General features: G+C 40.0%; 4 protein-coding genes across 8 annotated transcripts; 3 read left to right on the top strand and 1 right to left on the bottom strand.

Moving 5' to 3' along the window:
• Positions 1-47,936: 47,936 nt before the first annotated feature.
• On the top strand, positions 47,937-56,541 carry LOC307163750 (uncharacterized protein). 2 transcript variants are annotated; one of them, XM_079879978.1, is made up of 4 exons: positions 47,937-48,134; positions 48,239-48,580; positions 54,719-54,754; positions 54,957-56,541. In XM_079879978.1, exons 1-4 carry the CDS (start codon positions 48,059-48,061, stop codon positions 55,049-55,051), a joined length of 549 nt encoding a protein of 182 aa, XP_079736104.1. In that variant the 5' UTR covers positions 47,937-48,058; the 3' UTR covers positions 55,052-56,541. The 2 variants fall into 2 exon arrangements, with proteins under 2 accessions (XP_079736104.1, XP_079736103.1); XM_079879977.1 differs by having other exon boundaries at positions 47,955-48,134; positions 54,879-56,541.
• A 6,388-nt stretch (positions 56,542-62,929) lies between these two features.
• LOC307163767 (uncharacterized protein) lies at positions 62,930-66,999 on the top strand. 3 transcript variants are annotated; one of them, XM_079880006.1, is made up of 6 exons: positions 62,930-63,077; positions 63,962-64,011; positions 64,539-64,860; positions 65,136-65,381; positions 65,487-65,549; positions 65,632-66,999. In XM_079880006.1, exons 3-6 carry the CDS (start codon positions 64,821-64,823, stop codon positions 65,784-65,786), a joined length of 504 nt encoding a protein of 167 aa, XP_079736132.1. In that variant the 5' UTR covers positions 62,930-63,077; positions 63,962-64,011; positions 64,539-64,820; the 3' UTR covers positions 65,787-66,999. The 3 variants fall into 3 exon arrangements, with proteins under 3 accessions (XP_079736132.1, XP_079736130.1, XP_079736131.1); XM_079880004.1 differs by lacking the exon at positions 64,539-64,860 and having other exon boundaries at positions 62,958-63,077; XM_079880005.1 differs by lacking the exons at positions 63,962-64,011; positions 64,539-64,860 and having other exon boundaries at positions 62,958-63,077.
• Positions 67,000-68,739: 1,740 nt separating this feature from the next.
• Positions 68,740-76,318, bottom strand: LOC307163702 (Fc receptor-like protein 5). Of its 2 annotated transcripts, none has more exons than XM_079879906.1 (8): positions 76,061-76,318; positions 75,357-75,392; positions 74,505-74,777; positions 74,304-74,432; positions 73,617-73,778; positions 73,252-73,533; positions 70,476-70,718; positions 68,740-70,383 (listed from the first exon to the last, which is right to left on the bottom strand). In XM_079879906.1, exons 1-8 carry the CDS (start codon positions 76,089-76,091, stop codon positions 70,238-70,240), a joined length of 1,302 nt encoding a protein of 433 aa, XP_079736032.1. In that variant the 5' UTR covers positions 76,092-76,318; the 3' UTR covers positions 68,740-70,237. The 2 variants fall into 2 exon arrangements, with proteins under 2 accessions (XP_079736032.1, XP_079736033.1); XM_079879907.1 differs by having other exon boundaries at positions 68,746-70,368.
• A 21,069-nt stretch (positions 76,319-97,387) lies between these two features.
• On the top strand, positions 97,388-101,655 carry LOC307163763 (uncharacterized protein). The gene is made up of 4 exons (XM_079879996.1): positions 97,388-97,593; positions 97,699-98,040; positions 100,729-100,764; positions 100,889-101,655. The coding sequence occupies exons 1-4, from the start codon at positions 97,533-97,535 to the stop codon at positions 101,059-101,061; spliced, it is 612 nt and encodes a 203-aa protein (XP_079736122.1). The 5' UTR covers positions 97,388-97,532; the 3' UTR covers positions 101,062-101,655.
• Positions 101,656-144,179: the final 42,524 nt, after the last annotated feature.

Here is a 144,179-nt window from a genome sequence, read left to right as displayed (position 1 = left end):
TTACCAGTATGAAGCCGATTTCAACAGTTGCTGCAGCAAGCGTCAGCACTGAGTGACGTGTGCACAACTTTCCTGAGATAAAACTCAACGCCTGACTTAAAATCATCCCTTTTCGATCCTGCGCCATTGCGGTGAACTTGAGGTAAGTCTTGTGTTCAATTTCCTTAAAAAGCATCAACAATTTAACAATAAATTCTTAGAGTAAAGTAACGTTAGTGCTAGTGGGGGTAATATGAAAGCTACTTTTATGGCGCGAACGAAGCTAACATTGACTAGCTGCGCTGTTTTTGCGCTAGCAGCTCATATTTTCGTTCTGCTAGCTTGGCAAAGAATTAGTCGCTAGGCTAGACACCGTTTTTATTGAATGCAATTTACGTGAATAATATTTACGAGCACAGTCTGTGATCTGTGGAAGTGGAACAAATGTTAGCTGGCTTAAGGCCAATTCATACCGCACAGACAAACGCCAACAAACATGTTTTGTCGTAAAGTATGTGGACATTTTGATCCTGTAAGAAAATATTTATTTGACTTGTAAATAGAGGAATGATGTGGGACTTTGGTCTGCTGAAAGCTGGGTCATGTCTGTTGCTGAGTGAGATCGGGACTCTTATTATGAAAATGAACTGAGGACTCTTATAACAGTTAGAAGAGCAGCTGCGCCGGCGACCTCACAGTTGCTGGGCATTATGATTACGCTGACACGTTTGCTCCTGTTTTTACAGGTATGATACAACAACTTAATATGCACACGAGTCCTGTAATTCCGATGTTCATGCTGCAAATATTTTGTGTATTAATGTTCTGGGTTGTGAAGATCTATGTGCAGATTGTCCGCCATTTTGTGAACGCTGTGACATGACGTGAAGTGCATTTAATGGCCTTTTGCACAGGGGCCTGTAACAGATGCACTCTCGACATTTAACAAAATATAAAACGAGAAGAAAGTCGTGTCTGAAAGCTGCAATCTTTTACTTGTATTGCTAAAATGAATGAATATCTCGTGTTTTTCCGTGGGTGCTTGAGTTTGTCGGTGTCTGTTGGGGCAGTGTGAACATGACACTTATTTTTCATAACATTCTGAATACAACGGCCAACTTTTGGTGACTTTTTTTTGTTGGTGTTTGCTGGCGTTTGTCTGCGGTGTGAATTGGCCTCTAGTTGTACTTTTATGGCGCAAACTGAAATCGCACTTTATAGCTAACATCAACATTACCTTTGGCTAAATGCGGTCTGTACAGGCAGGTTTGAAAAGTTTATTAGCTATCTTCATTAGGGCTGGGCAATATGGCTGAAAACTGTATCATGATAAGCGTTTCATATCTATCGATAATTATTGATATTTTTATTTATTTAAAATAAGGACCAGGAGAAAAATATAGTTACTTTATGACAGTATATTTACATTTAACCTCTGATTATAATCCCCTCAGTTATAAAGGCAGAAATGTCAACACAACCATGGAAAAAAACACCATGGAAGACACAAAAAACAGGTCTTCTCGGGAGGCTGTGCCTACAGGTAGGAATTCTACAAAGTGATCTCTCTCGGTTTACTCAACTCTGAGACTCTACGGGATCCCTGAAAAGGAGAGGGAGGATGTTCGGGAGAGGGTTATCCAGGTCTGCCAGCAGCTTTTACCAGAAGCAGAGGACACACTTCCACACACTGTCGATACCGTACATCGACTTGAGCGTAAACAAGTGAGCAGCGACAAACCCAGAGGGATCATCTTTCAGTTTACCGCGCTTCCACCGTGATGCCATGCGGCGGCAGCGAAGGTGCACAGCTGATCATAACTAGAGAGGAAATGATGAGATGATTAAAGTGACCAAAATTATCACGGTTATCACAGAATCCTGTTCAAAAAGTACTAATACTACAGAATGAAGTCAATTCAACAAGTTTTATGTCGAAAAACAGCAAATAACAAATTAATTAGCATCAATATGCACTTTTTGTTTACGTAAACATTAAAATACCATTAAAAATGATGGCCAGATTTTGAGTGTCTTGCAACATGTACAAGTTCAAATAAAGTTTTGACAAAAAAGGTTTTATACAAAGATAAACCTCATATTTCAGCCTTTATAAAGAATGAGTCAAAAAAGATAAATTACTGACATTTACACATTAGCTTATTTATTAGTAGTGTTTGGGTGCACCCCCATCCTTCATGTTGACTGAGCTTTCAGTGTTGTTATGGAAAGGGGTGATTGGTTGGTTCCAGTCACATGACCTGCGGTGCGTTTGCATTCGGAAAAGTTTAGATTTTTTTCATCTCGTTGCGCCTGGTAAAACAATTAGCGCGTTGCTTCCAGGCCACGAGTGACTGGAGCTCGTGAGCGGGCGTGTGGGAGACCCTGCTACGGCTCCGCTTTATAGGCTACAACTCCATACTTTTTTGCTACTTTGTAATAACTTTCTGCGGCCAGCGTTTCTGGAAATGAACGAGGGTAAACACTTTTTTAGACCTGATTAAATGAAATGTAAGACCTAGGATGAAAATCTGGCTGTTTTTAAGACTTTTTAAAGCCTTAAATTTAAAGTTCAGAATTTTAGACTTTTTAAGACTACGCGGAAACCCTGATATTGTCACCAGATAATGTTGCTCACTGAATAGCACTCAGGGTCCTCGTTCCCCTGAAAAACATTCAACCCATTTTGCTCATGTTAACAAAACAATACAGAATCAGTTTGATTCAATCCATCCTGCAAAATGAAAGTTTTAAGTTAGGCACTGTTTCTTTCTGCCACAATAATAGCCCAGGCCAGGGTGTTTAGCCAACTTCATCCATAGCCATTATTATATCGGGCACATTCTGCCCTGGTTTTGTCTGCTGTCGTGCCTTTGCTGCCGCATCCGCCCTGGCGTTTCCTGCTGAAACAATCTTTGTTATTTGCACACTTACAGACAGATCCCACCTGTGCGATTGCTTTCAGCAAATCCCAAACCCATCCCCCTTCTGACGCACCATTCAACTTGTGCATCAATTTAACATTAGGGTTTCTGGATTTAGTTTGCCATTAAGGCAAGACACTACAGGTGAATAGGGTAAAATTTTAACTAGCAGATATCACCAAGAAACTTTCCCAGTTGATTACTACATTAAGATGAGAAAAAAAAATGACAAGTTTTCTGTAATTTAATGTTTAAATATGCAAATTAGGCAATATCTAATTAAATATGCACTAATTTGCATATATATCATAAAACATATCATATTGGATAAAGCCAGGTTACATTTTTTTTTTTCATTGTGTTCACATATTAGATGGGGAAAAAATTACAGAGGGATTTATGGATATCTACTTTTGTAATCCTGTAAATCAGAATATAGACCCTTTTACAGTTGGTAAACATGGTGACGTATTTGTGTGGGCGGGGCTTAGCTGGAGGCAGAAAGATCCCTCTGGCCGCTTCACTAACGTTAGTTTGCCAGTTTGTTAGCTTGTTTTTTTAACAATGACTGGAGAAAATCCAATTTTATCTTAATGTGCAAGGTCACTCACTGTCCAGGACCGCGATTGTTATTTGCAAAAGTTAATTTTAACGGACGGAACCAGACTGGCCGACCCGTACACGCTCAGTCAATGGATGGACGATCTGACAGGATTAACGTTATCGCTACCAACGGTTGAGTGGCCTGATTTCTACACCTGCCCGATAGAGAAACTGAGGGTAAAGAGAAACTGAGGACATATAAATCTTTAGATGCCTATAACTATGTGCTGAATGGTCATGTAAAGATTTGTGTGGTACGATCCGCAGTTCTGCCTAGCCAGCGCCAAGACGACAATGTAAAGAGTGACATATTACGGTGCAATTTTAAAGATGTGGATATTTTCTAGAAATAAAAATTCCAGATACAGCATACTCATTTTTCATTGATTCTTGCACCCAACAACACAACAAGATGACATTTAATAATAAAAATAATAATTTAAGCTCCTTATTATGTAGCCGAATCTGTGCTGGTTTGTATTGGCCGCCTCCAGTTTTCCGTTTGTTTTGCCTCCAGCAAAAGGGGTCTATACTGTCAATAGCCTTAAAAAATAGATTTTCATTATGTTTTTTGGAATAAAATGTTATATAGGAATATTATTTTTATAAATCCCTCTGTAAATGTCTTCATAATATAACTAGGTACAAGACTGGAAGTTTTGGTGTATATCGGTGTGACTGAAGTGGAGATTTCAGACTTGGAGTTTGAGAGAAAAGTCATTTTGAGAAAACGGGCTTTAAAGATTTATCATCAGCCAATGAGATTGCGCATTCAGCCCTTTTACTTTCACAATTGGTTGCTGATAAAGGAAATTAACATATTTGGATCCGACAGCATTGTACAGGAGAGAGAGAGAGCTTTCCAGCGGTGTGTGTGATGACAGAGAGCAGACAGCGATCGGATTTACAATGCCAACTTTTGTTGAATTTATGAGAAATCTACAGGTGCAAACAGACAAAGTGTAGTAAAATAAAGACCTAAATGTGCATTTCTGACTTTTCACCACAAGTCTGAAAGAAGACATGTTATTGAAGACAAATATCCAAAAATCTAAAAATTGACCAGTAAAAAAAACCCAAAATGTTTTTGCCTGCCATGTCTCGCCATTGACACTAGACCAAAAAATTGTCGTCCAGACATCTCTCTTTGCCTCTGAAACAAAAAAATATTACGTAAAGCCACAATCTTATCTTCTTACTAAACTATTGTAAGGGCAACGGCCCTGAGTCTCACAGCATATCTTGCTTTTCAGGCCTATTGTTTGGTCTCTTAAGCAACTGTCATCTACGAACATTCTCCAGGTCATCCATTGGTCAGGTCAGGTCGTGGTGTGCAGACTTAGTCAACGTCAGTCAAACAACAATCTCCCCCTTTTACAATACAGAACCGTTCAGGGCTCTCTGGATAATCTGATATTTGCTTAGCCTATGTGTCACTTTGTTGTCGCTGTCGAATCTATAACACTGTCTCAACACATGACGGACGGCTATCTACGACTTCACAATCCTAATTTACACATCAATACTTAAACATGTCCGGAAAGTAATTCAAATCTACTGCACATCATAAATGACCAGAGTAATAACTAACAGACAGAGCTCGATGATCAACCAACTTAAAGCTCGTCCCATGTTCTGTGTCGTCTTCTCATCAGATCGACTCACAATCCTCAGCTTACTTTCACATTTATCATGTGCCTTAACCCATCTATAATGCTGAAACACTCACTCCAGATGTTAATGACACACACATAGACACTATTCAGACAGAACAGCTCCCCTAACCTAACACTGACCAAGACCTAAAGTCCATTCACCTTCAAACACACACACACACACACACACACACACACACACACACACACACACACACACACACACACACACACACACACACACACACACACACACACACACACAACATGACTATAAATCACTCATATTTTCATATTCACATCTTTTCTCTAAAAAGATTAACGTTTATAATAAGATTTTAAGTCTTTATCTAATTTGACAGTCTCTTAACCCGTTTCAAAGCATGTTTGCTCATTATTCATTTGACTTTAGCTGGGTTGTTTTGGTTCATTATTCATTACTTCAGCGCACAGATCGCAGAAAGACCGACACAATACCATTTGTCCCAAAGTCTCCCTCTCTGTAAACAAATCATATTTTTCAACAGCCTCCTAAGACTGTAATTTAGACAGAATGTAATTCATTATACTAACCTTTGACCTTTCCTTTGTTATCCAGACTTATGTCTTATAATGGTCCTTTGTCATGTCTAATGACCTACAGGAGTCAGAACTGACACATTAGTTCAACATCTACACAATCTCTGCGTTTTCCTTGCCCATCAGGCAACTAACATTACACAAGTGTGTGTTACAATCTCCACAACAGATAATCAGATTAGTTCAGCGGTCTCTGCTGGCTCTTGAAAGCCCATTCGGATCAGCTCTTAAGCTGTAATCTTCTTCTCTTCAGGGTGTTGTCCCCTGGCATAGTTGTAGACGCTTGTCACGATGAAAAACAAGCCATACAATCAACGCGGTTTCTGGTGAGTGGTATAGAGGAACTCACATTTCTGGGGCAGACTGCCGTAACACAGCTTCATCCCCCCTCAATGACATCTGGATGCCGCTGGCCATACACGGGCATCTGTTCAACTCATGCCCATCTCACCTAAAACAACCCCGTCAGGAGATGCCCAGTGGCGGCGGTGACCCCCTGCCTTAGGTTGCCCTCAGCTTGGCCAAAGAGGATCTTACCCGTCGTTGAGTAGCCACCTCGTGCAACACCGGTTACCGCTCTTTCCCTACACCCAATCTTTGACTTTTTTTCTTTTTCCTTCTTCAACAGAATCTGTTGTTCTCTGGAGCTTTAGGAAATACACATTCAAGAGTCACACAGAGCCATTCAGACCTAATAGTGTTCACAGGGAGACAGGTTAATAACACACTTCTTTAAAATCATTCAGTTTTACAAATTGCCCTCTAAATGTGTCAGACCTGAACTGCCTGTAGCAGGATTTATTTTAACATTTCTATGGTCTTCAACTGAAACACTGTGCTTTACTATAAATGGCTTATTATCACTTATGACTCGGATTACAGCTTCTAGCTGACATTGGATGAGAGAGACAGACTGTTTAGAGGCAATCAGGACTTTGCATCTTCAAAAACAGAAAACTTTTAATTCTAGCCCAACTTAAGGCATCTTTGCCATAAATTACATACGTTTTCAATACAAATAGAGGTCGACCGATAGTGGATTTTACCGATAACGATAGCTAGGTTGGGCCATGCTTGCTGATAACCGATTAATCAACCGATAGTTTTTAAAATTGATACTGGATAAAAACAAACATAACACTCCAAGTAAAACAGTGCTGAACTTTATTATAAAAATAATAAAACTGTATTGAACCATGAAAACATGCTAAATGAAATAAATATATATAATATGAATAAATATTGAAGTCAATAAAAGACATTCATTCAAACTGAAACAAAAAGTAATACTCTAAATAACAAATAAAACCAGTTACATTCAAAATATAGCTGTTTAACTGTTCTTTTTCAAGCCAACTTAATGAATAAAAAAGTAACAAAATTTGATCGGTATAATATTTGAGCAATACAGTTGCACCTTGATCATTCATGTTAGTTTGATAGTGCATTAACTATGGTTAACAAATAAAAACCGTAATTTAAAAATGTATTAGTACATGTTAATTAACAAATAATGAACAATCCCTATACAGAAGTTATTAATCTTAGTTAATGTTACATATGGAATTTTATTGTAAGTGTTATCATTTCATATAAATCCAAAAAAGTCATGCTTAAATATCTACAACGCCAGAGCATTGAAATGACATAAATATTAAATGTATAGTCTCACACTTTTGCTTCTATTTTATAAACACTTGATGATTATCTAATCAAAATAACAAAATATGTATTAAAGTGATGATGAAAAAATAACCGAAATCGAATGCTTTTCTGATTTGTTTATATGTTTCTGTCGGCTGTATGAACGTATCAGTTTGCTATCTTACGTCTCTAGCTTTAAATATGCAACTTCTCTGCATATTCAATGCATAAAAGTGACCAGCTGAATATAAACTAATGCAAATAGAGATACAAATTTTGACATTAAACATTCGGGTCCTACTATCTTTCCCTGTAAATGCTTATTCTTTCTGCATTTATTTTCGTTTTCTTCCATTTTCTTCTTCAGTTCAACAAACTACTGTCTGTTCACAGTTTTACACACATGCTGAATACGACTACAACAACCCCTTTGTTAAACAATTCTCCGTTTCCCAATTTCTTGCATGCGTTTCTGTCCGTATTTTTTTCCCCATTTTACAGAAAAACTGGTGTATAAACATTTTTCAAGCCTGCTTTGAGATGACCCAATATTGGCTGATCTCTCTCTCTCCTGGATTCTCCTTCGACGCGCGTCTAATAATCTGTCAAACGTCTTCAACAGATCAGATTGTGTCACCTCAAATCGGCAAGGGTAGCAAAGATGCTCTGTAATTACGGCTTACTCAAAATCTTTCCGTGAGCGCTTTCCAGCGCTCGATTGATTCTGGTTTCCCCTAATTAATCAGGGGTGGCTCTTCCATCCACTTTTACGAGCTAGTTTTCAGCATAAAATTGACTTGACTTTCTCAGGTTACAATCTCCCCCTGGAAAACCTTCTCTGCCCGTACCAAAGAGACAGTTCCAGCCACTATGGTTCACTCACAGTCATGTCAAATTACACCACACAAAATAAAATAATTTTACTGTCTCTTTCCCGAGATGCTTTTACTGCCACCGGGTTCTCTCTGATCTCAGTCGAGTCCCTCAGTCTCTGGCACTGAAAGCAGTTTGGCTCTTCTCTCTCAATATTCGAGGTAAGATCAAAGCCTGGTGCTTCTAGGATGATCAGTTTGTCAAATCCGCCATCTCAGGATCAGAAGAGACTTCCACGAGATCCCGACTTCGGACACCAATTGTTGTGGTAAAAACAATAATTAAACAAACAGCATAAGAGACATCGGCTCTTATTTGGTTTTCGTCTGAGATTTCAATGTGGTTATGGACGATAATATTGATAGATGGCCCCCAAAATCAAATAATTATAATTCCTACTTAAACATGTTCATGCAAAGATTTTCTTGGGTTGATAACTGGAGGGAATCTCATCCATCTTTAAAAGGTCAACCTCCCAGATGTGGAGGACGAATGGCCTAGCGAGGTTATCCAGCAGGTCTGGCTACATATTTCTTCATATTTTAATAGGCTGCTTATGGAAAACTTTACCTCCTGCTTGTCTAAGATAGACTTCGGTATCAAGTCGATTAAGGTGGTTGGAGCAAAGGCTGAAAAAGATCAAATTCGGTTTGATGTTTGCATCAGCTGCGTGGAGCATGTCCATATAATCACTAAATTTGATGTAGAGTTTAAAGGAATGATGCACATCATTTTGGAGCCACTGATGGATGATTTCCCATTCGTGGGTAATGTGACCATATTCCTCAAAAGACCAGAACTGACCTTATCCGGGCCCTTTTGGACCAAACTGTTCACTAGTTACATCAAAAAAAAAAGATCATTGACAAAATTGCCCAGCTCCTGGTTTATCCTAATCGTCAAAGTTTTCCTCTAGTTCCAGACCTGAATGTGGGAGAGTTGCGGAAACCCTTACCCAAGGGAGTTGTGCGTATTCACTTAGTGGAGGCCGACAATCTGGCTGCGAAGGACACCACTGTGTCTGGTGTGTCTGCAACATACGCACAGCTCAGAGTCCAGGAACAAACCTTCAAATCCCAGCATCTGGACAATGCACTCAATCCCAAATGGCATGAAATGTATGAGGCCATCGTTCATGAGGCGGCTGGTCAGAACCTAGAGGTGGAAGTGTTTGATACAGATTCTGATCGAGATCATTCCCTGGGCAGGACCGTACTAAACTTGGGGATTGTGAAGCAATCTAAAATAGTTGATGAGTGGTTCACTTTGAAGGACAACCCTACAGGACGGGTTCACCTCAGACTGGAGTGGCTGACACTAGAAGCCAACCAAGGAAAGAGAAATACAAGTGTGGGGAGTAAAACAGCAAAGCCATCTTGGCAGTGTTTTTGGACCAGGCTGAGGCACTTCCTATGAGAGAAGGTAATGGGGATTCCCAACCCGATTGGTCAAATCTCAGTGCAGGACGTTACTCATGACAGCCAGATTTGCTGGAATACCGTGAAGCCTAAGTGGCAGAACGCGTTCACTTTCTTAATCAGTGCCCCAAGCGAACAGAACATTAGTGTACAGGTGAAGGATAATGACCATGTTCAGGTTTTGGGAAGTCTGTCCATTCCTGTGTCCAATCGTCTCAAGAGTCCAGATCGGACTTCAGATCAGTGGTTTAATCTTGAAAACTCCGGCTCAGACAGCTGCATCCACATCAGAACAGTGCTCAGGTTTCTCTGTTTGGATAAAGCTGCAGTAAAAAAAGAATGAAAAAAAGTGGCCCTCTTTCAAAGAGCTCTGCCTCGCATCCACAGAAGATCACGACCCATTCCAGCTTCACTACTGAGGCAAACACAAGCAGCGATGAAAGGGCCCTCGCACCCGTGTGAAGACTAAAATTTCATCTTTTAATATAATTTCATTATTTTATTATTAAATATTACTAGTGCAAAGTGCCTATGCAAAAAAAAAAAAAAAAAAAATCATGGAGAGGGAGAGACGTTCTAAAGCTTGGCTTTATTTTACTAAACGAGACAAATTATGCCGTTTGCAATAACAGGGTTTTTCCTGCATTGACATTTTTCTAGCGGCCGCCAAAGTGAATTTTGTCCTGCCAAAGTCTTATTTGATTGGTGAGTAATGTAGATGAACTGGTGCGCTTGTGACAGGGCGCATGTTTAACTGAAAGAACAAGCAGAGAGAGAGAGAGAGAGAGCCAGGCGAAAGTGTAAACAAGACTTCACCATCTCCAAACTAAGTGCTGTCTTGCTCTCTCTCCATCGCACATAATCAAAATACATCGACACGATGGTAAAAGGTCAGAAGACCAAAGTTTCATGTGGAGCATTCGGAGATTTTTTTTTTCCTGAACTACCGCTGGGTGTGAATTGTGCTAAAATCGTTGCCTTATCTTCTCTGAAAAGCGTTCCGCACATTCAGCTGACATAAAAATCACACTTAAAATTAGTGGTCGACCGATATGGGATTTTTAATGGCCGATGCCGATATTGAGAAAGCAATCTGGCCGATTGGCCGATATGAGGCCGATACAATACATGTGAATACAGTAAATGAGAGACATAAAGAATATTGGTGAAACTAAATGAACATTTATTGTACATACTATTTATGCAAAATTCTTTTTGCAATAGAAAATATTTAATAAGAAATTAAAATGTAAACAAAAAGGTAAGGTAACACTTCAATAAATAAAGTTTTAGTGCAACTTCTTGTCTGCTTTAATATTTACAGTCATTTTTTCAGTCACATAAATAATTACTGCTGCTTACTGCAGGTTACATATAACATTTATCATTAATGAACCAATCTAAACAATATTCATAAATTAATGACAAAATAGTATGTGAAATTACATACATTTTATGTACAATACAAAATATAAATCTCACATAGTTTATTTACACTATTTACTTTAAAATAGTTTAAATAGTTCAACCTTTTTTTAAGGTTGTTTTACTTCAAGTCCTATATTTAAATAATAATGATTTATGTGTTTAGTTTTGCTTGTTTGTTTCTTTAAAACGTTGCAAGCCGTCACATGTATTTGCATGACATACATGAACATATGAAAATGTATACTACACACGATATTACGCCAATCATGGATAAATAAATACAGTAGATAGTGAATAACATTTTCAAGGATTTATTTTCAAACGTAATATTATTACATAGTGTTCTCCTCTCATCCACCTCACGCGACCAACTGATCTGTAATGCACGCGACGCGACCGACCCAGCTTTTCCGTGCACGCGAGTCCGTTGGAAAACAGCGTCTAGTTTAAACGTAACCCGAGAACAACGCGCGTATCTGAGGAACAGCCAGTCACAGGATTTTTGACTGTTTGTGAGGTAAAATGTTTTCAGTTTTGTTTGAATTCGTTTATATCACATCTGTGACCCCCACTGGAGCTACCGCTGGGCTGCGGATCTGACATATCACGGTACTGTTTGAATAGACTCCGCTGCACGCCGGAGTGTTTTTGTGTGTAACACAATGTAGCGTCAGGTTAGAAAGCGAACGCGAATGGTCATTTACTGTGTCTGTCAGATCTCTGCTTCACTTCTGAGTGGCTTGTTTTACGGTGCTGGGCGGAGCAGAGCGAGTGTATTCAGTTCATTCACGCTCGCTCTGTTCGCGTCAGTGGAAAAAAGCGCTAATGCACAGTCACAAACTGTTTTGAAATATATCGGCCAAACGGAAAGATTTATCGGCCGATATCTAAAAAATTCCAAATATCGGCCGATATATCGGCCTCGGCGATATATCGGTCGACCACTACTTAAAATAAACGAAAAAACCTATCCAGTGATGTAATGTTTTCTGTGTTGACACAAACCTTGTGGGATGTCCATGTCCTTCTACTGGGATAATCATACAACGCGTATAACACGTCCAATTCGCCAGCTAACGACTCCTTTGAACCGATTCATTTTAATGAATGGGTAAAACAACTGATCTTTCCAACACTGAACTCATGAGACGTCTGAATCAACAACAAGGGGAAAAGAAAATGGTGGCTGCGTTAGAAACAGGTATGATGCATTTAAGGGAAATGATAAATAAAAAGATAAAGCAGTGAAATTCAAAACATCACCACATAACACAAGAAAAAATATATAGATATGACCAGGATGACAGTCAAGGTTTGCTCCAAACAAATTAAATGTAACCTTCTTATAACCCTTATTTATATAGATTTATATTTCCTATTTAGTTTATCACTATTATTAATTGTTTCTCTCTTTTTGTGACCCATTTAGATTCAAGCTAATACATTTAATTGACCCTTACAAAACCATTCACATCAGCCGCGACGCGAATTTGCGACGTCTGTGACGTTCAGAGCTTCAACATTCCAAAACTTTTGCGCCGACAGCTGAGAAAACATGGACACTTCATCATCATCATCATCATCCAGTGAGGACGAGCTTTTCATTTTCTTTAAAAGACAGAAAATAAGGTTTTGGGTGCACCCAATCTTACAGAACAGAGAGTCTGAAGGGCTCTGAAGTCTGAATGCTAATGTGCACAGTTTTTTTTGCGTCTTCAACTAAACACAGTGCGTTTTGTAAAGTCACTACACATTACATGTAACACACAAAGTAAGTTAAAATCATTCGACTAGAAACTGTAGACATCACACAAAGAATGTATAGTATACTAAAAGCAGCCCTAAATAGTCTCACTACATTTTGTAACATGTTCAAAGTAAACACGGTCTCTGTCTCTATCTTTGACGATAATAGTGTTAGGTTTCTATCCCAAATGTAGTTTAGCCTGCTGGCCAACACAGCACAGGACTACACAACGACTAAAACTATCACACAACACACTCACAGTCGTGATAACCGAGTTGGTTGGCAATGCTACGCCACACATTGTCTTTCAAATCGTTATCCTTGTAGCTTGTGATTGGCTGAAGCCTTTTCTGTCGCCGCAAAAGTAAAAAAATAAAAAATAATCGACATAGAAGCGGAAAAAATAAAAGTCGTTTTTCGCCGCAGCACATTCGCGTTCGGTGTGGAAGCGATCATTACACAAACAGCTGATCAAAAAATAAAACCATCGCGCGCGTCAAAATCGCGTCCAGTGTGAAAGGGCCTTTATACAAATTGTTTCTAATTGGCTTATTTAATGTACCGTATTTTCCGCACTATAAGGCGCACTTAAAAGCCTTTCATTTTCTCAAAAAACGACAGTGCGCCTTATAATCCGGAGCGCCTTATATATGGATCAATTGGTTAATTGGTTGATCCATACTGGTTGTACACGGCGCTCTGTCAAAATGTTTCAGTATGAAAATAATAAAATGTTTCAGTACGACTGGTAAACTACAAAGCCGCACCGCTTGCAGCATTACGGCTACCGTTTGAACAACGTTACCATGGGAGTGAACGGGGTTGTCAGAACGCTTAATAAAGTTTGACTTTATCTGACTGTTTTGTTGACATTCCCTTTAGCACAGCTCCATCTAGTGGATGCATAACGCAAACCCAGTCAAACGTTTGACTGCAGTATCTTCTATTATTCTATGCGCCTTATAATCCGGTGCGGCCTATATATGAAAACAGTTCTAAAATAGGCCATTCATTGAAGGTGCGCCTTATAATCCGGTGCGCCTTATAGTGCGGAAAATACGGTAATGAATCATTTTTTAATTCGAATACAATTCTTCCAAAAGACAACCCTTTAAAAATACCCTTTTTACTCTCATTCTCTATAAATAAATAAATAAAAAGAAAATTAAATTAACAAAAACATGTGCACAATCCTACCGTTCATTCCTTGATTCACAAAGCTCGGTCCTTATATGGGCATGGCTCGCCAGTTCCTGCTGGCAATAGTTTTTTTCCCCGATGTGAAGCAGGGACAATACACATCTACAAAATCTTCTTCAGGAATCCTCCAGTGTCCAGGAAATGTGCAGCATCTGACTCAGAAAATGAGGAAAAATGGAGAAGAAGAAAAAAAAAAAAAAAAAGGGGGGAAAGGGAAAAGAAAGAAAAGGACCAACCTTGCAAAAGACAGCCCAAAAATACAATTAGACATTCTTTCAAAAATATACATCATTACAGCAGTTAGTCTGCATATAAACAACATTCAACATTTTTGACTTCATGCTCATCTAACTCAGAGCCGTTTCTCAAATGGCGCGCTTAGGCCTCGTCATCTGCGTCATGATCCGCCATTAACTCTCAGCTCGAATACACGACGACAACTATTAAAATAACAACTGTTAACTGCTCAAAGTAACTTTTAACTCTGAAACATTAGTTATTCAACACATTCACGCAATATGCTTACCATTATAAAACAGATTAACTCTTATGCGTCTTTTACATAACACTGCATATAACATCAGCATTTGATCACCATTTATCAAACATTTATACAACAACAACAACAACAACAAAAACCTCAGTAATAGAGAATTTAATAATTTCACTTACCAAGAAAACTCAATTTTTCAATTATTAAGTTTTCAGAAAGGCAAAACTCCCAACTTTAGGTCTGTGTTTTCTCTGTAGTATTCGTGTAACGTTAATCACACATTCACCCGTAATCGTTGACTGATGAAATTTAATCCACACTTTTATTTAAAAGTCTGTGTTGTTTCTCTTATACAATTGTTAGTTTGCTCGGTCTAATTCTATTATTTCTTCTCCTCTTTTTAGGATCGCACAGCTTCTCTATCTCGCGAGGAGTGTTGCATCATCTGTGTCCTGGCTCCTCCCCCACTCGTCTAATTGGACCAATCTTCATCTTATTAAATTGAATAACTTTTCTAAATTAGTTTTATAGTTTTATGCATTTTCTTATTTTCTCTTCGCAGATATTAATAAAATAACTGTTTTATATATTCATGAGTGTTAGTCTTTTTCTTTCTTTTCTTACATCAACAGGATTGATTAGGTTACACTTTACAATAAGGCTCCATTTATAACATTATGGAGCTCATAATATGACAAAACGATTTGAATTTGAATTGTGTAAATTTGAATTATTTGCAAGTGTAATCTAACAAAATTGAATTTTAGGTGGTAGTTTAAATAGTTCTGAATTTGATTTTTTTTTAATTAATATTGAACATTTGAAATTTAACAAATTGAAATGTTTTTATGGCTGAATTTTATAGACATGTATTTTCAAACAGCTAGTTTTTTTGTTCTGAATTCGTATACTGCAAATATTCAGTTAAAAAAAAATACAGATTCAAGTTTAAGATGAAGATAACTTCAAATTCAGTTTTCTAAAATTCAAGTTCAAAAATTCAAGTTCAAAAATTCAGATCTTACAGAAAGTAGGTCACAGGTCATCCACAGGGAAGAGTAAAGGATCTCAGATAAGTCGAACAGAGCATTTGCACTGCAGTGGTTTTCTGCCGCAAACGCGGTGGTGGTTCAAGAGAATCCGTGTATCTTTCGTTCAGTCGTTTTTTTATTTAATATTAAGAGTAGAAAAATGAGAAAACAGCTTGAGTATTAGATTTCTAATATTCTAGTAATAATAGTCCGCTGCAGCAGCTGCACGGAGCTTACCGCGTGTATTGCAACTATAGCAGGGTTCGAAATGACTTAAGACTCTTGGGGTGTCCCCTAAAATTTAATGATTAAATTATTAAAAATTCTGAAGACTACCTTGCTACATTATATACTGTAGGCAAAATTATATGGTCCAATGTGGAAGGTGGGATAATGGTCTTGGGATGTTTTTCATGGTTTGGGCTAGGCCCAGTATTGTAGTGGTGTCTGGAGAAGTGGCTATAATCTAACAGGTAAACCTCTAACTCTGGAGCAACAAAGTTACAAGTTCTTTTTCCTCTTTTTCTCTCCATGATGCAGGATTCTAAATTAAGAAACATAATATTAGCTTCCTAGATAGCTTACCAAGCTCTCATATACTCATTCATGCTCAAATCACATTCACTTTAATCAACTCACAGACTTGAATTAAGTCCTGGACTGGCTATCTTTCGTAATCACTGACTGGACAAGTAGGTTGTTAAGCTAGCTTTGAATAACTAGTCTAGCTGCTAGGTCTGCTATGGAAGCTCGTTTCTGCCACAGAATAAAACATTTTAAAAGATAATTGCAACTTTTTATCTCACAGTTGAGTTACATCTCGAAATTCTGACTTTATTTCTCAGAATTGCGAGATATAAAGTCAGAATTGCGTGAAATAAAGTCACAATTGCATGTTATAAAGTCAGAATTCTGACTTTTTTTCTCGCAATTCTGACTTTATAACGCAATTCTGATATATTTTCTCAGAATTGTGAGATATAAACTCATATAAAATCCATTCTAAGGGGAAAAAGACAGACTTTTTATTTTATTTTATTTTTTTACCTCAGAAAAAATCCATTCTAAGGGAAAAAAGACATACTTTTTATTTTATTTTATTTTTTTACCTCAGAAAAGTTATATCTCACAATTCTGAGAAAATATATCAGAATTGCGTTCTGGTATAAAGTCAGAATTGTGAGATATAAACTCATATATAATCCATTCTAAGGGAAAAAAGACAGACTTTTTATTTTATTTTTTTACCTCAGAAAAGTTATATCTCACAATTCTGACTTTATAACACGCAATTGCGACTTTATTTCATGCAATTCTGACTTTATATCTCCCAATTGCGTATTATAAAGTCAGAATTGCGAGATATAAACATGCAATTCTGAGAAAAAAAAGTCAGAATTGTGAGATAAAAAGTATATTTCTCGCAATTGCGAGTTTGTATCTCATAATTCTGACTTTATAACACGCAATTGCGACTTTATATCACGCAATTCTGACTTAATAACACACAACGCAATTGCGACTTTATATCACGCATGACTTTATAACCTGCAATTGCGACTTTATATCACGTAACGTTAATTCTGAGATAAAAAGTCAGAATTGTGAGATTAAAAAGTCGCAATTACCTTTTTTATTTTTCACTCTGTGGCGGAAACAAGCTCCCATAGTTTGCTGTGTTAGCTGGCAGATCATTTGGCTTCATACACATACAGCAAGAAACGTTGACGTACTCTTCTAATCATTACACTGGGTATAATGCAACTTTTGATATAGGAACTCGAACTCCTATTATTTTACTATAAGCAATTATGGAGATATAAACATAATCGAAGCACTTACAGGATTTTCATTCAGGATTTCACTCTTTGTGAGGTTTCGTTCTCTTACGAGAGGTCTCTCGTATTGCGTAAGGTTAGCTTACGCATCGGAAAGTCTTCTTTCTTCGAGATCTGAAGCCAAAAAATTATCCTTAATTTTGTATACATTGTCAACGCAGTGCAGCAGCCGACAGACCTAGGCAGGCTGTATAAGCGTGCTCATTGGCTGCTCGGCAGCAACTGCTTAAGCCTATCGGTGAGCGCTCTGAACGCGGCAACCAATGAGGGCGCTTCGCGCCCTCCGCACCCTTCTAACCGTCAGAATGGGTGTGGCCAGCGTGTATATATTCAGCGCTCATAGGCTAAAATTCTGATTTTCTTGTCTTCAGCGACGCTCTTCGCATCGCTGGATCTTGAGAGCCGCCGCCGTTGAAACCAGCGACCAGCAAGCTTAGGACAGCGCCTGAGGAAGCCGGCCGTCTTCGCCGCCTTCAGCCATCCGTGCCTGCTACGCTATCCGGCGACATATCCTTTACATTATTACTGTTTCTGTGTGTACTCTAAAAGAGCACGAGGCGTTTTTGTAAAAACGCCTCGTTTTTGCGGCTCGTGCCGCGCCCCGCTCAGCAACGGAGACCGCCACCTCTCTGCGCTCTCCGCCTGGGCCGCGGGCACGCCGCCACCGCACTCTCCGAGTGCGAAGAGCTTTCAATGTCGACCCTGCGGGCTCGACTTGAAGCTTTCGACCAAGCTGTCTCTCCGCCTGTCCCTGCCGGGCCGCGCAATAAGAAGCGCCGCTCGCAGCGACCACCGGAGACTGTTGTGACTGAGGAGCTCGCCGGAACCTCTCCCTCGAGCTCTCTCTCGCCCTCTCCCTCCCGGCCGCTCAACCGCCGGCTCTGCCCGCGCCGCCGCCGCGTCAGGAGATGAGGCGAATGTGATAGATACCCGTACTCTCCCTCTGTTCGAGCCGTGCAACTACGCCGCTCACAAGGGATGGCAGAAGCGGACGGTCTCGGAGCGAGTTTCCTCTCCCTCTCTTCGAGCCGCGCAAACTGAGCCGCTCACGAGGGATGGCAGGAGCGGACGGTCTCGGAGCGAGTTTCCTCTCCCTCTGTTCGAGCCGCGCAAACTGCGCCGCTCACAAGGGATGGCAGGAGCGGACGGTCTTGGAGCTCTCTTTACGTTACAAGAAAGCTACTCCGTCCTCGCGCGTCACTCACTGGTGAAAGGGGAACAGAGTGTTTTCGTCCCGCCGTGGCCTGGACTATAACCTCCATTCTCACACATTTCTCAGTCCCCTCTTAAGTTCAGGCGACTGGAATTGTTACTATTGCAGTATACGAGCCTGTTATAAATACACGCTCGCCTGCAAGCAAACGCCGTCACAAGACATGATGACGCTAACCGAGTACTAATGTATTCTCCCCTGTGGCTCAGTGGCGGAATCCTAGACTGTCAAGCTAGAGACCGGGGTTCGATCCCCGCTCTCGCGGCAGTTAAAGTTTATGCTGTTCGCTTCTCCGAGCTCGCGGACAGTTTTTCTTACATACAGAAAACAAGCCCGCTCTCTCCCTCGTTGGGCCGCGCAGATTGCGCCGTTCAAGGGATGACAAAGCGGACGGTCACGAGCAGCGTTCAGCGTGCGCGCCTCACTCGCCGGCGAAAAGAGAAGAGAGTGTGTTAGTCTCGCTACGGCTGGACAACCGCCAATCCTCACACATTTCTCAGTCCCCTCTTAAGTTCAGGCGACTGGAAATATTACTATTGCAGTAAACGAGCCTGTTTTAAACACGCACGCCTGCAAACAAATGCCGACGCGACACATGAGGTCGCTTTTTATATGCTCGCGCTAACTGAAAGCTTATGTGTTTTCCCCTGTGGCTCAGTGGCAGAATCATACGCTTTCATGCGAGAGATCCGCGTTCGATCCCAGCTCTCGGGGAAGATAAAAATTTATGCTGCTTGCTTCTCCGAGCTCGCGGCCAGTCTTTCTTACTTACAGAAAGCGAACCCGCCTCTCGCACCACACCTTCTCAGGGTGCTCGAGTATTTTTGAGCGTCTAAACACGAGAGAAGAAAAGACGGTTAAATCCCGCAGCCCTGCGGCTGGACCACCGTCGAAGCTTAACGCTCTGTCAGTCCCCGTTGCCACGGCTACTGCAGCTGTTTACCCCGCAGTCAACGAGCCGGTATCTACCAGCTCGCCTGCGCGCATCCGCCGTTCTCACGGCAACCCAGAAAATTTTCAAAAGAGCATAATGTCTGGTTGCACGGCTGACGCCGTATGTGTTTCTAGTACAGTGAATGTGCTCACGTTCTGTGCTCACCCCTGTACACAAGCACTATACATCCCGTGTCTCTCACAGAGCCACTCTCATGAAGCAGGCAAAAGCCGCTTTAGTGTTAAAAGTAGGTCACGTGTCCACTTCTCCGTGCCCACACCTACTCACTGCCCGCTCTGTCACACGGCCTCGCACGACCGGTCATGTTTTAAATGTAAGTCCTGTGCCCGCCCTCGAGCGCTCACACATACTAACTACATTTTCGCCCCGACGCCGACATCGCGCGTCGCGGCTCACACTATATGTTCCCCGTCCAAAGCCACCGGGACACTGTGTGTAAAACGGCCAGCTATCGCTACGTGCGATCCGCCGTATCTAACCACCAAGAGCGCGCGCGCCGCGCCCGCCCCTGAATGTAAGTCCTGTGCCCGCCCTCGAGCGCTCACACATACTAACGAACATTTTCGCCCCCGACGCCGCCATCGCGCGTCGTGCCTCACACTTTATGTTCCCCGTCTAAAGCCACCGGGACACTGTGTGTAAAACGGCCAGCTATCGCTGCGTGCGATCCGCCGTATCTAAGCACCAAGAGCGCGCGCGCCGCGCCCGCCCCTCCGTTTCGAGCTCTCGAGCCCGCGATGCGCGGCGATCGGAGCCCGGAGGCCATTCTGCCCCTGGCTGCACACGCAAAAGCGTGGGAATCTATTCCAGGCGCATTAGAACGGGTGCTAAGCACAGTAAAACAGGGCTATACTCTGCAGTTCGCTCGCCGCCCTCCGCGCTTTCAAGCGCGTATCGAGACCAGAGTGAATGGGGAAGTAGCACATCTACTTCGAGCAGAAATAGCTACACTTCTGTGCAAAAGGGCTATAGAACCGGTTTCCCCTTCCATGAGCGAGTCGGGCTTTTACAGCCGTTATTTCCTCGTTCCCAAGAAGGACGGAGCTCTCAGACCAATTTTGGATCTGAGACGTTTGAACAAGGCTCTTATGAGAAGACCGTTCAAAATGCTCACAACCAGACAAATTCTCGCGCAAATTCGCCCGAGGGACTGGTTTATATCTCTCGATCTAAAAGACGCGTGCTTTTCAGATCCTGATAATACCCCGTCACAGGCCATTCTTGAGATTCGCCTTCGACGGTCAGGTATATCAGTACACGGCCCGCCTGTCGACACAGCGCGCGCGCTGCATTCGACGCCTGGCCGCGTCCCTCCGGCCGGGCAGCACCGTACCTCTCAAAACATTTCAGAGGTTACTAGGTTGTATGGCCTCAGCCGCAGCAGTGCTTCGGCTGGGTCTTTTACGAATGCGCCCGCTACAACGCTGGCTGAATGCCCGAGTGCCTCACAGAGCATGGGCTTCCGGCGGTATCCGCATCAGAGTGACTCAGAGCTGCGTTTCAGCTCTGAAGCCCTGGTTAGCGGCCGACTGGTACCAGCGGGGAGTGACAATGGGAGCTATCTCACACCGCAAAGTTATCTCGACGGACGCTTCCACCTCAGGCTGGGGCGCTCTGTTCGAGGGCAAACCGGCTTTTGGCCTGTGGTCAGACCGGGAAAAATGCCTCCACATAAACTGTTTGGAGATGATAGCGGTCGAGAACGCGCTCAGGCGCTTCCTCCCATTCATACGGGATCACCATGTGCTAGTCCGCTCGGACAACATGTCCGTGGTATCCTATGTGAACCGACAGGGCGGTGTCAGATCCAGGAATCTGTGCAGGCTGACAGAACGCCTTCTCGTGTGGGCTTACCGCTCGCTGCGCTCGCTGAGAGCCGCGCACGTGCCGGGCCACCTGAATGTCGGTCCAGACAGACTGTCCAGGGACAACATTCCCCCGGGAGAATGGTCTCTGCACCCCCAGACAGTCCAGTTTCTCTGGCGCCTATTCGGCAGAGCGGAAATCGACCTCTTTGCGTCGAAAGACAATGCTCAATGCCCGAAGTTTTATTCGAAGAGCGAGGACGCGCTGTCCCAGACATGGCCCAGCCTCCCGCTGTATGCTTTTCCTCCGATCTCCCTGTTGCCACAGGTCATTTCGAGGATCAGAGAAACGCACCACTCAGTGCTGCTTATAGCCACGCGATGGGAAAACCAAACTTGGTACCCAGAGCTAGTGAGGCTGTCGCACTCACCCCCATGGCCGATCCCGGTGAGAAAGGATCTCCTCTCCCAAGCCGGTGGATCGATCTGGCATCCCCATCCAGAGCGCTGGTCGCTGCATGCATGGGTGATCAACGGATACCCGTTGACCTGTCAGAAGGGGTCGTGAACACGATCACACAGTCGAGAGCCCCCTCCACGAGACGGCTCTACGCGTCTAAATGGTCGGTGTTTTCTAAATGGTGCGCTACTAAAAACTTGGATCCGCGCGCATGCGGGATCCCGCGGGTGCTCTCCTTCTTACAAGAGCTGTTGGAAAAGGGCAGATCCCCTTCCACGCTCAAAGTATATGTGGCCGCTATTGCAGCGTTCGCTGAGACGACGCGCGGCCGGGCAATGGGAAGGAATGAGCTCATTATCCGCTTACTCAGAGGAGCTAGACAGATGAATCCCCCGCGGCCCCCCTCGGTTCCCTCGTGGGATCTGTCCTTGGTCCTAGCGGCCCTAGAGGCTTTTCCCTTTGAACCGCTTGAATCCGCGGATCTAAAGTATCTGTCGCTTAAAACCGTTTTTCTGATAGCTCTGTCTTCAGTCAAACGAGTGGGTGATTTGCACGCGCTATCTGTTAGCCCTGCATGTCTTGAGTTCGGGCCGAATGACTCGAAAGTCATTCTCAGACCGAGACACGGTTACATCCCCAAAGCGATTGGAACCCCGTTTAGGGCACAAGTTATGTCCCTCTCGGCTCTGCCAGCATCCGACAGTGGGGACAGTGATAACCTCCTATGCCCTGTCCGGGCGCTGAGAGTTTACATCACGCGCTCCGCCGCTTTCAGGCGTTCAGAGCAGCTCTTTGTTTCCTTCGGCGGACGCACCAAGGGTCTTGCCGCCTCGAAACAGAGCTTGTCCAGGTGGACAGTGGACGCGATAGCAGCAGCTTATGCCTCCAGACACCTGCAGTGCCCTCTGGGCATCAGAGCCCACTCCACTAGAGGCATGGCCTCGTCGTGGGCCTGGTCCAGCGGAATTTCTAATCACGGTATTTGTATGGCGGCGGGCTGGGCCTCCCCATCAACATTCGTGAGGTTTTATAACCTGGAAGTTCCTGCCCTACAGGCAAAAATACTGTCAGCATAAGTGACATGTATGCTCTGCCCATTTCTCGTGTGCAGACTACGTTCATATGCTGGCGCTATTCTGGTACTATACTCAGGGTGAAGTGTTTGACTCAGACCGGCTGATCCGCTCTGTTTCCTATTTCCCGTTACGCGCTGTTGTCGGTGCTGGCCCGCGCTGCTGGCCGCCCGTATTATTCTCTGTCGCGCGGGAATTTTTCCCTTCATGTGAGACCGACTATGTCGTTTTTCTCCTACCCTTATGAGTGCTTATGTACTGTATGGGCTCGCTCTGCCGGCCCTATTGTTTGTACTGTTATATGTTTATAGACCGGCCGCGCCGCTCTATTTCATATGCTGCATGAAGTGCCTGTACTGCGCTGGCCCGTCTCTCCGACCGGCCACATTTCCCAGCAGAGTGTTTTCCCCGGTTTCCCTGGGATTCATGGGCTGGATGCTCGGCGCACACGGCGTTGACAAAGGGTTCCCGATGCGTAAGCTAACCTTACGCAATACGAGAGACCTCTCGTAAGAGAACGTACTCGGTTACTAATGTAACCTCGGTTCTCTCTAGAAGAGGGAACGAGTATTGCGTAACCTGCCGTGTCGCGCCACGAGCTTTTGCGCTTCAGACTGCGAAAACCAGAATTTTAGCCTATGAGCGCTGAATATATACACGCTGGCCACACCCATTCTGACGGTTAGAAGGGTGCGGAGGGCGCGATGCGCCCTCATTGGTTGCCGCGTTCAGAGCGCTCACCGATAGGCTTAAGCAGTTGCCACCGAGCAGCCAATGAGCACGCTTATACAGCCTGCCTAGGTCTGTCGGCTGCTGCACTGCGTTGACAATGTATACAAAATTAAGGATAATTTTTTGGCTTCAGATCTCGAAGAAAGAAGACTTTCCGATGCGTAAGCTAACCTTACGCAATACTCGTTCCCTCTTCTAGAGAGAACCGAGGTTACATTAGTAACAGAGTACGTTTTGCCGCGTTCAGCTACAGTGCGTGTCTGCGGGAGCACCACAACAACAATCTGTGACGCTGTAGGAACTCACTCGGCTAATAGCTGCCCTTATTGCTGCCTCGCGCTAGGAAATAAATTAATTACTGTTATAAATATAAAACGTCACTAAAGCCCTATCATTTTCACAGTCATTATTAATGTTAAAATATATTTGTCGGGGACCCCCCAAAATCCAAAAATAAATCCTTATGGGGGGTCCCTAATGACTTATGGAGGGTCCGGGACCCCCCCAGACCCCCCTCATTTCGAACCCTGAACTATGTGCGTGAGCGACTTTAGGCGTGTCGTTGTGCATTTCATGTATTTGTTTGAGCACTGACGTTGACGAGTTAACCCCTTAGGTATCAAAATCTGGTACCGAACAACAAGTCATTTTTCGATATTCGATAGTATCGAGGCAATTCGGTCGGTACCTAAAAAGTATCGAACTCGGTACCCAGCCCTAGTGGTTTAATCTTGAAAACTCTGGCTCAGAAAGCTGCATCCACATCAGAACAGTGCTCAGGTTTCTCTGTTTGGATAAAGCTGCAGTAAAGAAAGAATGAAAAAAAGTGGCCCTCCTTCAAAGAGCTCTGCCTCGCGTCCACAGAAGATCACGACCCATTCCAGCTTCACTACTGAGGCAAATGCAAGCAGCGATGAAAGGGCCCTCGCACCCGTGTGAAGGTTATCCAGCAGGTCTGGCTACATATTTCTTCGTATTTTAAGAGGCTGCTTACGGAAAACTATACCTCCTGCTTGTCTAAGATAGAATTCGGTATCAAGTCGATTAAGGTGGTTGGAGCAAAAGCTGAGAAAGATCAAATTCGGCTTGATGTTTACATCAGCTGCGTGGAGCATGTCCTTATAATTACTAAATTCGATGTAGTTTAAAGGAATGATGCACATCATTTTGGAGCCACTGATGGAGGATTTCCCATTCGTGGATAATGTGACCATAGTCCTCAAAAGACCAGAACTGACCTTATCCAGGCCCTTTTGGACCAAACTGTTCACTAGTTACACCAACAAAAAGATCATGGACAAGATTGCCCAGCTCCTGGTTTATCCTAATCGTCCAAGTTTTCCTCTAGTTCCAGACCTGAATGTGGGAGAGTTGCGGAAACCCTTAACCAAGGGAGTTTTACGTGTTCACTTAGTGGAGGCCGACAATCTGGCTGCGAAGGACACCATTGTGTCTGGTGTGTCTGCAACATACGCACAGCTCAGAGTCCAGGAACAAACCTTTGAATCCCAGCATCTGGACAATGCACTCAATCCCAAATGGCATGAAATGTATGAGGCCATCGTTCATGAGGCGGCTGGTCAGAACCTAGAGGTGGAAGTGTTTGATACAGATTCTGATCGAGATCATTCCCTGGGCAGGACCGTACTAAACTTGGGGATTGTGAAGGAATCCAAAATAGTTGATGAGTGGTTCACTTTGAAGGACAACCCTACAGGACGGGTTCACCTCAGACTGGAGTGGCTGACACTAGAAGCCAACAAAGGAAAGAGAAATACAAGTGTGGGGAGTAAAACAGCAAAGCCATCTTGGCAGTGTTTTTGGACCAGGCTGAGGCACTTCCTATAAGAGAAGGTAATGGGGATTCCCAACCCGATTGGTCAAATCTCAGTGCAGGACGTTACTCATGACAGCCAGATTTGCTGGAATACCGTGAAGCCTAAGTGGCAGAACGCGTTCACTTTCTTAATCAGTGCCCCAAGCGAACAGAACATTAGTGTACAGGTGAAGGATAATGACCATGTTCAGGTTTAAGGAAGTCTGTCCATTCCTGTGTCCCATCTTCTCGAGAGTGCAGATCTGACTTCAGATCAGTGGTTTAATCTTGAAAACCCCGGCTCAGACAGCTGCATCCACATCAGAACAGTGCTCAGGTTTCTCTGTTTGGATAAAGCTGCAGTAAAGAAAGAATGAAAAAAGTGGCCCTCCTTCAAAGAGCTCTGCCTCGCGTCCACAGAAGATCATGACCCATTCCAGCTTCGCTACTGAGGTAAGCAAGCAGCGATGAAGCAGCGATGAAAGGGCCCTCGTACCTGTGTGAAGACTAAAATTTAATCTTTTAATATAATTTCATTATTTTATTATTAAATATTACTAGTGCAAAGTGCCTATGCAAATAAAAAATTCATGGAGAGGGAGAGACGATCTAAAGCGTTATTTTACTAAATGATCTAAAGCTTTATTTGATTTTATTTTTAGCGAGAGAGAGAGCGAGAGCGAGAGAGCGAGAGAGAGAGAGAGAGAGAGAGAGAGAGAGCACGCACTCTCTTCGGAGCAAGGCGAAAGTGTAAACAAGACTTCACCGTCTCCAAACTAAGCGCTGTCTTGCTCTCTCTCCCTCGCACAAAATCAAAATACATCGACACGATGGTAAAAGGTCAGAAGACCAAAGTTTCATGTGGAGCATTCGGAGATTTTTTTTCCCCCTGAATTACCGCTGGGTGTGAATTGTGCTAAAATCGTTGCCTTATCTTCTCTGAAAAGCGTTCCGCACATTCAGCCGACATAAAAATCACACTTTAAATAAATGAAAAAACCTATCCAGTGATGTAATGTTTTCTGTTGACACAAACCTTGTGGGATTGTCCATGTCCTTCTGCTGGGATAATCACACAACGCGTATGACACGTCCAATTCGCCAGCTAACGACTCCTTTGAACCGATTCATTTTAATGAATGGGTAAAACAACTGATCTTTCCAACACTGAACTCATGAGACGTCTGAATCAACAACAAGGGGAAAAGAAAATGGTGGCTGCGTTAGAAACAGGTATGATGCATTTAAGGGAAATGATAAATAAAAAGATAAAGCAGTGAAATTCAAAACATCACCACATAACACAAGAAAAAATATATAGATATGACCAGGATGACAGTCAAGGTTTGCTCCAAACAAATTAAATGTAACCTTCTTATAACCCTTATTTATATAGATTTATATTTCCAATTTAGTTTATCACTATTATTAATTGTTTCTCTCTTTTTGTGACCCATTTAGATTCAAGCTAATACATTTAATTGACCCTTACTCTATTAATATATGTATACAATTTACTTTTTACCTTTTTAAGGCCCTTTCACACCGGATGCGTAACGAAAAAGCGAATAGTTCGCGTCAAAACCATTCACATCAGCCGCGACGCGAATTTGCGACGTCTGTGACGTTCAGAGCTTCAACATTCCAAAACTTTTGCGCCAACAGCTGAGAAAACATGGACACTTCATCATCATCATCATCCAGTGAGGACGAGCTTTTCATTTTCTTTAAAGACAGAAAATAAGGTTTTGGGTGCACCCAATCTTACAGAACAGAGAGTCTGAAGGGCTCTGAAGTCTGAATGCTAATGTGCACAGTTTTTTTGCATCTTCAACTAAACACAGTGCGTTTTGTAATGTCACTACACATTACATGTAACACACAAAGTAAGTTAAAATCATTCGACTAGAAACTGTAGATATCACACAAAGAATGTATAGTATACTAAAAGCAGCCATAAATAGTCTCACTACATTTTGTAACATGTTCAAAGTAAACACGGTCTCTGTCTCTATCTTTGACGATAATAGTGTTAGGTTTCTATCCCAAATGTAGTTTAGCCTGCTGGCCAACACAGCACAGGACTACACAACGACTAAAACTATCACACAACACACTCACAGTCGTGATAACCGAGTTGGTTGGCAATGCTACGCCACACATTGTCTTTCAAATCGTTGTCCTTGTAGCTTGTGATTGGCTGAAGCCTTTTCTGTCGCTGCAAAAGTAAAAAAATAAAAAATAATCGACATAGAAGCGAAAAAAATAAAAGTCGTTTTTCGCCGCAGCACATTCGCGTTCGGTGTGGAAGCGATCATTACACAAACAGCTGATCAAAAAATAAAACCATCGCGCGCGTCAAAATCGCGTCCAGTGTGAAAGGGCCTTTATACAAATTGTTTCTAATTGGCTTATTTAATGTACCGTATTTTCCGCACTATAAGGCGCACTTAAAAGCCTTTCATTTTCTCAAAAAACGACAGTGCGCCTTATAATCCGGAGCGCCTTATATATGGATCAATTGGTTAATTGGTTGATCCATACTGGTTGTACACGGCGCTCTGTCAGAATGTTTCAGTATGAAAATAATAAAATGTTTCAGTACGACTGGTAAACTACAAAGCCGCACCGCTTGCAGCATTACGGCTACCGTTTGAACAACGTTACCATGGGAGTGAACGGGGTTGTCAGAACGCTTAATAAAGTTTGACTTTATCTGACTGTTTTGTTGACATTCCCTTTAGCACAGCTCCATCTAGTGGATGCATAACGCAAACCCAGTCAAACGTTTGACTGCAGTATCTTCTATTATTCTATGCGCCTTATAATCCGGTGCGCCCTATATATGAAAACAGTTCTAAAATAGGCCATTCATTGAAGGTGCGCCTTATAATCCGGTGCGCCTTATAGTGCGGAAAATACGGTAATGAATCATTTTTTTATTCGAATACAATTCTTCCAAAAGACAACCCTTTAAAAATACCCTTTTTACTCTCATTCTCTATAAATAAAAAGAAAATTAAATTAACAAAAACATGTGCACAATCCTACCGTTCATTCCTTGATTCACAAAGCTCGGTCCTTATATGGGCATGGCTCGCCAGTTCCTGCTCGCAATAGTTTTTTTCCGATGTGAAGCAGGGACAATACACATCTACAAAATCTTCTTCAGGAATCCTCCAGTGTCCAAGAAATGTGCAGCATCCGACTCAGAAAATGAGGAAAAAATGGAGAGAAAAAAAAAAAAAAAAAAAAAAAAGGGGGAAAGGGAAAAGAAAGAAAAGACCCAAACCTTGCAAAAGACAGCCCAAAAATACAATTAGACATTCTTTCAAAAATATACATCATTACAGCAGTTAGTCTGCATATAAACAACATTCAACATTTTTGACTTCATGGTCGTCTAACCAGGCGCGCTGGAAGCTGTTTCATGGAGGGGGGGCTGGGGGCTGGGTTGGAAAATATGTGACGTCATTATGTTGTGGCCAACGACAAGACATGAAATTTCTCTGTACTGTATATGTGTTGTAGCCATTAAAGAAAACATTTAGTTTCATATTTATGTTTAAATATAAAAGGCTAATGTTATTTTTTAATTTAATCAATGTTGATTATGAAAGTGAGCATATGCAGCATGAGAAAGATAAAGATACATCATGAGATGTGCAATATATCTGGAGACATGGAGTGGGTAAGACATGATTTTTACCACTTCATTGAGTTTTGTTTTGTAGAAAGACTATTTTTAAAAGATTTTCGTTTTGTATAAATTGTATCTTAATTTTGATCAATGTTTTATCAACCAATTGCCTGTAGGCTATTTAATAAATAAGACGCAAATATATAGCAGACAATGTAATAAGGCGCGGCACAATCACTTGCATTGCACGTGAACTGGAATGCGCCGAAACTCAGCTTGTGCATCACAGATTTTAGAAATATAGGCTATCTATTATAGAAAGCTTGAAAAGTCTACTTTTAAACGAAAATATTCAAAACGAAAAGAAATAGGCTACTCTCTGATTATATAATCCATATGGAATGTGTATTTCACATGCATTTCTCTCTGGCGTTCATGGCAAGTCTGCATCGCCAACTCCATCTTTGCAGCATCACAGAAAACACCAGTTTATTAATAAACAATTAAATGTCTCCTTGCTATTTTTGACACATTCATAATTTTGCCGGTTCCTTGTGGCAATCTTTATGCATGTGGCCGTGCGCTTGAGTGCGGCTATATTATGTACAGGCTACACGCTCATTATCCTGTGTATATAGACTATTTAAGTAATAAAATTAATATAAAGGGGCGATTTGTACACTAATGGCTTAAATGAACAACTACTAGTCGACTAGAAAAAAAACTTTAGTCGGAGGCAGCCCTTATTCCACGTATTTTCGAACCAGCAGTCCATTCTGGGTTGAGCGAGCGACCCTGAGCGGAATGAGCGAGCGAGCTGAATATTCAGAAATGCGCTCTCCGCTCACGTGCTCTGAACGTAACAAAGCATGACAAATTAAAACTTTATTTCATTTTCTCCGTAGCTTGAACACTCACTTCATTAGGCATAAGAGAGTTAGTTAACGCTGTCCATTTATTTATTTTTATTTCACGTTTTTAAAGTACAATATTATGTTAGTTCCCGCGCTACTGCGTCTAACTTTAGCACAGTGAATTTACACAGATGTCCGAAGAGCCGTTTCTCAAATGGCGCGCTTAGGCCTCGTCATCTGCGTCATGATCCGCCATTAACTCTCAGCTCGAATACACGACGACAACTATTAAAATAACAACTGTTAACTGCTCAAAGTAACTTTTAACTCTGAAACATTAGTTATTCAACACATTCACGCAATATGCTTACCATTATAAAACAGATTAACTCTTATCTTTTACATACCACTGCATATAACATTAGCATTTGAACACCATTTATCAAACATTTATACAACAACAACAACAACAACAACAAAAACCTCAGTAAGAGAATTTAATAATTTCACTTACCAAGAAAACTTAATAATTGAAAAATTGAGTTTTCAGAAAGGCAAAACTCCCAACTTTAGGCCTGTGTTTTCTCTGTAGTATTCGTGTAATCACACATTCACCCGTAATCGTTGACTGATGAAATTTAATCCACACTTTTATTTAAAAGTCTCTGTGTTGTTTCTCTTATACAATTGTTAGTTTGTTCGGTCTAATTCTATTATTTCTTCTCCTCTTTTTAGGATCGCACAGCTTCTCTATCTCGCGAGGACTGTGTTGCATCATCTGTGTCCTGGCTCCTCCCCCACTCGTCTAATTGGACCAATCTTCATCTTATTAAATTGAATAACTTTTCTAAATTAGTTTTATAGTTTTAATTTATGCATTTTCTTATTTTCTCTTCGCAGATATTAATAAAATAACTTTTATATATTCATGAGTGTTAGTCCTTTTCTTTCTTTTCTTACATCAACAGGATTGATTAGGTTACACTTTACAATAAGGCTCCATTTATAACATTATGGAGCTCATAATATGACAAACCGATTTGAATTTGAATTGTGTAAATTTGAATTATTTGCAAGTGTAATCTAACAAAATTGAATTTTAGGTGGTAGTTTAAATAGTTCTGAATTTGATTTTTTTTAAATTAATATTGAACATTTGAAATGTAACAAATTGAAATGTTTTTATGGCTGAATTTTATAGACATGTATTTTCAAACAGCTAGTTTTTTTGTTCTGAATTCGTATACTGAAAATATTCAGTTAAAAAAAAATACAGATTCAAGTTTTCAAGATGAAGATAACTTCAAATTCAGTTTTCTAAAATTCAAGTTCAAAAATTCAAGTTCAAAAATTCAGATCTTACAGAAAGTAGGTCACAGGTCATCCACAGGGAAGAGTAAAGGATCTCAGATAAGTCGAACAGAGCATTTGCACTGCAGTGGTTTTCTGCCGCAAACGCGGTGGTGGTTCAAGAGAATCCGTGTATCTTTCGTTCAGTCGTTTTTTTATTTAATATTAAGAGTAGAAAAATGAGAAAACAGCTTGAGTATTAGATTTCTAATATTCTAGTAATAATAGTCCGCTGCAGCAGTTGCACGGAGCTTACCGCGTGTATTGCAACTATAGGCTACATTTCATTTTCTCATCAAACATCTAGACTAACGAATGGCTCAGTAGTGACTCAGGCATATATAATGCAACGTTATAACGTTAAATAATCTAAATGTTAACTTTCAAAAGTAGGCGCGCCAAGAAGGCTATTCTCTGTATTTTGGTTAATTTTTGGTGAGCGCCAGAAAGATCTAAAGAGACCGAGACGCGCTAAAGCAGCTCATCATGTTGTTTTATTTATTTTTCAATGACATGATATTTTTATAGTAATTTTGAATGTACACAAATAAAAATATACATTTTACTGTTTCGAATTGTGTCATATTATCTGTATGACTATAAATAACAGCAGTGGAACAAATCCAAGAGATGGAGCTCTCACACAACATAGTAGCCTATCAGTTCTGGCGTTGCTTCATATCGCAGACTGCTCATTATCAAAATGAAACACAGTCAACCAAACATATAAAAAGTTATTCTGCCTAATTTAATTGGCCCGTTGTACAATATAAAGGGCAAGCTGTGCCGCACACAGTCCTACTTGTTAGTCCAAACATTTACCTTGCTGTGAAGATGCTGATTTAGCCTATATGCCTACGTGTATTTTGGGACTCGACTGAAGTATGACACCTTTTTATTTGTATTATAATATAATATATTAAAATACAAAATCTTCTGAGTTTTATGATGTAGGCCTTGTGTGTTAAAATGTATTATAATTTACATATATTTACATAATACATCATTTACATATATACATATTTTATTTTGTGTTCAACAGAAGAAAGAAACTCATTCAGGTTTGGAACAACTTAAGGGTGATAAAGTAATGACAGAATTTTCATTTTTGGGTGAACTCTCCCTTTAAGTGGCATATACGGAAGCTTCAGCACCAATAAGGAGAGTAAATAAGAAACCAGAAGGGGGCAGCATTTACATTCAGTATAAATATGACCATCCTTGGATGTTAAACTTGATGGAACTCCAGATAATTTCTCATTAGCTCTGCTGATGTTTTGAACACACTATAAAAATAATGGCAATCACTTAGCAATATGTTTTGTGACATAATATTACATTGTCATCTGTTGTGTGGATATGATTGTATGCATGTTTACAGGTTCTGTTACCTTTTGTCCTTTAATTCCTTGACAGTCGCATCCTGATTTCCCACTGCAAACACAACCCTGAGAGGAAAACACAAGGAAAACAACACCATGACTGCATGAAAACATTTACAATAACAATAAGGAGGGACTCTCATTCTTGCTCACTGAGAAGAATAGAAGGCCACCAAAAGGTATTGAAAAAAAAGAAAAGAAAAGATAACGACTGGTTCTTGGCCTGTATTAATCATTGTAATTTAATATTTATTGTGGAGATTACTGTTACTATGTTTATTATGACTACTATCATTTGTTATTGTTATTTGTACTAATATTGGGTTTTCCGTTTAAAGCAACAAAGTGTTAGACCAATCTAAATAGAGTGAGCCTCAACCTCTGATTATTGGATATCATTATTATTACTAAGTAAGTGTACGTGGGAAACCACGGCATGATTAGCTATACAAGTTACCATTAGATGAAGTTAAATTGGTCAGCTTATTTCTATTGTAATGGTCGTGACCTCTGGTTAGATATAGGCTAATCTTACCTTAATTACGTGTTCAGATCTATGGGGACTACATAATAAACTTTCAGAAATTAACAAGCATGGTGCGGTTATCTAAAAAGTAGCCTAGTAGTCAACCGCCTCTGTCTAATGACTAAAGGCGGGCATACACTGTGCGATTTCAGCAAGGTTACCTACTCACACTGAACGAGTAGATCGCATGCGATGGAAAGCCAAAGCTCAGGATTTATGTGCTCACACTATACGGTCCGAACGTCGAGCTGCGTCTTGTCACGACCTCCCCGCCTAGGGTTAGGAATGCCGATGACAAACAAAAGCATCAATTGAATTGATACATCTATCCCTTCTCCTGTCCCAGCTCACATACAAATATTACAAAAAAACGAAATAGTGTCAAAAGTAAGTTTTTATTAACATAGGAATGAATAACAGGAAGCGTGAATCTTCAGGAGGGGTTCAAGCCAAAATAACAAACAAAAATAGTTTTAACTGAAGGGAACTAAATGTAATTTACCTAACAAAAGAAAAACCCCAAAGAAAATACAAAAGACTTACCTTACTCCCTAACTGACCATAAACAGGAGAAAATTAAGAATGGCAACCTCCTCCCTACGGCTTCCAAAAGAAACTAATTAAACATCAACTTAATGACATAAATCAGTAACAGCTTAAAAAAACAAGAAAATATAGATAAAATATAATACAAAAGAGAAACTTATGATACCAAAGTAACAAGACAGATGGCCTCATAATTCGACGGTAACAACCCCACACAGGGAAACCTCACTGAACGAACCACACTCCAACATTTAGATCTCCAACAATAAACTAAATGTCTGGGGCAGGAGATGAGGGACAGAACGACAACGCAGCTCTACAACGCGCGCCCAAGAAGCTCTCCTGCATTGCCGTCTTTCTCAGCTTATCAACACTCCCGCTCATCAATGTGATCTGCCGCAGCTGAACCCAATCGAGCCTGCACAGAAGGAGAGGGAGAGAGAGAGAGAGAGAGAGAGAGAGAGAGAGAGAGAGAGAGAGAGAGAGAGAGAGAGAGAGAGAGAGAGAGAGAACGAACTGCACAATAACAAGTCACATCACAAAATCAAAAAAAGAAAAGAAAGCACAGGAGCATTACACAATAAATCTTTAGCAGAACAGATTCACATATTTCGTTCCACACAAATTTTCGCTCAGTACTTAAAAGGTCAGTAAGGGGTGCAACCACTGTGGAAAAATTCCTACAGAATCCCCTATAGTATCCAGCCATTCCTAAGAAACGCCTCAACTCGCGTTTATTAGTGGGTGAAGGAAAAGTAACAACAGCTTCAACTTTAGCCTTAACGGGCTTAACCTGACCCTGCCCAACTATTTTACCGAGGTAAGTCACCACTGCTCTGGCAAACTCACACTTGCTGAGGTTGAGTGTTAAGGACGCTTCACATTACGTCAAGGGACGTAACAAAATATATAGGCTAATAAGTGATAAAAACATCTAACATGGCCACTTCTAACGGATTTAAATTGTCTGCTACTCTTTGCCAGCCCTCTCTCCTGGCTTTTGCAGACTTTGAGGTGTTCCCTGGCGTTTTGATTAAACATTAAAATTCTGAATAAACTTCGACTATTAGTTCTTGCTCTGCTGAGGAGAAAAACTGAGTGCGCTCTTTGGCCACGCTGAGCAGCCAATAGCAGCGTTGCTGATCAATGTTTCTACTATCGATACATTCCCCCTTTTAAACCAGCGCATGAACGCGCAATTATCTCAGATAACTCAATCCAGCTATACTAATCATATCCGGCAAGTGTGTTCGAAGAACCGAGTTATCCAGATCATGATTAGCACGATGATATCATCTTGGATGTGTAATTTGATCTTGGATGTTTTAAGCAACGTACGAAGAACGAGCCCCAGTTCTACACACTTGCTGAATTCAGAAGCGCACACAAGCATGATGTTACTCCTACTATTTCTGTCATAGAGATCCTGCAGAAGTGTAAGAGTTGAACACTAGTCTGAGCTTCTGAGTTCAGGAACTGTGTTATCAGCCGAGAGTCTCAGCAATCCAGACCAACATCTTCCAGAAGCTCAATCTGCATTAAAATAATAACCAGTAGAGAGAAATAAAGCTCAATCTGCAGTAAAATAATAACCAGGAGAGGGAGATAAAGAGCCATCAGACTCCAGCTTTATATTCCCAGACTCTGGAAGCTCTTCATCTGGAGAAATGCACTAGCATTGAGAAGAACACAGCGATCAGTGAGCTATTGAGTTCATTTACAAGACCAGAATCAGGATCAGGATCAGGATCAGAATCAGGATCAGAATCAGGATCAACATAGAAAACACTGGAAAACTGGCTGGAGAAAAGGAGAACAGCTTTGGATGGACAGTTGAACAAGCAGCGACAGATTTAGTTCAATTAAACATTAAACATCTGTACCATTGGCAACAATTCAGACACACACACACACACACACACACACACTAACCCATCACACAACACTTTCTGCATTTGTAAAAACCCTTTAATAACTTTTGTTATACCAGATTTACAAATGAGGACGACCCCAAGGGATTTTTTTGAGATTTTGTCAGGTTTTGGTCACTTCTGGGTACAATTTTAATAATTCAGATATTTACAGATGCATCAAAGAATTCAGCTGATAGAATCAGAGTATCAGTAATTGTTCCAGAATTGAATATCAGAGTGTGATAAAGGATTAATGAAGGATTGTCAGTATATACAGGAGAAATACTTGCATTATTGTTAGCTTTACGGTGGATATATATCAATAATCTGTTCAGACTCAAGCTCATCTTTAACCGGTTTACAGTGCAGAGACTCACACAGCAGAGCAGAGACTGTAATACAGATGAGAAACACTACAGAATAAATATGATGGGGCTTATGAGGGTATTTTTGTGGATATCAGCACACAACGGCAGATAATCAGCAGGGCAGAAATCAAGGAAATTATTAAAAAAACAATTTGAACACTGTTAAAAATAGGTGAACATAACACAATGTGACTGAGATATATATGATATTTTCAGAATGAAAATACACTTTGATTTTATAGATAGTCTGTGAAAAGAGTTAAAAGATAGCCTATGTGTTATAATTTATTGTTTCAATATCTGTAATATTCAATATAACTTTTTTTACACAGTATAGAAGACATCATGGTCCATGGAGAAAATAAGCCTTTCAAAGCTTCGCAAAATGATTCACTATTTAGGGAACGCCGGTTTTTAGTCGGACAGGCAGGGTAATCAACAGCAGACAGGGCAATGGAGGAAACACAGAGAAGATCAGAGTCGCAGGCAGAGGTCGAGGCAGACAGCAATAAACAAGGTCCAGTAAACGGTCCGGGTCGGGGCAGCCAGAGAACAATCAGGAAATGAGGTAAACAGTCCAAGGTCAGAAATACAACGCAGACACGGGAAATAACGCTCAGAATTGATGGCCAGAGCAAATCAAGACTTCGCAGAGAAGTGGTGTGTGGAAGTGGCTTTTATGTGTGTGTGTAAATGAGGTGCAGGTGTGTTGCGCAATCAGTCCCAGGTGAGAGGCATGATGGGAATTTGAGTTCGGTAGGAAATGGTTAATATTCTGGAGACGGATTTTTTTGTTACCAAAGTTGAAAATGTTCGTAGAGGTTTTTGTACTTCTACTTTACTGTCTTCTACTGCTGTTTATATTCCTTCTTATTCTGGTACTAAGTTGTATAAATTCTGTACAATTGACTCATATTTTCTTTTTTAGCAGAGGTTTCAAAAATGAAAGCAGGCACTTCTTTACTAGATCCCATACCATTTGGTCTGATTAAATCATGTTTTGCTTCTTTGTCCCTTTGTTCTGAGCATTATAAACGAATCTCTACTGGGGTTTTACCAACAACTTTTAAAACCGCTGCAATTACCCCGGTGCCTAAAAGTCAAATATTGACTAATTTCCGTCCCGTATCTAATCTCTCTTTTTTTGCTAATCTTTTGGAACGAGTGGTTGCTTCTCAGTTGATTTCTCATTTAACTGAGAACAATCTCTTTCAGCCTCTGCAATCAGGCTTTCGTAAATTACATAGTACAGAAACAGCTCTGGTTAGGGTCACCAATGACTTGTTAATCGCCTTAGATTATGGCTGTCTTTCAGTTTTGATCCTACTTGATCTCAGTGCCACTTTTGACACTGTTGATCACTCAGTTTTAATTACTCTTCTTGAAACTGTTTTTGGGGTTTCAAAATACTGTTCTTAATTGGTTTAAGTCCTACCTTTTTGATCGGGTGGGTTTAGATCTGAGGTTAATGTTGTGCAGTCTGGCGTCCCCCAGGGGTCAATTTTGGGCCCTCTTCTTTTTAATATTCATGTTTATTCTCTTGGCCAGCTCTTGAGATCACTTGGTCTAAAATTTCACTTCTATGCAGGTGATACCCAGATCTACATTCATTTTGGACCTAATGAAATTGTGCCTGTTCATTTTCTTTCTGGGTGTATTTCTAAGATGAAGGAATGGATGACAGATAATTTTCTTTGTTTTAACAGTGGAAAGACTCAGATTATGCTTGTTGGTTCACCCCACCAACTACACAAAGCAGAGCCGGTCACTCTAACTCTTGATGGCTCAAATGTGGAGTTTCAAACAAAATTGAGGAATCTAGGAGTAATTTTTTATTCCAATCTAACGTTTGAGCCACATGTTCTGAATACTGTTAAAATTTCATTCTTCCATCTTAGAAATATTGCCAGATTGCATCCAATGCTGTCATTTATTCGGCTGCCAGAATCCTTACTAGAACTAATATATGAGACCATATTACTCCCGGTTTGGAGTCTTTGCACTGGCTTCCCATTAGGTTTAGGGAGGACTTCAAAATTTTTATGCTTACTTACAAGGCACTGCATGGTTTGGCACCTCAATACTTGACCGAGCTTTTAACTCCATATACTCCAACACGTGATCTTCGTTCTTCGGAAACTGGTCTTTTAACTGTTCCCTCAACTCGTTTGAGATTAATAGAAGACTTTTTCTTCATTAGCTCCAAAACTTTGGAATTCTCTACCGATTGAGATTAGGCAAGCTAAATCTTTTGGCATTTTTAATCACAGCTTAAAACTAATTTTTTTTAGGTTAGCTTTTAATTGATTTATTGTCTTTTATGTTTATTTTACAATGTATTATGTATCTTTGTGTGCTGTATCTTTGTTGTTTTAATTGTTTCTGTACAGCGCTTTGAGATGTACATTTAAAGGCACTATAGAAAATAAAGGTTATTATTATATTATTATTATTTCGAAGCGCCACACGCTGGCGACTCCTGCTGGTCGAACAGTGAAACTGCAACACAAACCAAACGTGCAGAAAAACAGCTTTTACAAACACATAGCAAATGTTTTATCAATGGTAAAATCTGTCAAATGCAATTAACTAATCATTTAATAAGATTAAATATCAAGTGTCTATATAATATGGGTTATTTTATCAATTTTCAGGGCATGTTTTGTTGGATGGCTCAACTAAATAAAAAAAACTATTAACTACTATCATTCCTTTTCATTTTAGTAATGTCTAATTAAAATGTATACTAATGTATAAAACTGGTGAGAGAACAGCTAAACCCCACAGACACTTGTTCAATGGTTGACAGAGATCATCATCGCCCTCAGCGGCGAAACACTGAAACCAGAGCCCTTCTACGGAGAGCCTGGCCACTCCCTATTAAGTCCTATTGTACTGAATTGTGGTTGTAGTTCCACCAGAGCTCCACTGGGGGCGATCGCCATGAGTGCAGAATGAATGGGAGTCTATGGAGCTAGACGGCTAAATGTGTCTCTTTCACCCGATTGCCGTTGAGAAATCTCAGATTTGATTGTAGGTTTTGCAAGTTCAACATGGGTTATAGGTCGAAAGTTGAATGAACGAGTACTTATGTCCTTTCGATTTCTTACAGGTTGAGTTGTTGTTGCCCATAACACGCTAACATTCTGGTAATGAACGCTGATTGGTCAGTGAAGGACTGATTACGACCAGAGATACCGCTTGATGGTCTTTTAAAACAACAAAACAAAACCTCTTCCAGCACGTGTGTTTGCCTGTGTCAGCTGTGTTGCGTGTGTACCTGTGTCAGCTGTGTTGTGTGTTTCCAGCTGTGTTGTGTGTTTACCTGTGTCAGCTGTGTTGTGTGTTTCCCTGTGTCAGCTGTGTTGTGTGTTTCCCTGTGTCAGCTGTGTTGTGTGTTTACCTGTGTCAGCTGTGTTGTGTGTTTACCTGTTTCAGCTGTGTTGTGTGTTTACCTGTGTCAGCTGTGTTGTGTGTTTACCTGTGTCAGCTGTGTTGTGTGTTTGCCTGTGTCAGCTGTGTTGTGTGTTTCCCTGTGTCGGCTGTGTTGTGTGTTTCCCTGTGTCGGCTGTGTTGTGTGTTTACCTGTGTCGGCTGTGTTGTGTGTTTGCCTGTGTCAGCTGTGTTGTGTGTTTACCTGTGTCAGCTGTGTTGTGTGTTTGCCTGTGTCAGCTGTGTTGTGTGTTTGCCTGTGTCAGCTGTGTTGTGTGTTTACCTGTGTCAGCTGTGTTGTGTGTTTCCCTGTGTCGGCTGTGTTGTGTGTTTACCTGTGTCGGCTGTGTTGTGTGTTTGCCTGTGTCGGCTGTGTTGTGTGTTTCCCTGTGTCGGCTGTGTTGTGTGTTTACCTGTGTCAGCTGTGTTGTGTGTTTCCCTGTGTCGGCTGTGTTGTGTGTTTGCCTGTGTCGGCTGTGTTGTGTGTTTCCCTGTGTCTGCTGTGTTGTGTGTTTACCTGTGTCAGCTGTGTTGTGTGTTTGCCTGTGTCGGCTGTGTTGTGTGTTTCCCTGTGTCGGCTGTGTTGTGTGTTTGCCTGTGTCAGCTGTGTTGTGTGTTTACCTGTGTCAGCTGTGTTGTGTGTTTCCCTGTGTCGGCTGTGTTGTGTGTTTCCCTGTGTCAGCTGTGTTGTGTGTTTCCCTGTGTCAGCTGTGTTGTGTGTTTCCCTGTGTCAGCTGTGTTGTGTGTTTACCTGTGTCAGCTGTGTTGTGTGTTTACCTGTGTCAGCTGTGTTGTGTGTTTGCCTGTGTCGGCTGTGTCGTGTGTTTCCCTGTGTCGGCTGTGTCGTGTGTTTGCCTGTGTCGGCTGTGTCGTGTGTTTCCCTGTGTCGGCTGTGTTGTGTGTTTCCCTGTGTCGGCTGTGTTGTGTGTTTGCCTGTGTCGGCTGTGTTGTGTGTTTACCTGTGTCGGCTGTGTTGTGTGTTTCCCTGTGTCGGCTGTGTTGTGTGTTTCCCTGTGTCAGCTGTGTTGTGTGTTTCCCTGTGTCAGCTGTGTTGTGTGTTTCCCTGTGTCAGCTGTGTTGTGTGTTTACCTGTGTCAGCTGTGTTGTGTGTTTACCTGTGTCAGCTGTGTTGTGTGTTTACCTGTGTCAGCTGTGTTGTGTGTTTACCTGTGTCAGCTGTGTTGTGTGTTTACCTGTGTCAGCTGTGTTGTGTATTTGCCTGTGTCAGCTGTGTTGTGTATTTGCCTGTGTCAGCTGTGTTGTGTGTTTACCTGTGTCAGCTGTGTTGTGTGTTTGCCTGTGTCAGCTGTGTTGTGTATTTGCCTGTGTCAGCTGTGTTGTGTGTTTCCCTGTGTCGGCTGTGTTGTGTATTTGCCTGTGTCAGCTGTGTTGTGTATTTGCCTGTGTCAGCTGTGTTGTGTATTTGCCTGTGTCAGCTGTGTTGTGTGTTTGCCTGTGTCAGCTGTGTCGTGTGTTTACCTGTGTCAGCTGTGTTGTGTGTTTGCCTGTGTCGGCTGTGTTGTGTGTTTACCTGTGTCAGCTGTGTTGTGTATTTGCCTGTGTCAGCTGTGTTGTGTGTTTACCTGTGTCAGCTGTGTTGTGTGTTTGCCTGTGTCAGCTGTGTTGTGTGTTTGCCTGTGTCAGCTGTGTTGTGTATTTGCCTGTGTCAGCTGTGTTGTGTGTTTCCCTGTGTCGGCTGTGTTGTGTATTTGCCTGTGTCAGCTGTGTTGTGTATTTGCCTGTGTCAGCTGTGTTGTGTGTTTACCTGTGTCAGCTGTGTTGTGTGTTTGCCTGTGTCAGCTGTGTCGTGTGTTTACCTGTGTCAGCTGTGTTGTGTGTTTGCCTGTGTCAGCTGTGTCGTGTGTTTACCTGTGTCAGCTGTGTTGTGTGTTTCCCTGTGTCGGCTGTGTTGTGTATTTGCCTGTGTCAGCTGTGTTGTGTATTTGCCTGTGTCAGCTGTGTTGTGTGTTTCCCTGTGTCGGCTGTGTTGTGTATTTGCCTGTGTCAGCTGTGTTGTGTGTTTGCCTGTGTCAGCTGTGTTGTGTGTTTCCCTGTGTCAGCTGTGTTGTGTGTTTACCTGTGTCAGCTGTGTTGTGTGTTTCCCTGTGTCTGCTGTGTCGTGTGTTTACCTGTGTCAGCTGTGTCGTGTGTTTGCCTGTGTCGGCTGTGTCGTGTGTTTCCCTGTGTCGGCTGTGTTGTGTGTTTGCCTGTGTCGGCTGTGTTGTGTGTTTCCCTGTGTCGGCTGTGTTGTGTGTTTCCCTGTGTCGGCTGTGTTGTGTGTTTGCCTGTGTCGGCTGTGTTGTGTGTTTACCTGTGTCGGCTGTGTTGTGTGTTTCCCTGTGTCGGCTGTGTTGTGTGTTTCCCTGTGTCAGCTGTGTTGTGTGTTTCCCTGTGTCAGCTGTGTTGTGTGTTTCCCTGTGTCAGCTGTGTTGTGTGTTTACCTGTGTCAGCTGTGTTGTGTGTTTACCTGTGTCAGCTGTGTTGTGTGTGTATTTGCCTGTGTCAGCTGTGTTGTGTGTTTCCCTGTGTCGGCTGTGTTGTGTATTTGCCTGTGTCAGCTGTGTTGTGTATTTGCCTGTGTCAGCTGTGTTGTGTGTTTACCTGTGTCAGCTGTGTTGTGTGTTTGCCTGTGTCAGCTGTGTCGTGTGTTTACCTGTGTCAGCTGTGTTGTGTGTTTGCCTGTGTCAGCTGTGTCGTGTGTTTACCTGTGTCAGCTGTGTCGTGTGTTTACCTGTGTCAGCTGTGTTGTGTGTTTACCTGTGTCAGCTGTGTTGTGTATTTGCCTGTGTCAGCTGTGTTGTGTATTTGCCTGTGTCAGCTGTGTTGTGTGTTTACCTGTGTCAGCTGTGTTGTGTGTTTGCCTGTGTCAGCTGTGTTGTGTATTTGCCTGTGTCAGCTGTGTTGTGTGTTTCCCTGTGTCGGCTGTGTTGTGTATTTGCCTGTGTCAGCTGTGTTGTGTATTTGCCTGTGTCAGCTGTGTTGTGTGTTTACCTGTGTCAGCTGTGTTGTGTGTTTACCTGTGTCAGCTGTGTTGTGTGTTTGCCTGTGTCAGCTGTGTTGTGTGTTTACCTGTGTCAGCTGTGTTGTGTGTTTACCTGTGTCGGCTGTGTTGTGTGTTTGCCTGTGTCAGCTGTGTCGTGTGTTTACCTGTGTCAGCTGTGTTGTGTGTTTGCCTGTGTCAGCTGTGTTGTGTGTTTACCTGTGTCAGCTGTGTTGTGTGTTTACCTGTGTCGGCTGTGTTGTGTGTTTGCCTGTGTCAGCTGTGTCGTGTGTTTACCTGTGTCGGCTGTGTCGTGTGTTTACCTGTGTCAGCTGTGTTGTGTGTTTACCTGTGTCAGCTGTGTTGTGTATTTGCCTGTGTCAGCTGTGTTGTGTATTTGCCTGTGTCAGCTGTGTTGTGTGTTTACCTGTGTCAGCTGTGTTGTGTGTTTGCCTGTGTCAGCTGTGTTGTGTATTTGCCTGTGTCAGCTGTGTTGTGTGTTTCCCTGTGTCGGCTGTGTTGTGTATTTGCCTGTGTCAGCTGTGTTGTGTATTTGCCTGTGTCAGCTGTGTTGTGTGTTTACCTGTGTCAGCTGTGTTGTGTGTTTACCTGTGTCAGCTGTGTTGTGTGTTTACCTGTGTCAGCTGTGTTGTGTGTTTGCCTGTGTCAGCTGTGTCGTGTGTTTACCTGTGTCAGCTGTGTTGTGTGTTTGCCTGTGTCAGCTGTGTCGTGTGTTTACCTGTGTCAGCTGTGTTGTCGATGCCTCGAGAGAAAAGAAAGTGCAGAGCACGAACTCACCAGAGTGACTGAAGGATTGCCGTAAAGCAGGATCTCTGGTCGTACGATATGTATGACATCATTAACACTTTAAAAGACTTTTTAAAGGGACACCAGGCAAGCCTGAGTGTTTTTTTTTTCTACGAAGCTCCCCCTAGTGTCTGGTAGTAAATGCTTTCAAAGACACTGTCGTAAAAACAAACTGTTGTTCCTCCCCCCTCGCCACGAGCAACCCAGCTGAGCAGAGGAACCGGCTCTTTCAAAACCAGTTATGTCTACCGAGGCAAGTAAAGCAATATTTTCCAACTGATGGCGAGTTTTTTTTTTTTTATTGTGTTGTCATGCATACTAGTATTTTTACCGGGAACGAACGTAACAGACAGCGATCATAATAAAAACCTTTACAGACAATAGCAAACATCCTGAGGTCACAATTACTTGAAATTTAATTATTAAACACAGTTTATTCCAAAGATACTTACAAGTGCAACAGCAAGAAGGCCAGGTCAGCATCCGTTTTGCAGGCTTCTGTTTCTCTCAGTTCTCGCCATTCTGAAAAAGCCGGTCCGATATTTACTCGAGTCTGACTTCTTGCTCGGTCAGTCTCCCGTTTCCTCTTTCTTTGGTCCTCCGACAAAGATTTCCTAGCTTTCTGCTTCTTTTTACAGGCTCAGCCATGACGAAAATGTGAAGAACTCAATCTATCGTTGCCCTTTGCTTATAGCTAGCCAGTGCTTGAATGGGGGCGTGTACGTGTGCAGTGCCGTCAAGCAATTCGTTACATCGCGAGACCTGATATCACGCGATACTTCCTGACGGTGAGGCCGGCGGCCCGCCATCTCAAAGTTGCAAGTGAGTTTTTTTCCGCTCTCGGGCACCAGGGGGGTGCGAAACCACCACCATTCAAACCCGAAATAAGTAATATAACCATTCCACTGACTCCGAAGCTGTTCAGTTAAGGTAAAAAAGTTACTTAGAGCACCTTTAAAGCAAATAAGTGACTCTAAAAAATCTAACACCCAGCAATGTGCAATTTATTTGCATCTCCTTTCGAATACAACATTCAAATTACTAGACAAGACATGATATCCTGAGAAAAGTGGATTTTGAGGGGTATAGCGCCATAGACCTCCATTCATTCTGCACTCGTCCTGTGAGCGCCCTCATGTGGAATCAGAGTGGAACTGCAACCCGTTCAGAAGCCGGAAGTTTACTGAGAGTGGAAGTTCTCCCCTTATTAGACATTCTCTGCTGAAATTAAGAAACGTTTCGAAACAGTTATGACGTAATGAAGCCTCGTTTACTGAAATCACGTGACTCTGGCAGTTTGGTACGCGCTCCGAATCACTGATTCGAAACAAAAGATTCATAAAGGTTTCGAAGCTTCATGATACAGTGTTTTGAAATCGCCCATCACTAAAGCCTAAATAAGACTGATTCAGAACTTCAGCAAGTTTTCATGTTTTAAATATAAATACAGCCTGTGTGTTTTTGTGTTATTATACCAATAGCTGTGTTTCTGCGTGTGGGAAACTAAACCTGTTAGAGATGCTGAGGAAATGAGTCGACGTGTTTATAGTCCATTGAACTGAATCACCCATTTTAATGTGATTATGATTATGCTGATGATCTTTAATTACTGAATATCTAAAGCGTGTTGTTTATGTTTGACGTTGACGGATCATTGTCACTATTAAACTGAAATAATTTATTAAAGCAAAGATTCATATTAGAGTTTGATGTTTCTTATTGGAGATTTTTCATCATGTAAAAGATTGTTTCGTGTTGTAAAAAGCTTATTCGGAGGAAATATTCTCATCAGTGTTGTATCAGCTTTTACATAGGCCTACCTATAGGATATCTGCATATGTATTGTGATATTTACCCCAGGGCAGATTTAATCCTTTATAATGCCGGGACACACTTAACAACTGAATCATTCTGAGACTGACTGAACACACTCACAGATGCAGCAGATTTTAAACACCCTGACATCATGATTTAAACAGCAAACTGATGGTAGCCTAAACTGTGACTAAAGTTTCAATATCATCTACAGAATCAGGGAAAACTGGAGAACACATGATGACAAAACTGACACTGAACGACCTATCAAGTAAAACAGGAGTCACTGAGAGCTTTACAGAGAGAGTTTGTTTCCCAGCTCTTCCGGCTGTCGTCTATATGGGATTCAGTGTTTGAGCTTCGGCTGTTTCTGGCTCTTATCAAGATACACCAATGTCTGAAAGCATAAAACATCATTTATACCGAAGGGTTACAATCAAATAAACTATACAAATAAAGCTTGTAATTTGATTTCAGAGGATCTGTCAATATATCTGCAATATATATTTATTTTACAACACACATGAACATTTGCACTGCATTATACATCAATTTTCTTTTTTTTTTTTTTTTTTTACACTGTAAAAAATGTTATGTGCTATTTACTTAAATAAAAATTATGGTAACAATATTGTACATGATATTTAATAAAAAAAAATTTAAAGCTTGATTTCTTTAATGGAATCTACCTGCATAAATCGTTATTTAGTCTATGACAATGAATTTAATATTTTTAGTGAAATAAGCTTTTTTATTTTAACTTTAACTATGCGGTTTAGTGAATGGAAATGAAATATTTATATTTGACTATATTGTACATTTAATACACTATATGCTGCTAGCATCACAACTATTTTGTTACTACATTATTAGCAAAATTATCAATGAACAAAGCAATGTGTTCCATTTTATTGTAATACGCAGTTATTCACAACCATAAGCCCTACTCTTCTGCACAATGGTAACGATCAAAACTTTTACATAATAGAAATTCTTTCAAATGTCAAACATAACTGAACATTAAACAGTAACAGATGTTTCCCTGTACTCAAAAACACATGAAATAACACTTCATTTCATGGATTAAGACAATGGATTTACTCTCCATTTCCAGCCATGTGCAAAGCATGCTAGGAACAAACAATGCCATCACTAAATAAAACTGCAAAATTAAGCGAATTCTCTTAAAATAAATAGGTAGCCCTTCTTCCTTAATTTTATCAGGTTTATCAGTTCCTCAATTCAAGCCACAGAACAGTGTATGTTTCCTTAAAAACCAAATTAGGAAAATGTATCTTTTCATGTTTTTTTATACAACACTGAACCACAATTTTATAAATATAAATAAAATATACACAATATTTTAAATTTAAATGAAAATGATAAGACTCATGATTAATTTTTTACAACTCTGGCTCTATGAAGCAACATGAAGGACACAAAGACCAACGTCTGCCAATCAAAAGTCAAGTTTATTAAATTCTAAAAGGAAAGGGACTGTAGAGATGACAGTGTTATAATGGCTTCCTTCAGGTGATGGGTGAGCGACAGGCAACACAACACAGCTAACACTTCCACATAACAACATGTTTGCACAGAGTGGTTTGATTCAGTAAATCTAAGTGGAGATGAACAACTGAACTGATATAGAGACTATCATTCAGTGGGGAAGTGGGAAGTGGACACACTTGTGGTTTAAAGAGTCTCTGGTGTAATGATACAGTTCAAACGTCGACATGTTTTAAACTCTGAACAAGACGAATGAAGGAATGACTTTTCTGCTGGGTTGTGGATTGAGCAGTCATGAGACTCATTCTAACAGCTGATCTGAGATCTGGGCTGCGTTCAGCCCTGACAAAACGTTGCACAACGTTTTTTAAACAGAAACGGTGATGCGTTGAACACCCTGTTCTGATGACGCAAGAGTTGCAACTATGGCAGCTGAGAAGGCCATTCTTTGTGTTCTTTATGAATAATTTTCTGAGCCTGATGAAGTCGGTATAAATATGTGTTTAATACTACAAAATATGCCCGATGTTACAGTTACTGCACTTGCCGCCCAGAACAAAAGAGAACATCCCAATCGAGTGAAGGGATTGCTGAAACTGAAATGGAAGCACACTTACCTAATTCAGACTAAAACACATCTATTTAGCATCACATACTGACTTTATTTGTAGTTCATACTGTTTTAATACCCTGTATTTTCTTTCTCATTTTTAGGAAAAGCACTAATTACCATTGTTTATTTCTATACCAAATGTCATACACTTGCAATGAAGCTAAAAATATAAACAACAACATATCCTATATTTTTACAATAAAACTTACGACAAACATGTCTGTTGTTGCGTATACCGAGCTGCATCCAACACATTTGTAAATTATTTTCCTTGAACCCATTGTGTGAGTTCACTTTAATACCGCGTGCTTTATATACATGTTGCTGCTGATTGGACTGCAGTTCCACCAAACAAGAGAAAACATATCTCAAACCCCGTTGCACACCGGTGCACGCCGTTTCCAGGAAACATGACGTTCAACCCGGAAACCGTAGCAAAACTTTGCGCACCGTTTTGAACTTGAACGTGCCCAAGATTTCACCGTATGTCATATCACATAATCATGGACCTGTCAGGGTAACAGGCATTCCTTCAAATTAGAAGTATTTCATATGCAATAGATTAAATGAAACAATCATAAAATCTTTACAGTCACTGAACACCATGCAATATAATGTAAATCTTCCAACAGCTCAATCTGCTCTGAAAGGATAACCAGTAGAGGACAATAATAACCAGTTAGACTCCACCTTTAGTGGGAAGTGACATATTTCCATACTTCTAAATCACTCATCAGTGTGGAATATACTTCCAGTTTTGATTTAGCTGTGTTTTACACGTTTGGACACCAGAACAAAAGACTCATTCAAAACTTTTGACTCTGCATTGAGCTGAACTTAGTTTGATCAACACCTTTATGAACGACAGGCACAATGGAGAAAGTCTTTTTCTTTTGTGTATTTTCTTGTTGGATAAGCAAATCACATCCAGTGGTAAATATATTCTATTTCAAACATTCATGAAATTAACATATCAATCTCAAATGCAATAGCTATTTACAGTCTAAAAGGATCTGTGTTTATCAATGTCTCTCCAGATTTGTCAGTTGGAGGATCTTCTGATGTGAGAGTTCGGATGGGAGAAGACATCACTCTGAACTGCAACATGAGAAACAGAGATGAAGTCGCCTGGTATCATCTCAGATCTGAAGAGCTCGTTCTGCTGATTTCTGCTGAGAAGGACAAAACCTGGAGAAATCTCCTGATCAACTACAATCAGAACCGAACTCGTCTGGAAATATCAGCAGACAGATCGATCACCAGAGTCTCTTTAACTATTACTGGAGTAACAGAATCAGATTCAGGACTTTATTTCTGTGGACTAAAGTCTGACGCTCCAGAGATGCACTTCGACAAACCCATCAGACTGGAGATTGAGGGTAACAGATTTCAGTTTTCACATCATATGGTTAATTAAGATCTTACCATTTTAGGTTACATTTTGTCAGTATGTATATATACAGTATAAATTGGATATCAGAGAAAGTTTTTAAATCACAAACACACTGCTAATCAAAAGTTTGGACAGACTGAATTATTGTTTTTTTTTCTTGATTGAAAAATGCTAAAGGCCCTGATATGTCATTATGCACCATTTATATTGATCCGGCGATTCAAAAGTGGGGTTGGAGGTACCGGATAAAAAAAAAATGACACTGCCTACGTAATACACTGCCTCTGACTAAAAAAACCTAATCAATGCTGTGTCTTTTTAGTCAGAGAAGCTACGCACGTAGGCAGTGTAATTTGTTTTTTGATGTTTGGGAAGCGGGTTTTAAGTCGAGTTGCCACCCCACTCTTGACATCTGACACAAACATCACTGTTTTTGAGAGGAAGGCCTCGTCTAAGTTGGCATGATCTAAGGCATCCAACAGTTTGCAGACACAGAGCCCTATTTTAAGGATCTGATACACAATCAAGCGCAAAATGCAAGTAACTTTGTGGGCGGATCTCGGGCGCTGTTGCTATTATACCGGCGGGATAAATTACTCTTGCGCCCGACGCAAATCTAAAATGTGTTGGTCTGAAGACGCTTCATTATTCATAGGTGTGGTTTGGGCGTAACGTGAAATAAACCAATCAGAGCAACATCTCACATTCCCTTTAAGAGCAGACGCGCTTGTTCCATGGCGGATTGCTATTATAACGGCGGATTTGCCAGGAGCGGTTCACAGCCGAGGAGACCGACGTTCTCGTCAGGGCCGTAAAACACAGAGAAGTGACATTGGGGATGGAGAAACACACCCAGATTAGCTTCGGTTAAACAGGCGTATGATAATTTGGGTAAATGTGTAAACTAGATTTATGCCTAATTTTTTCACATTTTCATGTGAACACGCCTCCTCTTTTCGCTGAACCGCCCCCGGGAGCGCAAGTTCATTCCCTAATTTACCGACGTGTGTCTGTGAAGGGAAAAGTCTGCTGTGCGTCAGATGCAAATAGAAAGATACATGCGTCAGTGTACAAAGTCAATTGCGCTGGGTGCAAGATAGGGCCCAATGCCTTCTGCGCCAAAATCATCTAACTCCACACAATCAAAGAATATGTTCTCGGGCGATTCCATCTCTGGCAACTTCATTCGTAAATACATGATAAATGCAAGATGCTGTTGTATATGAGAACATGGAGAATCCTCCCCATATCAGGACCAGTCATTTCCTGACAGTCTATTTCAAAGCCGTGAGCTGGCCTGTGACGCTTGGCCTTGAAAGCGGTGTAAGTCGTTTGCACCTGGTCGCTTTGGATATTGATTACTGCGTTTACCAATATATTTTCATTTGCTTTGTCACAAATATTTGATGCCATTACACGTGCTTTAGTACTCCCATGCTCAAAACCCTTTTTCCTTAAAGGTCCTGTTCTTCGTGATCCCATTTTTCAAACTTTAGTTAGTGTGTAATGTTGCTGTTAGAGCATAAATAATATCTGTAAAATTATAAAGCTCAAAGTTCAATGCCAAGCGAGATATTTTATTTAACAGAAGTCCCCTTTCAAAGCCTACAGTGAATGGCCGGTTTGGACTACATCCCTCTACTTCCTGCTTTAATGATGTCACTAGAACAGTTTTTTGACTAACCTCCTCCCACAGGAATACACAAAAAAAGGGGGCGTGGTCTTGTTGCGCTCCCACGGAGAAGAGGAAGAGTTGCGTTTGTAGAGTGTGTTTGTCGCCATGTCGTCGAGACGCTGTAACATTCAACTTTTAATAAATAAATTATTGTAATGCATGGCAACGATTTCTTTTACACAACATGGCAGCTTTTAAGGCTATATTCATGGTGAAAATAAAGTGTATTTATATAAAGTTGTTTGGATGAGAACAATTTCAAAAGAACTATACTCAACAAAAAATTATTTAATTAGGAGGTGTTACAGTACTTTTTATATTTCTTTGCAGCAGATGTTTTCAACCTCCGTTGGCATTTTGTCACAGTTACCACATGTACACCTATAAAACATATATTACTGATCAAAACTCGTGCTCACGTGTAACTAAGGTAGGAATAAACAATGCACTTATTTTAAAAATTCAACAACACCATCGTTAATACGACAGACGGACAAAACCATATACTGTACCACAAGCTTTTATAACAGTTTGTAACATTTAACATTACAATTTAACCAATTCAAGGTAACAGCCAATCGTAAAAGTATGACAACTACTAAATAAACAGCTTACCATTGTGAAACATCCTGCAAAAGTCGTGCTTGAACAGGTCATAATCGATCCTCTTCATCTATGTTCTCCGGGTCTGATTCCGGCTCAAATTGATAGGGTAATATTAAAGACATGTTTACAATAACACTGAGCGCATGCATCTCCACGTTATGGTAAGAGGCGTGACCTTTCTGGGCAACGTGCGCTAAGCTGCTGTCGAATCACAACACAGGAACCGCTGGCACAATCAGAACTCGTTACGTATTTCTGAAGGAGGGACTTCATAGAACAAGGAAGTCATCAGCCCGTTTTTTTTTTTTTTCTTTCTTTATTGAACATAACAGCAAATACAGTTTAATCTACAATAACAATAGAATTATAAACAGTAGACAAATAGCAAGTTCAACAAAAATAAAGTAAAAAAAAAAAAAAAAAAAAAAAACATGAAAAAATAAATATATTAATAAATAAAAAATAAAAAAATAAATAAAAATTAATCCAGGGGTAACATAAATTAGTAAAAATTCAATAGAGATAGAAATGCCTCGAGTCCCTTTTTGTTATCATTATAAAAAAGCATAAATATTATACTTTGTGCACAATGTAACTGACTTTAAAGCTTTAGCATTGTTGGAAGAAGAGATAGTACCCAAATAACATTTCACGTCATTGCAAAAAATAATAAAAAGAGGTTTGATAGACAAAAATTTACACTTGTGTACAAAAAATTTGGCTAGAAAAATAAATAGATTTACAAGAAAATACTTGTCTTTTAGATTTTTGTCAGAGTTATAAAAACCAAATAAGACATCCTTAAACCCCAAAGAAAAATTGACTAATAAAGAAGCACGTACAAATAGACAAAAATTCTTCCAAAAAGTAGCTACATGAACACACTCCCAAAAAAAGTGAGTTACAGACTCGTCTTCCACTCCACAGAAGGAGCAGGGGATCCAACTCAGGAAACATTTTTTTGATAAAAAGATTGACTGGGTAAAATCGATGCAACAACTTGAATGATACCTCTTTAACCTTATTAGTGATTAAATATTTGTTGGATAGAGACCACACTTTCTTCCAAGGAATATCATTAAAACAATTACTCCAATATGATATTATAGAGGGGACAGTAATAATATCATTCTGAAAAAGTTGTCTAATCTTTCTATTCCTAAGAGAGGGACTAGATAAAAAACAGATCTTCCCTATTGCCGTCTCACAAGGATGTATCCAAGAGGTAGAAGAGAGTAAAGAATCACCTGAGTTTTTCAAAAGTGCAATAGCACCACTGGGGATGGCATCCATCACTATGGCAAAGTCTCGTGGGGTGACAGGAATACAATATTTGGTTAAGAATTCAGAATAAGAAAACAAATGACCGTTTGAATTTACAAGTTGAGAAACCAAAAGAATATTATTATTAAACCAATCTGAAAAGAAGAGTGTCTTATTTTTGTATCGGATATCATGGTTATTCCAAATAAAATACCTGTGGGGGCTAAAATTATGTTTGTAAATCAAATGCCAGGCCAACAGCACCTGCTTATGGAAATTTGATAATTTGATGGGCAATTTAGAGATATTATAATTACATACTAACAGAAAGGGGAGACCACCAACTTTAGAAAAAATACAATTGGGAATAGCATTCCATAATGAATCAGAATCGTTCAAAAACTGCCTCAACCAATTGATCTTAAACGTATTGTTTAAAGAAGCAAAATCAAGAAAATTAAAACCACCATGTTCAAAGCTATTTATGACAACAGATTTCTTGATGTAATGTCTTTTGTGTTTCCATAAAAAATCAAAAAGCATTCTATCAACTTTTACCGAAAATATCTTATCCACGTGCAGAGAAAGAGCAGGGTATAGGTCAATCTAGAAATACCCTCCGCTTTGGCGAGGAGAGCCCTTCCTCGTAAAGACAAGTCTCTTTGGAGCCAGGAATTAAATTTTTTCTTAGCTTTAGTAATTACTGGATCAAAGTTTAATTTTCCCCTTGTATTGACATCTTTACAAATTGTAACACCCAAATAATTCACTTGAGACTTAACAGGAATATTGTGCAGGAATGGAGCAGAACAAGACTTTAAAGGAAGAAGTTCACATTTATCTAAATTCAAAGAAAGGCCAGAGGCTTTTGAGAACACTTTGATAAGATCAAGAGCGATAGGGATCTGCAAGTCGTTTTTTTAAAAAGAGTGTGGTATCATCAGCTAATTGAGTTATAATAATGTGTTTATCTGCTATATTAATCCCTTGTAATTGACTATTCAACAGGGAAGTAGTAAGGAGTTGAGCGGCCATCAAGAACAAATAAGGCGAAACCGGGCAACCTTGGCGAACCCCTCTAAATACATTAAACCTTGGAGAAGTGCCAGATTTCAGATTAATTGAGCAGTTTCCATTTTTGTATAACGTACGGACAATTTTGCAAAAGAAATAACCAAAACCGAATTTATACAGGGATTGCAAAATAAATTCATGTTCAAGGGAATCAAAGGCTTTATAAAAATCTAAAAAAAGAATAAAACTTTCGTCTCTAATCAGTTCATCATAGTCCAACAAATCTAAAACAAGGCGTATATTGTTAGCAATATGCCTCTTTGGGATGAAACCTGACTCAGAACCGGTTTAAGTCTTTTGGCCAGTAACAAAGCTAATATCTTGTTATTATACTAGTTATCGATCAAAAGAATGTCTTTCTTAGGTTTAGGTATTAAAGTAAGTAATCCCTGTGATAAAGTAGGCGGAAGTGTCTCAGACGCAATACTCTCCAAATAGGCATCAGCCCGTTTTTAGGACAGTGAAAACAGCGGTATACAGATAAGTAAATTGTGTGAAAAATACAGTTTTTTTTTACAGGCGAAAAATGAACACATGTTATATTGCACACTGTAAACACAATCAAAGCTTCAAAAACACACGAAAAACGGGACCTTTAAGGCTCTTTGCTTTTTTCTTCAATCGGGCACAGATGATGTCACTGAGCCTGAGATCCATTCTTTTGCCAGTTTCACACCTGCAGTTTTATCCGGACCCAGTGATCCCACTTTTTTACAAATGGCACAGCCTAGTCCAGTTTTGTCCATTGTAAGCCAGGGACAACTTTTTTTCCCTCTCTAAACCGAGCATCCGTCCAGATTTGCCCAGTTTGAGTGTCCCCGACAAATGTACCTGCTTGGTCGCCATCACAATCTCTCGCAGATTCAAAGTACCCATCAGCCGTCTCGTCGTCATCTTCATCTCCTTCCCCGTGTGGGTCATCGTCATCCCCGCTAATGACAGGTGGTGCATTAGCAGCATTAATGGTAGGCGTACTAGTACTACTGCTGTGTCCACTGTGGTCTCCACATTGTTGATTGGTAGAAACAATTTTTGCTTGTTTGGGATCTGACTGGTCAGCGTATCTGAAAAGGTTAAGCAAACTTTGTTGTCTTTTTGACATTTTTCCCCTGAGTGAAACGAGGCGAACAGCAATCTCAACCAGCACAACAAGCGCATGTGTCACTTGAAAATTCACCTCAAAACGCATCGAAAATGCAAACACAAGATTTTTGTGGAACTTCAATGGGGAATAAAGACTAACAAGACAGATAACAACATTGAACACTACACAAATAGTCATTTAATTTTTTTTCATTTAGGCGGTTCATTTTACACATTAGGTGCCGAATCCAATAAAAAAAAGCTCCGGATCCAACGTCGGAGGTGCTGGAACATGTTCCGGCGTGTTCCGGCTCAAATGAAGCCCTGGACAGAATAGTAGGAGAAAAGCTCTTCTTAATCCATTTTCCCATACAACTAACAACTAAAACAGTTTTTTTGTGTGTGTTTGATCATTTTTTACAGGTCTTTTTGTAACAGAAGAGCCAAAAGACATCACAGGTACATGATGATCGTTATCTTGAATGTTCATTTTTCATAGTGACTGGAGATCCAGCACTAAACCTAAGTTATGAGTTACTACTGCCTGTTTGTTTGAATGTAAGTAACTCTTCTGTCTCTGTAGACGAGGTGACGGTGATGGAGTGTGTGTTGATGTTCGGTGGTGTTGGACTGGCTGTGTTTGTGTTTTTTCTGACTACAGTCATCGCAGGAGGAATCATTTACCGTCGTGGTTGGCAGAAAGGATGGAAAGCAGCGAAACATGGAGCTCTGATGGACCAAAGATCAGCTGAATAACATCTATTTCTGCTTTATTTTACAATCTAACTCAATATAAGCCTGTCCCTGAGCTTCACGTTGCCAGTTATATCAGCACTGCTATAGTTGTCACATATTAAAACAGCAAATTGTGCCTCAGATGTTTTTTCCTGTTGGCCTGATTTCACTTCCACTTCAGAGAAACTGAGATGATGTGGTAAACGTAGTGTTATAAACAGCAAACCAGTCATTACTGGTGTGGTGATTATTCAGGTTTGTGTGGTTATTTGTGCTTGACAATAATATTCAGTTAAATATAAAATCACTTCTTTAATGCAATATCAACAATATTCAAAGTTTAGAGTTCAAGTTGTATGATTTACATAACTGCAGTTTTTACATGTAAAGAGTGAGCTCAAAAAGAACAGCAAACATATACTTGAATATCATTATGTTGTTTATCTTTAGACATTATGGGCCCTATTTTAACGATCTGAAACACAAGTATCAAGTGCAAAATGCAAGTAACTTTGTGGGCGGGTCTTGGGCGCTGTTGCTATTATACCGGCGGGATAAATGACTCTTGCGCCCGACGCAAATCTAAAATGTGTTGGTCTGAAGACGCTTCATTACTCATAGGTGTGGTTTGGGCGTAACGTGAAATATCAGAAATATCAATGTAAAATCAGAGCAACATCTCACATTCCCTTTAAGAGCAGGCGCGCTTGTGCCATGGCGGATTGCTATTATAACGGCGGATTTGCCAGGAGCGGTTCACAGCCGAGGAGACCGACGCTCTCGTCAGGGCCGTAAAACACAGAGAAGTGACATTGGGGATGGAGAAACACACCCAAATTAGCTTCGGTTAAACAGGCGTATGATAATTTGGGTAAATGTGTAAGCTAGATGTATGCTTTTATAATAAATTGTCTATCTATCTATCTATCTACAGTATCTATCTATCGTAATAATGTATGATTTGCAAAAATGAAAACTGCTGCTTCTGTGTAGATGAGAGAATCAAAGTGTATGCGCGTTGTGCACACGCTACATTGATTATGGCCAAGCATGCGCCCTTAAAATAGCATATGAATAACATGCGCAACGCGCCACTGACTTTAGACTAGGTTTTTTCGGTCAGTGGTGGAATTGTTTTCTAAACCTGCAAAATAGCACCAGGGAATATTTGCGCCGGAACACGCCTCCTCTTTGCGCTCCTCCTTCTTCTCCTCCTCCTTCAACCGCCCCCGGGAGCGCAAGTGTATTTCTTAGTTTACCGGCGTGCGTCTGTGGAGGGAAAAGTTTGCTGTGCGCGGGTGCAAAATAGGAATGATACATGCGTCGGTGTACAAATTCAATTGCGCTGGGTGAGAGATAGGACCCTATATATTTATCTATGAGCTTTAACTCTGTTTTCAAGAGAAAATATAAATGCAAACTATTTTCTGGCAATTCATGATTAAATAAAAATGTCAACAGATGTCTTAAATGATAAATGTATTACTGAGAGACCTGATCAAATAAACAGCAAAATAATAATTATTTGTTTTTGTGTGCATTTTCTGGCAGAAAAACCTGATCATTACCAAAGCTAAACCTGTTCAAACACTACTGTATATATTCAGTCATGTCGGATCTGCCATGATAATTTAGAGAAGAGAAATGGTTTCACATCAATGTTGTGCAAAGCACAGTAATGGTTTCCTGACTGACTTCATTATGATGATGCACAGAAAACCACAAAATATGTGGTGAGGGTGGCACAATCTGACTAGCCAACTCAAAAGAGCAAATAAACAAATAAGCTATGCAAATTAACTAAAGCTAATAAAATAAAAACATTAGTATGAATTAAAACCGTATTTTAAATAACTGAAAAAAGGAGAAGAGAATGAAGATGCTCCCTTAAAGGAGTCATGAACCACTAAAAAAAAAAAAAAAAAAAATTATATATATATATATATATATATATATATATATATATATATATATATATATATATATATATATATATATATATATATATATAATGTTCTCTGAGGTCCAATTATAATGTGATCAAGATTTTTACATCAAAAACATCCTACTTTAGAAAATAATAGGCTATGTGGCATCGTGAGAGGGTCATAGGTGGTTGCAGCATGGGGACTACAAACCAAGATGGCCACCTGGTCCCGCACTACAGTTCCCAGGTTCCTCAGTGGTGGGGACACCGCTGTTGAGTGAAGGAGAAAAGCTGATAATGATCTGAGAACAGAGAGACTGTTTTTGTTAGAGAGCATACAGAGAAGCTGGAACAGTGTTTTGGTTAAAATGTTTTGGAGTTTTGAGTTGATTATTAAAAAGAAACCAGTGACTTGATCTCTGCCTGGACTGGATTTGTGAAGCAACCCACACTTTGGTGATACCCTACCTCTCACGCATACACACACACAGCTCTCCGTTGCACTGATTTTATTGTGTTCGCCTCTGGCCCGAGATCTTCCTCTCCGCTCACCACCGTCGCCAGCATCACTGACTCCACCTCCCTCCATTTTTTGAGGAGATTGAGATGATAAACCTGATGTGCCCCGTTCCTGTCTGTTCGAACCACCTCATAATTGAGATCCCCAACACGCCGTGTGACCTCAAAGGGTCCTTGCCACTTTGTGAGCAATTTAGAGCTAGAAGTGGGGAGCAATACAAGCACTTTATCTCCCAGTGCAAATTCACGCAGTTTAGTTCCCCTGTTGTACAGCCGGCTTTGTTTGTCCTGGGCCTGTAACAAATTCTCCAGAGAGAGCCGCCCCAACATGTTGAGTTTTGTTTTCAGGTCCAGTACGTACTGAATTTAGTTTTTGCTGTTCGAAGGTACCTCCTCCCAAGTCTCTCTAAGGATGTCCAACACCCCGCGGGGTTGGCACCCGTAGAGAAGCTCGAAATAGGAAAACCCTGTGGAGGCTTGTGGGACCTTGCGCACAGCGAACAAGAGGGGTTCTAACCATTTGTCCATTTGAATAGTTTGTGAAATAAATGCTGTGCCTTGACCGGGAGATTAACTGAAACAGTGCGCTCGCTACGCTCTTCGGGGAAATAGAGCGTAGCGTCACTGCCTCTGGGTATCGCGTTGCATAATCCACCAGAACTAATGCAAAGCGATGCCCTCGTGCTGATCGTTCTAATGACCCGATGAGGTCCATGCCAATTCGTTCGAAGGGGACCTGCGTAAGAGGGAGAGGGCACAATGGTGCTTTTGGGGTGGCCGGTGGATTTACCAGCTGACATTTCCGACAAGACCCGCTTCATTTGTGGGTTACATTCAGTTTTGTTTTTTGCTCACTTTACTTTACACTATGGAGAAATGAAGCCTCTTAAATCTTGAAGCTTTTCTCTGATTGTTTGGAGGAAAGACTTGAAGCATCAGAAATGTCTAATCTTGTCTAATCTCTAGCGCCATCTTGTGGCAGGTAAAATTACAGCAGCCACAAACTCCATTGTTTTTATACTTTAAGCACAAATAAAAGCCTGACAACCAGTAGCAACTCACTGCAGTACACGAGATCCAGGGGGCGGAGTTGGATCCAGATCAGGGGGTGGAGATGGGTAGGTTTAGGGGTGGGTTTAGGGATCAGGGGGTGGAGATGGGTAGGTTTAGGTATATGTAAGGTGGGAGGAGTTGGATCTGGATCCAACTCCTCCCCCTGGATTTCGTGTTCTGCAGTGAGGACCATCTGACAACGCTGAATGTGTTTAGTTTTCTGATGATATAATTTACATATTAAAGTGTGGCAATGAATTAAATTTAACAACAACAATAATTATAATAATAATTCTAATTAATACCAACAGAGTTGTTTTAAAAAAAAAATATATAGTTATGGCAGAATATATGATATGATATGATAATGTAATAAAGGCTATAGGCTTACATGAACAACAACAAAAAAATGTTAGTAAATTAACATTGACTTGAAGCACTCACGTGAGAAAGAAAAAAACAGTACGTGCTCCGGGACAAAGCCGCTCAGTGAGTGACTGAGTATAAAAATAAAAAGTCACGAAGCATACAGTATATCTACAACATCAGAGAGATCAGACACGTGCATCAGCTTTATAAGTGTGTGTACAGGACAGTCGATTTGTACTGCATTAGATCCTTAAAGACACAAGTGGTATCAAATCAATAATTCATTTAATTTGCGGACGTGTGTGTGTGTTTGTCGTGTGTGTGTGTATGTGTTTGACAAAATACTTTTTTTGTGTGTGTGTGTTTGTGCGATTTGCCTCTCATTGAAAATAAACCATGAATTTTCGCGTCCATGTCAAACTGGTTAAATTTATGATGGGGATTTCCCTGGGATTCACCTGATGATTCACGATAATGGGATACTTGTTTTTGTTTCATTTCTCACTGAACCGTGTTGTGGATTACAACTGTCGACGCCTGATGATACAATTCCTGCAGAAGCATGTAAGTTTTTAAATGTAAATCCAGCTGTTTTATGTTATAGTGTTTCTGTTTGTTTAATCCTGATAGTGACGTGGATATAATGCTGAATCAATAATTGCTGTTATGATGATGTTTCTTAATTTATAGAGATAATTGTTAGATTGCTTGTGAATTCCTTAAGCCTGTTGTTCGTGTTTTGAGTTTGACTGATCATTTTCAGAAATACACAGGAATTATTTATAAAAAACAAAGATTAGGTTATAATTTGATGTTTCTTATTTGACATTTTTATCATATTATCATTTTATCAGTCATTATTTAGTAATATTTCACCATTCATTAAAGCGTTTTATCCCTGTATGAATGTGTGTGTGTATCTGTGACATAAACCAGCTCTTCTGTTTTCATCATCAGGGTTTCTAAACTTCTGCTGCTGCTGTTTTACTTTATCAAATATAGCGGTCAGTATCATTTCTGTTGATATTAAATTGTAACAGTGTTTGATTATCAGTTCCCTGTTGATCCAGTCGATTGTTTCTCTTTTACACCAAGTGACTTTGCTTTTGGAAATTACCCAGCATATATTACATCACTGACATGACATCATTCAGTTCATCTATAAACACAGTTCAGTAATTCACTGTAACTGCAGTATTTTAGCAGACACGTTTCTGATCTTCCCCTGATCATGAATGAAGCTCTGAAAGGCCAATAAGACACAATACTGTCATAAAAGTGGATCAGGTCTTAACTTTGAATAAAGTGAGAATAATCCGCTGGGATTTAGACACATATGGTGTTTAAAATCCATTATATTGTTCTGTGTGTTTGCAGAAACCACTGCTCGATCTGTGACGGGGAAGAGAGGAGGAAACGCCACCCTGTCGTGTGGATTTGAAGACAGAGACATTTCAGATATAGTTTTAAGCAGCTTGTGAGAAAGGAAAATGTAAGAGTAAAAATGGTCGAGTGTTTAAAGAAGGATCATGTGACGTCTTCATCAAGGATCTGATCTACAGTGACACTGGGAAATACAATCTGAGAATCCATTCTCAAACAGAAGTGGAGCGGAAGTACCAACTTCATATTCATGGTAAAGTCAAAACTGAGTGTTTATTTTTATTTATTTTATTTTATTTCGTGTTCTGGATTTCCTTCAGTAATAGTGTTGGTCTACATGCAGAGACACTGAATGGGACACGTCCCGCATAATATATAATCATTATAATAATGATGAATGTGTGTGTTCCTCCTCAGATGAGATCTCTGTGCAGAAAGGAGAGGATCTGAAGTTGGATGTTCTGTTGATCAACGCTGATAAAGTGGAGAGAAACTCTAGTGAAGGCTGGACAGAGGTGTGGACGAGAGGTCACGGGGTCAACAGTGATCGACTGACCGTCAGTGACGAGACTCTGATCATTAATGAGTTTACAGTCACTGACACTGGAACATACAGAGTTCTGGATTATGAAGGAGAAACCTTGATCACAGTCTCAGTCACAGGTGAGAGAAGATCAGATGAGGAGAGATATATGAGCTGATTTTACAGCTGAGGTTTATTCATCATGATCTGAACAGCACATGTGAAACTGTGAGTAACCTCTGATATTCTCTACAGAATCTGGTGCATGCTTAACGAGAGCAGCTGAGAACACTGGACATAGTAAGTAAAACAGGAGACAATGAGAGATTTGCACAATCTTTAAACAGTGAGTTTAAAAAATAAAAAAATAAAAAAAACATTTTAAATACTGTTTTCTCTTCCCACTTTCCAGATATGAGGTTTTGGACTGTGTCTGTTGGACTGCCGGTGCTTCTGGCGTTCTGCCGGCTCTGATTATATTTGCTGTCATCAAGAAACACAAATGTTTGATCAGGAAAACAGAACATAATTCCTCTCAAGCGGATCATGAACAAAGGATCCCAGTGGGAAATATTGTACAGTGGTCCAGATTCTCCAGAACATCTAGTAATGTCACTGCCTTCAGAACCAACAGATCTGATCAGGTTTCTGTCAACATTTCTGCATTTACAACATCTGGCCTGCACTCCTGTGTGTTCACTGGTTAAAGTGAGCTATAAAGATCAGCTGGAAACTGAAAGATGACCAAGTCTAATGCATGAAGTTTTGTTCTATTGAATCCATCAATTATTGAAAAAACAAAAAAACAAAAAACAAAACTTAATGTATTCACAGTATTAACAGTGAGCAAGCATGTATAAAATTATTTGTACTATTATGATGAAATATGAAGATGATGTTTAAATGTTTACGTTTGCTGCATTTACGACTCGACCGCGTCTCTGTGAAGCTCAGACTCACAACACTGAAGTTTCTGATCATTAAATGTGGCGTATGTTCATTTAACCCGGTTTATGACGTCAAAACCCAGAAGACTGATTCACCAGCGCTTCCCTCCAGTATTTATTATCATTATTTATTTACTGATTTTTACTGCTATTGTTATTTTCTTTTGTATTTTTGTGTGATTTGTCAATTAATAAAGATGTTTTTAGATTTATGAGTAAAATAATGTATTTGGTGAGCTGTACTTAAAAACTGCAATGCCATCCATAATATCAAGTTATTATGCAGTAAGTTGTTAAAAAAAGAAAAGAAAAAACCTCAATGTGGACTCATATCTTATGCCTTCATGTTCCTGCAAAAGTGTGTTTATGAATGTATAGTTTCCACAGTTATACAGTTACTGCATAACTGCCATTAGTGCAACTGCAACATACAAACCTAATAAAGTATTTATAGAAAATAGATTTATAATAAAGAGAACTTGGCTACACTTTATTTTAAGGTGTCAAAATAAAAGTCACAGTATTAAAGTTAATTTATGAATTCATATGCAATTGTTTTAATAAATAATTTACTAAATCATGTCAGTCACTGAAAATCATGCTGTATTTTTTCGACAGCTCAATCTGCTTTGAAAACATAACCAGTAGAAGAAAATATTGAGCAATCATACGTTTTTCTTGAATTGCTCATCTTTGAGGGATACTTTTTGTCAGAGACGGGAGAAACTGTGAACGAAACTCTTCCACAAACTGTGTAAATGCAGCGAAACTCAGTCAAACATGCATAAAACACCTTTACCAACCAATTACAAATGTTTTATTGAAAGTAAAATCTATTAAATACATTTAACAAATCATATAATTACCTTTAGGCTAAATATCACGTTTAATATGTGTTATTTGGTGCTTGTTTAATAAAGAGCTTGTTTAACTGGACCAATAATATATTATTAACTCAAAAGCTTTGTTTTTATTATACAAATGTGTCATTTATTAAAATACAACTTGAAACTTGAAACTGCTGTGTCTGGTCTATAGGTGCTGTTGACAAGAGTACTTGATGCATTAGATGCACGATTGAATTTTGATATAAGATGCAGAATTGAGATGTTTACTGTTTTTTTGCATTCCTCTATTGGTTTCAGAGATCTCCGACCCCTAGTGGAGAGGACAAGGTCAGTCACGTGACATGAGGCTCCAATCCTCAGAATCAGGAAGTAACTTACTTTCAGTTTTGTTATTATCCTCTCGGTCTCACCGCTCGCTAAATGCTATACGTTATGAAGTTAACGCCTGATCGAAAGACTCATGCCGAAGTTTCACCATGTAAGTGTTAATGTTTTTTAAATATATATCCAGTCTGTGTGTTTTTGTGTGATTAAACCAATAGTTGTGTTTCTGTTTGTGGAAAGCTAATCCTGCTAATGATGCTAATGATGCTAAGTCGACATGTTTATGATGAACGTACAGTATCCACTACTGTGATTATCACCAAATCACATTCCCGTCTCTGTCTTCTCTTATAAAATAACCTTTATCATAGTAAAATCTACATATCGTTCCCAACAAAAGTAGCTTATACAGAGGGAATGTCGCGACAGATGTACTCGTTTATGGCATTACCATAGCATTTCATAATATTGAGTGATATTGTATATTGTCTAAAGAAAGTAAAACATCTCGATGTTTTCTCTCTTTGGCTTTCAGGTTTTACCATGATAAGACTTGAATTGTATTGACTATTAACTGCATGTATGCATATTATATAAATACAGTAAAAAATACATATCATTTTATGAATTTAAATGTATTAAATTGCAATGTAGTTTTTTTGCGCCCTGCAGTGACTAGTACTTTGCAGCTAATAGAGATATTTGTGCTTTTTTCCCATAGTAAAGCTCAGTCCACAAACAATGCAGTCCTACTGTACCTTTACTAGCGATATAACACCAAATATAGAACATATATTTTTACAAGACCATAATGTTAATAATCCACAACAAACAGATGAGTGTAGAATGTCATTAAACTTTGCTGGCACTGCTGTCACGCGATAGGCTGAGGTGTGTCATGTGATCCAAGTTAGCCGTTACACTTTCTCCAACGGTTAGAGAGTCAGACCCTCTCATCTCTCATCTCCATAATATGAATGTGTTTGTGATTATTAGCCTGTATCTGTGACATAAACCAGCTCTTCTGTTTCTCATCAGGTTCAGAAGGTTGAATCTGCTGCTGCTGTTTAGCTTTATCAGTTATAGCGGTCAGTATCATATTTGTTTATATATTGTAACAATGTTTAACTTTCAGGTCCAGGTTGATCTAGTCGAATGTTTCTCTTTTGCACCAAGTGACTTTGCTTGACATTTGTGGATTAATGATGGACATTTCTTAGTGTATTACATCATCACACACATGACTACTTCTCTATGCAGTTCATCTATTAATAAACATGTTCAGGAATTCACTATACATTTGAAATGTTAAAATGTGGCTCATCTAATATTGTTGGCTCCATATTTTATTTATTTTTATTTGACCTTTATTTATCCAGGAAAATCTCTCAGAGATTAAAAATCTCTTTCACAGGAGAGTCCTGGTATTACCTACAATTTTATATATATATATATATATATATATATATATATACATATATATATTTATAAATATATTCACTAAAATAATAATATTTCATGATGACATTGATTATGGAGAATAGAGAGAAACAATACTTGTATTTTTCAGTATTGATTCTTTGTATTGAGTTAGTTTGATTCTGTATGTTTGCAGAATCCCCAGCTGTAGGAAGCAATCTTAAACATGTAACAGGAAACACTCCTCGATCTGTGACGAGGAAAACAGGAGGAAACGTCACCCTGTCGTGTGAATCTGAGGACAGAAACATTACTGCTGTTGAATTATTCAGACAGTCAGGAAACATCCTTGTCTGTGAGAAAGAAGAATGTAAGAGTGAAAATGACCGAGTGTTTAAAACAGGATCATGTGACGTCGTCATCAAGCATCTGACATTCAGTGACGCTGGGGAATACATTTTGAGAGTCTATTACACTAATGAATCAGACAGAGCTGGAGTATCATCTTCATATTCATGGTAAAGTCAGAACTGATCAAACCATCATCGTGTGCTTTCATGATTTCCTGATAATGTTAACAGTTTAATATCTAAAACTATTGTGTGCAGGGCCTGCGATCAGCAAACACATTAAATGTAACAATTATCCAATATTCAGATTAGATGATTTCAATATAGGCTTTTCAGTGACTGGTTTTTAAATGATTACATTTGGTTCCTTTAATCCTAAATACTTTTTTATGGTCTTGATTTACACCATTATAATAATGATGAATGTGTGTGTTCCTCCTCAGATGAGATCTCTGTGCAGAAAGGAGAGGATCTGAAGTTGGATGTTCTGTTGATCAACGCTGATAAAGTGGAGAGAAACTCTAGTGAAGGCTGGACAGAGGTGTGGACGAGAGGTCACGGGGTCAACAGTGATCGACTGGCCGTCAGTGACGAGACTCTGATCATTAATGAGTTTACAGACACTGACACTGGAACATACAGAGTTCTGGATTATAGAAGAGTAACCTTGATCACAGTCTCAGTCACAGGTGAGAGAAGATCAGATGAGGAGAGATATTTGAGCTGATTTTTAATCAGGATTTGAACAGAAAATTGATGCTAAACTGTGAGTAACCTCTCAATCTCCTCTACAGAATCTAGTACAGGATCAAAGGGAAAACTGGAGACAGAGGATAACAAACCTAAAGAACAACATAGTAAGTAAAACAGGAGACATTGAGAGAAAAAGAAAAAAGAAACAACATTTTTTAAAACTTGTGTTCTCTTCCCTCCTTTCAGCTGTAGAGCCTTTGACTATTGGTCTGTCTGTGTGTGGAGCTCTGCTGGCTCTGGCTGGGATTATATTTGTTGTATACAAGAAATACCAACGTCAGCACAGAAACACTGATCATGATCACTACCAGGATGTCCCAATGCAAGACATTGTACAGTAATCCAGAACATCTGGTGACAACACTGGTTAGGATCAACAGATTCAGATGATTCTCTCAGCATACTGAACATCTGCAGCGAGAGGAGTGTAGTATTAATGCAGAGAAAAGCGCTATATAAATGCATCAGATTAGGGGTGTGCGATATACATACAGTCGGCATCTAGTCATAGTTGGGGGCGTGTATTGGTGTTGGTGGTGTTTGAGGAGATTCCCCCCTTCTGTGTAAAGCGATTTGAGTGCAGAGAAAAGCGCTATATTAATGCATCAAATTATTATTTATCATCTACAATAATATCAGAATTGTAGTTTTACTGATGTGGAATCTCACATTATCGAGTCACTCATATTGCAAATTGTTTGATTTTCCTGTAATTTGTTTCTGTCTGACTCTCTGTACAGAAGGAAAAGTGTGCCAGAGTTGAGTCTGTGTTCATGCCGAGGTGTTTTTCCCATATTAATCATCTTTAGAGAGATTTCTCCTCGCCGCTGTTGCCTTTAACTGATCTCTATAGGAGATTATACGGGGCTTCTCTTTGTAAACTGAACTGAATCCTCTCTTGCTCTGAAATGATCCGGCATCAAGATAAACTTCTCTCCTTTATCACTGATGTTCACTTCTTCAAAATGTCAGTCTAAGCTTCATGTCTTACGTTACATTAGTGATGAACTTCCTCCTTTAGTTTTTAAAGACAACAGAAAACACATGTGGACTGTTCTCAAAGTTTAACCAGAACACTTAAACATTACATGTGTTACTGAGATCTGTGTAAAGTTATATTCACTCTTTGACTCAAGTTGTGACATGTAAACCAGGAAGAAACATGATTTATAACTGAATAATTAAATGTATCATGATGTGATTGATATTAAAAACAACGCTGGGAAATCTGGAGGATTTTAATACATCTCTGCACACAGTGGTTTGATGCAATGCATCTTAGTGGGAATAAACTGATATAGTGAAAGACAGTGTTATGTACATATGCATAAATTGTAAAATATTGTTTTTAAATATTTATGTTTAATATGTATGTTTAATATGGCCTTTGGAGGAGCCTTAGCTTCTCCTTAAGTGTCTTCATCATCATCATCATCTTCATCATCATCTCTTTTCCCTCTCCACTGTTGTTTTTGTCTGCATAATAGGGGATCTGCATTATTTTGTGTAAATCTGTGAGTAGTATTGTGAAAATTAAACCACTTTTGTAAGAAACTTTTTTGTTTGTGTATTTTTATATATTTTTTGTATGTATTTTTGTATTAATTAAATATTTTGGCTATTTTTTACTATGTTCAGAAAATAATGTTTTTTTAGATTAGATTTGATTAGATCAACCTTTATTTGTCTCACAAGTGAGAAATTTCAGCATTTACAGCAGAAAGTAGATAGCATAAAGTAAAATAATAAGTGACATTAACATAATACTAACAATATCAAAATTAAAAATAAATTATGCAATACTAAAATAAAAAAGAATATATATTTACACCTATAAAACAAATTACCAAATATAAAAACAGTGCAAGTGAATATATTAGCGATGCAAAGTGACATTGTGCATTGATTTCCACTCAGTCTCTGAGTTGTGGTTTCTGTTTAATGCTTAACAGTGCTGATTATAAAGTCTCACGGCCGCAGGAAGGAAAGATCTTCTGAATCTCTCCTTCACACAGCGTGGGTGTATCAGTCTGCCACTAAAGGAGCTGCTCAGTGATGTTAGTGTCCCATGAAGGGGGTGGGACGAGGTCTCCAACATGGATGAGAGCTTAGCTCTCCCCCTCCTCTCTCCCACCACCTCAACTGGCTCGAGTGAGCAACCCGGGACAGAACCGGCCTTTTTAATCAGTCTGTTTATCCTCGTCCTGTCTGCCATTGTAATGCTGCTACTCCAGCATAACACACCAAAGAAGATGGCTGATAAGTCATAAAAAGTCCTCAGGAGTGGACCCTGTACTCCAAAAGACCTTAGTGTCTTGAGCAGGAACAGTCTCTTCTGGCCCTTCTTATAAAGGTCCTTAAGTGTCTGTACAGTCCATTTTATTGTTAACCTGGAAGCCAAGATACCTGTTGGAGTCCACAATCTCAATGTCCATCCCCTGAATATTCACAGGTGCCGTGGAAGCACGCTTACTCCTGCAGAAGTCCACCACCAGCTCTGCTTTAACATGACTGATCATAATGTAGGCAGAGTAACGTATTTCCAATGAGCCTGGGGTTGGGAAAGTAAGACTTTAACTGAGAAATGGGCCCTTAAACTATTGGCTTCAATGACCCCTATATGTCTTAACACTTTGAAGACCAAAACATAAAACAAGTCCCTATTTCATTCCTGGAAGCCGGGCTAAATAAGCAAGCACTGTTAATGCATTCAGATATCAAATACTGACATTAAAGAATACATGAAAAGAACATTTCAGTAATCACACTGGTAACTTCTATAACAAAGTAAAATCTCCAGAGAAGTCATTCAACTTATTTGATATTTAGAAGGAAAAAACACTGATTAATACCTTGATTATAATCACTTATTACATATACAATGAAGCAGCAGTGGAATCCATCCACCCCCTTCAATGCGCTCACTATAAGGTTGCTAGTAGTGGTTGTATGATGTGTGTATATGATTTGGTAATAGGGGAGAGCTACACTTGTCATATTTCGACTGTCTTCGTGAATTTTTTAAACATGTTTAAAAATTATTGGTAGCTCAGGAGATGCCTGCTAAGATGTAAGGTACTCTGCTCGGCTCGTAGTTTCTCATACATGATGCAATCTACAACCATATGAACATAATCGATTCCACGATTTCTCCCAACGGAGGAAAAAAGAAAACCACTGAAACTGATCTTCTCCAACGGCAAAGATTCCACTGTGTAACCCGGCAAATTTCTAGTTGATGGTGCCTTGTTGCAAAATAAACCTCATGCAGTGTGAAAAGAAACATACACCAGTGGTCAGATTTAGTTTTATTCATTTTTAATGTAGAACGAGACTTAACACATAACTCATTCGAAATTTAATTAGAGGTTGGTTCTTGCTAAGCATCAATATTGCCATTACTCATATTACACTTTAAATTCATATTTACATTCAGAAACCACTAGTAGGCTACATTTTCACACACCAGTCAGAACCAAAAAAACAATCACATGTGAAGTCATTGGCTTTGGATAGAAAAAAAATGCATGTTCAGGAATTTATTAAAATGTGAGAGATTCTTTTTATCTGCATATGCTAACTGTAATTTATGCAGATGACATAGGTCATAGTTATTTTGATCTGACTGTACAAGTAACACACTGCAAGAATTAACAACAAACAGCTCTCAAACATTTTTTTCAACATTAGTTCTTTATTTTTAAAGGGGTGGTTGATTATGATTTCACTTTTCTAGCTTTAGTGAGTGTGTAATGTTGCTGTTTGAGCATAAACAACATCTGCAAAGTTACAACACTCAAAGTTCAGAGCAAAGGGAGATATTTGCTTTTAAAGAAATTGCTTTTTAAGGACTATAACAAACGGCTGGTAGAGACTACACCACATTCCTCCCGGGTTAGTGACATCACCAACCCTATAATTTACATAAACCCCGCCCCCTGAACACGATTTATAGATTATCAAGACAGAATATGCTAATCAATGACTAGAAGATTTCTCCACATCAGCTTCATAAACTCATCAACTAACCGTTCAGAAATGTCCTGTTGCTTCTACATGTTGTCACTTCTTCTAGAGTCTCTCCATCATTGTCTGACTTCGGTTTGAACATAAAAGGCAAAATTTTTTTGAAATTTTCAGTGCATGTGTGTGTGAATGCAAGCTGTTGAAGCTCCGCCCCCTGTGCCGGGAGCAGCAGCTCATTTGCATTTAAAGCAACAGACAAAACGGTGCGTTTTTGCTCACCCTCAAAAATTGACAATTTTAACATGCTATATAAAATATCTGTGGGGTATTTTGAGCTAAAACTTCACACACACACTCTGACATCAACAAAATAAGTAACTTATTTACATCATAAACTTATTTTACATCTTGTGAAAAGGGCATTACCACCTATTTAAAGAAGAAACATGAAAAGTTAAACATGATGTTGTCACTAAAACACAGTTTTAGTGTTTTTTTTATTATTATTATTTTACAGTAAGCACGCTCTGCCCAAGATTGTGAATGAGATATTCCAGGAAGCATGGAAGTTTTCTTGGTTTAAAATCAGATAGAAGTTTCTTCTTCTTCAACAGATATAACTGTTAAATACACACAAAATATTTTACTTAAGCTAGGTTTGTTCATCTTTCACGGTATTGGTTTCTCAACAAAGGTATGCTAAAGGACAGATTCAAATGAATTGATTTGTATTGTCACAATACCTCCAGATAGCAAGCAAAAGACAGCTGTCACAATTGGCCAATTAAATATGGGTAGCCTAATGTTGATTATGATTTCTAATAAATCACTCAGGTGTTTTTCCTCTCATTTTGCAGCATTTGTAAATCAGCACGACTGTCACTATCAGATATGGACAAGCTGCCAGTGCAGAACTGAGTATGTGGAGGACAGAGATCTGAGAGTCTGAATGAGACCCTGAAGAATGAGACCCTGAAAAAGAGACACTCAAGCACTTTATCATGCACTATATCTGAACGAGGGCATATGAAGAAATAAATCAGTTCAGTTTCATTGACTCTCACCTCTGACTGAGATCCAGCTCTTGGGAGACTCTCCTGTCTCTGGGTGTTTGCAGTAGTAGAAACCCTCATGTGACTTTGAGACCGTAGGGATGATCATCTCTGTAGTTTGACTCTGGATGAGTGATCCATCTTTATAGAAATCAGCTCTGAGTTTTGGTGGGCTTATATACGGATAAAAACAGCGTAGAGTCAGATTATCTCCTTCAGTCACAGGATGAACAGGACTCTCCAGAATCACACCAACTACAGAAACACAGGAGACATGCAATGTTTGCAAATAATCAGAAGAGCTGATTGCGTTGGGAAGCTTTCACTGTTTTGCTGACAACACTCAACTGTATTTCCAAACGGTTACATTGTCTTCTAAAGTTAAGCACTTGGGTGTTATGTTTGATAGCAATCTTTCTTTTGATAATCCCATTGTCAGTGTTAACAGTCTTTTTTTCACCTAGAAATGTTGCCAAACTATGACATATACTGTCTAATGGTGAAAAATGAAATAATTCGTTCATGATCTCAATACTAGATTATGATAATGCTTTGTTGGATAGATGTCACGCAGGCTCTAGGAGCTCCCTTACTAAATCCTAGAAATATGATCACATCAGCACCATTTTAACATCTCTAAATTTGATTTAGACTAAAATTGAATTAGACTGAACGATAATTTTTTTTATACCAATTTTATGAAATCTAAAAAACTTTGGTTTACTTTTTCAGTTTGTTGATATTTTACAGACTCAAAGACTCATATAGACCACTGGGGGTGGAGTATATGCTTTGCGCTCAAGTGCACGCAGAAAGCTTGCCGCAAAGCACTGGCAAAAGTAGCCTTGAATGTGTCAGGAAAAAATAGCAAAGAGACATTTTAACTGTTTAATAATAATAATAATGTTTATTAATAAAGTAGTGAGTGGTGGCTGCAAAGATGAAGTTGACGTTGCTGACTCGTCATCTCCACAGTATAGTGAACGTGTGCATGCCTATAGAGAGAAATGCACCTTTCATTTGGATTACATAATCAGAGAGTATTTGTTTTCGATTCAGATTGGTTAATTTAAAAGTAGCCATTTCAAGCTTTCTATATGCCTATGTCTCATGTCTGTGAGGCAAGTAGCCTATACGCAGAGTTTGTGACCCGCTCCAGTTCTTCTTGTAGTCGAAGACAGAGCAACTTTGTGCTCTCGGTTTAATCTTTTCACTGTCAAGTGCTTCATTTGTTGTGTTGTTTGTCTTGGCAGCAGTTTTCTTGTCGCAAATATTTAACCTCGCGCTGTTGGCATCGAGTCTAGTGAAATGTAGCCACACTTTTGATCTTTTCCACATCTACACCAATGGGGGTTGGGACGCTTACACGGTGTCCTAACCAGTCGCGATGCGATAAGATTCCAGCGACAAATTCTAGACAAAAAGCGTCTGTCCACACTGGACTGAAGATGCATCAAAATCAATCAAATCCCAAAGCCAATCAGAGCAGCGTGTGGGCGGAGTCTCGCGGCAAGTGCATGGCACCAGAGAGTGATCTCGATGGCACTCACAAGAAAATAGATAAGTAGGCTACATAATCAAATTCACAAATATTACACCATTTATATTAAAAATACATAGGCTGATTTAGTAAAACAATCTTTGTCAAAAAATACACTTGTTCACAGTTTGAACGTTCCTGTTTCCATTTGTTTAATTTTAAGATCTGAGGTGAATTTTCCATTGCTGTTGTTACAGCTACAAAGCTGGAGCACTAAATGATATTCAAAGTCACATTACAAGCTTTTAACATTAAATAAAGCACATAAACAGTCCCTGAGATCATCAGAGCCACACTTTGTGTTTGTTGTTCCAGCTGCGATGTTGCAGAAGAATAGAAACCGTTTCTAAAATAGAATCGTCACGTGTCGCCGTCGCGGCTGGTTAGGACAAACACTATTAAAATGGAAAAGATACCTTTTATCATGTGTCGTGGCGTCGCGTCGCGTGTAGTTAGGACACGGTGTGAGCCACGTCTCTGAGCGTAACCGCCATAAAATAGTGCTTTTCCTTGATGCCTCACAACGGTTCTGGCCACACACTGCAAAAAATGCTTTTCTTACTTAGTATTTTTGTTTTCAGTTTCCAGTCCAAATATCTAAAAAAAATTAAATCAAGAAGCATTTACAAGAGAAGTAAAATGACATAAGAAATTCTATTTTGTTTTAAGATAAAAAGAAAGTAATTTAAGTAATTTTTGCTTAAAACAAGCAAAATTATCTGCCAATGGGGTAAGAAAAAAATCTTAATTCAAATGGAAAACAAGATTATTTTTCTTACCCCATTGGCAGATAATTTTGCTTACTTTCTTTTTATCTTAAAACAAAATAGAATTTCTTATGTCATTTTACTTCTAAATGCTTCTTGATGTAAGAATTTTTAGATATTTGGACTGGAAACAAAACAAAAATACTAACTAAGAAAGCATTTTTTGCAGTGCAGGCAATCAATGCTGCATGCTTATGGGCTCACTGAATGACAAGACATTTTTTGATACTCGATGGTATTGAGGCAATTTGGTCAGTGCCTAAAAAGTATCGAGCTCTAATATTGACTGTATAACAACATTTATTATTATAATAGATTTCAATACACACACACACCGTTATTTTTACACATAGGCCTAGTTATTTTAGACAAAACTTCAAAAAGGTTGAAGATACCTGATCTAATGCTTCCTGCACCAATCTGCGTATGCATTGTTTGTAACACACCAGTGAAATGAATAAATATGGAAATAAAGACTCACTGTGTACAGTGATATTAACATGCTGATATGTCTCTCCAGATTCAGACTGACACCAGTAAACTCCAGTGTCTGATGGGACAGTGGCTCTGATTGTACATGTAGATCCTGTTTGTGATCCCCAGCGTAATGATGAACAATCTTCCAGCCGTCCGCTGTCTGTGTATCTTCTCACTGTCCATCCATCAGAGTTACTCTGGTCCTCACAGCTCAGAGAGAGAGAGACAGATGTGAAGTGTTGAGTTCTGCTGGGACTGATGATCAGAGACACTGGAGGAGAAACGCCTGACAAGACAATTACAGCTATAATTTGGAAGTGTTAAATTTGAGCTTCAAAACTCTCTTTTTCAAAAATTAAAAATACTCACCAGTGACCCACAGTGGTTGTGTGTTGCTGTAAACGGCTGTTTTATCTCTCTCTGCTCTGCACACATAAACTCCAGAGTGATTTAGATCAGCAGAACTGACAGTGTACTTTCCTCCAGCTCCTCTGCTGCTGTCTGAGAGGAGCTCATAATGATTCCCAATCCCTGTATGAAGTCAGAATGTTAGGATGTCATCTTAAAGGCACCAGATCTCTTGCACTATTAGCCAATTGCAAGAGTTTGGGGTAGAATGTTATTGATGTAATCCTTAGTCAGGTTGATTAAGTCATATTGACTTGAATATAAACCCAGTTATACCATGGTCGGGGTGAATACTCGATTCTGATTGGCTGCAGGGTGTCCATTAAAAGTGATAGAGGACACCTAGTAAAGGAGTTCTGGTGAAACTGACTGTTTACCGTTCGAAATTAAGAAATAAATGTGCTGTGAGTAACCATAGCAACAGCCAGTCAAAGTATCCGTTTACAATTTATCGTATCAAAACAAAACTGAAGGGTTCTACGAGCAGAGCGGACTATAAATATCTCCGAAACCAAGTTATTGTTTGTAAAAACTTTAGATTTGATAAAAACTTTGCCGTCGTCCATTAATACCTGACAATGGACACCTCGTCGGCCATTAACCCTTACTTAATTTAGATGTTATCAGATGAAGCACATTATAACTGACCTGGGCCAGTTACAGTGAACCAGCTGAATGTCCAGCCTGTAGAGGAGCCGTTAACCTCACAGATCAGAGTCACCGGATCTCCTTCAGTCAACCACTTCTGAGGAGAAACACTTAAAACTGCTCTGGGAACTGAAATGGAGACATCACTCATTGATAACATGTTAAACTTGTGTGTGTTTATGAAGAGATGATCAAACTCACCTGATACTGTCAGTTTAACTTCATCACTGATGTTTGATCTGCGTGATCCTTCAGTCTCTGTCCCATTACAGAAGTATTTACCGGCGTCAGACTCAGTAACAGAACTGAATGTGTGTTCCTGTCGTTCACTGAAAACACTGGTTGAACCGTCTTTATACCAGTTGTATCTCCAGCTAGTGACTCCTTCATCATATATGTCACATCTGAGAGTGACTAAGTCTCCTCTGAATACATGATGATCAGGTTTAATGGTCACGTTGGGTTTTGGTCTTTCTGTAAACCAATAACAATTCACAGTGAAAACAATGTGCTTTTTTAATGTATAAATGGTTTCTTGATTGCAACATATACTTGCTGAATCAGGTTAGACTTTAGTGTTGTTCTCCATACATGTTGCTATACAGCAGTTTTTGTTAAAAATGTTGATGTTAGATAAACTAGAATACTATTGTTTCTGACCAGTAGGTGTTGCTGTCACCAAACCAATGAGGACTAAATCTTCTTTTTTTATAAAAGTGTTACAGAGATGCATGCATTATGACTTACAGCTTTTTAATGACACGTCAACTTTGTTAGGCTGTAAATGGTGGCCATGAAAATCGACAGTGGTTGTGAAAAACAGTTCACAATTCACACATTAGACTTCAGAAACGGAAATCATCTGTTCTGTCTCAAGACTCCAGCAATATACAGTAGACAATATTTGTGAATAATAGACTGACAATGTTAAAAAAAGGCAAGGTTGTTAGATAGACAATAAAGTGTATTTAGTCCTATAAATGTAACACTAATATTTTTCAGCTGGCTTGAAACAGTTAGTGTTGATGAAATGTATAAATCAAATATAATCACCTTCAGTGTGTCCAGAGTGGATGTTTGAAATCAGCACTAAAAACACAAAGAGAAAAACTTTTTTTCTCAAAGATCTTTTTCAGACTTATTTTTCGTACTTTGTATAGAGCTAAATTCGTCTGTATGAGTGCATAGAATAGATTTAGCTATGCAGAGAAAACTGTTTAGGGAACTTCAAGCCAACACTCTGATCACAAACAGAGGAATGAAAATAAACTGCCTCTGTGTCCCATTCACATCAAATGCAAACACTTAATGCAATAAAACGGCTTATAAATGTATCTTACACTTAATGAATTAAACCTAAATTGCAAAACTGTTGATAAATATACTGCAATATTGCAAAATTATATAAATATAAAACTGATAAATATACACTGTTTTAACCAATGTATAAGCAACTGAATGTTGACATCATTGCTGAGATAAATGTATTTGCAATTACTGTCAACCACAGGACCAAACTGAAAGTAAATAAATTAAACAGAACACTGAAAAGATGCAAAAGAATTCAACATGAGAAAAAAAAAAAAAAAAAAAATTTGCATTGCGTCTAAATAACATCAGTCCATTTATTCTGGAAAGACATTTGTAATCCAGTGCCTTAGTGAAGTTCCATGTTGGATAAAGCTGTCATATTAAATATAATGTAAAATTCACTGACATACAGAGAAAGAATACACACAGAGAAAAACAATACTCACAGAGCAGAAGAGGAAGTTGCCTGAGCTCCATACCGACTGAATAATGACAGATGGTTGAAGACACAGACTGTTAAAACCTTTAGACACCAAAAGAGTTTCTACTGACGTTCTTTCATGTAATAATGGTACTGGCTTTAATAACAAATCCATGTAATTAAAAATAATAGCAGAAAGTAGTGAAAACTGCTTGGTTAACAGAAACCACACCACGAGTATTGCATAATCTGCGGCAACAGAAGTAAAAGTAAAAAGTTGCCCAATTCTGCTGTGTGCCGTTCACAAAACTCTGAAAAACTCAAAACCCTTGCCTGAACTCATCTCATCTTTAACCAGATCTCTGATACTGGGTGATTTACAGTATGCCTGTACCTGTGAACTGTTTAATATTCATATACCAGAACCATAGTGTGTCCATGAATTTAGTTAGAATAAAATTAAAGTTAGAATATTATGCCCACTTGTATGAACGGCTAATAGAATTAGAAATGAGCAATCATTTTACAATCAGTATCTGTTGCTGAGCTGTTACGGGAACAGTGTGATCGTAGTGAACCGCACACAAATAACACCTGTGGGAAATGCAACAGAAATCACTGGATAAACTTCACATAACTAAATTAATAACATAATTATCTGACCACTATAATTCCTAAGGTCTGAGATCTCATTTCTGCATTCTTCAATGTTCCAGTCCTTCATGATTTCTGAATAGCCTTATATATATGAACTCCTATTTATATTCCAGATAATCATTGGAATTAAGAGATTAAAACCTTCATGAATGAGTAAGACATCACTTCTGCAAGCACATAACTTAAAGGGGGGGGTGAAATGCTATTTCATGCATACTGAGTTTTTTACACTGTTAAAGAGTTGGATTCCCATGCTAAACATGGACAAAGTTAAAAAAATTAAATTGTACGTTTGAAGGAGTATTTCTGTTCCAAAAATTGTCCTTCCGGTTTGTCACAAGTTTCGGAAAGTTTTTTTCGAGTATGGGCCTGTGTGACGTCAGATGTAGCGGAATTTCCTTATACGGGTCCTAAGGGCGTCGCGGGCGCGCGCACTCGTAGACCAGAGAGAGAAGAGAGCGAAAGCAGTTCGCCATCAAAGCGCTATACTCGGCTTTTGGGAAGTCAGTGTCACCAAAGAAGTGGGTTTTTGGTTGCCAGGGCAAGACAACCCTGCACAGATTCCCAAAGAACCCGGCGTTAAGGAACCCGTGGATGGAGTTTGTTTTTTCAGAGCATCAACGGAGGTTGTGCAAGACTGTTTGTTCCCTGCATTTCGACGATGATTGTTTTATAAACAAAGCCCAGATCGATGGATTTGCAGATCGTCTAATGCTTAAAGGGCACCTATTATGCAAAATTCACTTTTACATGTTGTTTGAACATAAATGTGTGTTGGCAGTGTGTGAGCAAAACCACCCTAGAATGATAAAAATCCACCCAGTAGTTTTTTTACTATCTCCATAAATCATAAGCACTGTCTCAGAACACCCTGTTCTAGATTTCCCTCACTGTGACGTAGAAATGAGCTAAGCCCACTGGTCATTATATAGATCAGTGGCTAAGCCCCACCGACGTGATTTGATTGACATCTGGTTTTGGCATAGACCCCGCCCTCGGTGATCTGCATCCTCCATTGTTTCAACGACAGCCGGTAATGTCTCCTAAGAAGTGTAGGTGTTCTGTTGTGGGATGTAAGAATGGACATACTAGTCTTCACTGATATCAGAGCCACTGAAAACGCAGCGGATGGATTTTATTTATGAAGAAAAGGCACCACTTAAACTTCCTAAATACGAGATTCATTTTCTGACTGACTGTTAACGAGGGTCAAAGTTAATCCTCAAGTGTGGATCTTTGCCTACAGTTCGCGATCCAACGTCACCTCCAGAAGAAGTAAGTGTATTTTATGATTTATGAGCAAATAGTCATTTCAATCGATGTCAGCCAGTTCAACAACAAATGCGTCTAAAGCTATTTATTGTCGTCGTCATTGGATGTCTCAACGAACAACGTCAGACAGTTTTATGTCACGTAGGCATTTTTTTTTGCAGCATTTACAAATGTAAATAAATTAAGGTCTGCTCTATCTCCATAGACAGTAGGCTATATAAACGTCTATCTCCCTCCCCTTAAGAAAAAAATAAATAAATCGTTTGTACTTAGCAAACGTTATCACAGTAGTGTGTGTGTGTGTGTGTAGTTTCAAAAAATTGCGCGAACGTTATCACAGTTCGTGTGTGTGTGTGTTGCACATCCATAATGGCAAAAGGGACCCGATTAAAACTTTGTAAGTACATAAATGTATCAAATAACCATTCCGAGACGTTTAGTCCATTCTCATTCGTGTTTATTCTGTGCCGGAGTCTCTTCATCATCTGGGTCCAGCAGCAGGGCGGGGATATGCAGCTCATTTACATTTAAAGTGGTAGACGCCAAAACAGCTCTTTTTAAAACAGGCCCCAAAAATGACATTTTCAAATGGTTATAATAAATTAACTGTGGGGTATTTTGTGCTGAAACTTCACAAATGCATTCTGGGGACACCCAAGACCAATATTACATCTTCTAAAAAGGGGCATAATAGGTGCCCTTTAAGGATGGAGCAGTCACAATGATAAAGGTTCGCGGTCGTGCGTTGTAACCGGACGGTGAGTAAGAAACTGCTTCAAATGTCTCTGTGTGTTGTTAGCTTGGCGCGTTAGCACAGCTTTAGCTCCGCCCACACGGCCCGCCTTCAGCCGCCCGTTTTTTTCTGGAAAGACTCGTTACAGCCTATCTTTCTTTTATAAATATAATAAAACTAAAGACTTTTTGGAGATATGAAGGATGCAATACTACTCTATAGGTAATCAAGATTAACAGGAGATTGAGTGAAAATGAGCATTTCACCCCCCCTTTAACCATTCTATAAATAAATGTCTTGTTCTTTGTTGTCTACATTTACATTTCTAGCATTAGTATTAAATGTCATGAACTGTTCTCTGAGGCCCACTTATAGCTAGATTATAGAAATATTTTTTTAATCAAAAACATCATTATTTAGAAGTAATAGGTTATTTTCTATCCTGTTTTTACTCTCTCTTTGAAACACTCTGTTTTGGTGGATGTGGCCTAAAAAAGGACACCCAGAAATTATTTTTATACATTAAAAAAAAAACCTCACAAAATGATATGATCACACTTCTTTTTCCTTAGGTTTCTATAGAACTGAGGAGGAATTGAGAGAAATTATATGTCTTTGTAGTTTTTTAAATATGCTTATATATATTAATTATCTTAACCTGATTGTGTAATATTTGAATGGTTGTTGCATTACTATTTTTACACTTCTATCGTTTATCACTATCGCATTTGAATCTGTTACCACACCTCTTACAGCATGAACTTCTTGGAAGTTATGACATCCAAAAAGTCAAAAAGTCAAAAAAAACAAACAAAACATTGATGTTTTTAACATTACTGAGGTGTGAAGCAGAGCACGAGTGCTAATGAGAGACAGATCTCAGCGCCACACACAAGTCTCACAGATATAAAGAAGACATTTCAATCTACCGAACTAACCGCAAGTGCTGAATTACTCACTCACACAGGTCCGTTTATTTGACATATTAAACTTGTGAGGTAACACAGCACTGTTTCACTTGGTCTACACTAGAGATGTGACGGTGATAATATTCTCCCACCGGTTAATCGACTTGTGACAACACCGGTATTACCGGTTTCATCGTGGGGGTGGGGGGTGTTAGAGTGATGTATTTTTTTTTTTTTTACATGGCGTCAATTCATCATTCGTATTGAGTTTGATTGACATGCGATCTGACCAATCAAATTCCACCATTTTTGTGCGATAAAGCAGTCAGAAGAGTTATTGATAAACTTCGGTGGATTTGAACTTGGCTTTAACTGAGGCAATCTGTCACGACACATTAAAGAGCCAAAAAACGGTAGGCCTATTTTATTTTTGTTTGACTGACCAAATTTGAAAGTTGAGACTTTGTTTCATATTAAATATTACCTGCTCGGTCCTGTCTTTCAGCGCGTTGTCCGTGTCCTCTATTTTTCACTGCTTGAGATTATGTTGAGAACAATAACGCCCTATTTGAGTGTATAGGGCGCGATTTCGGATTCAACCACAGTGTTTGAATGGTGGGTTCGTTATTATTCATGAAAAACGCATGTTATTATTTCAGCACTTCGCGAATGGACAGCGACTCTTAAGTATCACGAATGTGTTCTCGCGCATTCATGTTAAGTGCATTTTTGGGAAACGCGCGTGGAATTGCGGCGTGTGACGAGCGTAACCTTGCACATAGAGAACGCTCTTAAGATCCAAGATGCATCGTTATCGGGAAACCCGGCCCTGGTCTCCGCACTAGCCTAACTGAAAACTATGAAAGCCGTGTGGCCAACCGGTAAAAAAAAAAACTAAAAGAAAAAAATACATTAAAGAAACTATTCCCTCTGATTTTGTTTCATTAATAAAGTTTGACTAATCGCAGCAGTCTCACATTCGTTTAGAGCTCGTGTGAATTGCACGTATAAAATGAAGTTAACGAACAACCTCGTTCCATCAGGAAACGCCACATGAATTTCACTGCGCTTTATGAAGAGTTTTTATTTTGCGTGAAGAAGCCGTTCGCCGGAGATGTGTTAAAAGATTCATTTATGCACACAAGAGAGTGTATTCATGATTATTAGGCTACCGGTATACTAATTCTCCTGGCGCCGGGTCTGAGTGAGTAATTTACTCTCTTACCTTTGTTCTTTGATTAACATTAATGACACTCCATCTGACACGCGTCCCATTTTCTCACAAATCTCTACATTCATTTATGATATTATTTAAATCATTTGCTCTTATGAGAACACTCGACAAAACGGACATTTTGGCATAATTTGTGTGTGTTATGTTTTGTTCAAGGCCGAAAAGAGAACTCAATACTGACGCGCGTCTTTTCCGTGTGTGCGTGTGTGCGTGCGTGTAATAGGCAGGACTTACAGCGCGGTCTCTTGTTTTGTCGCGCTTTAATGGTTGAGCGTGATCATACAACGCTAGTCAACTGGTGACAGAAAATACGGATACTGCGTAATTGCTTTAAACCTTTTTTTTTTTTTTTTTTTTTTTTTGCGGTGCTGCGGTGGGCAAGTGATGCAACCGGTGTTGCGACTGAACACCGTGTAACACCGGTAACACCGACTATCGCGCCAAGCCTAGTCTACACTAAACAGCATATGAGTGTGTTGAAAGTTCTAATGTTATTGTGTTAGTTTGTCTGTATGAGACTAGCAGTAAGCTATAGATCAACATTAGAATAACATACTGATCATATTCTAACATTTCATCATTTGTTGAGCTATATAGCATTGATTAGTTTAATGTACATTTTGCTCACCTGTCTAATAAAGTATAACGCAGATATTACTTCATTGACAGGCGACAATGACCAGGGACGAGCCATTGCTTACAATTGGAATTTCTCTGAAATGAAAAATCTTTGGGAACGTTTGGGATATTGTAAGTACACAACTGCAGGAAATATATCACACTGTGCAAGTGATTTTTGGATATTTTATTACAAAAATCTTACATATTGTACCTTTAAACTTAATGAACATACATGCATACATACATATACATATACATATACATATACATATACACATATATATATATATATATGTATGTATGTATGTATGTATGTTCATAGATACATATGAATCTATATATCATGTTCACCAATCATAGATTCCGTGCATCTTGGCAAGTTCCCTATCATTCGGTCACATTACTGTTGGGTGATTTTTGATGCCTTGTGACCATCCATCTTACTCTTGATCATTCCAGAGGTTTTCAGGGGTTCAGGTCTGGATGTTGTGATGGCCATGACAGGGTCTTGATCTGATGGTCCTCAATCCACACTTTGATTGGCATGGCTGTGTGGATTGGAGCATTGTCCTGCGGGATAAAAACAATCCTTTGAGTTGGGGAACATTCTCAGAGCATAAGCATTGTCAGAGATAAACGAAAGTCTTACGGGTTTGGAATGACATGAGGGTGAGTAAATTATGACATAATTTTCATTTTTGGGTGAAATATCCCTTTAACTGTATGGTTCTCCTCTTCTAGGCCTCTCACAGAGCATGTGCGAAAGGTCAATAACCTGAATGAAAACAGGAAGCAGTTTTGTTCTTGAGTAAACAGCAAATACACAACCATATACTGTGCCTATAACTGTGCTAATGTCCAGTCTCGTCAAATCGATACAGCCAGTGCTTATAAATAAGGCAAGCATCACTGTAACTATTGCTCATACTTAGGGATTTCAATAATATATTAGTATTAAACTTTGGCCCACGTCGGACATGAATGATATCTCAAATAATCCAGCTTGTTAAGGGAAGATGTACTAATATTGTACTAATCTATTAGACTTACAAACTGCACCTGATGGACAATAAAGCAGGCACAAAATATGCCAAAGATTTCAAGTCATATTTACAGACCAGAACATCATAGAGACTAGCAACCACCTAGAAACCCCTAGAAATAATCAAGAACACCATAGCAAGTACTTATAACCTCAAGTACCACTCACTTTATTCATAAGATCTAAACTAGTGGTTACTGTGGATGATTACACCAGCAACTGTGACAATATGTAGTTAGTAAAATGTGAAGGATTCATCAAAATATCATAATCTGGGGTCGTCTATACAGAGAGAAGCATCATGTTGGGTGTGTTCGTCACATACTCATCTGCTTTCAGACATCACGCCTCCAACGCAGTGTGAAGCGGTGACACATGCCCTATTGGACTGGTTTTCTTAGCGGAAGAGGTGGTTAAAATTAAACACTCGAGCACTCGAGATGAAAGTGCATGAGGAGCTGCTAAGGAAAAGCTCAGTGACAGAACACTGTGTGCTGATTATTAATCACTGATGGTGTAGCATTTACTTAATGACCATCAACAAGCAACCATTACTGTTGCATAACATTGTGTTGAAAGGGGCCAATATTTATTAAAACCAATTCTCATCAAAGTCTCACCAAGTTTATAAGTTTTAAACTATTTTTGTGTTGATTCAGAAATAATAACTACAATTATACAGAATGAAGTGTACATTTTATTTGCTACAACTAATGTTTAGCTATTAATATTAATACACAATTGTTATTACATACTCAGTCTGCTGTAAACAAAGTATAGGTTTCAGGAACATCAGCTTAAAATCAGCCAATCACAGCGATGTGTATGTAGGCACTGCCTCCTCTTACAGGACTTTTCAGTATTTCACCATTACAGTTTCATTTTAATCTGACCTTTAAAAAATGAAAAAGTATGCACATATCTGTCACAGTTATGTTCAGTTTGCTTTAGTATGGACTTTTAGTTTGTATTCCCTAGTTTTCTGTCTTCCTTTGTTCACTTTCCCACTCCTCCTTTGTTTCCATGGTCACCATCATTATGAGTTTGTTTGGTTCAGCTGTGTTTAATTAATTAGCCTTGTTTGGATGTGTACTTAATTTCCTCCTTTTCCTCAGATCAGTGTCCAGTGTTTATTTTGTGAACCCTTATGTTGTGTTTTAACTTCCTTCATTTGCCTGTCTTCAGTCTGTGCTACAGCCTTGTGACAATATCTTTTGCATTTTATAATAATAAATTATACTCATAGCACTACAATACAAGAAGAAAATTTAACAGACTGTATGTCAGCCCCAACAGGTGTGGGGTTGTCACCTTTGACCCCCGCTTCCGGATTGTTTGTCTTATGACATCATTTGTTGTGCGATAAGGAAGTGATGCTGAATTGTTTTTCGATGCTTCATTTCGTCTCTATTGGTTCACACCTACAGTGCAGGCCAAAAGTTTGGACACATTACTATTTTTTATGTTTTTAAAAGAAGTTTCTTCTGCTCATCAAGCCTGCATTTATTTGATCAAAAATACAGAAAAAAGTGTAATATTGTGATATATTATTACAATTTAAAATAATTGGTTTTCAAATTATTATACTTTAAATTATCATTTATTTCTGTGATGCAAAGCTGAATTTTCAGGATCACTGCTGTCAGCAGTGTGTAGGACAAGAGCAGAATAAGAGGAAGAGTTGTGAGTTTCAGTAGTACAAGATAAACATGTATACGAGAACACTTAGCAGAACTGGATTTGATACTTGAAATGGCAGCAGTACAATAACAGATGATTTCCTCTAAATAATGTTCAGGCTCAGTTGATGTTCCTCCAGATGTTCCTGAAGATGAAGAGACTCTGTTCAGAGTCGAGCTGAAGAACAGAATCAGTCTGAACTGCATCATGACCGACAGATATGAAATCACCTGGTTTCATCAGTATTCTCCACAACTAACCCGACTAATATCTGCAAAAACCAGCAATACAGCCGGAAGAAAACTTCTAGTTACGCTCAATCTCAACAGAAGTCGTCTGAGAGTCGCTGCAGATTTAGAGATCACTGCAGTCACGCGAGTTATCACTGGAGTAACAGAGTCAGACTCAGGACTTTATTTCTCATTTATCTTCACAACTTCTTCAATGTTAAATTATTTTACTTTTGCTCAATATATTTCAATCTTCACTTGTACATCACTCATACAAATATGTTATATGCCAATAGACAAACCATTTTTGGTTCCTTAAAGAACCTTTCAGTGATCAGATCTTATTTTCTTAGTGTGAAGAACATTTTTATAATCTAAAGAACCTCTTTCCACTATAATGAACCTTTTGTGGAACGGAAAGATTTGATGGATCATGAAGAACCTTTATCTTCATCTTTGAGCTCCAGACACGAGTTATTCCTCAGATCATGTGTTGTTGAGGAGAGGTTTGCTGCTATAATAATATTGAAACTATAATATTCTTTAGTCTTAATGAACTTCTCTTTGTGTTTGATAAAGTGATCACACGTGTAAAATATCTTCAGATTAGCTGACAGAGAAATATAACTCTGTCACAGAGCCGCCAGAAGAAGTGGACATCACAGGCGAGAGTCGATGTTATTCTTCATTGTGTTTCATTTTCTCACGACTCTAGTTCTAGTTCAGCAATATAAGTTATCAAAGCAAAGCCAAAAAGTTCATTGGTCTGTACAATCATAAGTCATTTTTGGGTCGGCAAAGAACCTTTCAGTAACAGATCTTAGAAGAACCATTTTTTCTAGAACATTTTAATGATCAAAAAACACATTTCCATTATAAAGAACCTTTTTTATGACTCTTCATGGAACCACTGATGCCAATAAAGAACCTTTATATATATATATATATATATATATATATATATATATATATATATATATATATATATATATACACACATATATATATATATATATAACAAATATTTATTGTAATATCATGGAGTATGACAAGAAAATAAGAGTGTATCTTCTTAGATTTGTTCAAATGATGGCCAGATCTCACACTTCTGTTGAAAGCTCAACCAATCATAATCATTTGTGGTTAATATTCAGTAAAATAGCAATGCTTCTGTTTCTGCCACTGTCTTTAATGAAGTCTTTATTAATCCAATTTCAATAAACAATATTCAAACTTAAGAGTTTAAAGGTGGGGTAAGTGATTCTCTTTTTTGTCCATTTTTTCAAAATCACTTGAAATCCTATTCCTAACCCACTTACAGCCACTGAGTTAGAAGCACTGAAATGAAAATTAAGCAATTTAATCATCTGTGGAACGGGCAGGACTCGGAAAACTCCAGCCAATCATTTCCAACACCACCCAGAGTCAATGGACAGTAAGTTCGTCAATCAAACGGTCGTACCATACCCCCCTCCCCCCATCCAGTCAGGGCCAGTGTTGGAGGAAAGAAGGTAGGACCATTTGAGTTGTGTATTTTCAAAATCTGCCAGCCGTTTTGCAAATCCCATACCCTACCTTAAGTAGCATGTTTTATGCAACTGACATTTTTTATATCAATAAGAAAAGCAAGAGTCAAGTTCTGTCACAGCCAAAACAAATAAACACATGCTTGAATATCATAGACCTTTTGTTAGAAATCTTTAGACATTATATATTTAGGAGCATTAATATGTACATATACGCTGAGTCTAAGGAAAATATGAATGCCATCTATTTTATAGCACATAAAGCTCGGCTATAAATAAAAATGTGTTCAATGTTAAATGTGTTGTTGAGAGTTTGATGAAATAAACGGGTCTCCTTCAGTCCTCTATACTGGAGTGCAGTTCAGATGATGTCTGTAACATATTATATATGATATACATATATGAGGTTATGAGGACATCTAGTGGTCATCTGATATGATGATGTGATAATGACATCCAGAGTCACGTGTGTTTGTTTTGGTTACTGAAGTCAGTTAAAATAAAGTTACGTGATGGAGCAGGTGCTCGTGACTCGTGTTAGTCTGTCTATCTAAAGAGCAGAACATGGTGTCAGAATAAAACTGATATAAACACAGGAAAAGAGGATGGCACAGTTACAGCCACCACCGCCATTGATTCTGCAAAGAAATCTTTCGGAAAATTGGAAGAACTGGATACAGAGGTTAGAACTTTTCCCGCTAGCTAGCGGAGTAGCAGAGAAGTCTGAGACGGTGCAGTGTGCTACATTTCTGCACGTGGCGGGGGAAGAGGCCATACAAGTATGTAATACATTTGAGTTCTCAGAAGAGGAGAGAAATAAAATACAAGTACTAAAAGACAAGTTTAAAAATTACTGTGAGCCTCGAAAAAACCTGCCGTACATCAGACGTGTTTTTCACGAGATCGCAAGGGCCTGCAGAAACAATAGACATGTACGTCACTGATCTGAAAAGCAAAGCAAAAGACTGTGAGTTTGGTCATCTGCACGATTCATTAATTCATGATAGGATTGTATGTGGCATAAGAGAGGATCAGCTAAAAGGCAGACTTCTTAGAGAAACGGATCTCACTTTGGAGAAGGCCATAGACATTTGCAGGGCCAGCGAGATCACGTCGAGTCAGATGAAAGCACTCAATGATGAAGTAAATGTACAGTTGAATCCATAAAGCCAAAGAAAAGAGACACCAAATCAGAGCGTCAGTGATGAGAAAGGAATGCAGCAGATGCGGCAACAAGCACGAGTACAGAAAATACCCAGCCTACGGGAAAACATGTAAGTCTTGTCAGAAGAAAAATCATTTTGCAAAGATGTGTAATACCAAAGACCTGCAGAGTCAGAGTAAAAGAATGCACATGATTGAACAAGATGGTAACATGTTTATTGGTACAGTAACAGTTGAAAAAGAAAGAAATGTAATGTCCATCAACTCAAGTAAGGAGGATGAACAATGGGTCGAGACAATCCAGATAAACAGGAATGATGTAAAAGTGACACTGGATACAGGAGCTGAATGTGATGTCATGTCAGAAAGAGTGTGCAAGTTGCTAAACATAGCAGGGAGACTGCAGAGGTCAAGCTGCAAACTTGTTACATATTCTGGACACAAGATGGCGCCATTGGGCAAGAAAGCACGGAATTGTGTGTACAAAGGACAGAAATACAAAATCCTGTTTGAAATAATGAAGCATGATGCACCTGTCATTCTAGGACGATCTGCATGTCAAAAAATGGGCATGATTAAAAGACTGTATGAAATTGAAAAGAGCAGTGACATTCTCAAGGATTTTGACGATCTATTTGAAGGATTAGGCTGTTTACCAGGAGAACACCACAGTTGTGCATGTGCCAAGAAGGATACCTGTAGCTCTGCGAGAGAAAGTGGTGGAAGAACTACAGAGAATGGAGCAGATGGGGGTCATCGCAAAGCAAACTGAGCCAACTGAATGGGTCAACAGCATGGTAACTGTAGTTACATCGAAGAAAATGCACATGTGTATGGATCCTAAAGATCTCAATCTGGCAATAAAAAGAGAGCATTATCCAATGCTGACAGTAGAAGATGTGGTCTCAAGAATGGCGAATGCAAAGAACTTTTCTGTGCTAGATGCGAATCAAGGGTTTTGGCAGATAAAGCTGGATCATGAAAGTTCAAAGCTTTGCACAATGAACACGCCGATTGGGCGATACCGTTTTCTTAGGTTACCTTTCGGTATATCCTCAGCGTCAGAAGTCTTTCAGAGATCCATTGCACAAATGATAGAAGGACTGGAAGGTGTGGTAAATATCATCGATGACTTGCTGGTGTGGGGAGACTCCATTGGTGAAATTCCACCACCACAAAGCAAGCAAGAACTGCAAAGATTTCTTGGAGTAGTGCAATATCTGGCAAAGTTCACTCCCAATATGTCTGACATAAGTGCACCTTTGAGGAAATTGCTGGAGAGAGAGACAGAGTGGCACTGGGAGGATGCTCAACAGCAAAGTTTTGAAAAACTGAAATATTTGGTTACTCAAAGTCCTACTTTGAAATTCTTTGATGTGAACAAACCGGTCACACTGTCGGTAGATTCCAGTTCAGAAGGAATAGGAGCTGTGATCCTGCAAGAAGGAAGGCCAGTGGCTTATGGCTCGAGAGCTCTGAACGACTGTCAGCGTAGATACGCACAAATTGAAAAGGAGTTGTTAGCCATAGTTTACGGATGTGAGAAATTTCACCAGTATGTGTACGGAAAGGAAATCACGGTTGAAAGTGATCACAAGCCATTAGAGAGTATATTTAAGAAGCCGCTGCATCAGGCTCCTATGAGATTACAAAGAATGCTTCTATGACTACAGAGATACAATTGGAAGGACAAACCTGGGGCCGTATTCACAAAGAATTTTAAGGCTAAAAGTAGCTCCTAACTGGCGAATTTAGGAGCAACTCCTAAAAATAATCACTCGTAACTTTAGGACTCCTATTTTTTTTGACTAAGAGTAATTCACGAAGCATTTTAGCCCTAAAAGTAGCACCTAAGCCTGGGACAGCTTAAAAGAAGTCGAGAGGACTCCTAACTCACTAAGATTCACAAACCGCTTTTTGTGGCATTTCACGTTGCGATGTTTTGAAATGCGTATGCGGCGCTACAGGAGCTTCCAATCGCGAGGGAACAATTCTGCATTGTAGGCATAACTAGGGATGCAATAACGCCACCAACAACAAACAAGACTAGGCTACTCATTGCATGTAAACTAATTGTAACGTTTCATTGTGAATCAAATTAAAATGTTCTTCTCTTTGCAAACGTAGGCAGAGGCATATAGTGACAGATTAATTCAATAATGTTGCAAAGATATTGCATCAATCCATATGTTTCATTAGGCTATAGACTATTTGTTTTGCCTTACTCTTTATTCATTTAGGCTATTTATTCAGTTATTCATCATCTTCCGTCCTTCGCACTACTTGTGTAGCGCACGCATTCCCAGACCTGTCACCTGTCACTCATCATCGTAGGGGAGGTGTTGGGAATCATTCCCGCATTACAATCATCAGCCAATCAAGGTGATCACTTCAGTCAAGCTCGTGCATGAGTAATGACGTCATCCATAGCAACGAAGACTCACTCTTAGTTTAGGAGTTGTCATTTTTCTTTACTAAGAGTAGGTCTGAAAGGCGTTGTGAATAACTTTTAAGAGAAAACTCCTAGCTAAAATCTTTTAGTGCGATTTAGGAGTACTCCTAGTGCTAAGATAAAATGCTTTGTGAATACGGCCCCTGGTAAGGAACTATACATAGCAGATGCTCTAAGTCGTGCTTATCTACATGAACAGAAGGAAAATCTGCTGGAAGAGGATCTAGCAGTGGACTGGATTACGTCACAACTTCCTATTTCGGAACAGAAACTGGATGCTTTCAAAAAAGCAACAGCAGAGGATGCAGAGATGCAAATGTTAAAAAAGGCAGTGCTGAATGGATGGGCGAAAGAACGATCTATGATGCCAAGATTAAGACAGCAATACTGGACATTTCGAGAGGAAATCAGTCATGAAGATGGTCTGTTATTTAAAGCAAATAAGCTCATTGTTCCAAATCAGCTAAGACAGGAAATGATCAACAAAATACACAAGTCACACCTGGGAATTGTCAAATGTAAGGCAAGAGGCAGAGACATTTGGTACTGGCCAGGTATGTCGACACAAATTGAGGATGCAGTATCCAGATGTGCTACCTGCAATGAAAACAGGAACAACAATCAAAAAGAGCCATTGCTCCAACATGAAGTGCCAGGGCAACCTTGGGAAAAAATAGGTACAGACATTTTTTACCATAGTGGTTCAGCATTTCTGTTATGTGTGGACTACTTTACAAAGTACATTGAGGTAAAACTACTCAGGGACACGACAAGCTGTGGAGTCATCAGGGAAATGAAGTCCATCTTTGCAAGACATGGAATTGCAGATATAGTAGTATCCGACAATGGACCTCAGTATGTAAGTGCTGAATTTTCAAGTTTTGCAGAGGAATGGGGATTCAAGCATGTGACTTCAAGTCCTGGTTATGCACAGTCTAATGGACAAGCCGAGAGAGCAGTGCAAACAGTGAAAAATCTCCTAAAGAAAGCGCAGAGTAGTCAATGTGATCCGTACATAGCACTACTGGAGTACCGCAACACGCCAATGGAAGGGATAGGATTATCACCTGCACAATTACTGATGGGGAGACATCTCAGGACGAAGCTACCAACATCATCTGCATTGCTTACCACGGAGACAATGTCGCAAGTGCATGAGCAACTTAAGCAGAGACAGGAGAAACAGAAGCAGTACTACGACAGGATGGCTAAATACTTACCTGATCTGCAACCTGGAGAAGGAATAAGGATGCAAAAGGGAGATTCATGGAGGCCAGCTGTTGTTCTGGAAAAGCATGAACAGCCACGTTCTTTTATAGTAAAGACTCCTGATGGAAAGCTGTTCAGACGAAATCGCAGACATTTAAGAAAAACAAGAGAAACAGACTCTTCAACATTTGAGAAAAGCGTTGATACTGATATCAGCAGTCGGTTGATGCATCACAGAGCAATGCACTTGACAGTAAGGACATTTCAAATGAAAGAAATGGTAATGAAAGCGTAGAGAAAGAGCAAGCTTACCGTACAAGGTCTGGAAGAGTTGTAAAATTACCTGAAAAATACAAAGACTGAGAGTTAATACAATGTATGTGCATTGTTGAATGTGCAATAAGTTGAAATGCAATAGTTCATGAGTATAAATGCATTTGTGAAAATGTGTTGAATAATTTTGTAGTTATGCTGAAAGTTTGGTAAATGAAACTCAAATGTTGTGTTTAAAAGTTTGTGCAGAAGTTCTATGCATCAGTATAAAGGAATATACTTAAGAAGGGGGATGTAACATATTATATATAGCCTACATATATGAGGTTATGAGGACATCTAGTGGTCATCTGATATAATGACATCCAGAGTCATGTGTGTATGTTTTGGTTACTGAAGTCACAGAACAGAACAGGGGCCCGTTCTTCGTACGTCGCAAACTCAGTTAGCTGGATTTGGTTAATAATTTTCCATCATAATTTTTTATGAGGATCATGCAATCATGACCATGCCGATTACAGTAGCCTATATGTAACTCAGGCTTAAAGGGATGGAAGTCAATGAGACCAGAAACTGTCTGGTTACTGACATTCTTCTAAATATCTTCCTTTCTGTTCAGCAGAAGAAAGAAATTGAGGGTGAGTATATTGTCACAGGTCGGGATGGGCCAAGCCGGACTGCGCCCACCCCTGAACCAGGACCACCCTGAGGAACGTGTCAGAGACGAGACGGAAACAGAATTAAAGGGAATAACAGTTCTTTTTATTAAAGTTAAAAGTAATTTGAATAACCTAAGCTAAAATCTTCCTTTCCTCTTCTTCCCCGGAATCGAGGCAATGCAGCAGTCTCCGGGGCCCACTCCCACGCCGGTACAAGGTTTGCAATGGCCTGTGATGGATCGATGGATTTCCACAGATGAGTATGCGGTCGGGGCTGTCCCTCTTCCCACACTGATGCAGGGTCCGCAGGGACCTACGACGGACAGGTGAGTTTCCACAGGTGAGTAGACAGTCGGGGCTGTTCCTCTTCCCACACTGATGCAGGGTCCACAGGGGCCGACGACAGACAGGTGAGTTTCCACAGGTGAGTAGACAGTCGGGGCTGTTCCTCTTCCCACACTGATGCAGGGTCCACAGGGGCCGACGACAGACAGGTGAGTTTCCACAGGTGAGTAGACAGTCGGGGCCCTTCCTCTTCCCACGCCGCTGTAGGGTTCACAATGGGATGTGGTAGGCAGGTGAGTTTCCACCAGTGAGTAAATGGTCAGGGCTCTTCCTCTTCTCACACCGAGGCAGAGTTCACAGGGACCAACGACGGACAGGTGAGTTTCCACCGGTGAGTATACAGTCAGGGCTGGTCCTCTTCTCACACTGATGCAGGGTTCACAATGGGATGCGATGGGCAGGTGAGTTTCCACCAGTGAGTAGATGGTCAGGGCTCTTCCTCTTCTCACACCGATGCAGAGTCCACAGGGACCAACGACGGACAGGTGAGTTTCCACAGGTGAGTAGACAGTTGGGGCTCTGGGGCTGCAGCAGACTCGAGTCGACAGGCTAAACGGAGCTTCTCTAGGACAGACAGTTAGGACCGACAGAGTCAGCTTCAACAGCAGTATATAGGCCTCACGTGTGTTGCCGGGGACAGGTGACTTCACACCATGCAGATGGGCCGGGGGCTATAGCAGACTCAAAGGCGCAGGCCGAGCGGAGCTTCTCCTGGACAGACAGAATCAACTTCAACAGCAATATACAACTCTCACGTGTGTTGCAGGGGACAGCTAACTTCACACCATGCAGATGGACTTAGGGCTGCAGCAGACTCAAAATCAACAGGCTGAGTGAAGCTTCTACGAAGACAAACAGAATCAACTTCAACAGCAGTATACAATTCTCACGTGTGTTGCAGGGGGCAGATAACTTCACACCGTACAGGTGGGCTTAGGGCTGCAGCAGGCTCCAAGTCAACAGGCTGAGCGGAGCTTCTTCTAAGACAGTCAGAAACACTACTTCAAAACGGAGGGGTTAGTTTGACTTACAGATGCTGTTCCTTCTAGTCCTCAACAGATGGAACCGATCAACATTATTAAGCTCCAGTTACTGACAGTAGACCAGCATGGCACGAGGAGAGTGCACGGCAAGAGGAAATAAATCTTCCACACACACACGGCAATTTCACTCCAAACATGCAACGTGAGGGAGGGAAACGTCAATTTAGGCACTGCAATCCACTTCAAATAAGTGCAGATAAGGCCAGCACTCACCCAGGGGTCTCCGTGCCACAAGCAACGAGCTTCAATGCTGGGAAAAAGAGGTTTCGGGGTTTTCCTCCACAGACATAGACAGGATTCACATCACCGTTCCAACACGGGGGAAGAGGGTAAGAGATCGAACATGAATCAGTATAATTCACTCAGTGACGTTTAGATAGCACAATCAAAGCACTCCAATCCACCTCAAATTCAGTGTTGAACATGCAGGTACGAGATACGATGGTCGATTACTTATCTCTCTCCCTTCCAGGCAAACGGTGTGTTTTCACAACTCTTCCACACTCCTCGAGTCCCCTCCAGCAGCACTTCCCTTTGCACACCACAATTCTTCTCTGCAACACTCAAATAGAACGACTTCTCACGGGAGAGAACCACACCACAGTCTCTCTTCACTGGCTTTTTATATCCTTCTCAATGCCCACATGGCTTTGTCATGGCTCCAAATTAATTGCTCACACCTGGTGTCAATTTCCTCATCCCGGTTGGCAGGGCAACAGATATACACTTACACGGGGGGGTAGTGTTTCCTTATTATTGTACCGGAGGGGACACAATTGCGGCGAACTTTAGTTCCGCCCTCATTTGTCACACCGTGACAATATGATGACAGCATTTTCATTTTAAAGTGGAGTATCCCTTTAACTAACATGATTGGTACTATTGACTGCCATCAAGGCCTCAAAGAAGGGGATTATGTGAACAGAAAGGGGGTTCACAATGTAAATGTGCAGCCCAGTTACTATTGTGATTCTTAATATTCCAGATTATATCAAATAAAAAAAGGCATTTGACTAAAATAGTCCATATTACAAATGTGAAAGCAAAACGGCCAGGATCTGTGCATGACTTAAAGGGAGACGCGCCGGGTCTCCCATCTCTCACGGAGGAGCAGGAATTTTCTTAGCAAGGGTAAAACGCACATCAACCGATCACTTGTTTAGCGTTCATGTAAACACTACATTCAGATTCACCAATCGGAATGAATTCAGTTAGATTGAAACAAAAGGTGTGCATGTAAACAATGAATGGCGACTGCAGAAAGCAAAAGCTGAATCCCGGACATTTTGAACGATCTCGCCCGCCGGACAAGTCCGGGAAAAGGAGGATGGTAACCCCTACTATTCAGCTTTCTCCTACTACTCAGCTTTCTCAACAGAACAAGAGCCTGCTAGCTTAGCTTCCAAAGAAAGACGGGCATTAACCCTTACATAATGCCGGGACACACTAACAACTGAATCATTCTGAGACTCACTGAACACAGTTTACAGATGCAGCAGATTTTAAACACCAGTCCCTGACATCACGATTTAAACAGCAAACTGATGGTAGCCTAAACTATGACTAAAGTTTCTGAATCAGGGAAAACTGGAGAACACATGATGACAAAACTGACACTGTCCTATCTAAACCTATCGAGTAAAACAGGAGTCATTGAGAGCTTTACAGAAAGAGTGTTTCCCAGCTCTTCCAGCTGTCGTCTATATGGGATTCAGTGTTTGAGCTTCGGCTGTTTCTGACTCTTATCAAGATACACCAATGTCTGAAAGCATAAAACATCATTTATACCGAAGGGTTCCAATCAAATAAACTATACAAATAACACTTGCAATTTGATTTCAGAGGATCTGTCAATATATCTGCCAAATATTTATTTTACAACACACATGAACATTGCACTGCATTATATATATATATATATATATATATATATATATATATATATATATATATATATATATATATTTTACACTGTAAAAAAAGTTATGTTCTAATTTCTTAAAAAGTAATGGTAACAATATTATACATTATATTTTTAAAGTATTTTTTAAAGGCTTGATTTCTTTAATGAAATCTACCCGAATAAATTGTTATTTAGTCTATGACACAATGAATTTAATATTTTTAATTAAATTAGCTTTTTTATTTTAACTATGCGGTTTAGAGTGAATTGAGATGATCTGTTTATATTTAACTTAGAGATATATTGTATATCTAATACACTGTATGCTGCTAGCTCCACATCTTATTATTGCATTATTAGCAGTTATTACGCATAGTAATTACTCAAAGTAACTTGCTGCATTATTTTACATGTACAACCTAGCCATAAGCCCTTTAACATAATAGAAACTCTTTCAAATGTCAAACATAACTGAACATTAAACATTAACAGATGTTTCCCTTACTCAAAAACACATAATTTCAGCCATGTGCAAAGCATGCTGGGAACAGCCTCAAAACTGTATGTTTCCCTAAAAACAAAATTAGGAAAATGTATCTCTTGGTTTTATTAGTGAAATGTTCTCATTATTTTCTATACAACACTGAACCACAATTTTCTTAATAAAATACACCCAATATATTTGAAATTGAAATGAAAATTACAAAAACCATGATCATATTTTTACAACTCTGGCTCTATAGGGAAACAACATGAAGGACACAAAGACCAACGTCTGCCAATCAAAAGTAAAGTTTATTAAATTATGAAAGGAAAGGGGACTGTAGAGATGACAGTGTTAAAATGGCTGCAAAAGAAAGACAAAACCTGGAGAAATCTCCAGATCAACTACAATCAGAACCGAACTCATCTGGAAATATCAGCAGACAGATCGATCACCAGAGTCTCTTTAACTATTACTGGAGTAACAGAATCAGATTCAGGACTTTATTTCTGTGGACTAAAGTCTGACGCTCCAGAGATGCACTTCGACAAACCCATCAGACTGGAGATTGAAGGTAACAGATTTCAGTTTTCACATCATATGGTTAATTAAGATCTTACCATTTTAGGTTACATTTTGTCAGTATGTATATATACAGTATAAGTTGGATATCAGAGAAAGTTTTTAAATCACAAACACACTGCTAATCAAAAGTTTGGACACACTGAATTATTGTTTTTTTTTCTTGATTGAAAAATGCTAAAGGCCCTGATATGTCCTTATGCACCATTTATATTGATCCGGCGATTCAAAATGGGTTTGGAGGTACCGGATAAAAAAAATGACACTGCCTATGTAATACACTGCCTCTGACTACTTGCTGCATTATTTTACATGTACAACCTAGCCATAAGCCCTTTAACATAATAGAAACTCTTTCAAATGTCAAACATAACTGAACATTAAACATAAACAGATGTTTCCCTTACTCAAAAACACATAATTTCAATATTAACTCTCCATTTTCAGCCATGTGCAAAGCATGCTGGGAACAGCCTCAAAACTGTATGTTTCCCTAAAAACAAAATTAGGAAAATGTATCTCTTGGTTTTATTAGTGAAATGTTCTCATTATTTTCTATACAACACTGAACCACAATTTTCTTAATAAAATACACACAATATTTTAAATTGAAATGAAAATTACAAGACCCATATGATTCATTTTTTTACAACTCTGACTCTATAGGGAAGCAACATGAAGGACACAAAGACCAACGTCTGCCAATCAAAAGTCAAGTTTATTACATTATAAAAGGAAAGGGGACTGTAGAGATGACAGTGTTAAAATGGCTTCCTTCAGGTGACGGGTGAGCGACAGGCCAAACACAGCTAACACTTCCCACATAACAACATGTTTGCACAGAGTGGTTTGATTCAATAAATCTAAGTGGAGATGAACAACTGAACTGATATAGAGACTATCATTCAGTGGGGAAGTGGGAAGTGGACACACTTGTGGTTTAAAGTGTCTCTGGTGTAATGATACAGTTCAAACGTCGACATGTTTTAAACTCTGAACAAGACGAATGAAGGAATGACTTTCCTGCTGGGTTGTGGTTTGAGCAGTCATGATACTCATTCTAACAGCTGATCTGAGATCATATTTCACCGTATGTCAGATCACATGATCATGGGTCTTTCAGGGAAACAGGCATTCCTTCAAATTAAAAGAATTTCATATGCATTAGATTAAATGAAACAATCATAGAATATTTACAGTCACTGAACCCCACGCAATATAATGTAAATCTTCCAACAGCTCAATCTGCTCTGAAAGAATGACCAGTAGAGGACAGTAATAACCAGTTAGACTCCACCTTTAGTGGGAAGTGACATATTTCCATATTTCTAAATCACTCATCTGTGTGGAATATACTTCCAGTTTTGATTTAGCTGTGTTTTACACGTTTGGACACCAGAACAAAAGACTCATTCAAATCTTTTGACTCTGCATTGAGCTGAACTTAGGTTGATCGACACCTTTACGAACGACAGAAACAATGGAGAAAGTCATTTTCTTCTGTGTATTTTCTTGTTGGATTATGCGAATCACATCCAGTGGTAAATATATTCTATTTCAAGCATTCATGAAATTAACATATCAAATCAAATACAATGACCATAAACATAGTCTAAAAGGATGTGTGTTTATCAATGTCTCTCCAGATTTGTCAGTTGCAGGATCTTCTGATGTGAGAGTTCGGATGGGAGAAGACATCACTCTGAACTGCAACATGAGAAACAGAGATGAAGTCGCCTGGTATCATCTCAGATCTGAAGAGCTCGTTCTGCTGATTTCTGCAAAGAAAGACAAAACCTGGAGAAATCTCCTGATCAACTACAATCAGAACCGAACTCGTCTGGAAATATCAGCAGACAGATCGATCACCAGAGTCTCTTTAACTATTACTGGAGTAACAGAATCAGATTCAGGACTTTATTTCTGTGGACTAAAGTCTGACGCTCCAGAGATGCACTTCGACAAACCCATCAGACTGGAGATTGAGGGTAACAGATTTCAGTTTTCACATCATATGGTTAATTAAGATATTACCATTTTAGGTTACATTTCGTCAGTATGTATATATACAGTATAAATTGGATATCAGAGAAAGTTTTTAAATCACAAACACACTGCTAATCAAAAGTTTGGACACACTTAATTATTGTTTTTTTTTCTTGATTGAAAAATGGTAAAGGCCCTGATATGTCCTTATGCACCATTTATATTGATCCGGCGATTCAAAACGGGTTTGGAGGTACCGGATAAAAAAAATGACACTGCCTATGTAATACACTGCCTAAAACTAATCAACGCTGTGTCTTTTTAGTCAGAAAAGCTACATACGTACTAGGCAGTGTAATTTTTTTTTTTTTTTTGATGTTTGGGAAGCGGGTTTTAAGTCGATTTGCCACCCCACTCTTGCGTCACTGACATCTGACACAAACATCACTGTTTTTGAGAGGAAGCCCTCGTCTAAGTTAGTGTGATCTAAGGCATCCAACAGTTTGCAGACACCGGGCCCTATTTTAATGATCTGAAACGCAAGTATCAAGCGCAAAACTAACTTTGTGGGCGGATCTAACGCAAATCTAAAATGGGTTGGTCTGAAGTAGCTTCATTACTCATAGGTGTGGTTTGGGCGTAACGTGAAATAAACCAATCAGAGCGACATCTCACATTCCCTTTTAGAGCAGGCGCGCTTGTTCCATGGCGGATTGCTATTATTATTTTTTCACATCTTCATGGACACAACAATGATTTCCCTCGTGTGGAATATTTTTTCTTGTAATTATGTATGGTTTGCAAAAATGTCAATTGCTGCGTCTGTGTAGATGAGAGAAGCAAAGTGTATGTACACGCTACATTATGGCCAAGCATGTGCTCTTAAAGGGATACTCTACCGAAAAATGAAAATTCTGTCATCATATACTCACCCTCATGTTGTTTCAAACCTGTATGAATTTCTTTCTTCTGCTGAACAGTATATTTTTTTCCTACTATGGAAGTCAATGAGACCAGAAACTGTCTGGTTACTGACATTCTTCTAAATATCTTCCTTTCTGTTCAGCAGAAGAAAGAAATTCATACAGGTTTGAAACAACATGAGGGTGAGTATATGATGACAGAATTTTCATTTTAAAGTGGAGTATCCCTTTAAAATAGCATGTGAACGCGCCACTGACTTTAGACGAGTTTTTTCCTGGTCAGAAGCGGAATTGTTTTCTGAAACTGCAAAATAGCACCAGGGAACGTTTGCGCCAGAACACGCCTCCTCTTTTCACTGAACCGCCCCCCGGGAGCGCAAGTTCATTCCCTAATTTACCGACGTGTGTCTGTGAAGGGAAAAGTCTGCTGTGCGTCAGATGCAAATAGAAAGATACATGCGTCAGTGTACAAAGTCAGTTGCGCTGGGTGCAAGATAGGGCCCAATGCCTTCTGCGCCAAAATCATCTAACTCCACAAAATCAAAGAATATCTTCTCGGGTGATTCCATCTCTGGCAACTTCATTCGTAAATACATGATAAATGCAAGATGCTGTTGTATATGAGAACATGGAGAATCCTCCCCATATCCACACCATTCATTTGCTGACAGTCTATTTCAAAGCCGTGAGCTGGCCTGTGACACTTGGCCTTGTAAGCGGTGTGAAAAATTCTGGCAGTCGTTTGCACCTGGTCGCTTTGGATATTGATTACTGCATTTACCAATATATTTTCATTTGCTTTATCACAAATATTTGATGCCATTACACATGCTTTAGTACTCCCATGCTCAAAATCCTTTTTCCTTAAGGCTCTTTGCTTTTTTCTTAAATCGGGCAGAGATGATGTCACTGAGCCTGAGATCCATTCTTTTGCCAGTTTCACACCTGCAGTTTTATCCGGACCCAGTGATCCCACTTTTTTTTACAAATGGCACAGCCTAGTCCAGTTTTGTCCATTGTAAGCCAGGGACAACTTTTTTTCCCTCTGTAAACCGAGCATCCGTCCAGATTTGCCCAATTTGAGTGTCCCCGACAAATGTGCCTGCTTTGTAGCCATCACAATCTCTTGCAGATTCAAAGTACCCATCAGCCGTCTCGTCGTCATCTTCATCTCCTTCCCCGTGTGGGTCATCGTCATCCCCGCTAATGACAGGTGGTGCATTAGCAGCATTAATGGTAGGCGTACTACTGCTGTGTCCACTGTGGTCTCCACATTCTTGATCAACAGAAACGATTTTTGCTTGTTTGGGATCTGAATGGTCAGCGTATCTGAAAAGGTTAAGCAAACTTTGTTGTCTTTTTGACATTTTTCCCCTGAGTGAAAAGAGGCGAAACAGCAATCTCAACCAGCACAACAAGCGCTTGTGTCACTTGAAAATTCAAAACGCATTGAAAATGCAAGCACAAGATTTTTGTGGAACTTCAATGGGGAATAAAGACTAACAAGACAGATAACAACATTGAACACTACACAAATAGTTATTTAATTTTTTTTCATTTAGGCGGTTCATTTTACACATTAGGTGCCGGATCCAATAAAAAAAGTTCCAGATCCAACGTCAGAGGTGCTGGAACATGTTCCGGCTTTTTCCGCCTCAAATAAAGCCCTGGACAGAATAGTAGGAGAAAAGCTCTTCTTAATCCATTTTCCCATACAACTAACAACTAAAACAGTTTTTTTTTGTGTGTGTTTGATCATTTTTACAGGTCTTTTTGTAACAGAAGAGCCAAAAGACATCACAGGTATATGATGATCGTTATCTTGGATGTTAATTTTTCATAGAGACTGGAGATCCAGCACTAAATCTAAGTTATGAGTTAATACTGTCTGTTTGTATGTATGTGAGTAACTCTTTTGTCTTTGTAGACGAGGTGACGGTGACAGAGCGTGTGTTGATGTTCGGTGGTGTTGGACTGGCTGTGTTTGTGTTTTTTCTGACTACAGTCGTCGCAGGAGGAATCATTTACCGTCGTGGTTGGCAGAAAGGCTTGAAAGCATCAAAACATGGAGCTCTGATGGACCAAAGATCAGCTGAATGACATCTATTTCTGCTTTATTTTACAATCTAACTCAATATAAGCCTGTCCCTGAGCTTCACGTTGCCAGTTATATCAGCACTGCTATAGTTGTCTCAAATTACAATAGCAAATTGTGCCTCAGATGTCTTTTCCTGTTGGCCTGATCACTTCCACTTCAGAAAAACTGAGATGATGTGGTAAACCAGCCAGTTTTATAAACAGCAAACCAGTCAATAATGGTGTGGTGATTATTCAGGTTTGTGTGGTTTATTTGTGCTTGACAATAATATTCAGTTAAATATCAAATCACTTCTTTAATGCAATGTTTATTAGTTTAGCATATATAACCAATATTCAAAGTTTAGAGTTCAAGTGGTATGATTTACACAACTGCAGTTTTTACATGTAAAGAGTGAGCTCAAAAAGAAAAGCAAACATGTTGTTTATCTTTAGACATAATATATTTATCTATGAGCTTTAAATCTGTTTTCAAGAGAAAATATAAATGCAAACTATTATCTAGCAATTCATGATTAAATAAAAATGTCAACAGACGTCTTCAATGATAAATGTATTACTGAGAGATCTGATCAAATAAACAGCAAACTAATAATTATATGTTTTTGTGTGCATTTTCTGGCAGAAAAACCTGATCATACCAAAGTTAAACCTGTTAAAACACAACTGTAAACATAACTGAATATAGTCATGTCAGATCTGCCATGATAATTTAGAGAAGAGAAAAGGTTTCACATCAATGTCGTGCAAAGCACAATAATGGTTTCCTGACTGACTTCATAATGATGATGCACAGAAAACCACAAAATATGCGGTGAGGGTGGCACAATCTGACTAGCTGACTTAAAAGGGCAAATAAACAAATAGGCTAAGCAAATTAACTAAAGATAATAAAATAAAACATTAGTAAGAATTAAAACCATTAAAAGGAGTCATGAACCACTTATTTTTTTTTATATGCTATTATTTTATAAATTAGGATGTTTTTGATGTAAAAATCTTGATCACATTATAATTGGACCTCAGAGAACATTATATATATATATATATATATATATATATATATATATATATATATATATATAGTTAGCCCATAGAGAAGCTCGAAAGGGGAAAACCTGTGGAGGCTTTGTTCTAACCATTTGTCCCAATTTTTGCCGTCTTCTTGAACAAACTTATGAATCATGGTTTTCAACATGCGATTAAATCGTTCCACCAGCCCATCTGTTTGTGGGTGATAGACGCTGATGCGAATCGTTTTAATGCCCAACAATTCGTAAAGTTCGCGAATAGTTCGTGACATAAACGCCGTGCCTTGATCGGTGAGAATCTCTTTCGGGATTCCCACCCGGGAGATTAACTGAAACAGTCCACTCGCTACGCTCTTTGCGGAAATAGAGCGTAGCGGCACTGCCTCTGGGTATCGTGTTGCATAATCCACCAGAACTAATGCAAAGCAATGCCCTCGCGCTGATCGTTCTAATGGCCCGATGAGGTCCATGCCAATTCGTTCGAAGGGGACCTGCATAAGAATAGAATAGAATAGAATAGAATAGAATAGAATAAAATGGGGCATTTATATAGCGCTTTCATATGTACTACTGTACACCAAAAGCGCTTTACAATCATATCAGGGGTCTCTCCTCAACCACCACCAGTGTGCAGCATCCACTTGGATGATGCGACGGCAGCCACAGTACAACGGCGCCAGTGCGCTCACCACACACCAGCTATAGGTGGAGAAAGGAGAGAGAGTGATAGAGCCAATTCAATGTAAGGGGATTATTAGGAGGCCATGATTGGTAAGGGCCAATGGGTTACACCCCTACTCTTTACGAGAAATGCCATGGGATTTTTAATGACCACTGAGAGTCAGGACCTCGGTTTAACGTCTCATCCGAAGGACGGTGCTCTTTGACAGTATAGTGTCCCTGTCACTACACTAGGGCGTTAGGACCCACACAGATCACAGGGTGAGCACCCCCTGCTGGACTCACTAACACCTCTTCCAGCAGCAACCTGGTTTTAGTGGTCTCCCATCCAGGTACTAACCAGGCACTGTTCAGGACTCCGGCCGACCCACTGAAGGATGGCAAGCTTCAGGTCTTCATAGACCAGGAGGTTCTGGATTGGTAACTGCTGTGCGGCCACCTGCGCCTCTCCGGAGAGCAGAGGAATTAGCCGCAGGGGCGTAGCACCAAATTCTGGGCCCTGTATACTCTCAATGTCAGTGGGCCCCCTACACATGCCATTGTACGATGCGGGTTAGCAAAATGAAAATTCAATTTTGAATGAAATTTTTTTTTTAATTATTTGAATATAAACAAGTATAAATAGTGTTTAAATCTATAATCAAATCAGATTATAGTAATGACTGGTTCTTTCATTCACCACCTGAATTGATGCATTTGGCCTACTTGTGCTCAAATACCTTTAAACCTTAGGCTACATCGGGTTCGTTTGTGTACTAACATTTTGATCCATGATACTGATGAAAGTTTTAAATTAAAAAACAATTTATTTATTTTATTTTATTTTTATATAATTTATTTTTGAACAGGAGAACACGAGACAACTGTACCCTCAGAAACCAATCAAATAAGCTAAGCCTGCCATAATGAAAAAAAAAAAAAGTCAACTATAAAGGAATAACCTTTGAGTTTTGTAAATTCCCATTAATTCCCTTATATTCCTGTTAACTCCCATGGAAATTTTCCAACTTTGAAAATTCCCAGAATTTTGCAACCCTATTCATTGGCTTTGATAACATCATGAATTTATTGAGCATTGACTATAGCTTTTAAGCACAGCACTGTTTGTTTCTGAAACTAGTTAATGTTGGCAACCTGACGTTAGGCCTGGCCCATAATTTACTTACAGCAACAAGCAGCCTGGTTGACAAACTAAGCTAAAGATTTAACATTAGCATACATTAGCAGCAGCTGTCTGGAGTTGACTACGTTAACTTTAATTGCATGTGTAGGTGCATAACAAGCAAACTCAGTTCACCTTTTGGAAAGAAAGCAGTCATCAGCTGCTTCCCCTCATTCTGCCTCCTTTCTTTTTCCTGCCTGTCTTTCTTTTTTTTGAAAGCCCGATTAGCGCTTTTTTTGCGCAGCATGATCAGGCTCCCAGGCTCTAGACCGCTCAAGACTCACTGCGTTAATTGTTTGCCGCCGGCTGCCGTCTATGGGCGGACTAAACCATTTTGAGGGGGGGGGGGGGGTGGGGGTCCAGAGTGTCTGGCACTGAGTTCATTCTCTCAGTTGGTGTTATCAATATATTTTGAAATAAATAACGACATCAATTGGAGGGCCCAATTAATTCGAATTAGGCTACAAAAAAAAAAAAAAAAAAAAAAATGTATGGGATTTCAAAGGGCCCTCTCCCTAGACGGGGCCCTGGGTAGTCAGGTCCACTTTTCCCCCCACTACCACGCCCATGATTAGCCGCACTGACCAGTCCGCTTTTGCCCAGCCACATGCCTCAGCGGACCTCTCAAACAGGTCGAGGAACGCCTCGGGGTCATCCTGCGGACACATCTTATTGAGAGGCACGTGAGCAGGCTGGTCAGATTTCGTAGCCGGAACCTGGAGGAGGTCAATCCAGCTTCGGATCTGCTCGCGGTCTGCCTGCTGGGACTGGACGAGGGCATGGAACCGACGCTCCTGGTCTTCCCTCAAGGCCAGCAGTGCTTCATGATGTTCTCGATGCAGACTCACGAGCGATTGTATAACATCAGCAAATGCCGATCCTGGCGGTGACTGCATGATGGCGTCGGGCCCTCTTCTTCCTTCCCGGGTTTCGACACCAGTGTGATGAGGCTCAGTGTGTGTGAAGGAAGAAGACAGGGGCGGCGTGACTGGGACTCGTACGGCTTTTATTCAATATTCTTTTAAGTAAAAGAAAAATAAACAAAAGGTGCACCCACTGCGCGTTCACCGTAGGTTTTTTACTACAGCACAGAAAATTGACAATACTGTGTGAACTGTCACATAAAGTGAAAAAAAAAAGAAAAAAAATTAAAGAAAATTAAGTGACAGTTCACACAAGCTCTTTGTGCTGCATCAGCTTTCTCTGTTTCACATAAACTCTTTCCGGCTGTCATCAGCTTTCTCTTGTCACTGTCACGCTGCGTACGAGTCCTCAGTCCTCCTCCTCCTCCTCCTCCTCCTCCTGAGCCATAAAAGCCTGATGTATGTGTGTGTGAGTGTTTACAAAAAACACACATCAGGCTTTAATGGCTCATATATGCAGTTCAAAAGGTTTGTTTTTACCATACAAATGTGTTATTAAAAATTCTTGAAACTGAAACGGATGAACTGGTTTATGGGTGCTGTTGAAAATGAGAGGCCTACTTGATATATTATATGAATGACTGATCTTTGATATAAATTTTAATTTCAGGAAGTGCTTCATTTGTGGGTTACGTTCAGTTTTGTTTTTTGCTCACTTTACACTATGGATAAATTAAGCCTCTTAAATCTTTGAAGCTTTTCTTTGTTTGGAGGAAAAACTTGAAGCATCAGGAATGTCGAATCTTGTCTAATCTCTAGCGCCATCTTGTGGCGATTGAGTATAAAATAGAGTATACAAATAAAAAGTCACGAAGCATACAGTATATCTACAACAGCGGTTCCCAAACTTTTTTTCCTGCGCACCCCCTACTATGTCCCAACGGGGTTGGCGCACCCCCAATAACGCAACAAAGCTTTGTTTTATCGCCATATAAAGACTCATGTTTAATCATGCGCAAATAACCAGAACACGCATGACAATAACAACATCAACAAAGTTTCAATATAATGCAACAAAGCTACGCACAAGCTTCCACTTTTAAGAGGACGAGTGACAGACAGAGGCTCAGTAACAGAAAGCACGGTTATTTTCAGCCGCGTAATTTAGTTTTATTTAAAAACGAAATATTTTGTAACATTACACATGTGACATGTTTTAAAGTCACTTTTGATCACTTTAATGCATCCTTACTGAAAAAAAATTCGGACTAACCAACACATTTTTGAACGGCAGTGTACATTCAGTTGGTCATTATTGCAATATAAACACTATCAGACTGATCAACAAGGTATATATTCATTTACCAGTCGAAGACGGAGCAACTTTCTGCTCTTATGTTTAGCCTACTCCGTGCACTGTCAAGGGCTTCATCATATTTAATTTGTCGTGGTACCGGTCTTTGCAGCAATTATTTTACCGCACACACTGCATCGCGCGCTGTTGGCATCGAGCCTGGAGAAATTTCTGTAGCCACACTTTTGATCGACTTTTCCACATCTTTATGGTATTGTGTGTGTGTGTTCGCATCTCATATGAGTATGTGCGCGGAGAGTTTGTGTGTGTGCTCGGGTCACATTGAGTATGTGTATGTGCGCGAGTTTGTGTGTGTGCGCGCGCGTCTCATATGAGTATGTACCTATGGTATGTACGCGGAGAGTTCCGCGCGTCTCGTGTGTGTAGAGTTTGTGACCGACTTTAGGTGTGTCGTTGTGCATTTCATATGTATTTGTTTTATCAAAAACTAATAAATTATAGTTTTTTTATTTAAAATAAAAGGAAAAGGAATTTACAAAGGAAATGTTTACTGTTCTTGTTTTTTTATTGTGTGGAAAAATCCCACTTAAAAAAACAGACCGCCATTACATTTTTCCTCTCGCGCACCCCCTGGTGGTAGCTCGCGTACCCCTGGGGGTGCGCGTACCACACTTTGGGAATCCCTGATCTACAACATCAGAGAGCTCATACACGTGCATCAGCTTTATAAGTGTGTGTACTGGACAGTCGATTTGTACTGCTTTAGATCCTTAAAGACACAATAGATCGCAAGTGGTAGGCTATCAAATCAATAATTAATTTAATTTGCGGACGTGTGTGTGTGTGTGTGTGTGTGTGTGTGTGTGTGTGTGTGTGTGCGTGTGTGTGTTTTTTGTGTGTGTTTGTGCGATTTGCCTCTCATTAAAAATAAACAATGAATTTCCGCGTCCATGTCAAACTGGTTAAAATTATGATGGGGATTTCCCTGGGATTCACCTGATGACACACGATAATGGGATACTTGTTTTTGTTTCGTATCTCACACTGAAGGAGCTGTGGATTACAACGGTCGACGCCTGAAGATACAGTTCCTGCAGAACCATGTGAGTTTTTTAATATAAATCCAGCTTGTTTTGTGTTAGTGTTTCTGTTTGTTTAATCTTGATATAGTAATGCGGAAATAATGATGAATCAATAATTGCTGTTATGATGTTTCTTAATTTATAGAGATAATTATTAGATTGCTAGTGTATTTCTAAAGCCTGTTGTTTGTGTATTGAGTTTGACTGATCATTTTCAGAATAACACAGGAATCATTTATAAAAACCAAAGATTCAGGTTATAATTTGATGTTTCTTATTTGACATTTTTATCATGACATTTTTATAATTGTATCAGTCATTATTTAGTAATATTTCACTATTCATGAAAGTGTTAATCCCTGTATGTGTGTCTGTGACATAAACCAGCTCTTCTGTTTGTATCATCAGGATTTCTAAACTTCTGCTGCTGCTGTTTTGCTTTATCAAATATAGCGGTCAGTAGCATTTCTGTTGATATTCAATTGTAACAATGTTTGATTATCAGTTCCCTGTTGATCCAGTCGATTGTTTATCTTTTACACCAAGTGACTTTGCTTTTGGAAATTACCCAGCATATATTACATCATCACTGACATGACATCATTCAGTTCATCTATTAATAAAGTTCAGTAATTCACTGCGACTGCAGTATTTTAGCAGTTTCTGATCTTCCCCTGTTCATGAATGAAGCTCTGAAAGGCCAATAAGACACAATACTGTCCTAAAAGTGGATCAGGCCTTAACTGTGAATAAAGTGAGAATAATCCGCTGGGATTTAGACACGTGTGGTGTTTAAAATACATCATATTGTTCTGTGTGTTTGCAGAAACCACTCCTCGATCTGTGACGGGGAAGAGAGGAGGAAACGCCACCCTGTCGTGTGGATTTGAGGACAGAGACATTTCAGATATAGTTTTAACCAGATTCTCAAAACACATTCTTGCTTGTGAGAAAGGAAAATGTAAGAGTAAAATGGTCGAGTGTTTAAAGAAGGATCATGTGACGTCTTCATCAAGGATCTGATCTTCAGTGACGCTGGAAAATACATTCTGAGAATCCATTCTCAAACAGAAGTGGAGCGGAAGTACCAACTTCATATTCATGGTAAAGTCAAAACTAAGTGTTTATTTTTATTTTTTTAATTTAGTGTTCTGGATTTCCTTCAGTAATAGTGTTGGTCTGCATGCAGAGACACTGAATGCGACACATCCCGCATAATATATAATCATTATAATAATGATGAATGTGTGTGTTCCTCCTCAGATGAGATCTCTGTGAAGAAAGGAGAGCAGCTGAAGTTGGATGTTCTGTTGTCCAATGCTGATAAAGTGGAGAGAAACTCTAGTGAAGGCTGGACAGAGGTGTGGACGAGAGGTCACAGGGTCAGCGGTGATCGACTGACTGATCGTGATGGAAATCTGACCATTAATGAGTTTACAGTCACTGACACTGGAACATACAGAGTTCTGGATTATCACTTTCATCAGAAGAAGTGAGCTAGGCGAATACTGAACGGATGTAGTATGCACTCCAGGTGGCTAGGTGGCAAAGGACCGGTGATCTGTCTAGCAGACTTTTGCGTTTTTACCCTTTAGACGGGAACTCTGGAGGGTGGTTTCACTTTTTTGCGTTTTTAAAATGTTTAATAAATAGATAACTGGCCAATTTAGTGGTTCTATTGAGGGTCGAGTAACATTGGAGTTTATTCTGGAGGGCAAAATGTGCTTTTAGTAATTTGGAAGAACACACACACACACACACTCCACGCCCCTGCTGGAAGAACACACACACACACACACACTCCACTATGGAGCTAAAAGAGTCTCAATAAAGATAAATGCACAAACTGCATTCACATATGCACACACAGGATACACAAATGCACACACATGATTCATAAATACACACACAGGATACACAAATGCGCACAAAATTCACAAATGCACACACAGAATTTAAAAAGCACAGAAGATTCACAAATGCATACAAAATTCATAAATGCACACAAAATTCATAAATACACACACAATTCAGAAATGAAAACAAAATTTACAAATGCACACAAGATTCACAAATGCTCAGGACAAGATTCAGAAATGTATTTCTGATGCACACACAAATATATCTTGATTTACAAACTGCTTGCGGTCTGTGAACTTCACTGCATTTGTGTGTGAATTTTGAGACTCCCCTGACTTGGCTCGACACACAAATGCCTTTTTTTAAACAGGGAATGACCTGTGACCAATCAGATACCTCCCTTGTTTTAGCCAATCACAAGAACGCACCCCACGTGGGGGATTGTTTACTTGTAAGCCAATCACATGAAGTGCGGGCGCGGGCGAGAGCGCGACAGCGAGGTGGGTGGAGTTCTGCCAGTTGGTTGAGACCTCAAAATGGTAGGCGGTGGGCCGGACCTCGAAATTACGAATTTAATACTTACCTCTCAGCTGTGTACGTTTTTTTTTTTTGCTGAGGCCATGTAATAAAATCGTATAAGTACTGCAGACATTGTTTCCAACTTTGTTGTTTGCACATTTGACGCAAAATGTCCTTACAAACTCTTACTTTTTTAAACCGGCAAGTAAGCAGGAGTACTAATCATAACGTTAGAAAACCTCCCGTTTCCTTGACAACTAATGTAAATAATGAACACAGATTCTACGGCGGAGGCAAAGTAATCTTTGTCAGTGACCAGGAAGCTGCGTTCTTGAAATTTTAATTTTGCTTTAATCATTAAAAATGTAATTTTAGTAATGTAGTTCAGTAATACTGAGGTAAAAATTAGGTGTTTTATCCGTTTAGCCTCAAATGTAAAAAGCCCTGTAACTCCCTTTTCCCAGACAAGTTGGGCAAAGTCTGTTCAATGTAGCCTACACACAAATTATTTTTATTAATGAAATGGACTGTTGCCTATGGCTTGCTCAGTTGGGGATATTTAATTTAATTAATCAATCAACAATACTATTGATCAGCATTACCAAACGTGGACGTTTTCCACTAGAAACAAACATTGATGTATTGTTTTAATTTAATACTGTGAAGCTGCTTTGATACAATCTCTATTGTGAAAAGCGCTATATAAATAAACTTGACTTGACTGTAACGGCACATCCGTATGTCATATTTTCCTAATGTCTGGTACTGTTAAACATGTTTTCACGTGAATGAATAATGATATGCAAGTGATGCATACATGACATACACACCCCCCCCCCCCCCCCCCCCAAAAAAAAAGGTTGCTGCTCAGAAGTCATTCTGAATAGACACATAACCAACATATATTTAGAAATCCAACCCTTGAGAGTTTACATTTCAAGTCTCAAAATTAATATTGAGATATATACGCTCAAACACACAAAAACAACAAATATTAAGAATATATTTATTAAATGTATAAAAATTTTATGTGAATTTAGGATTGCAACTTATAACCACTACTAAAACATGGGGATTTTTTAAAGACAATCATCCCGCACATCCTATTCTATAATAAAATCAGCTAATCGAATATTTGAAAATCGTGCCTTATCCCTAATTAATATAGTATTATTGTGTAAGTGGATGACATGACAAGTAGCAAAGGCAGTGTAAGTGGGGTCAAATGTACATAGCAAATTTAAAAATAAAACAATGTAGCAGCATCATAGTGTAAACTACCAGTGTATTTGTGCAAGAGTCAATCAGCTGCCCTTAGGTTACTGGAGGGTGGGGGTGGAAGGAAGAGGCTCTCTATGATTCCCCTATAGAAAGTTAAGAGGATGGATTTTTGGGAGATGAGCCTTCCTCAACTGTGGGAGGAAGTGCAGAGGTTTTTGGAATTTCTTGGCCAGGTTCTGTTGGTGGTGTCGATAGATCAAGATGGGTCATCTGTGATGTGGATACTAAGTCACTCTGTGATCTTGACCTGCTCCATCATGGTGCTGTTGATGTGATGATTGTCAACGATCACCTCTGTAGTCATTTGGGTGTGGAGAGATATGATGTTGTCCTGTCCGTGTCTGTGTTAGATAAACAACTGAATTATATTCAGATAAATAAACACAGAAAGCGCACATTACTAGATAATTTTCAATCACATTTTTCATCTTGACATTTGTATTAAGACTACTGCAGTTCTGACCACAAATAATTTTGTTAAATAGCTCAAAAACAGCCATCTTTAACTAAAATATTTTTCCACCATATTCCATCTTATACCTGTTCTGTTGTGTAGGTGAAGCCCAACCACTGACAGATGTAAGCTACCATGCACAGAATTGTGTCATTGTATAAACTGTGACAATCAACCATAATTGGCTTAAATAACTCCATGACTACCACTATAAAGTTGATTTGAAATCATTCTTTATTTTGGTTTGCACTCTTTTTTAGCTGATAATTAGTCTAGCTTACTTGTAGCCTAGGTAGCTTGCTGTAACCAACCTGGACATACCCTCCCGTTTACCCCGTGATTCTCCCTTAGTCAGACTTATTTCCTGCTGTCTTCCCGTTTAAAATTTTTCCCGTAATTATCCCGTATTTGAATACTCTTTGCCTAGTTCATTGTGTATGTACCGAATGATTATTTTGGATTAGCCTAAGCAGCATACCGTTAGACCTAGCTTTACTGCTCCACTAACGTTACCAACATTCTTTCGTGGCTAACGTTACTGTTCTCATCAACGACAACGCATATATTCACGGCGAACTATAGCTTGCAGTCTTAAATACAACTTATATGAAAAGCATTAAGATATAGGGGTGTATAATCATTGTAAAAAAAATCTTACCTTGACGTTGTCTTGCCGAGACACACCGGTCTCTTCAGGTTGGGTTGTAGACTGTACTAGACTCATGGATTTGGCTTCAAACTGACGCGACGCCGGTTCAACGAATACCGTGATTGGCCAAATCTATTCAACAAGGTAACAACACAAGCGTTGATTGGATCTCACTCCGGCCAACGTTTGTGATCAGCTAGCGAAATTAAATCTATTTTGATACTTTAATGTGCAACAATTGGCGTTGGAAACAATCGTTAATCTTTTTGTGAATTATTCATACAGACAAAAATGAGCCACACAGCTGCTGAGTAACTGTCAAATCAAAAACTAAACGAGATAGACGCACTTGGCCCACCGCCTAAGAAGCCATTTTGAGGTCTCACTCTCAACCAACTGGCAGAACTCCACCCACCTCGCTCTAGCGCTCGCGCCCGCGCCCGCTCTTCATGTGATTGGCTTACAAGTAAACAATCCCCCACGTGGGGTGCGTTCTTGTGATTGGCTAAAACAGGGGAGGTATCTGATTGGTCACAGATCATTCCCTGTTTAAAAAAAGGCAAATGCAGTGAAGTTCACAGACCGCAAGCAGTTTGTAAATCAAGATATATTTGTGTGTGCATCAGAAATACATTTCTGAATCTTGTCCTGAGCATTTGTGAATCTTGTGTGCATTTGTAAATTTTGTTTTCATTTCTGAATTGTGTGTGTATTTATGAATTTTGTGTGCATTTCTGAATTTTGTATGCATTTGTGAATCTTCTGTGCTTTTTAAATTCTGTGTGTGCATTTGTGAATTTTATGCGCATTTGTGTATCCTGTGTGTGTATTTATGAATCATGTGTGTGCATTTGTGTATCCTGTGTGTGCATATGTGAATGCAGTTTGTGCATTTATCTTTATTGAGACTCTTTTAGCTCCATATTGGACCAATGTTTACGGAGCAGAACAGGCACCAACAGAGAAACAAGTCCATCACTAGTAAGTATCCACTGCATTTTATAAAACCGTAGTCAATTTTAAAGGCACAATGCCCTCCAAAATAAAAATGATCTCTTTTTTTCTCCCTCGTGCCAGATTTATATCTGTCCCAGATTTATATCTGACTTTCTTTCCACAGAGATTTTTAGAAAAATTTTCAGAGAATCATATAAAGAGAAATGTGGGAGGAGCTTGAATTTATTGCCTAGCCCTGTTTGTTTGAACCGCGTGAGCCGTCAAAGCTTATGCTACTCCTACGTCATACATCGACAAGAGCCTTTTATAGTCTACACGTCGGACGCAAGCAACTTGCAGTTTTGCCCCCACCAACAACGCATAGTATTAGGGCTGGGTACCGAGTTCGATACTTTTTAGGTACCGACCGAATTGCATCGATACTATCGAGTATCGAAAAATGACTTGTTTTTCCGTACCAGATTTCGATACCTAAGGGGTTAACTCGTCAACGTCAGTGCTCAAACAAATACATATGAAATGCACAACGACACGCCTAAAGTCGCTCACGCACATACACGCAAACTCTACACACACGAGACGCGCGGAACTCTCCACGCACATACTCATATGAGACGCCCGCGCGCACTCAAACTGTCCACGCACATTCTCATGTGAGACGCGAGCACACACACTCACAATACCCTAAAGATGTGGAAAAGTCGATCAAAAGTGTGGCTACATTTCTCCAGGCTCGATGCCAACAGTGCGCGATGAAGTATTTGCGGTAAAATAATTGCTGCAAAGACCGGTACCGCGACAGATATGATGAAGCCCTTGACAGTGCACGGAGTAAACATAAGAGCAGAAAGTTGCTCCGTCTTTGACTGGTAAATGAAGAGATACCTTCTTGATCACTCTGACAGTGTTTATATTGCAATAATGATGACCTACTGAATGTACACTGCCGTTCAAAAATGTGTTGGTCAGAATTGTTTTTCAGTAAGGATGAATTAAAGTGATCAAAAATGACCTTAGAAATCTTTTGTAACTTTACACGTTTTGTTTCAAATAAATGCTGTTCTTTTGAAATTTATATTCATCAAAGAATCAGCGTATAGTTTCCAAAAACTGTTTTCATGTTTCTGAAGGATCGAGACACTGAAGTAATGATTTTGAAAATTCAGCTTTGACAACACAGGAATAAATTACATTTTGAAATATATTCAAATACGATTTTTAAATTGTAATACTATTCCACAATATTACAAGTTTTACTGTATTTTTGATCAAACAAATTCAGCTTTGGTGAGCATGAGCTCTTTATAAAAAAAAAATATTTTGTTCCTTATGTATATGTATAAGGAATATTTTGTTCCTTTGTGCTTTTTTTTTTGTTCCTTTGTGCACTGACTAAATGAGCATGAGTCAAACTGAAAAAATAAAACCAAAGTTTTTCTGAGGTAATATGTTATGTAATCTTGTTAAAATGGATTTCATAAAATTGGTATCAAAAAAAGTATCGTTCAGGAACCGGTATCGAAATCAAGGTATCGGTATCGGTATTGGTATCGAAATTTTTTGAACGATACCCAGCCCATAGTATTGCATACAACGGTGCGTCGCATATCAAAAACTAGGACGACACATTTTGCTACGCATAGACGCATAATGGCGACCGAAGTGTAGCGATGCGTAGCCTTGCAGGCGCATATGCGTATCGATGCGTTGACTCTATAACTCTTTGGGCGTAATTTGACTTGCATATGGCTGTCTGCTGGAAGCTAGTTATTTAAGTCGATAAAGTTATAAATATGGTAGGGCTGGGGGAATTAACACGTTAATCTTCGCGATTAATTTGAGATGCTTAACGAGTTAAAAAAAATAACGCAATTAACGCAGCACTTTTTTGCCTCGTTTTAATGACTTCCTGTTGCGGAAAAGGCTGCAAAATATGCCGTCCCGCCCCTCCGTGTTCGGCAATCAGGTTTTATTCTCGCGCAGCTTTCATGAGCGGGTCTTTTCCGCGCCGCGCTCTCCATTCCATGTGTGTGTGTCGGCGCACTGACACACACACACAACATTGAGCAAACATTGAGCTCTTTGCTCAATGTTCTGCTCTGTCGTTAACGGCCCAAATGCTCCAATCATGTACCGATCATGCACTGGAAAATCAAAATCAAATAATGTGAAATTTCTCAGTAGTAGACTTCTGTGAAATAGCCCTACTGAGCTGGTATAGTCATGCTGGCAACAATGGTAAAATTACCTGCTCTGATCACATGCTCTTGTAATAATAGCTTTGTAGGACTGTTTTATTTTGATAATTAGTAAAAAAAAAAAATTATAATAATAAATTGTTAAATTGATTATGTTGATTGATTATTGAAAATAATAATATATTGATATATTGATGTTTAATATTATTTTAATACAGGGCTATTTTCTGCTCCTTTTTTCCTTTTTGTTGTTTAATTAGGTTATTCTAAGTTTAAATATTGATGATTACAAGCTTGGGGGAAATGCAATTAATTGCATTTAATTACAGCAAATTGTGTAATAATTTTTTTAATCGATTCCCAGCCCTAAAATATTAAATATGGATATGTTTCTTACACGAACGCATCACTTCGCTTCACCTTTCGCCTTTATTAACCTGCCAGAGCCGTGTGGAGTACTTTTATCATGGATGGATGCATTTTTATGGACTTGTCAAAAAAATCCCACAAATAAGAAATCTTTGAAGTCCACTTTTTTTACTGTTTCCATCAGTAAAATTACAGTTTTTTTTTCTTTCTCAGAATTGTGAGGCAGGAACACACAATTGCAAGAAAATATCAGAATTGTGAGCTGTCTTTTTTACTCCCCTCAGAATTCACCCTTTGAGGGAGTTTGATTGACAGGTATTTCTTTTTTACATTTTTATTTTACAAAAATTATTTTTTTCTACAAAAATTACACAAATTAAGCGTTGAGACTTAGTTTCATGTGTAACGACAATGCGTAGAAAACCAACCACAAAATAATCTTCTTCCAGAATATTAATTCAAACAGAATATTAATTCAAGATTTGGTCAGTACTTCTATCCTCATCCATCTTGTCACGGGATCCAGGCGCCGACCAGCCTGACTAATTACAGCCCCAACACTAACTAAATAGCTGGTCAATACTAAGCTTTGTTGACAAAACGCTGACTGTTTAAGAGAAAGACAGAGACCAAGGTCTCACACAAGAGTCCTCACATTCCAGGGTCAAATCACCAATCCGGGGCCATAAAATCAGGCTCCAGCTGGTCTACGCTAACCAACGAAAGCCCCCAACTAAGAACTTTTATGAGCCCAGCTAAAGGAAGAACTTGTCAATGTGAGATGGTTTGTAAAAGACAAATTGCTGCAGAGATGGCACACCAACATTCCTGACCCCTCCCCCGTTGGGATCTCTGAACGAACGAACTTTCTTAAGAAGCTCTTTTCTCTTCTGAACCAGAAAACTGAGATTTTTCCTACAGTATACATAAAACTCATTCAAGAACAATTTTCAATGGACTCATGATCAAACAGTCATGCAACTACCTAATCCTGTGTTTTTTTTCTACCACTTATATGCATATTTTAATAAGATAATATGTTTTGATCCCATATAATTCATGTAAGTGTTATACTGATAGACGTTTGAATGAGAGTGTGTTGTGTTTCATATCAGTATGATCGTATGCCCGAGATTCAAAAGATGGCTTGAATGATATCTATGTAATATGTTTTGATCTTCTTTTAATTAGAAATCATGCCTAAACGGTGCATCTGGTCTTTAAACCCCCAGGGAAGACATGATTTATGACTTTGCAAACAAAGGCAGTGTCTAATTGGTCCGCTCTCTTCAAGAGGGGGGACAAAATTTTAGGTTAAAACCCTTAGACTCTCTAAGCCTCTCTCTCGCTGCTCTCGAAGCTCTCTCTGTGCTCTCGCTCTCTGGGTTCACTCTCAAGAAACGCTCTGCTATCACTCTCAAGAGAGATGGGCAAGAAAAGATGAAGATCTGAACCAGAGCAACCATGTAACTGAGGAGCAGACCAACCCAAATTAAGATCAGATGGGTTAGATTTATTCAAGCCATCTTACTACTCTCGTCTAAATTTTCTTTTCTTTTCTGAGTTATCATTTCCTTTATTTTCCGTTGTGAGTCTCGGTTCTAAGTTAAGTTTTGCGACAAGACTTCGAGCCACGTTTCTTCTGCAAAGCCAGCTTCAGACAAAGACTTTCAATTCATCCGCCAGCACAACACGTGACTGGAACGCCGCAGACCCAGGCACAAGGAGACCACAGCCGAGGAACGAACCCGGGGGAACCCTCTGTTACGCAACGAAGGGAATTCCCAAAAAGGAATGAGAAGACAAGCAAGTAACCTCCAGACTAAAAGCTGAACTGGTGTATTTATATAACTTTAATAACCTGCCTAAAACGATAGAAGGGTTAAATTAATGTTTGATGGTTCGTTCAGGTCATGTCTAAGTGCATATGGAATCGTGAGATTTCATCCTTTCACTCTTAAACCCACTCTTTCCTCACTCTCTTCCTTTCTGCAACTCGTATGAATGTGTGTGTGTGTGTGCGTGTGTGTTTGTGTTAGACATTAGCTGTATGTGTTAGTATATAATCAATAAAGTATTGTTTGTATTTGAAAAGAGATTACTTGTGTATGTGCTTATCAAATTTATTGTCTTGAACTTCGATTTAAGTTACCTATGCTTTTACCCTTAATATATTTCTTAATTTATGGTTAGCTGGGGATTATTCTTTCTTGGCCAGGAAGATATTATATTTCCTAGAGTTAATAATTGGTTATGCTTTCTGTTCGTTGGATGAACTGATAAAATGATCATACTATTGATTCTGCTACAGTAAATTCTGAAAATAATTAAATTATTAATTATTGTTCATAATTCGTTATGAAAGATAATTAATTATATTTATACGTGGGCGTATAAACGCTACATTTTGGTGGAGACGAATGCGGGAAGTTTAACCTAAAATTGTAAGCATATACGAAGTAATTATCTTTTCATAGTATGCGGAGGACAGATCCGAACCTCTGAGAGTCTGTGTGTATGACGTATGCGCCGCGCGCGCACTGTTTAAATGAATGCTGCCTGCTACTCGAGCCGTCTACTCTAGTCTAGTCTGCCTCCCTTCCCGTGTTATTTTATTTTAAACTGCAGTAAAATAACCCAAGATATAAAATCTCACACAACAAGGTATTGGGCGTGTTCCCCAATCTCTGAAATAATTATAGCTTAAGACGTCTGCGTGTTCCAGAGATGTTGGTTGAATAAGTTTACTTAACTTTCAAAGTTTAAGACTTATTCACCTGAAGTGTTTGAATCTAAAAGAGAAATTTAGAAATGAGGAAAATTAAGAAATTAGAATTATTATAAATAATATAGAAATCATTAGAAATTACCTGTTTAGAAAAATAGAATTTAAATTTTACTTTAATATTTCCCCTTTTAAATCAAATTAAAAATTGACAATTAATAATCATAAACCAGTATTTTCTTTTTCAAGTAAAATGCAGGTAAACAAAATTAATAATTGCGACACTAACTTTTCCTTTTTTACAGAAAATATGGGTAAAGTATGAGACAGGTAAAATAGGAAAGAAGAAAAGACCAACAGGTGTAACAGTCGAGGTGTTTAAATGGTTAAATCACTTTAACGTTGTTCAAACAGACACGGTATTTAACCACTGATGTTAATACTAATGACGATGTAAATAATGGTAAAGGCTTTAGCATAGGTTAGGCCTCAATGGTGAACAACTACTTAGCTTAGCTTTAGTTTAGCTTTAGCTTTAGCTTAGCTAGCCTAGCCACCAAAGGGTTTGTTGGGGTCAGAGTTCTCCCGGAAGCGTTGGTTAAGACTTCCGTGTCACGATTGTAACTATGGCGACAAAACAAACGATAGTGGGCAAACATGTGAATTGCAACAGTTTGTGAACAGTTACGCATGTGACATGAAATGTCCGCGCATTTCAACAATGTTCAAAGAAATATGCACGTACACACCACTCGTAGCTGTTTTACGACGTGGGGCTTCACTCAGTTGTTTAAGAGTGATTAACTTTAAAGGACAGCTTTGTGCTGTAATAGATGGAACAATAGCGATCTCTGTGGATCGTCTCTGTGCAATTTTATCTGAGCACACAAAAACAACAGGGTTCTTAACTGTTGGTTGAGTTTCAACGTCAAGCTTTACTTGAACACAACTTTAAATAATTCCTATTCAACTACACTCGGACATACGCAGTGTTTACACGAGAATTAATTGAACAGACACAGATAAGCTTATAGTTTATCACGGGAATTGCCGTGGGACACGCACGGACAACCTGAGAAATAAAGACTAATCTGTGAGGAGAATATTCGTCCCAGTGGAACACGCACTGAGTCAGACAAATATAAGGTTATACTTCTATGATGTTTATCACACATCGCCGTGGAACACGCACGGTGAATCAGATAAATAACGTTAGAACCACGCTCATCGCTCTATGAGGAGAATATTCGTTCTAATATGGTTATTTTAATTACTGCAGTTTTAATTTCATTCAGCTCTCTGACTGATACAAACACACATAACGTTATAGCTATTTGAAAGACCCTATTACAAATATTGTTAGACTACTTGCTCATTTATTATTGCGGTATACCCTCCTTTTCAAGTTGTGGTTATAACCTTAACCATTCTATTTTACTTATGCATTTAATTTCCCTTTTTCTTATTTTGTCCATCACATTATTACTTTCTTTCATCTTTATTACCTTTTCCTTTCTTTTGATTCCTAGCTTGGGAGTGAAACACCTGAGCCTCAATAGGAGACATTGGCATCTCACTACAAGTTCCAAATAAATCAGAGATAACCCTCTCTTACAAAGTTTTATTTTTGAATGTTTAGTTGTTGGCAACTATCAATTCTATACTCGTAGTTCGACAAAGGCTCCAGAGCCATTTGTGGATCCAATCTCCTTCCCTCCTTTCCTTCTTACATCCTTCCTGTTCTGTCCTGCTTTCCCATCCTTCACATTTGTAGGAAACAAACCAGGAAGAACCATCAATCGAGTCTAAAGAAAGAGAAAGATAATTTTTCCAAAGAAAACAATTATTAGGTATTTGATTTGTAATCAAACCCTCTCTTGTTCTCCATACTCTCTCTGTCTTTGTAAACACGATTTACAATTTAACATCTTATCCAAGATCAATTAACAGAGACAAGTGTTGAGCAACCGTCGCCTTCATAGCATCCCAGCTGTAAGCGGTCCAACTGACGGTGTGTGGTGTCAATCCTGTAAAACTCGGAAAAAGGTATCAGCATTATTATTGTATTATTTTTCCTTGTAAACATAAACAATAATATTGTTTACCTTTCTGGAAACAGATTCTCACCGATAGGAAGCATTTACGAGAAAAATAATATTTCTCCTACTTAAGAATTTTCTTTCTTTTTATATTGAAATTGTTTTTAACCTCTCTCTTCTTCCCATACTCAGTGAGTGACATAGTCCTCACCTCACAAGTTGAAACCAGCTTTTCATTGATAGAAAATATTTATAAAAAATATTTCTCCCATTGAAAGAAAAAATCCTTTCAATCGAGTTTTGTTTTAACCTTTTTCTCTATTTCCCTCACTTAGTTGAGTGACAAAGCTTCCACATCACTAACCTACCTGTCTACACTGAGACCAACACTTAGACATTACAACACTTCACTATTGTTGTACAGTCACTGAAACGACACTTAGCTGTTCAACCATACAGGCTTACACCCCACACAGATCTGTGTCAGTCTCTTCACCCCAGCGTGCCAACATGTCGCGGACAACAAACCCCACTGACGTGGATGCCTGGCTCAGAGGCATCACAGACTGCCTCACACCAAAGACAAATGAACTGTTATTATTTTTAATAATAATCATAATTCTGAGAAGACTCCTGACACATGATTCAAGCCAGAATCAGAACCACAACCACGTGGAACTAACCAAGATCATCTGTTCCCTAAGCAATGCCTTCACAGCCCAGCTGACACTAAGCGACAAGCACATCACCCACCTTCAGGAGGAGCTGACACGTGCTCAAAGCCGCATAGACAAGCTGGAAGTGAAAGTCCAGGACGACTTCAAGCGCCAGACCACTGAGTTCCTGAGAGAGCTGATGCACACTCAACACTGCACAGACCAGCTCAAAGCGAAAGCTCAAGTGCCTGACGAAGTGGAGCAAGAAACAAAGAAACAAGTTGACAAGCTCCAAGAAGCCCTTGCAGTCACTGAACGTGACAAACAAGAATTAAAGACTGTCCAGAAGCACCTGGCAAACCAACTCCAGTCTGCTGAACATCAGCTAGAGAAAGCTAAAGCTGATATTAAAGATAAGAACTCTAAAATTAATGCTCTGAAAGACCACCTGGAAAGGTGCAGTGCTGACATTGATCATCTGACCCAACAGCGAGATGACGCCAACGACGAGCTCTACGCGGTCAGAGATGAACTCCAGCACATTTTCCAACAGAAACCAGAGCCAAGAAGGGAGAGACCTCCCTCAGCATCACCACTGCTGAGCAGAACAGAGTCCTCCATCCAAGAACTGCCATACAACAGGAAAGGTGAATGGCCGCAACCCAAAACATCACCAGCCTTCACCACAGAACTGTTCACTGCCAACAAACAAAGAGAGCTCATCCAGGCAGACTCCAAAGCTGCACAGGGGATGACCTTTAAAGATCTCAACCAGCTGGTTAAGAATATCACTCAGTTCAACCCAAACTCCACGGAATGCCCGGACATCCAGTCCCACATCCGAGATATCAACTTCCACCTAGAGGTGAGACCACATGTGACTGACAGAGACAGGTTCTACCTCCTCAGATCGACATCCAGTTCAGAGGTACGAAGCTTCCTAGACCGACAACCTGCTCATGTCAAGTCAAATTACCAGCTACTATGTGAGACACTGATAAAAGAATTCACAGGCCCAGAGTTGGAACACTGTGTGTTAATCGCCTTGGAAACCAAACAAGGTCGACACGAGACTCCCCAAGCCTACTACCACCGTTTTCGACAAGCCTTCTTTGGTGCACATAACTCACCTGAACATGAAGAGGATGTGAATTTCAAAAACCTCTTTCTGAGAAACCTGCACCCCGGATTAAGTCATCATCTTGGTCTCGAGGCCTGCGCAGACACAATGACAATTCAGCAGCTACGTGACCTGACACACAAGGCCCACATCAAACAGAAGATGTCCTCAAAGAAAGGTTGGAAAACATCCACAGTTTCCAACTCCTTCAGCCAAGACACAAGCCTTGCACTGGAAGACAACCAGTGGCATGACAACACCACAGTCCTTCGCAAGAAGCACAGAGAACGTGACTCCCATGCTGATGACAGATACCACACCAACCGCATGGAAAAGCCATGGGACCAGCCACGCTTCTCAGGAAACCCACCTCGGCACCACTCAGTTAAGCACAGCACTGAGTATGCCCAAGAACAAGACAGTTTAACCTCAGAAGACATGGAGCAACTAATGAGGCAACTGGAAGTGTTCCTAGAGAACAGGCTGAACACGGATGACCAACAAGATGAGTCAAATTTGCTATGACTAGCGATGGAACGGAAGACCACCGACTCATCCGATACACCTGCATAATGAAGATGACAACCACTTGTTCTACAACAACACAGAACAAAGTGGTCTCTCACAGTTAACCACTGACAAACACCCAGAGGTACCAGAAAACACCATCCTGGCTACCCATCACTCACAAAGAAACCACCAAACGAGCTCCAAACTCAAGAACCATGTGTGTGCTACAGCAACAACAGTAAGCACCGAAGGTCAGAAAGTCTGTCACAACCAGAAGGCATCATCGGAGGAATGCAACAACGGAGACAAAGTTTTGCACCACAGCTTCACGCAGCCATGCCAAACTGCCTCCCAATGTCTGCCAGAGAACTTCCTGCCTTACTGGTTTGACCCCAGCAGATCACAGAAGATCCCTTTTCTAAGGCAAAGAGTCAGCAAGCTCATCAAAGCTCAGCCATCAAGCAAAGGGGGGAGCGAAACAGACTGAAACAGATCTGACCATACATGCATACATACATACATACATGCATACATACATACATACATGCATACATACATACATACATACATGCTCTACTCAACACTCCTAACATACTCACTAAAATTCAGAAGTTAACCACCTCTACCATGCAAAACATGCAACAAACATGTTTTTCCCCACAGGTAGAAAACTAACTTCAGAAATTAGCTTAACAACTTAGCTACACTTACCATAGTAAACATGGTAACTATCCATCCAACAAGTACACCTGAGAACACCTCTCATTACATCATGATCCCTGACACCTTAGCTGTGCAACAGTAGTTACAAGTCATATCCGGAGGAACACTCAACTGCTTTGTTTTGTTTTACCTCTTCCTTCCTTCCTTTCCTTCTTTTATTAGGTAAAAGGCCTGTCCACCCCATAAGGTAGAGTTCTCAACGGGTCGGGTCGGCCCGACAAACCCGACGGGACCCGCGGGTTCGGGCCGGGTTCGGGTCGAAAATATAATCAAATGACTCGGGTCGGGTCGGACCTCGGGCTTAATCTTTTCCGCTCAGTAAAAAAAAACAAAAAAAAAAACATTTATTATTAATCGCTGCTGGTCACCATAAAGAAAGTCTGGCTGCTGCGTGTAACGTGCATCATGGAGAGGGGCGGGGGCAGACCTGACACGCGTGCACGCCTTTATCCTGGAGAAGAAGATGGAGTTGATGAGAAGTAAACTTGCCGCAGGTGAATTCACCGTCGCTACTACAGCCTATTTATATATTTAAAGTGTATTGTTTCAGTTGTTTGTATTGTTTGTATTGTTAAAAGGCGTGAACATTAAAGGTTGATTTGAATTCCCGTCTGCTGGTCATGATAATACGTGTATGAGAGAAAAAAAACCGACGCGGCGTCGGGCCGCGGGTCGGGTTCGGGCAGATAATTCATGTTTATGTGTCGGGTTACATCGGGTCCGGGCTTTAAAAGCCACGGGCCGGGTCGGGTCGGGTTGTAATTTTCAGGCCCGTTGAGAACTCTACCATAAGGGTCAAGGTCACAATAATAGGATTGACACACCACGCCTAATATTTGTAAGTCACCTTAAAACGAATGTGAGCCAGAGAACTCCCTGCATCATTCGTATCACAAATTGAAAGGTAAATTGGTCCAAGCCTAGAACAATTTAGAAGAGAAGAAAACAAACAAATCAAATTTAGTCACAAAATTGATTAATCACCGTCCCAAAACAAATTAGGATAACGGTCCTAAAATTTAACCAAACTTTATTCAACGTGATTAACTATATTGAGAGAGTGAACCTGTTTATGCCTAGGTAATCTAATGCCCTGCACCAGTAAAGTGACCAGTCATGGAGGTGTTGTCTTGTTGTTTGCTGTTTGTGTTTGCTTCCTCTACCCATTTCTCCAGCGTTCACCGATGTCTTCTACTCAACACATCGTCGACCGAAGGGGGGATATGTAACGACAATGAGAAGAAACCAACCACAGACTAATTTTCTTCCAGAAAATTAATTCAAACTCTCTACTTCCTGCCGAACAAAACCAAAGATTTGTTCAGAACGTCAAATGATCCTCATCACTCTGGCTATTTAAAAGAGCCTCCCCCAACACTAACTAAATAGCTGGTCAATACTAAGCTTTGTTGCCAAAACGCTGACTGTTTAAGAGAAAGACAGAGACCAAGGTCTCACACAAGGGTCCTCACAAACCAGAGCCATAAATCACCCAGTCTCCAGAAAGTCTGCTAACCAAAGACTTTTATTGGTTAACTTTAAGGAAGAACTGGTCAACGTTTGATAGTTTTCCAAGACGAATCGGTTCAGAGATGATTACTGCTCAGGGCCCTAACAAGAGGTCACATGACCCCTGTGACTAACAGACCCCATCTTGGTCCCATGAGAGATGAACAAAACCTCTTTTCAGTAGGAACTTTCCATGACCTCCGAGCGGGATGTCTAAACTTTACACACCAAAAAGACTGTACCTACCAAAATCCATAAAACTCATTCAAGAACAATTTTCAATGGACTTAAAAACATCATACATCATTCTATGTGTTTCTACAATACATGTGTCCATTTAATATGCTTTAATCCCATATAACACATGTAATTGTTATAATTATTAGGTGTGTGAATGAGAGTGTGTACTGTTTCATATCAATGCTATCTTACGAACACAACTAGCAAGATGGTTGGAATTAAATCTGTGTAAAATATCTTGCATTCTTATAATACTAATGATGGCTAAACTGTAGCCTCTGTTCTCTCTGCTAGTAAGGAGATCCCAGATAAGACATGATTTATGACTTTGAAAACAAAGCCAGTGTCTAATTGGTCCGCTCTCTTCAGGAGGGGGGACAAAACTTTGAGTTTAAAAATCTTGGACTCTCTGTTCGCTCTCTCTCTAAGTTCCTCTCTAAGTTGCTCTAAGTTCGTTCAAAATGTTCTGATACAGAAGACCTCTCAACGAGTGCAGAACAAAGACGGAGACGGCAGACGATGGTTTTAGTAACCATGTAACGTTAACAGACGAGCAGATCAACCCAAATTAAGATCAGATGGGTTAGATTTATTCAAGCCATCTTACTACTCTCGTCTAAATTTTCTTTTCTTTTCTGAGTTATCATTTCCTTTATTTTCCGTTGTGAGTCTCGGTTCTAAGTTAAGTTTTGCGACAAGACTTCGAGCCACGTTTCTTCTGCAAAGCCAGCTTCAGACAAAGACTTTCAATTCATCCGCCAGCACAACACGTGACTGGAACGCCGCAGACCCAGGCACAAGGAGACCACAGCCACGAACAAACCCGGGGAAACCCTCTGTTACGCAACGAAGGGAATTCCCAAAAAGGAACGCAAAGACAAGCAAGTACCTCCAGACTATAAGCTGCACTGGTGTATTTATAAATGTAATAACCTGTCTAAGAAACGATAGAAGGGTTAAATTAATGATTGATGGTTCGTTCAGGTCATGTCTAAGTGCATATGGAATCGTGAGATTTCATCCTTTCACTCTTAAACCCACTCTTTCCTCACTCTCTTCCTTTCTGCAACTCGTATGAATGTGTGTGTGTGTGTGTGTGTGTTTGTGTTAGACATTAGCTGTATGTGTTAGTATATAATCAATAAAGTATTGTTTGTATTTGAAAAGAGATTGCTTGTGTATGTGCTTATCAAATTTATTGTCTTGAACTTCGATTTAAGTTACCTATGCTTTTACCCTTAATTTATTTCTTAATTTATGGTTAGCTGGGGATTATTCTTTCTTGGCCAGGAAGATATTATATTTCCTAGAGTTAATAATTGGTTATGCTTTCTGTTCGTTGGATGAACTGATAAAATGATCATACTATTGATTCTGCTACAGTAAATTCTGAAAATAATTAAATGATTAATTATTGTTCATAATTCGTTATAAAAAATAATTAATTATATTTATACGTGGGCGTATAAACGCTACAATGGAAACGGGCAGGATTTCTGAAGACAGCACAACAATGACATAAGAGGTTAGTGTTTCAGGTAAGTATACATTACAATACAAATTGGAGTCTTGATGCATCAGAGATGACGGAGACAACGGAATATGGTCTGTTCCTGTTGGAGACTTGACAAAGACTGAAATCTTTGAAAGTGTTTTATGAGTTGGCTGATGACTGTGCTGATTGGGAACAGGTGCGGGTGATTAGTAATCCGGAGAGTGAATGCAGGTGTGCCAAAGAGGATCCTGGGTAATGTAGTGCAGATACAGACGGTAAGCGTGACAAGAGCGACCTTGACCATGTCACACATTGCAACCACTCTTTACCTGCGGTGTTACAACTGCTTAGCACTTCGTTTTTTTGCAACTGGGAGTTTTCAGTAGTGGGATATGTTTTACACGTGCATAAATCGACTACCATTCAATAAATGTAGGCTACAATTAGTGTGTATCGGATTTTCCATAGACAGTAAAAGAAAGGGATTTTCAGGTGATATTCTCAATTCATTCAGTTAATGGACGCTCTGAGGTAAAGTGTTCAGACTGCAGACTTATAGCAATGATTATATTTAATTGTACAGTACAGTACAGTCATAACATAACGTACAGACATTATCTTAATTCCATAATGTCCTTAAACATAACAATATTGCTGGCCATAAACTGAGAAAGTGCGCGTCCGGTGTGATACAGTTGTCCTAGACGCGACACGGCATGTTAGTGTTTTGCGTATCTATGGCAACAACAGACTTGTATAACGTGAATCCAGGATCGCTGTCGTGAAACACTTAAATGTTTCCCTTACCTAAGAGAACCGTTTAAGAGATTATATGCAACACCCTTAAAGGGGCTATATGCTTTTTTCTGAAATTTAAACTCGCGACTGACACCTGTGGCCAAAAAACGGAACTGCTCTTCCTTTCTGCTCGCTCTCGTACGTGCACACTTCACAAGTCATCCGCTGCAAAGAAGTCAACATTATGTTTACAGAGGTAAGAACAGTCAAATACATATATTGTTTGAGAAACTAAGTTTGTTTGCTGACTAGCGGTGGTGGCAGAGTGATCTGAAACGTTTAACATGAACGCGCTTGACGTCACATCCGGAGACAGCGCGCGAAAAATCCGACCCGACAGAAAATAGGAAAAATAGGATACAGGCTTATAGGTGCACCCACTGTGAGCTGACAAGGTGTCAGTATGCTCATCAGGAGATGTTTGAGTCATACATGGTCAAATAAAAAGGCTATTGTTACGTTTATTTTGGGGAAAAAGTTGCATATAGCCCCTTTAAGTTATTCTCTTAGGTAAGGGGAAATCGCCCCTTAAGTATAATTACGTTGATCTACTAGCCTCTGGTGTCTGAGAATCACCAACGAGTTTTTACAACAGTGTTGTCAAATATCTATTCCGAAGCTGTGGGGGGAGCTCTAGAGAGAAACCTGCGAGCAAAAAGCGAGAATACAGCGAAGAAATCCCAAAGCTACTGAGTGCTGCTTTAACCATCTTGTTTTGACTGAACCAGTCATACATAGAAGATTACAGTAAAATGTATTATTCTGTGTGTACAATCTTTCTGGGTAGAAATGACGAAATGTTGTGCCATCATAAACTATGCAAATAAGTTCTCCTGACAAGACAAAGAGAATTTTCCCGCTCGAAAATCTCTGAAAGTGATTGGTCCGCGTATGCAAAATAGACGTGAACCCATCTTTTCCATAAAGACCAATCCAGAAAGACACACAGAGCACTTCGTCTGAGAGAATTTCTGGTCCCATGGCTCCTTAGGGAGCTTCATCTCCATTTTATTCTCTTTTTCTTGAAGTCTTTTCTTTATTTTCGTATTCTCCTTTGTTCATTTCCACCCACAAGGGAAAATTAACTTAGCCTGAATTATTTCTTTGGTAACTTCACGTTCGGTGAACCTTTAACCTGTTAAGCTTCACCAGTGCGTGGGCGCACTGAAGCGTTTTTTTATTTATATAGTTCAAAGTTACTATCAGATTTAATGTTATACCTTGACAAACTATACATCATTAAAAAGATATAATACTCAAGTTTCAGTATTTGACCACTATTGTATTCTGAGAAACTTATAGTGACAGTTATGTCTTAATTTGTGTCAGGAGTTATGAAATGAAAAAATGAGTCGATACCTTTAATATGAATTATGCGCGTCAGCCGCTTTCATTCATAAAAAACTCCCGTGCTGTCGTCATGACAGCGATACACAAAACAACGTCCTTCAGGGCTTTTAGCTCAAAAATGTGCAAACTTGGAGAAATATTGATATATTCTCATAGATTCACGTCATATTTCTAAAGACAGGAATAATATTTATTGAATTTATACCCAAATGTGTCGATGTAATCATTGTGAGCGCTTTTACTGAGATGTGCAGTGTTTTCAATTCATACCAACAGCCTGAGGGCGCTATATGCACAAAAAATAATCCATATATGGGACATGAAGAAGAGCCATGATCATGTGACATTCCAGGACGTCACTGATACACACAAAGCTAACAAGAGATCCCGCTGTAATATGCAGATAAAAGATGTTTTGAAGACAATAAACATGTTTGCTATGATATTTGATTTGCCTGTGTTCTTCAAGCCATGCCAGGTATTTTCATAATAATAGATTATATTTATAATGTAATGCTAATCGATATAGACTTTATCATCGTGCATAAAACTATAAATAATGTTTTCTGTCTGATTTTTTTTTTATCTGAAGCCAAATTAGATCAGAGAAGATTATTTAAAACACTCGATTGCGTTATGAAGTAAGTTTGGAGCACAAACATGGTTTTAATCTCATAAATGGTCGTGTATTGATGGTGTGCTAAGCTAACATGCTAGCTAGCCCAGGTGCACCTGCCACCAGGGGTTATTCTTTTATGAATTTTGTTCTAAATAAGAATGCTTACTGATATGTTTTAGTGCATTTGACCACTATTTAGTGCACTTCAAATGTGAAGTGAGAACTTTGATAAAAGAAATTAGGGATTGAAACCCTATGAATAGGCTGTGAATAGCCAGTCGTTAGTAACTATAATGCAGACAAAAGAAATGCATATTTCGAGCCATAACCAGTCTGGAGAGGTGTGAATGTGTGCAGGGGGAGACTGAGACTGAATGGGGCTCGTTTGCACCACAAAACAATAGAGACAAAAGTCTGAATGGATGCTTAGAAGACGACTAAACATCAGTAGCATTTTTAGAGTAGCCTAATCAAAATAAAGTCATGACATGATCTTGAAAAACATTTAACTAAATACAGAGTTTTAGACTTATTATCTTCATATTTTAAATATAACATGGTCAGACATGTGGCTTTAGCTGTAGTGCATTTCTAGATTGCTCCAGTGCCAACTTCAATTTTATTTTCATTAATATGTTTCATAAAAAAAAAATCTAATAACTTTACAAAACTTTGAAGCTATTTAAAAAAAAAAATCATTATGACAATAATTAATTCTACATTTACAATAAACTACCAGGTGTCAGCTTTCAAATGAGATCATACTTGTGCTTTTAGTGCAAAGGGTTCATGAACTGTATCTGTTTCAGTTTGGGTATGTCATTTCTGGGGATTTTTCAAAAGTGGGGTTGCAGCTTAACAGGTTAAAACTTGCAAAACAAAGAGAACCATATGCAAATATTGATTATTGAGTTGATTTGATTGATGTGATTTCTTGTTGTCTCTCAAAGGTTACATTGTCTGTGATTGGTGCCATACTACGATCTCTCCCTATTTTGCTTTCACTTTCGCTCGCACACTCTCTCTCTCTCTCTCTCTTCACAATCTCTCTCTCATTAGTATTCGTCTGTCTTATTAGTTTTACTGTTTGTATTGTTATGCGCATATTTACTCTGTGTGAATTGTAGTTCGATGTATTCTTAGTTCAATTTTATTAAAACCAATATATCAAAAAAAAAAAAAAAAAAAAAAAATCCTTGATTGCTTCTGTCTAAAATGCTCATAATTACAAAGTCAATGATTTGTTGATCCTATAGCTACATGCTTTATCTTGTTACTTTTCAGTAACCTAAATTTTATAAGGACAGGAGAATGGTTTCATGGCCAAAAACTATTCTTCCTGAAATTATAAGAAGTGATAACTTTATTGAGAAGTTGATAAGTTAATCTTACGGCCGTTTTGCTGGACAAACAACTGTTTGATAATTATGTTAATTTCCATTAAGGGTTATCTCGTAAAATCGATCTGAAATAAGGCAATTGATATATGAATAAGGAATTATAATTCGTTGTGATTGGTTATTCATACATACAATAATCTATTTTCAGCTTCGACAATTTGATGTAACTGTAATATGCAATATATTAATCATATTCATGATTAATTATTAAAATTCCCTATAGATCATTTGAGCTAATGCTAATGTGCTACCCAGTGCGGTTACACTGACATCTTAGCACTTTAAAACAACATTCCTTTTATGTTCATTCATGTTTATTTTAATGCTATAAATTAACTAGAAGGAAGAGATGATCGGTTCACGAGCAACTTTAACTGAGCCTCGAGTCTACAGCAATCTGTCAGACACATTAAAGAGTCACAAAACGGTATTGTAGTGTTTAGGATATGCAGTATGAGGTTTACGACAGTGATGTTTTACGTTATGACGTACGGGGGTACGCCTGCCGTATTACGGTGTGTAAACAACAGAGCACTAGCATTAAGCCCACGAGGGATGACGGCTGTCTGTGTAATAACTGTCTGATATCACAGTAAAGTATACTAAATGCACACGTCTGTTTTTTTGTCAAATACTCGAATGAGAACATCACATTGGCGACGAGGATAAACAAACAAACAAAAAACAAACAAACAAAAAAAAGATGTCACTGGGAAACACCGTCGCTCTGCAAGCCTTCGATACCGAAACGGATCCGAGCTCAGTAGGACCACGCTGGACAAAATGGATGCAAAGGTTTGAGAACTATATTACAGCAGTGAACATCACCGGAGATGCAAGGCAGAAGGCATTATTACTGCACTTGGCGGGAGAGCGCGTGCATGACATCTATGACACGTTAGCAGCAGAGGAAGATAAGTTTGCTGATGTTAAGCAGAAGCTAAGCACGTATTTTACGCCTAAAAAGAACGTCCAGTATCAAGTATATATATTCCGAAAGGCAGTACAGCAGCCGGGCGAGAACCTAGACACATACTGTACCAGACTACGCATGCTAGCAAAGAATTGTGAGTTTGCCGACGTAAGCCATGAAATAAAAGCACAGCTGATCCAAAGCTGCAGTTCAACCAGGCTACGTAGAAGAGCGCTCAGAGAGCCCGAAAACAGCCTGGATGACCTTCTCGAATACGGGAGAACTTTAGAACTGTCCGAGCAACAAGCAGCCGGCATGGAGCAGAGTGTAGCTGCATCAGTGAATGCAGTGCATCAGAATGGGCGAACTGCTACCAGCCGACGCGCCGGGAGAGCAAAGCCCAACGTCCAGTGCAGGAATTGCGGTGGAAATTATCCACATGACGGAAACTGCCCAGCAAAAGGAAAAGACTGTAAAGCATGCGGGAAACTAAATCACTTCGCCAAGCAGTGCAGGACAAAACAAAGAACACCTGGAAAAGACTTTGAAATAAAACACAGAGACAACAGTAAGCAACACAAAACGCACAAGAAAGTGTATAACATCACCAGCACAACACAGAGTACCACACATGACTCGTCTAGTAGTGATGAAGCTTATGCATTTGCTGCCAGTAGCAACAAGAATATCACTCAACCACGCACACACATTTGGCTTAATGGTGTAAAAATTGCAGCAATGATTGATTCCGGAGCTGCAGTGAACATTATTAGTGAATCAGTCCTCCGTACACTGAGACCATGCCCACAGCTCAGCCCAGCCGATATAAAGATATTCCCATATGGCAACACTGAACCACTGCCCATAACCGGTGCATTCACATGTAGCACAGAGACAGATAATAGGAAAACCACAGCCGAGTTCTACGTAATGAAGGGTGATAGCTGCTCTCTGCTAGGCAACAACACAGCTAAGGAGCTAGGCCTCATCAAGATCATCAACACTGTGTCTGCTACAACCGGTCAAACAGTAGCAGATGAGTTGGTACAGAAACACCCAGAGCTGTTCGAGGGCATTGGCATGCTGAAAGACTTTCAGGTAAAGCTTCACATCAACACTGACATTCACCCAACCTGTCAGCCACAGAGGCGAGTGCCTTTTCACATCCGACAGAAGGTCGAAGAGGAGCTGAAACGGCTTGAGGATGACGACGTCATCGAGACAGTCACAGGCCCTACGCCATGGGTCTCCCCCATTCTAACACCACCCAAGCCAAAGGATCCGGACAAGGTTAGAGTCTGTGTCGACATGAGACAGGCCAACACCGCCATACAACGTGAATGCCACATCACTCCCACCATGGATGACGTAATCCACGAGTTGAATGGAGCTACAGTCTTCTCCAAGCTCGACCTGACTGCTGGTTACCATCAGCTAGAACTCCACCCCGACAGCAGGTACATCACGACCTTTACCACACACCTTGGTTTGAGATGCTACAAGCGCCTGAATTTTGGGGAGGTTTTGGGGTAGTTTCAAACCTGAACCAAACATATTTTTATTCAAAGATCAACAGTTTGTCATTAATATTTAGTCTGCCACAAAAAACAACATTAAAATCATGAACTCAAATGTCATTGTGACCAAAAAAAAAAAAAACTGTTGTAACATTGCGTAAATCAGACATTTCAGGCTATAACGCTAATAAGCCTTATGCCACAATTATTATTATGACGAAATTGTCGGTCATTAAATAAGCAAACTAAATAATTGTGTAGATGATTTGCTTTGTGTAACCCAACATCAGACATTAGGCCGAAGTTTTTTTTTGCACACAGTGCCGCGACCAATCAATCACTCCTTTACTGGCTGCCTGCACATTCACTGTACTCGCGGCTGCGACAACTCGCGCTCGCTTATCAATGCATTTTAATTCGCGCCTACGGTATCTTTGTAGAACTTCAAAAAAAGAAGGAAAAAAAAGATGCTGCAGCCAATGAGCAGCCGGCGGGGGCTGGCTGCAGGACGACTCAACCTCCACAGACAGTTTTTAATGTTTTATCAGACAATAACTACTCAAGAATTTGCTTTAGTATAATTTTCGGGACAATTAGGGCCGGATTCGGGATTCGGGACATCAGCTTAGATTTCGGGACTGTCCCGAATTTTTCGGGACGTCTGGTCACCCTACTGCCGATTACATCTCTCGTAACCCCATCACGATGCAGACGAGCGAAAGCACAAAAGCGGTGAAAGTGGCAGAGGAGTATGTCAACTTTGTAGCTGAGCATGCCACACCAAAAGCTATGACTCTCCAGGAGATAAAAGATGAAACACTAAAAGACCCAATCCTGCAAAAGATTAGTGCCCACATCAGAGACAACACATGGCACAAAATTACAGGCGACACACAACATGCTGAAACACTGAAAAAGTACAGACAGATTAGTGGGGAGCTCACGGTGTCCCACACCAACGACATCATCCTGCGAGGTACGAAAATTGTCATCCCTGCATCCCTCGAGCACAGAGTATTACAGTTAGCCCATGAAGGACACCAGGGCATTGTAAAGACTAAGACACTGCTTAGGTCAAAGGTCTGGTTTCCTAACATAGACCAGAAAGCAGAACTGACGGTCAAGAACTGTTTTAGCATGTCAAGCCAACAAGCCTATAACACAGTCCGAGCCACTGAGAATGTCCGAGTTGCCAGAAGCCCCCTGGTTTAACATCAGTGCAGATTTCTATGGGCCACTTCCAACTGGAGAATATCTACTAGTTGTCATAGATGAATATTCTCGCTACCCAGTTGTTGAAATTGTAAGATCTGTCTCAGCCAACACAGTCATCCCAATCATCGACAAAGTGTTCTCGATGTTTGGAATTCCCAGAGTTCTAAAAACAGACAACGGGCCCCCTTTTAACAGTGAGCAGTTTTCCAAGTTTGCAGGCCATCTAGGTTTCCACCATCGGAAAATAACACCTCTCTGGCCTCAAGCAAATGCAACAGCAGAACGTTTCATGCGCACGCTTGGAAAAGCAATCCGTGTGGCAGAGACACAGAACACCCCGTGGAAACAGAGACTTAACACTTTTCTCTGCGAGTATCGCGCCACACCACACAGCACCACAGAAGCGTCACCTGCTGAATTGTTGTTTAAGCGCAAAATTCACACCAAGATCCCGTTGATCACCACAACCTGCGAATACAACAATAACCACATCATCAGGGAGCGGGACACTAATGCAATCCAACTCAGATGCGCGCCGTCGTGCTAAGCCAACCACATTCACCCCTGGTGACAAGGTACTCTACAAACAACCCAAGCACAACAAACTCACTACCCCATACAACATCAAGCCATACGCTGTGGCAGAGGTTAATGGCTCCATGGTCACAGCAACCAGAGATGGACATTCCATAACAAGGAATTCGTGCTTCTTTAAAAAAATAATCTCCAAGACAAAAGATGCACCCGCAGTTCTGGATGAGGAGGATGAGAGAATTGTTGACAACGAGGACACTGTTGCTGTGAAACCAAGGTATCCTTTTCGAGTCAACCGCCAGCGTCCATCATACCTCAAAGACTACGAGCTTGGGTGAAGAATGTTTACACCCAATCTAGCAATAGATTAGTCTAAAGGTTTCTGAATGACTGTTCTGTCTGAAAGACTAACCTAAAGGTTCCCAAATGACTGTTCTCTCTCTTTTTCAAAACCAGTCGCACAATGCATAAGAATGTACTTCAGTGATTATTCAAGTTCAAGTTCAAGTCAACTTTATTGTCAATCAAACCATGCAACAGTACATTACGCAGCAGACTGAAATTGCGTTTCTCCCATACTCCAATGTGCAATATTAAAACAAGATTTGACACATACTAAGCATAAACTAAACATATACGGCTAAACATAGGACACCACTAAACAAGTGCAAATAGATATTCAAAAAGATAGACAGATCAGCATATGACCTACAGTGAGCTTACAGTTTCCAGACTATCACAGAGTTTCAGAATATAGTCAGATTAAGGTATTTCACTGTAGTGCAATATAAAGTGCTAAATGGCAAAGTGCAAGTAGCAGCATGGAGATAAATAAGTTTTGTAAACATGGTACATTCTAGTGCAAGGGGATATTGGCATATGTGCATATGATTATTTTACAAACATTAAGTATGCCTTTTCCACAGTCTCACAGGTCTTTGTGTGTGTGGGTTGTAGGGGGGGGGGGGGGGGATGTTATAATCCAGTTTTCATGAGTGAGTTGAGCAATCTGATGGCTTGTGGAAAAAAGCTATTGCTAAGTCTGGTAGTCCTGCAACGCATACTGCTGTAGCGTTTGCCAGATGGTAAGAGGGTGAACAGTTTGTGTGTGGGGTGGGTGGAGTCTTTGATGATGTTTGTGGCTCTTTTGTGGCAGCGGGATGGGTATATGTCCTGGATAGATGGTTGGGCTGATTCGGTGATCTTCTCAGCTGACCTCACCACCCTCTGTAGAGCTTTCCGGTCAGCAACAGAGCAGCTACCATACCAGACTGACTGAGACTGATTATGAAGTACTGTTGCACTTTGATATGTGTTTGTTCTAGCACAGGTTTGAATTATATGTTTACATTTGTACTGCCGAGCTACGTATGACAAGTAATGTTGTTGTTACAGGCGACAAGTGAGTAAGTCATATATGTCCAAAGTAGTGGATCTAGTTGTTAAAAAAAAAAAAAAAGGAGTGATGTAGTGTTTAGGATATGCAGTATTAGGTTTACGACAGTGATGTTTTACGTTATGACGCACGGGGGTACGCCTGCCGTATTACGTTTTGTAAACAACAGAGCACGAGCATCAAGCCCATGAGGGATGACGGCTGTCTGCGTAATAACTGTCTGATATCACAGTAAAGTATACTGAACGCACACGTCTGTTTCTTGTCAAATAAGTTACTCAAACGAGAACATCACACTATTCTGATTTTTTATGCTTTAAGTTGGACATTTTGTGAAGTGAATGTTATATTTCGATAAATACTTACAAATACCCTCCTGTTCTGTCATTATTTGTTGCCAATAGGTTTTGCTTAGTCTTATGTAACTTTATTACTCCGAGTTTGATTAACTTAAACCATTTAAGGCAATCGGTTTTCTCAAACCATTTAAGCAACAATATAGTTGTTAAAGCTTAGTTAGCTTTGTTACCCGAATTCAAACTGAATGAATAAAATTAACCTTAAATATTTAAGTTGAGTTTACTCTAAAGATTGACTAAACCAATGTAGAATTGAAAATAATCCAAGATATTTTAAATGAACAAAGATATTTGCTTGACTGTTTTTCTACCCCCTCTTCCTATCACAATGACCATTTGGAGTTTCTAAGGCACAGAGGGGCTGACAGTGATCTAGGCATGCAGGCCAAATGTTTGTACTTTGGGGGTCGATGAATTGTCACACCTTTAGTAAAGTGTTGGAAGTGTAATTATCTGATTGGTCAGTTTGAATGTCTCACATTTGGGTTTTAGTCACATGGTCAAGGAAAGGATAAAATAAGATTGTAACTGTTGCTCTGTCTCTTTGATGCTCTGGCTATCTTCTTCTCTGGGTCCCCTCTCTTCTTATTCTCGGGGCTCTCTCCTTTTGCCTCCTCTTCTCTCTCTCTCTCTCTCTCTCTCTCTCTCTCTCTCTCTCAGGTAATATTTTTCATACATTCTGGCTAAGATTAATGGTATAAGGTATCATCTCATACATCTATTTTGTTACTATTTTAAGTGTAACCATAACCATATTTTGTCATTAAACCTTTTCAATTGCAACTAATGTAATAACTAGTTTTGATTTGGTATTGACTTTGAAGTGCTACATATTGCAATACAATATTGTCACTATCTATAGCAACGCTCTCCCACAAATATTAAGCTATTGTAACTGCACTTATTTCCGACATTGGTATAAGTGGCAGTGGGTGGTATAGACAAGAAATGAGCAGTTTTCTACCATCTTGCCAATACCGTTTCTTTAGTCATTCGGCAGTTCTTGCAGCTTGAACCACTGCAGGAATTCCACCCTTACAGATGGTGCCGAAACCCGGTGTGGTGATATGTGTATCAGTTTGTGATTGACTGTTAGCTGCAGGGTCCTGGGTTGCTAGGCAACAGGGGCGGGGATATAGACAGACAAGTGATAGAGAGAGCACTGTGAGTTTTGTTCGACAACTGCATATGTTGAATAAAAGAGATTCTGAGTTCATCATCAAGTGTCAGCTGAATATCATGACATGGTGTCAGAATTAAAAGATCTTCACGCACTCCTCTGATCAGCGAAGGAGAACTGAAGGAAAATGTCGAAGTTTAACGCCCCTGAATCCTTTGACTTCGCACAGCCAGCAAGTTGGCCGGCATGGAGGCAGCGCTTCGTGCGGTTCAGGATTGCAACGAAACTCGACAAGGAAGATGGTGATGTGCAGGTGAATTCATTACTGTATGCAATGGGCAAACAGGCGGAACCTATATTCAGCACATTTTCTTTTTCTGAGGAGGATGAAGATCAGTACTACAATGCGGTAGTTAAAAAGTTTGATGAACATTTCGTGCCCAAACGCAATTTGATTCATGATTTGATTCATTCTTGTTTCCATAAAAGAAATCAACGAGGTGGTGAAAGTGTGGAAGCATTCGTCAGGAGTCTATATGAGCTGGCAGAGTTTTGTGATTTTGCAGCCACTAAAGATGAGCAGATTCGCGATCGCATCGTGATTGGAATAGCGGATAGCGACGTGTCTGAAAAGCTGCAGCTAGAGCCAGATTTTACGCTCGAGAAGGCCATACAGATCGCTCGCCAGTCAGAACTGATTAAAATGCAAAGTGCTGATATGCGAAGTGCATGTGATGTAAGTGAAGTGGGGCACAAGTTTAAGCACACAAAACAATTCAAGAAACACAGAGGAGGTAAATACAGGAATTCAGACATGAAACAAAGAGAAGATACGAGTAGCAATGTGGCCTGTTCAAGATGTGCACGTGTACACGACCGTGGGGCTTGTCCCGCCCAAGGGAAACAATGTCGTAAGTGTAATAAAACAGGTCATTTTGAGATTGCTTGTAAAACAAAGACTGTTAGAGAAGTGACCAGTGACAGACACGAGGTCGAATCAAACAACATGTGGTTTCTGGGTTCTGTTTCTGATAGTGCTAACGAGGATGAGTGGCTTGTGAACCTCCCAATGAATGGCACTACAGTAAAGTTCAAGATAGATACTGGTGCTGATATCACAGTCATGTCTGAGCAAACATTTCTGAATCTACCTAGTCGCCCACAACTTACCAAAACACTGGCAGACATCAGGAGTCCGGGTGGCAAACTGGACTGTATCGGCAGATTCTTAGTCTGTACAGAGCGTAAGGGGCAAAAAGTCAGTTTTTGGACATATGTCGTTAAAGGTCCATATACTAATAATCTCCTTAGCCGAAATACTGCCTGTGAAATGAAACTGGTGAGCAGGGTTGACTTTATTAGTACGGAGGATGATGTTTTTGGAGACTTTGGACTCTTAAATTGTGAACCAATCAAAATTGAGCTCAGACATGATGCCAAACCATATAGCCTTTCTACCCCTAGTCGAGTTCCTTTTCCGTTACTGCCAAAAGTGGAAGAGGAGCTACAGCGAATGCTCAGGTCTGGGATAATAACAGAAGTCACGGAAGCAACAGACTGGTGTGCTCCAATGGTGCCGGTGGTGAAGAAGAACGGTAAAGTGAGAATTTGCGTTGATCTTAAGAAATTAAACGAAGCAGTAAAGCGTGAAAGATTTATTCTGCCCACTCTCGAGGACATCGCACCACAACTGTCTGATGCATGTGTATTCTCAACATTAGACGCTTCTAGTGGGTTTTGGCAGATACCATTAGACGCAAGCTGCAGGAAACTCACCACCTTCATCACGCCCGTGGGCCGCTTCTGTTTTCAGAGGCTACCCTTCGGAATCACTTCGGCTCCGGAGATATTTCAGAGAGAAATGAGTACTCTTCTTAAAGACCATGCCGGCACTGCAGCTGTGATGGACGATATACTGGTGTTCGGCAGAGACAAGGAGGAACATGATCAGAACCTCAAGGCAGTTTTAAAGACCATCAGAGAATCTGGTCTAAAGTTGAATAAAGATAAGTGTCACTTCGGAAAATCTGATATTCAGTACTTTGGACATGTCGTCGGAAAGGAAGGAATCCGACCTGATACAAATAAAGTGACGGCCATAACTGAGCTTCCCAGCCCTAAGAATCTGACTGAACTGCGACAGGTATTAGGGATGATTAATTACCTGGGCAAATTCGTTCCTGCTCTTTCTTCAATTCTTCATCCGATGACTGAGCTACTGAAAAGTGACACAGAATGGATTTTGGGTGAGGCTCAGACGCAGGCGTTCAATAAGGTCAAAAGCTTGTTGACTACAGCACCAGCACTAGCATTCTATGATGCCAACAGAACCACAGTGGTCAGTGCGGACGCAAGCAGCTATGGCCTCGGAGCTGCCCTGCTGCAGGAGCATGAGAACGGACTACGTCCCATCGCTTTCTGTTCAAGGACATTAACAGAGACAGAGCGCCGCTACTCACAAATCGAGAAGGAGTGCCTAGCTGGAGTGTGGGCATGTGAGCGGTTCTCACGATACCTACAAGGTATGGACAAATTTGAACTTCAGACTGACCATAAGCCTCTTGTGCCCTTGATAAACACATACGACATTGACAAAGCTCCCATAAGATGTCAACGACTACTAATGCGCCTGATGAGATTTAATGTCAAAGCAGTGCATGTGCCAGGCAAACAGCTCATGGTGGCCGACACTCTGTCACGAAACCCGTTGACGCATCAGGGCGAGTCTGACACAGAGGATGACGTCAAGGCGTTTGTACAGGCAGTACTGTCTACTATGCCTATAAGTGAAGACAGGTTAAGTGCCATAAGGAAAGCCACGCAAGATGATTTAGATCTTCAGTCAGTTTGTAAGTACATTCACCAAGGCTGGCCCAGTCAGATGTCTCAACTGTCACACTCACTCCACGACTTTCACACTGTCAGAGCTCATCTCTCTGAAGTTGATGGACTTTTGTTGTATAAGGACAGAATAGTGATTCCAGGTTCACAGAGACATGAAGTGTTACATCAGCTTCACACAGGCCATCAAGGTCTTACTAAATGTAGGGAAAGAGCTAACATGTCAGTTTGGTGGCCTGGTATTGGCAAGAATATCACAAAAATAGTCGAGACGTGTGAGTTTTGCCAAGTCAGCAAGCCTACACAAAAGAGAGAGCCTCTGATGGTTACACCCCTTCCCAGCGGTCCATGGCAAAAGATAGCGGCTGACATCTGTGAACTAAATGGCAAGAAATACTTAATAGTCGTGGACTATTATTCTCGTGATATTGAGATTGCTCAACTACAAGCCATCACAAGCCAGCAGGTAATCACACATTTGAAAAACATGTTTGTTCGATGGGGGATCCCATATGAGCTTGTGACAGACAACGCTACTCAGTTCACGGCCACTGAGTTCTCAGAGTTTAAAACGACGTACAATTTCACTCACACTACTTCCAGCCCTCATTACCCGCAGGCTAATGGTGCTGCCGAAAGAAGTGTTGCTATTGCAAAGCGGATGCTCAGACAGCCAGATCCACAGCTAGCTCTTATGAGCTACTGTTCTACACCTATCAGTGTCACGGAATAGTGAACGAGAGACGAGGATACAATTGCAGAGGAGATTTATTAGAGACAATCAGACAAGGTACAAACTCAAAAACTCAGGACTCCAGGAAACAGGTAACTCGGACAACGAACCAGCACAGGACTACAAACACAGGGAGGCTAAATAGAGGAACAAACAAAGGAGGGAAACGAGAAGGACAGGTGGTACAAATTAACCAATAATTAGATAACAAGATGGGAGGGGCTAGACAATAGACAGGAGAGCACATGGCACAAAACAACAAACACCCATGTGCAGCACAAGACAGGACAGACATGTGACATTACCCCCTCCTTAAGGAGCGGCTACCAGACGCTCCACTAGGGACGGGAGGGACAGACCAGGGTGGAACAGGGAGGACAGACCAGGGTGGGGCAGGGGAAATGGACAGTTCGGGAGGCCAGGGCGGAAATGTCAGTCTATCTGGCGGCCACGGCGGAGACTTTCCCTCGGGTGGCCAGGGCGAAGACGACCCTTCAAGCGGCCACGGTGGAGATTCTCCCTCGGGCGGCCAGGGCGGAGAAGATCGTGCAGGCAGCCAGGGCTGAGACGACCCCTCGGGCGGCCATGGCTGAGACGACCCCTCCGGCGGCCAAGGCGTAGACGACCCCTCGGGCGGCCACGGCGGAGACGACCCCTCGGGCGGCCACGGCGGAGACCACCCCTCGGGCGGCCACGGCGGAGACCACCCCTCGGGCGGCCACGGCGGAGACGACCCCTCGGGCGGCCACGGCGGAGACGACCCCTCGGGCGGGCAACGAACCAGCACAGGACTACAAACACAGGGAGGCTAAATAGAGGAACAAACTAAGGAGGGAAACGAGAAGGACAGGTGGGACAAATTAACCAATAATTAGATAACAAGATGGGAGGGGCTAGACAATAGACAGGAGAGCACATGGCACAAAACAACAAACACCCATGTGCAGCACAAGACAGGACAGACATGTGACAATCAGTGCTACTGGGCTGAGCCCAGCTCAACTTATGATTGGACGCCAGATCAGAACAACAGTTCCGACGCTGCCAAAGAACCTGTTACCAAGTCCAATTGACTATAAACAAGTCAGATTGAAGGATAAAAAAACCAAGCACGGTTGGTTCAGCCGTTTCTGAATCTAAGAACTAGATTCATGTCAAAGAAATTCCAACTTAGTTTGCTACTGAGATTTAACAATGTCTTGATATTTTGTAATTGTAATGTTATTATTAATAACCTTTACGTTTTGACTTGGTATGAGCAGATTTTATTCGTTCTTTAATTAAAATACATTATCTTAAACTTATAATGCCTTCATTACTCTAATATTCATCAATCTCCATTTGGTCCATGTGGTTCTGCATAAATTCCTTTCTCATTTTTTTAACCATATGGGAAGAAAAAAAAGAATGATTGTATTTTAAATGTCATGTTGAATAAGAATAAGAAGAACTCAAGCTCACAATATATATATATTTTTAAATAATATTATAAAATTATAAATAATATTTCTCCTGCACTTTGTAATGAAAACGTCTCGGGTTATGACTATAACCCTTGTTCCCTGAGAAGGGAACGAGACACTGCGTCGTTGAAAATGTCTCTTTGGGGACGCTCCCTTAGCGTGCGCCTCTGAAGTATGAATGAAACTAATCCAATCCTGATTGGTGTTGCGTCATGACGTAACATGTGTTGGCATAACCGGATGCATAAAAGTGACGCTGGCACACACACACATTAGCCTCGCGATGAAGCAAGCCGCTCTCAGGCATTGAGGGGCGTGGCAGGACGACGCAGTGTCTCGTTCCCTTCTCAGGGAACAAGGGTTATAGTCATAACCCGAGACGTTCCCTTTCGAGGGAACTCGCACTGCGCCGTTGAAAACGACTCTTTGGGGAACGAATGCCCACTAGGCCACGCACCGAGAAAAGGCCTGCCCTAGAGTGAAACTGAACTCAGGCACCCAGCTAGGACGAGAGCACATGTGCGCCAGGCGTACTAGGGAGGTGCAGACTATAAAACCTGATAAAAGTGTGTGGGGTAGCCCAACCGGCTGCCTCACAGATCTCCTGGAGGGGCACTCCCGAGAGGAGGGCTCTAGAGGACACCATGCCTCTAGTAGAATGAGCCCTTACGGCCAAAGGTGAAGGCAAATTGCGCACATTGTAGGCCTACTTATGGTTTGTTTAGCTGGGAGCCCCTCATTAGGTGACCCGAAACACACTACAGTAAGTCCGACCTCCTCCAAGAAGAGGACCTCTCAAGGTAATACTCGGAACTCTGACTGGCAGAGCAAGGAACCTCTTCTCTTCTGCCGACACATGTGGTGGAGGATGAAATGCTTGCAGGACCATGGACCTAGCCATGTTAAATTGCACTTAAGGCACATAGCTGGGTCTCGGATGCAGGATGGCCTTAAGTCCGCCGGGGCAAACCCCAAGCAAGCTGGCGTTAATGCCAGGGCTTGGAGGTCTCCCAGTCTCTTTATAAGAAGTAGCTAAGAGAAAGGCTATCTAGAACGTGAGGTCCTAGGCAAAGCTGGCTGAAGGGATTTGAAGGGAGCCAGGGATAGCCCTTCGAGAACCACCGCCAGGTACCAGGAAGGAACCCTTGACCTGACTGTCAGTCTCATCCTCTATGTACCAAGGAGAAATAGTATGACCAGATGGTGCCTCCCCAAAGGCCCAATATTCAGTGGTGCATGGAACGCCGCAATGGCATCCATGTGCACCATCCATGTGGATGGGGAGAGATTCGCAGAGAATGATCTTGAAGAAACTCCAGAACTGAAGCCACTGGGCAGTTAACTGGGCCTAACTCATGTTCTCTATACCAAGTGGAAGAACATTCCACTTAAGGCCATATAATCTCCTAGTAGACGGAACCCCAG

This window comes from Squalius cephalus (genome assembly GCF_949319135.1).
Source record: "Squalius cephalus genome assembly, chromosome: 8".
Lineage (NCBI taxonomy): Eukaryota > Metazoa > Chordata > Actinopteri > Cypriniformes > Leuciscidae > Squalius > Squalius cephalus.
Note: the sequence above shows the minus strand (reverse complement) of the source record. Positions and strands in the feature narration are given on the sequence as shown.

Excerpts from the sequence above, each read along its gene's own strand:
- LOC307163763 (XM_079879996.1), top strand. The coding sequence starts at position 97,533 with ATGGAGAAAGTCATTTTCTTCTGTGTATTTTCTTGTTGGATTATGCGA. Across the intron at positions 98,041-100,728 it reads CATCAGACTGGAGATTGAGG|GTCTTTTTGTAACAGAAGAG; the intron begins GTAACAGATTTC and ends TCATTTTTACAG. Across the intron at positions 100,765-100,888 it reads AGAGCCAAAAGACATCACAG|ACGAGGTGACGGTGACAGAG; the intron begins GTATATGATGAT and ends TTGTCTTTGTAG.
- LOC307163767 (XM_079880005.1), top strand. The coding sequence starts at position 63,020 with ATGCTATACGTTATGAAGTTAACGCCTGATCGAAAGACTCATGCCGAA. Across the intron at positions 65,382-65,486 it reads GATCACAGTCTCAGTCACAG|AATCTAGTACAGGATCAAAG; the intron begins GTGAGAGAAGAT and ends TCTCCTCTACAG. Across the intron at positions 65,550-65,631 it reads CAAACCTAAAGAACAACATA|CTGTAGAGCCTTTGACTATT; the intron begins GTAAGTAAAACA and ends CCCTCCTTTCAG.
- LOC307163750 (XM_079879977.1), top strand. The coding sequence starts at position 48,059 with ATGAACGACAGGCACAATGGAGAAAGTCTTTTTCTTTTGTGTATTTTC. Across the intron at positions 48,135-48,238 it reads TAAGCAAATCACATCCAGTG|ATTTGTCAGTTGGAGGATCT; the intron begins GTAAATATATTC and ends ATGTCTCTCCAG. Across the intron at positions 54,755-54,878 it reads AGAGCCAAAAGACATCACAG|ACGAGGTGACGGTGATGGAG; the intron begins GTACATGATGAT and ends CTGTCTCTGTAG.
- LOC307163702 (XM_079879906.1), bottom strand. The coding sequence starts at position 76,091 with ATGGAGCTCAGGCAACTTCCTCTTCTGCTCT. Across the intron at positions 74,778-75,356 it reads CCACTCTGGACACACTGAAG|AAAGACCAAAACCCAACGTG; the intron begins GTGATTATATTT and ends ATTGGTTTACAG. Across the intron at positions 73,534-73,616 it reads ACAACCACTGTGGGTCACTG|GCGTTTCTCCTCCAGTGTCT; the intron begins GTGAGTATTTTT and ends TTGTCTTGTCAG.